This window comes from Aethalodelphis obliquidens, unplaced genomic scaffold, assembly GCF_003676395.1.
Source record: "Aethalodelphis obliquidens isolate GAN/ISIS:26980383/991018 unplaced genomic scaffold, ASM367639v1 scaffold26, whole genome shotgun sequence".
In the NCBI taxonomy this organism is placed as follows: Eukaryota; Metazoa; Chordata; class Mammalia; order Artiodactyla; family Delphinidae; genus Aethalodelphis; species Aethalodelphis obliquidens.
In genome coordinates, this window is record NW_020837970.1 from 20,986,951 (window position 1) to 21,108,846 (window position 121,896).

The 121,896-nt window shown below is 51.0% G+C and overlaps 4 protein-coding genes, 4 long non-coding RNA genes and 1 pseudogene across 12 annotated transcripts in view; 6 read left to right on the top strand and 3 right to left on the bottom strand.

Moving 5' to 3' along the window:
- The window catches only part of LOC113629256 (uncharacterized), a 14,626-nt gene extending 11,198 nt beyond the window's left edge, over window positions 1-3,428 (top strand). The window contains exon 4 of the long non-coding RNA XR_003436472.1: window positions 876-3,428. This is a non-coding gene — a long non-coding RNA (uncharacterized LOC113629256). The remainder of the gene's footprint in view (window positions 1-875) is intronic.
- Window positions 3,429-5,363: 1,935 nt separating this feature from the next.
- Window positions 5,364-13,961, top strand: LOC113629257 (uncharacterized). 2 transcript variants are annotated; one of them, XR_003436474.1, is made up of 3 exons: window positions 5,364-5,407; window positions 7,211-7,345; window positions 10,476-13,961. It is a non-coding gene; the product is annotated as an uncharacterized LOC113629257 (long non-coding RNA). The 2 variants fall into 2 exon arrangements; XR_003436473.1 differs by lacking the exon at window positions 5,364-5,407 and having other exon boundaries at window positions 6,467-7,345.
- A 15,422-nt stretch (window positions 13,962-29,383) lies between these two features.
- PRMT2IP (PRMT2 interacting protein) lies at window positions 29,384-39,110 on the top strand. Of its 2 annotated transcripts, none has more exons than XM_027123641.1 (3): window positions 29,384-29,550; window positions 32,860-35,673; window positions 37,634-39,110. In XM_027123641.1, the coding sequence occupies exons 2-3, from the start codon at window positions 32,910-32,912 to the stop codon at window positions 37,999-38,001; spliced, it is 3,132 nt and encodes a 1,043-aa protein (XP_026979442.1). In that variant the 5' UTR covers window positions 29,384-29,550; window positions 32,860-32,909; the 3' UTR covers window positions 38,002-39,110. The 2 variants fall into 2 exon arrangements, with proteins under 2 accessions (XP_026979442.1, XP_026979443.1); XM_027123642.1 differs by having other exon boundaries at window positions 32,860-35,725; window positions 37,634-37,743.
- A 5,997-nt stretch (window positions 39,111-45,107) lies between these two features.
- Window positions 45,108-49,677, top strand: LOC113629269 (uncharacterized). Of its 2 annotated transcripts, XR_003436476.1 has the most exons (4): window positions 45,108-45,262; window positions 46,168-46,282; window positions 47,308-47,432; window positions 48,634-49,677. It is a non-coding gene; the product is annotated as an uncharacterized LOC113629269 (long non-coding RNA). The 2 variants fall into 2 exon arrangements; XR_003436475.1 differs by lacking the exon at window positions 45,108-45,262 and having other exon boundaries at window positions 46,096-46,282.
- Window positions 49,678-50,230: 553 nt separating this feature from the next.
- LOC113629358 (taste receptor cell protein 1) lies at window positions 50,231-55,992 on the bottom strand. Its single transcript, XM_027123776.1, has 11 exons — window positions 55,308-55,992; window positions 54,385-54,639; window positions 53,862-54,019; window positions 53,560-53,690; window positions 53,069-53,133; window positions 52,638-52,777; window positions 51,773-52,071; window positions 51,490-51,667; window positions 51,058-51,140; window positions 50,874-50,908; window positions 50,231-50,399 (listed from the first exon to the last, which is right to left on the bottom strand). Exons 1-11 carry the CDS (start codon window positions 55,394-55,396, stop codon window positions 50,231-50,233), a joined length of 1,602 nt encoding a protein of 533 aa, XP_026979577.1. The 5' UTR covers window positions 55,397-55,992.
- Window positions 54,635-114,080, bottom strand: LOC113629263 (taste receptor cell protein 1-like). The gene is made up of 8 exons (XM_027123665.1): window positions 113,951-114,080; window positions 111,023-111,132; window positions 81,198-81,286; window positions 60,731-61,423; window positions 58,966-59,087; window positions 57,737-58,201; window positions 56,821-57,664; window positions 54,635-55,365 (listed from the first exon to the last, which is right to left on the bottom strand). The coding sequence occupies exons 5-7, from the start codon at window positions 59,006-59,008 to the stop codon at window positions 57,081-57,083; spliced, it is 1,092 nt and encodes a 363-aa protein (XP_026979466.1). The 5' UTR covers window positions 59,009-59,087; window positions 60,731-61,423; window positions 81,198-81,286; window positions 111,023-111,132; window positions 113,951-114,080; the 3' UTR covers window positions 54,635-55,365; window positions 56,821-57,080.
- LOC113629264 (stress-induced-phosphoprotein 1 pseudogene) lies at window positions 64,349-65,738 on the top strand (annotated as a pseudogene).
- Window positions 114,081-114,128: 48 nt separating the features above from the next.
- COMMD4 (COMM domain containing 4) lies at window positions 114,129-120,668 on the top strand. 2 transcript variants are annotated; one of them, XM_027123667.1, is made up of 8 exons: window positions 114,129-114,200; window positions 118,012-118,083; window positions 118,287-118,352; window positions 118,552-118,591; window positions 118,884-119,003; window positions 119,187-119,267; window positions 119,577-119,753; window positions 119,842-120,119. In XM_027123667.1, exons 1-8 carry the CDS (start codon window positions 114,198-114,200, stop codon window positions 119,880-119,882), a joined length of 600 nt encoding a protein of 199 aa, XP_026979468.1. In that variant the 5' UTR covers window positions 114,129-114,197; the 3' UTR covers window positions 119,883-120,119. The 2 variants fall into 2 exon arrangements, with proteins under 2 accessions (XP_026979468.1, XP_026979467.1); XM_027123666.1 differs by lacking the exon at window positions 114,129-114,200 and adding an exon at window positions 114,335-115,097 and having other exon boundaries at window positions 119,842-120,668.
- On the bottom strand, window positions 117,356-118,328 carry LOC113629271 (uncharacterized). The gene is made up of 2 exons (XR_003436477.1): window positions 117,997-118,328; window positions 117,356-117,673 (listed from the first exon to the last, which is right to left on the bottom strand). It is a non-coding gene; the product is annotated as an uncharacterized LOC113629271 (long non-coding RNA).
- Window positions 120,669-121,896: the final 1,228 nt, after the last annotated feature.

Sequence of the window (121,896 nt, forward strand, 5' to 3'; positions counted from 1 at the left end):
TTTCCCCAGCAGAGCTAGTGATGCCGAAAACTTGACCTCTGTGCACCGGTGCTGAATCGAATCTCGGAGATAGAGTTTTGGGTGACGTAGAAAAGAATAGCTTTATTGCTTTGCCAGGCAAAGGGGGACACAGCGGGCTCTGTGCCCTCAAAAACCGTGTGTCCCAATCTGGGAGGATTTGGTGAGGAGTTTTATAGCAATGGCTCAAGGGAGGGATTGCTAATAAGGATTAGGGTGTGTGTAGGGCCTGTACTCCTTTAATCTGGCCTCAGGTAGTCCCTTGATGAGCTCTTCTGGAATGAAGAATGCTAACATCTTCCATTTGTTGGGGGTTTTAGCTCTGTAAAGAGCTCAAAGATGTTGTTATGTGTATCCCTTGAGGTGGAACCAGGACCCTGCCTCAAGGCTACACTATTGTTTCTTTGCTGCTCCTCCCTTGTCTCTGCATCCCCTTCCTTCCCTGATTAGCAACTGTCTGAAAAGCTTCCTGTGCCCAGGAGCCCCATAGGGACCTGCGCAGTTTCACTAGGGCCCTAGGGGCCGTGATCACGATTTCGGGGAACTAATAAGCTTTCTGTCACTGGAGGAGTACAAGTAGACAGTGGGCATCAGCAGGGCTGTGATGGCTTCCAGAAGGGCCCCCAGAGGGGCCCCAGGTGATGGGATGAGATTCTTCTCTGGGAGCATGGCCAGGAAGGATATCTTCCAGCCAGGCTGTCTGAGCAAAGGCTGGGGACTGGAGGGTTGGGCATTGCCTGAATATCCCATTCTCAGGATGGGCTTCTCCTGTGGGCATCAGTAGTTGGCCCTTAGCTTCCTCCCCCAGCTCTGTTTCTGTCCCAGCTCCTGTCACCTGACTCAACTCATTCTCACAGACAGGTGAAAGCAGGACTGGCGTCCAAAGGTCATCTCTGCCCAGCATCAGACCAAAGCACCACAGTCCCCTCAGGCTCTTCAGGGCTGGGCCTTACCTCCCTCTAGTGCCTCTTGGACCCAGGTGAGTGATGGGTTTTCCTTCTCAAGGCCCAGACCTGCTTGCTGCTCAGGTGAGGCGTCTGGGGTTGAACCAATAGACCTTGCCCCTCCCGTGCTGCTCACCTCTCCCAGAGAGAACTGCTTCACAACCAGGCACAGGAAGGGCGAGGCTGTGTCTGGGCACCCATGGATGGGCACCGATAGGGAATGGGGTTCAGTGACACTGCACAGGGGAGGTGGTGGGGGCCAGAAGGGATCTTCCTGAGCCCTGGGATTCTATAAGTGGGGCTGCTCTGGGTGTGAGATGCAGGGGCCTATTCAGATGAGATGCAAATCAACCCTGCGGTGCCCCAGCCCATCCCAGGGCCACCCTTCACCTTCCTCCTGCCTGACTGTTGCAGGGAAGCCGAGCTGGGGCTGAGCAGTCACTAAGGGGGCTGGGACCCTCAGCTTCACGCCGGGAGAGGTTCTTTCCCTCCTGCAGCCTCAGTTTGCCCACTTGAATTATGTCTAAGAGCTTGTTTCAAGTGAACTGAGGTCTAGGAGGCTGTCCAGCCAGGACTGGGTTGGGGTGGAGTAGGGGATGGGGAGGTCTTGGAGGCCAGAGAAAGTAGGAAGCCATCTTGGCCTTGAGGTGTAACATCCCAGCAATGTGGCCAGCCAACTTCTGGCTCAAGGGTGAGAGGCGATGAGCCTGAGGGTGGTCCGTGAGGGTGGAGACAGCTTGTGCTATTGATATGCAAAGGTCAGGATGGTGGACGCTGTATACTCCAAGTGTAGGCAATAAGCGGGGAGGGGGATGTATGCAGAGAACTTTAAAACAGTAACAGAATAAAGTCTATCCGCCTTTTATTCTCCCATGTGCTGGCAGTCCTAAACCCTGTCAGTGGCAAAATACTCCCCTCTGAAAGTCTTCTGTTAGTTGATGTTCTAAACAATTATTCCAATTACTGTAATTTTTATAATAAATAAGCTTCACATTACCACTTTTACTGCATATTCATGAATAAATGTTGGGTTCTACAGGAAAGCTCACTCAGAGAATTCCCTGTTACACACAGGCCAGCCAAGCTCCAAGCACAGTTTCATTTGTCATTCCTCACCGGGCCACCCCATCTCCAGTCCCTGCAGCACAAATTCCTGCATTTAAACAGTGGATTCTTAATAAGCAAGGACAGCACAGTGATTGTAAACTTGAGGGTTCTGTTTCCATTCTGCCACGCTGTGTGACAGCTTGGAGGTTTTATTTGTGAAATTAGAGCCAAGTAGGAGGTGTAATATTTTTGTTTGATAAATGCAAAGGAGGGAAGTGTTAAAGAACGGTCCACCACGAGTCAAATGTGCTCAGTACGCCGCTGGCTCGTGCAGCTCTGCAGAGGGGGGACCAGGCAAGTTCTCTACCCTGGGGGACCTTGACGTCATGGGGCAGGCTGCCTAATCTGCATATCTATCCGACCTACAGCCAAATGTGAAGGGGTTGCAGAACCAGCATATATTCGCTAAACCTGTCAAGTAGCCACATCCCTCGTAGAGGGATGGCCTGGGGACTTTTGCAGCCCAGCAGTAGTGCCCCCTCCCCCACCCCAGCTTTATTCACCTGTGGATGAAGTTCCCTAGTGTAGCCTGCAGCCACCCCATTGCCCCAGGTGGGAGGGGCGGAGGATGGAATGGCTCCAGCTTAGCCCTGAGCAAGCTCTGATAAGGAGCAGAGGCCACCAGTGCCCCAGTCCTCAGCCAGGGACAAGAGTCTGGAAGGTGTCCTGAAAACCGACAGGTGCCCTCCAACCTAGGCCTGCATCTCCCATCCTCCCCACCCTCTCTCCTGTAATGAGTGGAGGGGTACAAAATCTACCACTGTGTCCTAAGGATTATTTTGAGCTGAAGATATTTGAGAATCAACAGATGCAGGAGGAGGCCTTTCTCTGAACTTCCCCTTATCTGCCTAAAAGCAGAGCCTCCCAAAAGAATTCACATGTCATAAATTCCCTCCTGGGAGTTTCACAACCAGAGAAGACGGACTCCGGTCACCTGAGACCCGGATAAGAATTCACCTAAACAGACCTTATCACAACACCTCTCACATCTCCCAGCTATTCTCCTAAGGACCCACTTATCTTTCCTAAAAGCTGTTTGTTTTCCCATAAGTGCCCTTTCTCCTCTTTCCCTATTAAGGTGGTATATAATATCTGATAAGGGGTTAATATCCAAAATATACAAAGAACTCATACAACCCAAAGCAAACGGAAAATACCAAACAGTCCAATTTAAAAATGGTCAGAAGAACTGAATAGACATTTTCCCAGAAAAGACATACAAATGGCCAAAAGGTACATGAGAAGGTGCTTGGACATCACTGATCTTCAGGGAAATGCAAATCCAAATCACAATGAGATATCACCTCACAGTTGTTAGAAGGGCTGTCATCAAAAAGACAAGAAATAGGGCTTCCCTGGTGGCGCAGTGGTTGAGAGTCCGCCTGCCGATGCAGGGGACACGGGTTCGTGCCCCGGTCCGGGAAGATCCCACATGCCGCGGAGTGGCTGGGCCCGTGAGCCATGGCCGCTGAGCCTGTGCGTCCGGAGCCTGTGCTGCGCAACGGGAGAGGCCGCAACAGTGAGAGGCCCGCGTACCGCAAAAAAAAAAAAAAAAAAAAAGACAAGAAATAACAAGTGTTGGTGAGGATGTGGAGGAAAGGGAGCCCCTGTACACTGTTCTTGGGAATGTAAATTGGTGGGAAACCGTCTAGAGGTTCCACACAAAATTATAAACAAAACTACCATAAGATCCAGCAATTCCACTTCTTGGCATATATCCAAAGGAAATGAAAGTGAGATTTTGAAGAGATAGCTGCAGCCCCATGTTCACTGCAGTGTTAGTCACAATAGCCAAGACATGGAAATAACCTAAGTGTCTATCAACAGATGAATGAAGAAGATGTGGTATATGTGTATACACACCATGGAATATAATTCAGCTACGAGACAGAAGAAAATCCTGCCATTTGTGACAGCAAGGACGGACCTCGAGGACATTATGCTTAAGTGGAAGAGATGGTGAAAGAAAAATACTGTACAATATCGCTTATGCGTGGAATCTAAAAAAGTTGCACTCGGGCTTCCCTGGTGGCACAGCGGTTGAGAGTCCGCCTGCCGATGCAGGGGACGCGGGTTCGTGCCCCGGTCCAGGAAGATCCCACATGCCGCGGAGTGGCTGGGCCCGTGAGCCATGGCCGCTGAGCCTGCGCATCCGGAGCCTGTGCTCCGCAACGGGAGAGGCCACAGCGGTGAGAGGCCCGCGTACCGCAAAAAAAAAAAAAGTTGCACTCATAGAAACAGAGTGGAGTGGTGGTTGCCAGGGCCTGGGAGGGTGGAGGAAATGGGCAGATGATGGTCAAAGCGTACAAACTTCCCTGTATAAGATGAATAAGTTATGGGGAGTCTACTGTAGAGCATGATGATTATAGTTAATAATGCTGTGTTACATACTGAAAAGTTGCTAGGAGAGTAGATCTTAAATGTTCTCACCACAAAAAAAGAAATGGTAGTTGTGTGACGTAATGGAGGTGTTAGCTAACGCTGCATGGTAATCATTTTCAATGTATGTGTATCAAATCAACACATTGTACACCTTAAACTTATACAGTGTTATGTCAATTATATCTCAATAAAGTCGGGAAACAAAATAAGATGGTATATAAGCCCCAAATTCTAACTGCTTCTTTGAGCCACATTTTCTGTGAGCTCCTTTGTATGTATGTAAATGAACTTTTACCTTTTCTTATGTTAACCTGTCTTTTGTTAGTTTAACTCACAGGTGCCCAGTCACTTAATCTAAGTGGGCAGAGGAAAAGTTTGTCCTCCCCACCGTGATTATAATAAAAATAGTACTAAAAATAAAAATATATTGAGTGTGTACCGTGTGCCAGCCCTATTATAAAGCTTTATATGTGTTATCTAATTTAACCCTCCTCCCAGTAACCTTTTTTTTATTTTTTTCTTTTTTGCGGTACGCGGGCCTCTCACTGTTGTGGCCTCTCCCGTTGCGGAGCACAGGCTCCGGACGCGCAGGCTCGGCGGCCATGGCTCACGGGCCTAGCCGTTCTGCGGCAAATTGTATCTTCCCGGACCGGGGCACGAACCCGCATACCCTGCATCGGCAGGTGGACTCTCAACCACTGTGCCACCAGGGAAGCCCACTCCCAGTAACCTTTCTTTTTTTTTTTTTGCGGTGCGCGGGCCTCTCACCGCTGCGGCCCCTCCCGCTGCGGAGCACAGACTCCAGATGCGCAGGCCCAGCGGCCATGGGCCACGGGCCCAGACGCTCCGCGGCACGTGGGGTGTTCCCGGACCGCGCACGGATCCGCGTCCCCTGCATCGGCAGGCGGACTTCCAACCACTGCACCACCAGGGAAGCCCCCCAGTAACCTTTTGAGGTGAGTTCTGCTGTTAGTCCCACTTTATAAATGCAAAAATTGAGGTTAATCTGCCTAAGGCCCAGAGAATAAGTGGTGAAGTTGGGATTTGAACCTAGTCATACTCCCGGAGCTCAAGCCTATGAGCGGGGGTTAAGCCACAGGCGCTGGGAGTCCCACTTCTGGCTCCGCCTCCACTGGCCTGTTTCCCTGTCTTCATAGCAGATTGGTAAGGTCTCTCCTAGCTCTGACAGTTCTCAATCACAAGACATGGGCTGTCAAGAAGGAGACCAGCTCGAGTGTGAGCTGGTCTACATGGTTAGCAGAGGGAATGTCATGCGACAGAAAAAAGCCACTGGCAGCAGAGGGAGGGCTTCTGGGCTGTGTTCCACCCATCTCTGCCACAGCCTTGTTGTGGACCTTTGGGCCAGTTGCTTGCTTTCTCTGAGTCTCAGTGCCTTCATCTCTCATCTACCTGATCCTCAGTCTAGAGGATCCAAGGAGAGGGTGTAAACTGTATAGAGTATACTCGAAATGTGGACTATAAGAGTTCATGAATTATGACTCCCAAGTTCCAGTGATATGGTGATCACAACATCTTATTAGCATCAACATATGAGGGCTGCCCAATCTGCATATCTATCAGACCTACAGCCAAATGTGAAGGGGTTGCAGAACCAGCATATATTCGCTAAACCTGTCAAGAGCCACACCTAAAAGTTTAGTTAATTTGCATGTAGCCAATCCAGCAAACAAATGAATGGCAGTGCCCTGAGGGGAACTGTGGTATGATAAAAATACTATGTATTATATATGATATTTATACTATAACATATAATATTACAGAATATATTTTATATGTGAAATAATATTCTATATATAATATACATGTAATATATCTCTAAATTATATATATTTATTATTTAAATATATTTTTATATAAATGTACATATAAATTTAAATATATCTATATATTTATTTATTCCTGGCATAGAGCTCCTAAAACCCTTGTATTTCCTGAGTGATAGGAATGTCTTTTATTATTCATAACAAGCTACTTTGACTTTACCTGAATTCGGGTTAATGCGGTGACTCAGTGTGGGGCCTCTAGATAATTTCAGGATGGTGACTGGTCACCAGAAAGATCAAATATGTGATTAGGAAATGGGAATTTTCCACTCCACCCACCTCATTCGACCTCCAGGAAGGGGAAGGGGCCCTGGTGATTGGATTATAAAAACTCTTACCCAGTGAGGTTCAGAGGACTTCCAAGTTGGTAAATACATCAAGGTGTGGCAGGGTGACAACCCTGGACAGGGCATGGAAGCTCTCATCTCACCCCCACCCCCACCCCCCGCCCCACCCCGCCCCATACCTTGCTCTATACATCTCTTCCATTTGGTTTATTTGCTCCTTTAAAATAAACCTTAGTTCTATGAGTCATTCTAGCAAATTATTGAACTTGGGAGAGAGGAGTTGTGGGAACTCCTGAATTTGTAGTCAGCCCAGCAGAAGTATGGGTACCCCCAGGCACCCCATTTGCAACTGGCATCTCACGTAGGTTAATCTTATGGGACTAAGCCCTTCAACTTGTAGGATCTGACACTAACTCCAGGTAGATAGTGTCAGAATTGCATTAAATTGTTGGGCACCCGGTTGGCATTCGAGAATTTGGTGGTGGTGTGGAAAAAACTCCATAGGAACCAGTTACAAAAAGAGAGTTCCCAACTGCAGAGTATAAGGACCCAGAGCTTTCTTATCCCCTTGCTCTATTTATCAGAAATATGCAAAATAAGTTTAAAATAAAAGGCAAATCTCTGGCAGGAGGCTCTGCGTATTGCTGTGAAGAGCTTCAAATGAGATCTGATGCAGAATAACATTGTAGGCAGCCACCACTGTTGGTGAGAGAGCATCTGTACCAGCAAGTGCATCACCACAGGCATCCACCCGGAGCTTAAGGTACTGTGGTCTTTCTACTCTTGCTCAAAGAAATGTGTATGTGTGGTGTACGTATTCATAGAGACTTTTATCTGAATAGATGGAATAATTCTATATGGGGATCTTTTATGTTGAATAATCCTCTAATAAATACAAATAATTTGGAAATGCTGCCCATCTTATCCTGGGTCCTCTGAAAAACAGAGCTTGATGCAAGGATTAAGATGCTAACACTTTATTTGGGAGGTGCAAGCCCAGGGTAGCAAGGGTGAAGAAAAGAGAAGTAAGGCTGGGAAAGGTGGAATAAAGCAGATTGTTAGGGGAATCTGAGCAAGCACCCAAGATTTGTACCCCCAGATGCTATTCTGTTTGGATTCCAAAGTTACTTTGAAGCCAGTGGAATTAGTGTAATACATTCATGGCAGATTGACACAGTTTCTCCATGTGTGAAATGAGAGCGCTTGCTGAGGATGACCTTTCCCCTATAGGCCTCCTTACTCCAGTTCTGACTGTTTCTTAGGGGGGAAAGGCCGCTGGTGGCCCAGCACAGCTCACTCACACCTCCATCTTCTGCTGCCTGTGACCACACCCCCGTGAGCCATTCTCAAGTCGTAGCCCAGCCAAGGCCCACATTCCCCAGTACCACCTATGGTGTACCAGGGACCCAGAAGTGAATCAGACCCTGTCTTTACTATTTGATTGCCAATAGTAATAATAATAATAGCCACCCGTATTGCCATCTTTTATTGTAGCACCAGCTTTGTGTCTGGCATATAAACATAAACACACACACACACACACGCACACACACACACACACACACACATGCATCTTGTTTAATTCTGACCACAACCTTGAAGACATGCATCACTTTTCCATTTTACAGATGGAGAAACAGGGGCTCAGATGTGTTCTGGACCTTGCCCAAGAACACCAGTGTGTTAAGAGGGCCCTGGGTTAGACTCAAAACACTATGGTTTGAATTTCTATGAGGAGGTCAATCGAAGAACGTGCTAGGAGTGATGCCCATTGTTCCTTAATCGTCAGGTTTTCTCAATATGCTATAGTTTATAGCCAATGCACCACAATGCACTCCAGGCTAAGGTATCTGGGTGGCTTCCTGCCTGTATTTGTGCGTGCATGTGAGGGCTCACCTGGAACAGTGAGGCCCCCTTGCCCCTCCTCAGTGCAGCGTAGCCCGAGAGCTCATGGGCTGAGCCTGGGCCCCCATGATGGGGCATCACCTGGACAGAGCTGTGGGGTCCTCTCATCCTTTGCCCTCACTGTGCGGCCCTCCTCCCTGGTGAGATGTGCCCTCCAGCAGCCGCCCCCTGGGGCATATGGCCACTCCTGAGAAATTAAACCATAACACCCTCGTCTGAGGCTGGTGTGGTGTGAAAAGTGCCCCTTCCAAATTCTCATCATCAGGAAGTAGAGGCCTGGGACCCCATGGTCATTCTCCTTAAAGGAACAAGCAACCATTCTTGATAAGTGGAAATATTTTTTTAAGCCAAGAAGCTGCTGCTCTAAATTTGCTAAAACTGAGTCAATATTTGGCTTCAATCCCCAGGTCAAATGTCAGTATAGAGAAAACTTTTACAGTTGTGGGTGCTCCACAGATCAATGAATGCAACCAAATATATGTTGTTCAGATGGGCGGTGAATTGGATGTTTGAAAATGTTATCTTTCACTTGCTTAGAAGCAAAAGACACATTTTTATAAAGTCTTTACAAAAAGAGGAAAGTGGCACAATGCAAATATAAGAGACATGCAGATCACTGATGGTAAATATTCCATAACAGGCTGTATTTTTGCTGTTGTTGAACAAGTTTTTGCCCAGTTGCAATGCCCTGTGAAGCTTCCCCCAAGGTGGTAGAGATTGCTCTCTGAAGAGGGAGGGTTTGCGAGTCCCCCTGGCCTCTCTTTGGCCCAGGATCCCCAGGTATCTCTTGACTTGAGGACTGAAGTTCCTGAGGGAGGACCCTGTAGGGCCATTCCTCTCTCACTTGGATGACACGTACAGTCAGAGCTGGCTTCATGGGTCTGAGACCAGGACAGCCCACAGGGCCCTGCACTCAGGACATCTAGCTTGGTTAAATGCACTGAGATTGATCGGCATCTTGAAATTTTTCATAATTTTATCTTTGAATTTGTGTCTCGTAAGGGAAGTCCAGGGGGGTAATGGAGCCAGTGCCAGGGGCTTGGGGCTTCCTGCTTCACAGCACTGTCCTAACTCCTGCTACCTTCCTGCCTCTTTAGAACGCGTTCTTATCCTCTGGTACACCTGGCCTCACCTGGCCTTCTCCTCCTCTCTACCCTGCAACCACTGGCCACCTTTCTCTGGTCAGGCAGCAATATGGTGCATTCCGTGGGGTGGCTTGGCCAGGACGAGCCTCTTTCCCATTCCCATATGGGTGCCTCGCATAGCCTGGCTTGAAGGTTGGGACATGGGTGGGGCCTGTGGGAAGGCAACATGCCTGACTGGACTTCCTGGAGCACGTGCCGGGTGGCTGATATGAGGGACAACCTGGTAGTCGGTGGATCCAATACGTGTGTGCCACGTCTTGGGACTTGCCTACCCCACCGCCCACCTGTGAGGGTCTGCACTTGTCCTGTGAGTATCCCCATGCTGGAAGGAGTGTGACATTAAATTAAAAAAAAGAGCATTAGGATGGGTTGAGAGAGAAATCGCAGAAAGAAGGGAAAAAGCGTTAGCTTGTTCCCTGCTTTTCGAACAAGGGACCCTGTGATTTTTTTCATTTTGCACTGAGCCTGGCGAATAACGTAGCTAATCCTGTATGCAGTGTTGTGCTGGAGCCAGCTCTCACCGGCTCCCAGCTCCGTGTTCAGTGATGTCATGTTGGAAGCTTGAAAGCGGCCTGGTGATAATATTAACAAGACAGAAATCAGGCAAATGCTGCAAACCAGGACCTTTTTTCTTAGAGCTGGTTGTTAAACATTTACCAGCACACCACTGCACACAGCACTCAATCATGTTGGAAACGTCTTACTCTTGTTATTATTATTGGCTAAACTGGGCAGGCCCAAACTTCTAGGGGGACAATACAGAGCCAGGGAAGGAAGGCTAGGGAAGAAAACAACTTACTAAGTGTCCAGGCACTGACCCAAACCATTTCACCACCATTTCAGGTATGAAGAAACAAGCTCAGAGAGGTAATGGACTCACCCAAGACCACACAGCAGAACAGCTACTGAGTTCAAATTTGGGCCTGTGGTCCTAGATCTTAGGAGAGGCTCTTTAGAGCCACCTGTCCCCTGTCCCTTGCACAGTGCCTAGCACAGGGTTATGAACTTCAAGACTAAACTGGGATGAGGGGCTCAGGAGGATAAGGCAGGAGGGGTGAGGGGGAAGGACCCAGAAGTCCCAACCCTACACTTTTGTCCTCTTTCAGGATCCTCATGGCCTGAGGCAGAGGCCTAGACGAATGGGCGGCAGGACAGAATGTTCTGGCAGCCACCGACTAGATCAGAGGCACAAATATTTGCTAAGCCCAGGGGCCTCCCAGACATGCTGGCAGGGTTCAGGGAAGCAAGTGTATGGAGCCTCTTCCTGTGGAGCCAGGGAATCCAGGAGAAGGAGAAGCCCCTCAGAGAGTCCTCCCTGACCCCATTTGCTTTGTCACTTTTGTATACAAGTCTCTCACACCCTCAAGTATGTAAAGTCCAATCACAAAGCACCTTCTCAGCCGTGAGCTGAATAGGGAGGTGACCCCCATTTTATAGATGAGGAAACTGAGGCCCACAGAGGGAAGAGAACACGCCCAAGGGCTGGGAAATGGGAGAGCCTGAAGTGGAGGCAGGATGGTAAAGCTTACCCCCAACACCGACATTCTCGATCCTGCATCTGGTCTGCTGCCCAGCCCTACTCAAGAACTGCCCTTGAACTTCACTGGCCTGGACTATTACTTGCTAGTCCCCGACTGACCCCCAGACCCTCCTCTCTGGCCAGACCTCCCATACCCTCGCTTCTTACAGCTCCCGAGGGCTGCTCTCTCCCCAGGGGAACCTCCCCTCTCTTCTTACTTCCCAGCTCAGGGAGCACTTCCTATCTCACACCCTCCTCAAATCTTGACCCTCCTGCCTTACCTAGCTCGGACCCAGCCTCCAGTCCAGGAAGCCCTCCTGGACTGCTCCTGTTCACAGGGCTCATGCCCTCTCAGGAGTGGGAGCATGAGGGGTCTGGGTCCTTCTCAGGAATGGGAGTAAAACAGGGGTTTGAGGCCTAGTTGCAGTTCTGGCACCAGCTCACTGGGTGTTGTGGGGCTACCCTGTTCTCTCTGAGCCTCAGCTGCCTTATCTGGACTCAGCTTGCCTGCCTCACCAGGGAACTGAGAGTATGGGTGGGAAAACCTTGGCAGTGAGCACAGGTCACAGCTGCTGGAGTTCTTGTTGGCATCAGCAGTACCCCAACCTTGGGCTCCATCCAGACCCACTGTCATCCAGCCACACACTGTCTCGACTTCTGCCTCTCCTCTGGGGGTGGGAGGCCTGAGTCTGGCCTGAGAGCTCAGCTGGGCTGGGTGCTGGGCACACAGGCACTCCACTGGCCCTAGCGAGCCAGGCCTGGGAATGGGGCTGGGAGGGGCTGCAGCTAGAGAGGTTGGAGGCCACCTTGAGTCCCAGCCCCTAGGCAGTTCTGCCCTTCAGTCCTCCAGGGTGTTAGCAACTTTTCCCAATCAAGAGCAAACTCTATCTCCATGGCAGCAAAATTAGGAAGGGCGCCCGAGAAATACTGGAGGTTTTTTTCCCCCCGGAGGCCGACTTTTGGAAGGCCCAAAGAAGCGCTCGCCACAATGCCTAGAATCAGACTGTCATGGCGATGCATCGTATGGAAGAAGCCTGCTCCCCATCGTAGAGATGAGGAGACTTGACACCTAGAGAGATGCGGGGACTTGCTACCACTGTAGGGGAGACGCTAGTACGTTCAGGTAGACGGGCCGTCTTCTTGAAGTTGTTGAAGTTGTGGGCAGAGCAAGCTCCCGCTTTTTACTTAGTTTTAATGCTATTCTGAGTTGCTTTGGGGGCTCAGGCCCTTTCAGAGTCACCCCTTTGGCACCGCCACTGCGTCGGGTCTTCAAACGTCTAAGACAGAAAGAAGACCAAAGACCTGTATCTCAGTTCCGAGGCTCCGGACCCTCGGAATCCCAAGGAGGAGGGAGCCTCGCTCGCCCAGCAAGGGGTATGGGGGCTCCGCGGGGCGGGGCACGCCGGGGGCGGGGCCGAGGCAGCTATGGCTCCACCCCCGGTAAACTCCGGACTCGGGTAAACAAGCCTAGGCGACGCCTGGGGCTGCGCCTACAAGCCGGGCGCCGAGTTACATCACGGTTCCCGGGAGCTTCCCGCCCCGGCCGCCAGGTCCCCGCGGCCCTCGCTTGCCCGCCGCCTGTGTCCGAGGAGCAGTGGGCCGGCGAGGAGCCTCCCTCCCCGGGCCCCCCCAGGCCAGGAAGGCCTCCAGGTTTTCTCCGGAGGCCCCTGGGACTTCGTTGACACCGGTTCAGCTAGAGGGAAGGAACTACGCCGTGGCAGCACAAGAACTGCTCCCCAGTTTCCCCACCTGTGAAACCAGGGGGCTGCGTTAGGGTTCTGTGCCTCCCAGATGGGGGAAGAAGAGGTGCGCCCTGAGCCCAGGGCGAGGGGCCGCTCCCGACCGAGCTGGCTGTGGCTTGGAGCCGGGCTTTCTCCTTTAGCGGTGTAGTGGGTGCTCGCAAAGCCAGGTGTCCCAGAACGCAGACCCTCCCCTCCAAGGGGTCTGGGGGACCACTCAGCCGCGCAGAGCAAGGATGACTCTGTAGTATCCTAGCGTCTCCCTCTCCCGACTTGCTGCGGGACACCGACCCTCTGGGTAACAGGAAGACCTGCCCGCCACCCTCACAGCGGGTTTGTGCCAGCGCTTTGGAAAAGGTATTGGGTTGCACAACCAGTGGGGGAGATTGCCGCTCAATATCGACAGCTTGCACCTCGGAGCCTGATCCGAGCAACAGGCTGCCTGAGGAGGCTGTGGGCCCCCGCCCCTGGGACACTCAAGCAGAGCGTGGGCCAGAACAGGTCACGGAGGCAGCAGAAGGGATGCTTGCCCGATCTCTAGGAGCTGCCCGGTCCCGGCACCCAGCGATTTGGTGATTCTGCACCTGCGCTGTCCAATAAGGTAACCACTAGACACTTGTGCCCGTTGAACACTTGTAGTGTAGTTTGGGGACTCACTTGGAACCCCAGAGTTGTCATGAAGGTCATTTTAAGCTGAAGATATTTGAGATTCAGCAGATGCAGAAAAAAGCCTCCTGGGAGCTTCTCTTATCTGACGAAAAGCAGCAACTTCTGGGAAAACGAAGCTACCATAAATCCCCTCTCCAGGGGAGTTTCACGGCCCTGAAGAAGACGAGAGACCTTTCACACTTGTATAGACAAATATTATCACAAACTTTCTTATGTTGGTTCTCCTAAAAACCCATTTATCATTCCTAAAGAAATCTATTTTTTTCCCCCATAGAAGCTATTATTTCCCCCCATTTTCCGTAAGTTAGGTTTGTAAACCTTTAACTTTAATCATTTAATGAGCCAGTTACTTCCTTTGTTGGCTCCTGTGTGCATATGAAATACACTTTTTTCTCCTGTTAATCTGTCCTTTGTCCGTTTAATTCTCTGGCCTCTGCAGCTGAACCTGGGCGGGTAGAGGAAGATTTTTTCCCTCCCGTGCAGTGGCTAGTTGGCATGAATATGTGCAAGAACTGTGAAATCCTGTGGGTACTTTAAAGATTTAGCTTGAAGTAAAAGAACGTAAAATATGTCATTAAGAACTTCATATACTGATTACATATGAAACAATATTTTGGATAAACTGGGTTAAATTAAATATATTAAAATTTAATTTCACCTGTTTTCTTCTTTTTTTCATGTCCACTGGAAAATTTTTAAAAAACATATGGCTGGTATTATATTTCTATTGGATAGAACTACTAAATGTCAGGTGACCTTGTGTCTTGGGTTTACTTTTACCAGGCAACATCAACACGGCTTCATTAACTGAATGCTGTGTCAGGTCCTGAGCGGCTCAGGCGGGTTGGGTGGAGTAGGGGGCTGCCACGGAGGCACTGTGCCAGTTCTCGACAAGTTGCCAAGCACCTCTTGGCTCCCAGCTCAGCCTGGCTGGGTCCTCCTGCAGTCCTGCCTCCCCTCCTCCACAGGACACTCAGGCCAGCAGAACGCTGGGCAGAGGATTCTGGAGCCTGACAGGCCTCTGGGAACTCAGGGAAGGAGCTCCACACAGGCCAAGGGTTCAGAAGACAGTGTGGCCAGTGGCCAGAAACCATGGCTGGCCCTTGAGAGCTGTTCCCATAGCCAGGACCACAGAGGAGCCTTTCAGCTGCCCAGTCCCAGGCTTCACTGCACAGCAGCACCTCCTGGCCATCTCTTAGTGGCAGCAAAGCCCTCTACAAGCCCTGCCAGCACCACCTGGCAGTGATGGAACAGGCTCCCCAGCTCTCTCCTCTGCCACCTCCCATTCCCCAGGCTCTGCTTGATTAAAAGATGTTCCTGATAATCACAGGGCTGCAGGCTGAAGTCTGGGAAAGAAAGATATCCCAGACTCACACACATACACACACACACACAAAACCCCACGCAACTTCTGCAGCTGGTATTTCTGATTAACAGTCCACACCTGGTAATTTGAGGGCTGTCCTAGTTGATATGACCCAGGTTTAACCCACACAGCTGATACGAATGTGACAGCTTTACGGGCCCGGTAAGGCTAACCAGACCTGTACATAGTTAAACAACCTTATCTAACATTCCTTTATCTTCTCCTATATAAACTTGCTCATAATAACAATAGCTAACAGTGTCTCATGCTTATTGTGTGCCAGGCACTGCGCTAGTAGCTTACACAAATTAATTCACGTAATTTGAATTCAATTAGATTTCAGGCACAACAACAACGTTTGCTCTGATGTAAGTGCTATTATTATCCATTGTTCACGGGTGCGGAAATGGAGGCACAGAGATGTTAAATCACCTTGCTCAAGGTCACACAGCTAGAAAGGGACGAAATTGGATTGAAACCAGGTAGTCTGGCTTTAGTGTTTGTTCTGCAAGTCACTTTATTACACAGCTTCTCCCAGGATACTGGAGGAATCTATTGTGTTTTGTTTTCCTTGACTGGTTCCTTTGCTAACCAGTTTATGATAAACCTGTAACACGTGCTCACCATCTAAAACCTGTCTGAGATTGGCTTTCACAGATTAAAAATGATGAGGTAGAAAAGTGACCAAACTCATGGGGAAGAAGAAAAACAATGCCCGAGGAATAAATCTTCCTATCATTCTTTGTCCATTTCTCTATGTGGGTGGGCAAGAAAGCCCTGTCTGAGAACGGGTGTAGCTTGTTAAAAGAGACACTGCAGCGGAAGGTTGTGAGGCCTGGGCTGATAGGTGCCCTTAGTTTAGCAAGCTGCCTGGGCGGGCTCAGAAATGGGGAGACATAGCTGGTTTGCTGGGGTGGGGTGCTAAATTGCTAGGAATGAGGATGGGAGAACAAGCATTTCAGATGGGGGTTAGGGGGGAATCCCTGGAAGATGTCAGCAAGCTGTGACCTGAGTCGGGAGCAGCTGATGGGTTTGAAGACAAGATGGCCACCGTTTCATTGTCTGACCTGCTTAGCTGTGACGTTGCTCCTCTGCATCGTCCCGACCTTTGGTCAAAACCTAACACCAACGCTGCTTTGCGCCGGTCAGTGCTGAGGGGCTAAGGGCTGGAGAGGGGGTGGGGGTCCAGCATGGGGAGGAGTGGGCTGGAGGCCATGGGCGCAGGGCAAGCTGCTGGGTGGGAAGTCTGCCTGGAGAAACAGAAGCCACTCCGCCAGCCTCAGAGTTACTGGAGGGTCACTGGGTCCCTGCCAGTTGCAGGCTGGGCAATGCACAAGGGTGTCCAGCCCCTGAAATCCAGCACATGCTCTGCTCCCCCGTCAGGCGCCCTGGCACAGGGCTCTGTCTGCCCCGAGTGGTGCCTTTTCCCAGTCCAGGTGGGCTGGCAGCAGCCCTGTGTGGAGCCTCTGCTGAAAGCTAAAGACTTGAGGCCCCTCGGACAGTAGCCGCCTGGGTCCTGCGCATAGTGCAGGCCCTGGACTGCTGCTAGATCGTCCTGAGTCAGAGAAAGACCCGTAGGGCCTCATCCTGACTTCAGACTCAGCCTCCTGCCTCTTTCTGGGGCCACCCTAGGCCAACCTCCTCTGGGCGGCCTGCCTCTGCAAATGCGTCCAGGCTGTGGGACCTCAAAGACACAGAGATGGGGCCCACGATGGGAGTCCCGAGTGATACGCTATGAGCAATAGAGCATCTGAGTTTGCTCATCAGCGTTTGGTTTGGTTTGGTTTTGAAGAAGATAGAGCAGACTCAAGGTTTGTTTATTTATCCGTTCATTCTTGTTGTTTATAATGAATCTGTACACCAGACACATTGATTTTCTAATTTAGTCTCACAACATACCATTAGGTGTTTTTATTCTTAAATTACAGATGAGGAAACTGAGAGGCAAAGAATAGCTGCGACCCAGCCCCTGTCTAGATGGTACAGGTCTTCCCGTTTGGTAGGGGTGGGGTGGTGGCAGCCTGGGCTTCAAGTGGGAGAGGGTGAGCCAGTGAGGGCTGTGCTAGTGCTTTTCGTTTGCTTCCACGATGAAAAAGGAAGAAAGGCGTATGAGCCCCATCTCAGAGATGAGAAAACTGGCCAACCTTGTCCAGTGACTAGCCTGAGGTCACAAAGCTCGGCTGGGGGGCAGCCAGGATGCAAACTTGCCTTTGCTAGTCTGGTGGAGGAACTCAAGCAGTGAGTTCAGGGACAGGGGCTGGGGATGGGGGAGGGTGGGGGGCGGAGGTGGGGGAGCAAAACCAGAGTCGGGGGCAGTGGGTGATTGAACATCCTCCCCCCAACACCTCTTTATTCTGGACCAGAAAGGAGAGGCCACGGGGGCTCTTAGGGCCCTGGGTGACTACTGGGTCCTGTGGGCACACACACAGGGCACGCATACCCTGGCATAACAGGCCTGGCAGAGTGCAGGACACAAAGAACAAGGGGGGAATTCCCTGGCAGTCCAGTAGGATTCCGCGCTTCCACTGCAGGGGGCACGGGTTCGGTCCCTGGTCGGGGAACTAAGATGCTAAGATCCTGCATGCCATGCAGCACAGCCAAAAAAAACCAAGGAGTGAGCCAATGAATGAATGAATGAATGGGGGAAAGAATGAACGAAAAGCCATGTTCCGAGGTGTGTCTGTCTGTGAGGGGCTGTGCTCCTGTGTGGTTGCCACATCTTTTCCTCCTGGTCCTCTGAGCTCCTTCCTGTGAGTCCGGCCTGGCTGGGAGAGCTCCATTCCAGGCGCAGTGGCAGGAGCACAGGGCTGGGAGTGAGGAACCACAGCTTGGGGTCTGCTTCTGGATCTGCTGCTTCCTGGCAGTGAGAGCCTGAGCAGGTCACTTCACCAGGGCTTCTGCCTCTGCACGACTGGCCTACTAACCCGCAGCTCGGGAGACTTCCGTCCACTACAGTCTGCTAAGCTTCATGAACTGTGAGGCTCTGGACTGATGTCCTCATTACGAGAAGAGTCAATAGTCCTGGCCAGAGTCCACAGGCAGCCAGGTGGACAGGAGATTGGACAGGAAATGGGGACGGGTAGAGGAGGGAATGCGTCCGGCTGAATGAGGGCTGGGGAGGGGGGCAGTGGACACCCCGGTGCAGACCTGTACTGGGACAGGGGGCTCTCTTGGTTGTCCCAGGCCAGTCCCCCACATGCACATGCACTTCCGGCTGCACAGCCCAGCTCGGTCCACTCCACCCGTCGGGTTCACCTCCAGGAAGCACTGAGCATTGCTGAGCCCCAGCTCACGCTGGGTTCCTCACATTCACAACCTCACTTAGTCAGCCTGATTGTCCCACAAGGTGGGTGACAATTATCCTCATAATATACCTGCAGAAGCTGTGCTACAGGGAGATGAAGTGACCTGCCTAAGGCAACATAGCTGAGAAGCAGCAGAGGCAGGATTTGAGCTGAGGACAGGGCACCCATCTCCCCCCAGCCTCTCCAGCCCAGAGTGTGGGCCCCTGCCCTCCAGTCCCGTGGCCCCGGAAGCACATTCTCAAGCTCAGGGAGGGCTCTCATTCTGCCCTGTGAGGCCTGTCTCGACTTGTCACGGGGTGGGGAGGCCAGCATCCTGGTAGAAGCCTATCAGGTCACGGTGACAGTCCTGGCTCCCCAGGGACTGGCTCCCAGCCACAGCCCTGGGGGGTGATTAGCACTCTACCCGCACTGACGGAGTCAGCCAATCAGGGAGCCCCTCAAAGTCCACAGGGGTGCTTGGGACCGAAGGGGCTGCAGGAGTGGATGAGAGGTGGCCCTGGTTCTGGGCAGACCCTGACTGAGAAGTAAAGAAGACTGATCATGGCTGTGGTCACGTGGGCCCCAGGGAGAGGCCCAGGCCTTTCACGTCCAAGCCAGATCCACTTCCTGGGTTCACCAGCTTCCCCTGCTGCTTCCCTCAGCACCCCCTTCCCAGCTGAGAAGTACAGTCTCCACAGTTGCCCCTAAATGACTTCACAAACGCTTTGCCCTCAAGGCTTTATGATGCCCCTTCTGGGGACAGACAGGGACCATGGTCACAGGCAGGGCTCAGGCTGACCAGAGCCTGATACTTCTGCCCCCCACCGTCAGCACCCGTGGTGTGGGTCACAGGAAGCCCCCGTGGACTTGAGTTTGACACTCAGAAGATCATTGTGGGCAAGGAGGACCAGGCCAGAGGCAGCAGGTGCCCCTCATTGCCCACTGGAGGCAAGGAGCCATGGTTTCCGAGTCCCTTTCCCTTAATTGAACAAACCCACCTCAAGGCCTTTCACCCTATTAGGATAGGGTCCTGCTGTGTTTCCTGGTTGCTGCCTCAGAACTGGGATAGGAATGGGGATAGAACTGGAACTGGGAGCCAGGATTGGGTGAAGCTGGGCCGGGAGCTGGAGGCTTGAAAGCAGGAGATGTTAATGGAGGGACTTGCCTGCCCGCTCCCCTCCAGCATGGAGCCTCTGGGGGGAGAAGGGACTGGGGAGGCAGTTTTGTCTTTCTGGCCTTTCCGCCATGACTCACAGAACTTCTCCTTTCTAGAGAAGGGAAAGCGGACCTCGGCTTTCTCAGGGTCCCAAGGCCTTCTCAGGAACTGGCCTGAGAAAGGAGGGGGAACACAGGCTCCCGGAGTGCTTACTGCCTGCCAGGCCCAATCAAGTGCCTGAGAACACTGGCCGCTTGAGCCTCACCATGAACTTGGGGCAGGATCAGCATCCCACAGTCAAGGACCGTGTAGCTCAGAGAGGTGAAGAGCCCTGCCTGAGGTCCCACAGCCATGAGTGGCAAGTTGGGATTTGGGACTGGGTTAAGTGGCTGGTGGCATATTTTCACCAGAGCATCTTTAATAAGGTAATGCTTATCCCAGGGAAGGAGACACTTACAGGGACATCTGGCACCAGAACAGTGAGGCAGCAATGGGATTTTTCTGGACTGAACCGGAGGAGACTCACTGCAGGGGCAGACCCTGCCCTGGCCAAGTGTCCTCCCCGGCTGCACCCTGTTTGCCCTTGCAGCTGCTAGGGCTCCAGTCTCGTGGCTGACCACAGACTGATGTCAGCCCCAGGTCGCCCCGACCTGTGGGTTTTGGCTTGGGGTGGGGCTGACTTCCCGCCTGTCTGGGTCTCCTGCGCCGTTCACACTGGTTGCTTACCTGGGCCTGACATGCCCTCCCTCACACCCTCCCCCAAGCCTGAGCCGTACCTTGGGGGCACCCGCAGCCCTGTCAAGGCCTCTCTCCCTGGGCCAGTGTTTCTCTGACTCTGGGGAGGGAGACAAAAGCTGGCTTCCTGTGATGCTCACCTCCTGCCCCACAGCCTGGGTGCCGCTGCCACCTGCCTCTCACCTCCGTAGCACTGCTGCTCCGCCCCACACCCCACATCTCGTAATTCTCCCCGAACCTGGGGGCTGTTACTATGACTGTCCCTCTGTTAAAGATGTGGAGGGCTTCCCTGGTGGCGCAGAGGTTAAGAATCTGCCTGCCAATGCAGGGGACACGTGTTCGAGCCCTGGTCCGGGAAGATCCCACATGCCGCGGAGCAACGAAGCCTGTGCGCCACAACTACTGAGCCTGCGCTCTAGAGCCTGCGAGCCACAGCTACTGAAGCCCGCGTACCACAACTACTGAAGCCCATGCGTCCTAGAGCCTACGTACTGCAACTATGGAAGCCCGCGCGCCTAGAGCCCGTGCTCAGCAACAAAGGAAGTCACCGCAATGAGAAGCCCATGCACCGCAATGAAGAGTAGCCCCCGCTCACCGCAACTAGAGAAAAGCCCGTGTGCAGCAACGAAGACCCAACACAGCCAAAAAAAAAAGATGAGGAAATTGAGGTCAGTCAGGGGACATCTTGGCCTGCCCCTCACGCCAGAGCCCCTGCGCTGTGCTGTGGCCTCACACACTCTGACAACCTCTCACATCTCTCCACTTCCTTTTGTCTCTTGCAGGAGGCCCTCTCTGACCCCACCAGCCACAGGCCATCCCACCCCCCCACCCCAACCTCAGCTCCCTCATCTGACCCCAACCGGTTTTGCCTCCTTCCTTTGGGGACTTGGCTGTCCTCTCACGCTTCCCCTGCCCGTCACCCTGATATCCCTGGCAGCCAGGGGTCCCTGAGTAAGCAGAGTTGGTGAGGAGGTGTGTGGGGGTGCTGAGAAGTGTCCCAGCGATTGTGGGGAGAAGGCTTGTCCTGGGAGGGGCTCCTCTGCCTCCCAGCCCCCTACTCCAATCCCAGGGGGGTTCTTCAGTTGGCTCCGCTGCCCTGTGCTGGGAATGCCACGTCAGTGAATGCTGGGGCCACCTGTGGGTGCAGGGAGACCGACAGGGGCCTTGCAGCCTGGCCCCTGGGCCTGCATGAACTTGCCCCAGCCCTGGGCCCTGAGGTCATGGAGATCCTCCTCAAACCCCTTCCCAGGGGAGCTGTTCAAAGGCAGACAGGCCGATGAGGTGCTAATTACTGAGCTAATTGGAGCGGAGTCAGCTACAGATGGCCTGATTGTAGGGATTGCACGAGGGGAGGGGGCTGCCCGCAGAGGGTGAGGAAGGAGGCCCGGGTTCAGAGCGGGCTGTGTTTGCTCAGGAATTGTTGACTTACTAGCACTGGCCGGCTGTCCTGCAACGTCCTGGTCTCCTCCACACCTCAGCCCTGGCTCTCTTGCCACCAGAAGACTTGTGTTCTGAGGCCACACTTGTTGGAAGGGTTCACTGAGCACTGGGGGGCAGAGTGCTGTGCTCCAGGGGAGACTGGAGGAGGAGGGAGGACACCCCTGTTCTGGGGTGGCAGATGTGGGGCTGGGGGCCCTTGAGGCTGCCTGTGAGAACAGCGGTGACATCACTGAGCTGGGTCATCCTGGCAGGGCCTGGGCTCATGCCATGCCAGCCCTGGCTCTTTCTGGACCTGGGCTTGGGCTCTGTCCCTCAAGAACAGGCCTGTGTGGCCTCCCGAGGGGGCTGGAGAGCCCAGGGAGATGGATCTGTGCTCTGTGATGATGGAGGCTCACAGACGGGGGATGAGATTGACCTCCAGACAGAGGGCAGGCGAGTTAGTGTGGCCACCTTGATGCAACCAGAAAGGATTCCCCTCTTCACAGCCCACCTTTCTGGCACAGTCATTCTCAGCACCCTGGAGCAAGGGGGTCTTTGGTTGCCTAGGGCCAGACCCCAGGCCTCAGCAGGGCAGTATGTGACTGTCACTCACATCGGCCTAGGTGTCTCAGCCCACCCTGCCATTGGCTCCCGTGGCTCCTGACCCACTCTGCTTGGTGGGCTTGGTGGGCTGTTCCCCCACCAAGCATACCCTCTCTGCTCCTTTCTGCCTAGTTAAGTCCTCCCCACTCTGCAGGCTCTGGTTCCATCTGCATCCCAGACTGCTCTGTGACCTTCTGCTTGATCTGCAGCCCCGGCCCCTCCACACCCCTCAGGGGGCCCAGGACCCCCAGACCAGGAAATCAGGAGACAAAGCTGGGAGGCTAAACACCTCCCGCAGGTGAATGCCTGCCCCCACTCTCCTTCCTCTCAGGGTCCTCTCAGAACTCAATGAGATAATGGGTATGAACAGTCATTGGTAGTAATACAGGTTTAATAACATGATAATAATTGTCCCAATTTTCTGAGTCCCTACTTCTGAGCCAGGCATTGTGCTAGGTACTTTCCTTGAATATCTTCTCACAGCAACACTCTGGGGCTGGAGTTTCTATTATCTCCACTTGTCAATGAGGAATTGGAGGCTCAGAGAGGTCAAGCAACCCATCCAAAGTTACACAGCAACTAAGTGACAATCTGGGGACTCTCGAGTCCCTCCCCTCACAATGGGAGGGGGGTTGTTATTATTTTTTTGCCAACCTGTTTCCTTCCCCCTTTCCCCTCCCTCCCTGCCTGTTATCCTCTGCCTGGTGAGTTTGCATCATTACTAGGGCCCAGGGGTCCAATTAGGGGACCTCCCCAAAGGAGCTGACTGAGGCAATCCCTGCCCCAAGGGGGCCTCCCTGAGCCAAAAAAATTTTTTAATTAATTTATTTTATTTATTTATTTTTGGCTGCATTGAGTCTTCGTTGCGGTGTGCAGGCTTCTCATTGTGGTGGCTTCTCTTGTTGCAGAGCACAGGCTCTAGGCACGTGGGCTTCGGTAGTTGTGGCACGCAGGCTCAGTAGTTGTGGCTCACGGGCTCTAGAGCGCAGGCTCAGTAGTTGTGGCACATGGGCTTAGTTGCTCTGCGGCATGTGGGATCTTCCTGGACCAGGGGAGCCAAAGTTTTAATTAGCATTTTACAGGCTAAACACTGCCTAATGAGACAGGGGTTACCATCCCATTCTACAGACGAGGCAACCCAAGGCTCAGACAGGCAATCAGCATGTCCAAGGTCACACAACCACTGAGAGGCAGAGCAGGATTTAGACCCAAAGCCCAAGACCTGTAACCTGGGAAATCATTCCCCTCATGGACCCCACCTCAGGCCACAGAGTGTTGGTCAGTAAGGCCATAGGGCTGCACCCCCAGTCCCTAAAGAGGGAAAAGTGCCCCTCTCTGCTCGCACTCAGCCTCCCCTCAACCTCCCAGAAACCTGAAGGCTCTGAGTATGGGTGTATGTGTGGAAGACCCTGGAGACCTCTTTCGTGGGGCAGGGCTATGGGTCTAAGCTGAGAAAATGATAAGGAGTTTCCGAGGTTACAGATCTGAGGCACCACCCCCATCCCGCCCAGGCACATGAGGCCTCCTGACCATGACCCGAGCTGGCCTGACTGCAAGCCTCCCCGCTCAGCAGCAGCAGCTGTGCCAGCCCAAAGCCAGAGCCGAGCCCTCGGATGCAGTTGCCTGGTAACCAGCCCTAAGTGATGGAAACCCCAGGGGGCCACTAACGTGGGGGCAGCGCTAACCACCTGGCCCAAACCCCACTGCCCCAGCCGGCCTTAGGAAGGCTTCAATGGGCAGTCTACCCGGCCTGCCCATGGTAGGACAGGAGGGTACTCCGGCACTGGGGGACGGGGCCCAGGCAGGGCCAGGAGGAGCTGGGTTGGCAGCCTCCCAAGACCTTTGAACTGGGGAGCTGGGGGAAGGTAATTCCCTATGGAGGCCAAAGCCTGACCAAAGCGCGGTGAGCACTGGGCAGGAGTCAGGGTTGTGGGTACAGCTTGCCCAGGCCCAAACCACCATCCTGGAAACAGCTGGGCTGCTCTGCCCAGGGCACAGAGGCCCGGGGGAGGGGATCCCCAGAGAATGGCCCTGGATGGGGAAGGAAAGGAGGTGATTAGGGAGGCTGGCAGGAGTCCAGGCTCAGGATGGGGGGAGCAGCCTCCTGCGACACCGAGGGGGAAATGCATCAGCCTCTCCCCTTCTCTCAGGGTCTCCCCCTCCCTGGGCCTCAGTTTTCCTATGTTGGCCGGCAGGCTGCCGCTGGCCTCGGGTTTGCGGTCTTGGGTCCTGAGAGGCTGAGAGGGGAAATGCAGGGGCTTCAGGGAAGATTTTGGCAGCAGAGGCTCCTCTTAGGCTCTCACCTCTGGGCCCGGGGAGGTTTTTCTGCCTTTCTTCCCTTTCAGATGTGCACAGTCCCCCTTTGCCATGAACCCTTCACTCCACAACCACGGCCTGACTTAGCCTTGTGCTGGGCACTAGAGTCCCAGTGCTCAGGCAGACCCAGGCTAGTATGGGAGCCAGGCTTGCAACTAGGTAATGGAGATAAGTTCATGGCTAGCATGGAGATAAGTTCAGAATGCTATGAGGCCTCAGAAGAGGTGACCAGACTGAGCCTGGAGCTCTGGAAGGCTTCTTGGAGGAAGGGGTCTGAGCTGAGCCTTGAAGACCAACAGGAGTTAGCAAAGAAAGAGCTGGACAGGCAGCCAAAGCTCAGGGAGAGCATATTCCAAAGCATGGAGGTGTGACCCGGCTTTGGCTCTGGGGGCTGCAGTGGCAGGCCGGTTGGGGAGGGTCAGTCAGGAGGCAGGCAGAAGCCAGAGTGGGAAACTGGATCCTGAAGGCACTGGGGAGCCATGGGAGACTCCAAGCTGGGGGCAGGGAGGATGACAGGGTCAGATGTGGGCATTAGAAAGACCTCTTTGGAGTCAGGGAGGGAATGTTTCCCACTGCTTCCAGCACCTAGCCAGACCCCCTACGCCACCCCACCTGCCAGTGGCTGGGCTCTATCATAGCCAGAATGGGGGACCCTCCCCTGACTCAAGGCCCAGTACCCTATCCCTCAGGCCTCTATCAGGCCACAGCAGCCCCATCCCCACACAAGCAAACATCACACTGGAGTGTCACGGTCTATTTTTTATCCATCTCTCTCACTGGCCAGGGAAACAGCACCAGGGTCCCACTCACTGCCAGCATAAAGCCTGTGGGTCCTCAGGAGTTGGTGGAAGGAAGGAAGGGAAGGACAGTCAATCCACCCTGGCTGTTAATTAATCAGAGCGTCCTCCCTCTCCTGCAGCAAGGTCCCCAAATTGTTGTGTGCGGGCTTTTCTTCTAGCCAGAAGGCAGACATGGTCTTCAGAGTGGCCTAGTGAAGTCTTCTCCCTTTCTTGGTCTTTGGGATCCCCCTCTGAGAGACTGATTTCCTCTGGAGGTGGGGTCAGGCTCCTCCAGAGTTTGCAGGGGGAGGATCCCCACTCCCTGCTCACCCAGGAGGAGTAGCAGGTTCCCCCCGCCCCCAACCTGGCCCTCCCTGCAGAAGGAAACCCTGGTTTTCCAGCACATCTCTGGGAAGTGGCTCACCACACGCTGATGAACCTGCCTCACCCCAGGTCCTATCTAATCCTGACCCCCTGAGAAGCCCTGAGCCCAGGCTGACAGCCCCTGGTTCAGGGGACCCCTCAGGCCCTGCTTGCCTGAGTGGCAGAGGCTTCCTGACCACCATTCTCTCTGAAGGGTTTGGGGTCACAGAGTCCTGGGCAGGGGGGAGAGTCCCAGCTCCTCCATTTCTTGGCTATGTGGGCAAGCCGCTCCCCCCTCCACCTCTAGAGCTACCACGGGTTGAGGACTTACTATAAAAAACAAGCTGTGAACTCCTTGGATCTCCATGAGCCCTGTGACATTTCCTAATCATGCCCATTTGACTGATGAGCAAACTGAGAGGTTACGGGGTTTGTCTAAGGTGACTCAGCTCAGTAGGTCACACCTCAGTTCACTTGTTTCTCACACCCCTGCCTCATGTGTTTGTTGTAAGAATTAAATGAGATCATGTCTATCAAGCGATGGACGGCAGGGCCACGTTCAAGGCAGAGCTCCTTGCCTTCTTGCCTTGCCCACCCACCAGCACTGAGATGTTCCTCTGCTTGGCAGGAGGAGGGAAGGGATGAGGAAGTAGAGAGGACAGAGAGTGCCATAACAGCAATCCGGGGGCCTCCCTGAAGGAGGCAATGTCTATAGCCAGGTCTGAAAGGATTGGGGAGAGCATTGCTGTGTGTCTTGGGAAAAGGCACCACACTTCTCTGTTTCTCTGCCTGTAGTGTGGCTACCAGCACCACATCTCCCTCTCCTGGGGTGAGAAGGAGCTCCTGAGGAAAGAAATTTGTAAATAGCAGGGGTGGCCTCATTAGAGAGAATGGCATTGTTATTAATAGCCATGTGTAGGTAACAAGCATAGGTTCAGGAAGCTGACCTCTTACCTCGCCTTCCCAGGGAGCCAGGAGGAGTAATCAGTGTCTGTCTGGGGTGGCGTGGAGGGGGAGAATCTGCCTGTGGAGCCTGTGGAGCCCTGGTGTGTGTGTTGGAGGGGGGGTGGTGAGTGTGAAACCTCCCTTCCAGCCTTCTCTATGCCACTGTTCTTTGTTAACACCAGCCAGGAAGCCCACATAAGGGCAGACTCTTCCCTTCTCTGTTTTTGCTCACACTGTTTCTTCCAGCCACAATACCATTCCTCCTCTCCAAGACCACAGCCTAATAAACACACAGTGCGGGGTGAGGAGGGGGGGTTCCCAAGGCAGCCACCTTGTACTGATTACCTTCTTTTATCCAACAAAGGCTTGATAGGCACCTCTCCCAGGCTCTGCACGTGACCTTGGGATAGAGAAGAAGAGGGCAAGGTCACGCCTTCAGGAACTCATAGTCAGCTGATACTCTACAAACTTTTTATGGTTTACAAGCAATTTCCCACACTGATTTTGTTCACTCAACACTCATTGCAGTCTGTGAGGCAGGTTTCATGGTCCCTGTTTTGCAGGTAAGGAAACTGAGTCTCAGAAATTTACAAAGTGGCTCCCAAGTCCCCTGCCCTGTGATATCTCTTTTGTAGTCCAAGGTGTCTAAGTGATGCCTAAAAGGAATGGAAAAGACAAAGATTAAGTGAAGATACTTTGTGAAGTGGTCTCTGAATTAAGACAAGACTCAGTGGGGCTGCAGAATCTTTTTTTTTTTTTAAATAAATAAATTTATTTATTTATTTATTTGACTGCGTTGGGTCTTTGTTGCTGCGTGCGGGCTTTCTCTAGTTGCAGCGAGTGGGGGCTACTCTTCGTTGCAGTGCATGGGCATCTCCTTGCAGTGGCTTCTTTTGTTGCAGAGCACGGGCCCTAGGCATGCAGGCTTCAGGAGTTGTGGCACGTGGGCTCAGTAGTCGTGGCTCACGGGCTCTAGAGCACAGGCTCGGTAGTTGTGGCACACGGGCTTAGTTGCTCTGCGACATGTGGGATCTTCCAGGCCCAGGGCTCGAACCTGTGTCCCTGAATTGGCAGGCGGATTCTTAACCACTGTGCCACCAGGGAAGTCCTGGGCTGAAGATTCTTAATTGGCCCCCTTGGGGTCTCGTCAGGCTCATCCTGGCCGGGGTGGGCTCCGTTCAGGCTCAGAGAGATTGAAGGGAACACCCAGCCCGCTGAGCATACAACCCGAGAGTTCTGAGACTAGACCCTAAGAGCTGAGAACACTGCCCTCCACCCAACCCCTAATTACAGGGCAGAGGCGGGGGAATGGGTGTCGTGGAGGGGAGGCCAGGTTGGTGAAGAGCAAAAGTGGGGAAGAACAGCCTGTGAGCTGAGGCTTGGCCATGACTCCTACTTGTCAGCACACAGATGCACTTTCCTGATCCCAGACTGCTGTGTGACTTCGGGAAAGCCCCAACCTTCTCTGAGTCTCTGCTTGCCAGCTCTCTCCGAACTCTATTTCTAAGAACCCTCCAGCTCTCAGTTAAGTGACACCCTCTCTGCTGCCCCCAGGTGACCTTCACTTCCTCTTCCTCCCTGCAGTGCCCAGCCCCTGCTGCTCTAGCTGCTTCCTTACTCTTGGAAACTGTGGCCTTACGCTTGCTCTGCCCTTCGACTCAGGCAGGCCTGACCTTTGGGATCTGAGCAAGTGGCCTGCGTGGTTTTGCCCCATGAACTTGCTCTGACCTTTGGCATGTTCACCTGTTCCCTCCCTCCACTGCACACACCTGTCCCCAGTCCTTGGGAAGCCCAGGAAATGTGAGGGACCAGGTTTTTCAGAGAAGGTAGCAGCACCAAGGGGCTTCTCATCCAACATCAGATGGCCCAGAGAGGGCAAATAGAGAAAGCCCTTCCACCACTCCAGCCCCTCTCTTGGTAACAGGCCATTCCTGGCTGGGGATGCTCCACCCCATCCCACCTCCCAGGCTACACGTGCTCAGGCTTGAGGGAGATTTGTCCTAAAGGTTCAGAGGCCACTTAACAAACCTCCCAGCATCCTCATTCCTGGCTCACCCCAGAGATGGGGAAATCACCCCTTCCTCAGACAGGTATGGTGCCCTAACAGGAGTTGAGATACATTTGTTTGGAATTTGCCCTCACTGGCTGCACCGAGATGAGGGGACAGACTAAGGAGCCCTTCTCCAGCCTCCTAATGCAACTGTACTAGCCCAAGAGAGCCAGATATTTTATTTTATTTTTTATTTTTTTGCGGTACGCGGGCCTCTCACTGTTGTGGCCTCTCCCATTGCAGAGCACAGGCTCCGGACGCGCAGGCTCAGCGGCCATGGCTCACGGGCCCAGCCGCTCCGCGGCATGTGGGATCTTCCCGGACCGGGGCACGAACCCGCGTCCCCTGCATCTGCAGGCGGACTCTCAACCACTGCGCCACCAGGGAAGCCCTTTATTTTATATTTTTGAGAGCCAGATATTTTAATACAAACTCTTCTAAGCCTTACGACACAACCACTATGATATAATCCCAGTTTTACTAAAATAAGGAAACTAAAGATCATGAGGTCAAGTGGCGGGCGCAAGGCCGCATAGCTAGAAAGTGACAATGAATGAATGATCTAACGGAGTGACTGAATGAAGGCGTGGGATGGGCGCGCCAGGCGATGGTTCGCAGAGTGCGGTGGGTACAGACCGTGCACAGCGCCCGCGGCCCGGCCCCCAGAGGTCTGGCAGAGGCAGGCCTTTCGCACCCCGGGGCTCAGGGGAGCGCAAGCTCCCAGAGGCGCGGCCGGGCTCTGCCCCAACCGCGCGGGCCGCCCCGCCCCCGCTCCGCCCCCAGCCCGCCCCGCCTGGGACCGCAGACGGCGCCCGGCGGCGGCGCGAAAGGCAGCGGGGAGGGTGGCTCCGGGCTCGGTGCTCACCGCGACTTCCCGTGCAGGGCCCGGCAGGACAAGGACCCGCGGCCTCGGCGGCGCTGGAGGATGCGGCCGCGGCCCCGGGCAGCAGCAGCGGGAACCCCGGTGCCCTGCAGGTAGGAGCTTGCCCACTCGGCGGGCGCGGAAACTTGGGCCGAGTTTGCGGGCGGCGCGTGGGGAAGGGGCGGGTGGCGCTGCCCCAGGGCGCCCCTGCCGGCCGGCCCGGGGATGGAGCGCGCTGGGCCTGGGCTGAGGTGGCTTGGCTCCTGGCTGCCGCGGACCCCCGGCTGGCGGGCTGCGGGGCAGGGGTCGCGCCGCTGCCCCAACTTTCCCCGGACTTCGAGGCCCCCGGGGCCTGGTAGCTCTCTGGAGCCCCGGCGGGGCCCCGGCACCCGATCCTCCGGCGTGGGGCTGGCGAAGAGGAGCTCAGGCCGAGCCCTCGGGCCTCCCGCGGGGCCCGGCTCACGTGGACTGCCCGGGCGGAGATGAGGGGGCGGCGGGGGGCTGGCCTGGGGGGCGTCTGGCACTGAGGCGCCGCGGGGCCCTGGACGCGCCCTACTGGGACGGGACGGCCCTGCGGTTTCCTCGCTACGGCTTGACTCACCCTCTGGCCGCAGCCCAGGCTGGCGGGATCGCCCCGAGGCGGTGGCTGCCCGGACTCTGCTGCCGGGCCGCCCCCTGCCCCCGCCCTCCCGCCAGTCTTTGGGTGTCGGTCCGTGGGGCTGGGTGCGCGGGGGCCCGAACGAGGGGAGAACGCAGTTCTGGAGGGGCGTGTGTGCAGATATGGGCCAGGCACGTACTTGCAGGCACGGGTTTGCATGGGTGGCGGCGGCCTGTGTATCGGCCTGCTGGGGTGCACGTGCGCCCCAGCGCCGCAGGTCAGGGCATGGGGACACCCGGAAGCCGCCGGGTTCGGGTGTGGCGGCAGCCCCAAAGCTAGGTCGACTGAGGGCCCCAGGCACCGGAGTTATGGACCAAGCAGGTAGGGGAAAGGGGGTGGAGCGGATCCCGCGACCCTTCCCCCACCACGGGAGCCTGGGCTGCCCCTAGATGCGGTTGTAGCGTGGGCAGGGCCCAGAGCCTCAGCTGGGGGAGGTGTGAGAACACGGGAAGGGGAGCCGATTCAGCCCTCTCAGAGAGTCCAAGCGCTGGCCACAGCTGGGCAGGATCGCTCTCTTCTTCCTGGTCTTGCCCAGCGTCCATCCGGAGACCCCTTAGGCGTTGGAAGAGGGAATCGAGCCACGGCGCTGTTTGCTCCCCCTGCTGCGTAGGGCAGGGATGGCACAGCGGTGCTGGGCTCTTCTGGGCGCTGCTCGAGGTTGGTCCTCCCAGCCCAGCTGCAACCTCAGCCAGCAAGCAGCTCGGTGGCCCAAAGGGTGATGTGACCCTGCCCCCTGGGGTCCCGCCCTTCTCCGAACAATTGCTTGCCTCTTGCTGCGTGTGTGGGGGGGAAGGAGGCACCTACATGTTGGCTACCGTTTAGAGTGGAGTGTGTAAAATATTGGGCTCTCCCCATCTCCTAAGAGCCGGAGGTAATGTTACCCCCATACCCTTCATAGTCCTCTGCCGGCTCCCTGGAGCCCCCATCTCTCCCCCAAAGACTCTTGGGGGTCCCAAGTGGCCTCACCTTTATTGGGCTAAGTCCCAGGGGAGTGTCTCAGGAAGTCTCCAGGGTCAAGGGCATGCAATGGGCAGAGCCTAGGAGAGAAGGGCTCTTGGGGCCGGGGGTGGGTATGGAGAAGGCCCCAAGGAGTGTGTGGGGGAGGTGAGACTAGAGCCAGCACTTATTAACCCAGAGCCCCCCAAGGGCAGGGGGGCTCAGCACTCCCCAAACCATACAACCCCTTCTTGCAAAGTTGCTGTGCAGCAGGGTGGGGGCTTTCCGCTTGGGGTGCAGGGCCCTGTCACAGGGCGCTGCTGTCGGTATTGTTGCTCTGGTGCTCCTTCCTGTCTTCTCGGAGCACCCACTTCTCCAGGCTGGCCAGAGGTGTTGGATTCTGGCCCGGAGATGAGATAGCTTTCCTTCTGAGTCGTGTCTGGCTTCCTTGGTGCACTTAGGCTGGGATGAGAGTAGGCATTGGCCCCCATATTACCCTCGGCTTTTTCTGTCCCCAAAATGTGCTGGTCTAACTCTGAGTGTGTGGGTGTCGTTGGCCACCAGCGGGAAGGGAGAAGACTGAGAGGGGGGGCTGATCTTGGCTTGGTGATAGAAACTTGTGACACCTGTCCCATGGCCTAATGATAGCAAGATTGAGCTGATTCATCCTTTCTAAGCCACCTGAGGGTTTCGGGGAACAGGGCACTGGGGGAGGTAGAAGCAGGTCAATGTGGTCCTAGTAGACTGGCCTCAGATGACCCCCTCCTGTGCCATTGGGTGCCTGCTGCCTTGAGGAAAGCCACACTTGACCTCTCTGAGCCTATAGGTCCCAGTCCTTGCTTGGCCTTGCTTGAGGACCTTAGTCTTTCTCTGGTACTCAGTTTTTCCATCAATACAATGGGGGTCGTTGCCAACTAGCACGTTGTGACCCCTGGAAGCTCCTTCCCTGCATATTCACATCCTCTGGCCTCCCCACCTGCTCCATGGTCCTGTGCTGCCCCCATGTTCTTGGAATAGCTGCAGTTTGGGGGCTGGGATGGGCACAGGTTCTCCTCCCCTCGCCTTTTGGGAGCTTCCTGTTGGCGCCACAGCACCATCTGCTGGACAGCCTTTGCTCTCCTCCTAGGGGTGGGTCTGGGGTGGGGCTTATACAAAGGGTTGTGCTGGGGTACTGCCCCCTAAAACTAAGCCCAGTATCTGTCCTCCTGGGCCGAGGGACCCGGGTTCCAGGCCTGGCTCTGCTATTTTCGATGAGACTGGCAGGTCAGAAAGTGAGATCTAGAGTATCACAGGAAATCTGAATTTGCAGACAGTGCCTGATTCCACGTCTTGGCTGCTGTAGGCATCTAGAGATCACTGTGGCATCTTGGAATAAGAAATTGTAGTGAGAGGCAGGAAGCCTGCCTCTCCTCCCATGTCTTTCATCAGTGACTTTGGGATGAATGGGTCTCCTCATCTGTAAATGGGTGGAGGTGTGGGCAGGAGGAGTAGCCAAGCGAAGCGATCCTCAGACTGTGTTCTACAAAGTCTGAAATCGTGGAAGGGGCCTTGGGAGTCATGTGGAGGAAAGCTGAACAGAAGGGGCTCCTGGATTAGGGGCGGGGGTACGTTAGGGCTGCTGTACAAGAATTCACTAAACAGAGCGTTCTGCAGCTTACAAAATAAAGTTGGCTCATGCCTTCATTCATTCATCCATACAGTCTTTATTGAGCATTTACTAAGTGCCAAGTTCTTGGGCATGGCAACGAGCCAGCAAGAGCAACAGCCTTCTGTTGCTTGCCTGTAACCTGTTTTTCTGACAGCCCCTGCCTCTCCCTCTCTCTCCCAGGTCAGCAGTTGAGTAGCTGGGGCCCTGGAGGGCTTGAAGCCTTCACAGTGATGGCGGAGAAGCGGCCACTGGGCACCCTGGGGCCTGTGCTGTATGGCAAGCTGCCCCGCCTAGAGGCAGACTCTGGGCCCGGGCACAGCCTGCCCCCCTCTGCTGGTAACCAGGAGCCCTGCAGCTACAAAGGTGCCTACTTCTCCTGCCCCATGGGGGGTCCTCCGAAGACAGAGTCTGAGCGGTTGGCATCCTGGACCCCATACCCACCCTTGTACCCCACCAGCATGGCAGGACCCCCACTTCGGGCAGACAACCTTCTGACCAGCTGCCTGCTCTACCGCCCACCCACAGAAAGCTCCGAGAAAGTACAGGACTCTGGCCCGGTTGAGCTCCTACCCTTCGGTGCCCAGGCTCACTCCTACCCAGGCCCACCACTGGCGGCACCCAAACCTGTCTACCGCAACCCTCTGTGTTATGGGCTCTCAACCTGCCTGGGGGAAGGGGCAGCAAAGAGGCCCCTGGATGTTGATTGGACGCTGGTGACTGGATCCCTGTTACCCCCCGCCGACCCATCTTGTTCTCTGCCCCCAGCTCCTGGCAAGGGCCAGTCCCTGGATGGTACCTTCTTGCGTGGGGTGCCAGCTGGGACGTCTGGCAAAGACTCCTCGGTGAGCTTCTCCCCGTGCCAGGCATTCTTGGAGAAGTATCGGACCATCCACAGCACGGGCTTCCTGGCCTCCAAGTATGCAGGTCCTTACTCTGGGGACCCCAAGCAGGCATTGTCCGAGGGACCCCCCAGTCCTTGGACGCAGCTGGCCCAACCTCTGGGACCAGCCTGCCAGGATGCAGTGCCCACCCACTATCCGCTGCCCCATCCCGCACAGGCCCTCCCTTGCCCTCCAGCCTGTCGCCACCCAGAGAAGCAGGGCAGCTATGGCTCAGTGCTTCCACCGCAGCCTCTGGGAGCCCACAAGGGGGCCGGGTACCCAGCTGGTGGGCTAAGCAGCCCCTACCTGAGGCAGCAGGCAGCTCAGACACCCTATATGCCCCCAGTGGGGTTGGACACTTATTCCTACCCCTCTGCCCCCCTCCCAGCACCCTCGCCAGGCCTCAGGCTGGAGCCGCCTCTCGCCCCACGCTGCCCAGTGGACTTTGCTCCCCAGACGCTGGGCTTTCCTTACGCCCGGGATGACCTCTCTCTCTATGGAGCATCCCCAGGGCTCGGAGGGACGCCGCCTTCCCAGAACAGTGTGCAGGCTGTGCCACAGCCCGGTGCCTTCCAGCGGGCATGCCAGCCTCTGCCTGCCAGCCAGCCATGCTTAGAGCCTGCAAGGCCTGCAGAGAAGCCAGTGCAGGAAGCTGAGGAGAAGATGTGGCTGCCCAGCTGCAGGAGAGAGCAGCCCCAGCCCCACCTCGATGAGCACCCTGGGGCACCCATCATCATTGGAGATAGTCCAGTTCCACGCACCCCACCGGCACTCCCGCCCTGTGCCCAGGAGCGCCAGTCTCTTACGCAGAACGAGGGCACACTGCCACCCAGCTCCCCACCCATGCCCATTATCGACAACGTCTTCAGCTTGGCCCCCTACCGTGACTACCTGGACGTGCAGGCACCTGAGGCCACAGCTGAGCCAGACCCGGCCCCAGCCCCCAGTGAGAACCATGACAAAGACTGCAGGGGATCTCTGCCTGGCCGGGAAGCCCCCTCAAGTGTGCACGCCTCACTTAAGGAGGAGGTGGCACTGGACTTGAGTGTGAAGAAGACCGCGGCAGAGGCCCCCCCTACCAAGGTCCCTCATCCCGCAGGGCATGCCAAGCCCACTGCAGCTGTGGATGTGCCAGGTGCGGGAAACACAGTCTCCGACGTGCCAGGTGTGGGGGACACAGTCTCAGATCGGCAAGTCCTGAAAAAGGTAGTCACAGAGGCACCAGACCTGCCTGGGGTGCCAGTGACCACAGAGGCGACCCCAAGGACCAACTTCCACAGCTCTGTAGCCTTCATGTTCCGAAAATTCAAGATCCTCCGGCCAGCACCCTTGCCTGCAACTGTGGTTCCAGCCGTGGTCCCAGCTGTGCCCACCTCAGCCCCTGCTCAGCCTGCACCCACCCCCACACCTGTGCCCGCTGGACTACAGATTCTCACCCAGCCCTTGCCCGTGGCCTGCTTCAACCTGGCTCTGCCCAGCCCTCCAGCTGTAGCCATGACCTCCCCCGCCTCGGCCCCTGCTCCGGCTCCATCACCTGCACCGGCTCCGGCTCCGGCTCCAGCTCCGGCTCTGGCTCCAGTTGTAGGCCCCGCTCCAGCGTCTACTCCCGCCACAACAGACTCCCCAGAGCAACACTTTGCAGGACTGCATGCCTCCCTCTGTGACGCCATCTCGGGCTCAGTGGCCCACTCCCCACCGGAAAAGCTGCGCGAGTGGCTTGAGACGTCTGGGCCTTGGGGCCGGGCGGCGTGGCAGGACTGCCAGGGTGTGCAGGGGCTGCTGAGCAAGCTGCTGTCCCAGCTGCAGAGCTTCGTGTGCACGCAGCAGTGCCCCTTCCCCCACGTGGTGCGGGCCGGGGCCATCTTTGTGCCCATCCACCTGGTGAAGGAGCGGCTCTTCCCGCGGCTGCCACCCGCTTCCGTGGACCACGTGCTGCAGGAGCATCGCGTGGAGCTGCGGCCCACCACGCTGTCGGAGGAGCGGGCCCTGCGGGAGCGCGCCCTGCACGGCTGCACGTCGCGCATGCTGAAGCTGCTGGCGCTGCGCCAGCTGCCCGACATCTACCCTGACCTGCTGGGCCTTCAGTGGCGAGACTGTGTACGCCGCCAGCTGGGTGAGCATGGGGCAGCCCCAGTAGCCACCGGAGCTGTGTGAGCGAGTGACAGGTGTGTGGGCTGTGTGAGTGGTCACAGCCAGGGGCTGAGGGATTCCCGGGCTTCTGGAAAGAGCTCGTGCCTGGGGAGGGGGCTGGCCTTCCAGGGTAGGCTCTGTGGATGCCCGCATCCCTCTTCGCCCAGCATCAATGAGTGCCTGCACAGCCTCCTTTGTAAGTCTCTGAACATGCCAACTGCTCTGTCCCCAGGAAAACTTGGCCTTCCCTGGCGCAGCACCCTCCCAGGTTCCCCCCTCATCCTCTGTTGTGCCTGTCTGAGGTCATCTCCCCCTGTGTCTGTCCCGCCCCACTCCCCTCTTCCGAGCTCAAGCCCCAAATACCTGACTGCATGCTGGGCTTCTGCACCTGGGGGCTCTTCAACCCTTAACTCCTCCCAAACCACGCTCCTGACCTTTCCCCTGAGCTCGCTTCCCATCCCCGTCTTTCCCGTCTCAGCAGCATTGCACTCATCCAGCACCTCGTACCCCAAACCTGGGAGGGGGAGGGGTCCCACCCTCCCTCCCTCCCGGAACACTTTTAAATGTGTAATTCCCCAGTCCTCCCAGATATTTACACACACAGAAATTGCCTGTAAGTTGGAGCGTCCTTTTGTGGTTTGCTTCTCCCTACCAAATAACCTGTGCACGGTGTTCTCCAATGTGCTGTTTTTGTGTCTGGGAGCATCTTCTGCCTCAGTCCAGGTAGCTGGACCTTGCTCTGGGGAGTGGCTGTAGTGCCTCACGGCGGGTACCATCAGGATCACTCTTCTTCAGCCGCGGCTTTGGTGATGGTGTCAAGTGGTGTCTGTCGTTGCCTGTCCTACTTCAGGACATCTGGCACTGAGGCCAGAGGCCCGCTCTGTAGTCCCCCTGCCTTACGTCCACCAGGCCTCTGGTTGTGTCTCCACAGAAACTTTCTTGTCCCCTTCCCATCCTGGCAGTCTTGCCCTGGTCCAGACTCCATATCGGGGTGGAGAGGGGGCCTGAGGCAGCGAGGTGCTGATGTGGAGTTTGGGGTGTGGGTGATGAGCATTGCTGAGCACTTACAAAGTTGGGGCATTTGCCCTAATGGGGTGCAAAGAAAATGCAAGTACAAGCGTTCTATTCCTGGGTGAGAAAGAGTGAAGGTGGGTGTCATGCCTCACCCACAAGCCCCCCAGCCAGTCTTCTCTCTATACATTTGGGCTCTCTGGGGCCCAGAGAGGGACAGGTCCTCTGGACAGTGGGTCACAGGCACATCACAGACCCCTCCTGCTCTGACCAAGCCTACGAGAGTCTGGGGCCCAGCCTCCTACCACTGGCTGCATTTTGGTGCCCCCGTCCCCATTCCCTCCCGTATCCTTATGGGGCCACTCCTCAGTGGTGTCCTTAGACAGTGCTCCCCTGACAGCCCCCCTTCCAGGTAGGTGTGCTCTTGGTCAGAAGGCCCCTCCCATTCCCTCCACCCCTTCCTCCACTCCCTCCCTCCCTCCGGGCACTGCTGTCTGGGCAGTCCCTGCCTGGCTCTTGTTCCGGTTCTGGGGGTGATGTGACAGAAGAATGATGGTACCCTTATATGTGGCAGGGTCCTCTCTCTCTGTGCCTCAGTTTCCCCACCTGTTCAGTGAGCCTTTGGATCAGACCAATGGTTTCTGGCCTGTTGAGCCCTTTCCTCTTGTCCTTGCACCCAAAGGGTTCCTGGGGGGTGCCCCCATTAGATAGAGTGCTGGTATCACCTGAGGAGAAGCACACCCTTTCGGCTTGACGGGCATGACGGTCTGGCCAGTGTGCACATGCTGGGAAAGGGTTATGATGTCTGTGACCCTGCCAGGGCCACCCTGACCTGGGACAGTAGAACCACAGGTCTAGATGGCTTTGGAGGCCTGGAGATGGGACTTGAGGGTGTTGGGGGTCTGCAGCCTGACGGTATGTTCATTTTCCAGGTGACTTTGACACTGAGGCTGGATCTGTGCCCTCCTCAGAGCCCACCGTGGCCAGAGAGGAGCCAGAGAGCCTAGACCTGGCTTGGAAGTTGTCTGCCCCCAAAGCCAAAAAGCCGGGGAGGAAGCCACCAACCCCTGGCCTGGAGAAAGCAGAGGCAACTGCTGGAGGAGGGTCCCGAGGTGCCTCACCCACCCCTGCTGCTGGTGCCAGCTTGCCCGGCCCCGCGATGAGGGCGCGCTTCCGCAGCCTGCTCGAATCCGCCTGGCTCAATGGCCTGGCTCTGCCCACCTGGGGCCACAAGGCCTCAGGACCCGACCGGACCGCGCCCCGCCCGCAGCTGTTGGGCAGCCAGAGTCATCAGCTGTAGCCTTGGTCGCCTCTGCTGTTTGGAGATCTGGGGATCACTCTCTGTGCCCCGCTTCTGCCAGTCCAGCTGCTGAGGGCCAGGAGCGGACATGGCCTTGGGGTTTCTCCAGCTCTTACCCTGCCCCCGCCCCCCACCCCAGGCTGGGCTGAGAGCCCCTGAACTTTTAACTTGAGGGCCTTTATCAGAAAGGACTACTTCCTATTTCTTCCTTAGAGAAAACGTGTGGGCTTTGGAGCCCGACAGACTTGGGCTTGAATCCTGGCTCCTGTTCCTTGCTGTGTAAACGGGCAGGCCACTTCCTCTCTTGCGCCCTCAGTTCCCCATTTGTAAAATAGGACAACACAGCCTACCTCACAGGGTTGTTGTGGGGTGATGCCTGACACACACCCATCACGGTTTGCTCTCTGCTTCCTGCCCAGGACAGGAGCCTAGATCTCAGCCAGGGCCTGGAATAGGAGGCTGAGGCCCGCAGAACCTTCCTCTAGAAAGTCTTGATGTGTCATAGGACTTGGTCATCTTAGAGTGGTATGTTGTCCAGTGTGTATGGCTCACACACTTTCTAGAGTCATTTCCCAGGAAAGCCTAGGGCTACATACAGCCCCAGCATTTGGGGTTGGGCGCTAACCCCCGAGTCTGGAGCTCCTTGAGGGAGCCTTCCCCTCCCATCCCCTGCTACAGGGGGTGCAGGGATACAGCCTGGGGCTGGCATCCTTGTCCTGGGCCTGCTGCTTTCACCCCTGGGAGGCCCCAGCCTGTGCTGAATTGACACCAGTGACTTCCCTGAGGTGCCGCCCCAACCTGGTGCATTTTCCCAGGAAAGTTGTGTGTTTGCCAGAAGCCAAGCAGCTGCAGGGACTCAGGGACTAAAAAAGGGACAGGCTGAGTGACAGCTCAGTCCTGGGAGGTCTCCGAAGATGTCGACTAAGGACGTTGGCCCTCCCCAAGCCAGGGCCGCATCAGCCAGGCCTGCTGTGGGGTACCTTCTTGCAGAGTGCTGAACTGAGCCAGAGGCTGGCAAGCCAGGCCCTTGGCCTAGTTAAGGTCTGTGATAAGGCTGTGGGCCCTGGAGGCAGGCCATTAAACATAAAAGCATTTGGGTTGTGTTTGGACCTGGGGCCTGACTGTGTCTTGGGGGGAGGTCATAGATTTCATATGTCATCGCCAGGTGATGTCATCGCTAGCCCTTCACTCAGAGGCTGCAGCTCTCCCTGCTCCCAGCCCAGAAGATGCTGAGGCCGACAAGCACGCTGTGCCCGCTAGCTCTGGCCACATGGGCCCTCACCACATGCCCGCGGTGCAGCCGTTTCCCTGCTCAGGCAAAGCCTCTCCCTCCTGAGACCCATGTGGGTCCTGGTGGTCGCTGGTATGTAGCCCACTGCCCAGTGAGAAGTGCTGGTCACCAGACCCTATTGTGTGCCCCTCTGCCAGGACCAAGGATGTGCCTGCCAAGGGCTGGGTAAAACAGAGCTGTCCCCATCTCTCCACTGAGGGCCGGCCCCTCTTACAACCTTAGCTGGGCTTAGGTTCCCTCCAGACACCCTGCCTCTGCTGGCATGTATTCCCATAGAGGTTTGTTCTCAGGACTGCTGAGGTTGCCTCCTGGCCGTGGTTTCCCACTCAGTCTGGGCAGAGCCAGTCTGTGAGGGCTGGTCACACCTGCCAGCATCTATCCTAATATCTGTGGGTCTTCACTGAGCTCAGCTACACTATTTGTGGAGACCCATTGCCCCCAGTACTCTATCCACACAGGCCCTTGGAGTCCTTCCCAGGCCAGGAGATAGGTAACTCCAACACACGTGGTGACTGCAGTGCAGAACCTGGGGGAAGGGTGCCATGGAAGCTCAGAAGGGACCTGACCTAACTGGGGGTGTGAGGAGGTGTCCTTGGGTCCCAGAAGAGGTGCTGCCTGAAGTGGGCCTTGGAGCCAAGTAGGAAGATGTGGGTAAATGAGTGCCAAGTGCTTCCTGAGTCAGGTGAACAGCATGTGCAGGGTCCCAGAGGAAATAGGTGTGGCTGGAGTGCCGGAACGAGATGGGAGGAGGCGGGGCCCGGAAACAAGGCTCAGATCCAGTCTGCTCCTACCACGTCAACTCTGTCTTGCAACCTGAAGAGCTGGGGTGTGGTTCATGTTTACAGAAAGCTGAAGTGTTGGAGAGTTTGAATCACTCCGGGCTACTAGCATAGGCAGGGAGAGACAGGATTGCATCGTAGGCGAGGTCACTCCGAACCCCCGGGCCCTGGGCTTCTGCAGCCTGCCAGCCTCACCCACCCGGCTACCAGGGCCTTGCTGGATTTGGCTGTGATTCTTCCCTTCTTTGCTTTTAATTTTCTTTTCCTTCCTTCTTTCCTCTGCCCTCTTCCCTCCTTTCCTGCCTGCCTTGTATACCTGCTGTGTCCCTGTCACGTGCCAGGCGTGCATCTTGCGCAGTTACCTGGCAGGATCTGAGGCCTCGAGATAGGACTCCGCACCCGAGTCCGCCCGGGGCCCTAGAGGACCGTAATGGTGCAGAGGCTGGATGAGAGCAGTGCAGAGCTGGAGCTGGTAGGGGGAGGCGGCTGCGTCCCTTGGGACAACTGTGTCCTGGGAGCCCAGTCTGAGGGGAGAGACCTGGCCCTGGCCTGAGGGGTCTGTTAAGGGAGGAGATACGACAGCATCCTAAGGAGCCCAGCCTAAGGTGGAGGGGACGGGAACAGAACTCTGCCCCAGGACTCTTGTCAGGGAGGCAGTGCTATCACCCCTTACAGTTTTTCAGAAAGCCTGTTCCATTCTTTGGTGGGGATATCGATGGCTAAGAGCTGAGGGCAAGGAAGGGGGCGGTGGGGTGTGGAGCTGAGTGTGCTGGGTGCCCCCCAGCCCTCAAGGAAACTGGAGTGGGGCCCACTCTGCTTTGGTTCTGACCCCACCGTTCCCTGTAACCGGCTAAGGCTCCTGGGCTGGGCTGTGCCCAGGCAGGGCTTTTCAAACAATCACCTGGGAAATGGTTTCCCGGGCCCCACTGAGAAGGGTCTTGGGCAGAGCCCAGGAACCTGGGGGTTTTTTTTGGTTTTTTTTTTTGCGGTACGCGGGCCTCTCACTGTTGTGGCCTCTCCCGTTGCAGAGCAACAGGCTCCAGACACGCAGGCTCAGCGGCCATGGCTCATGGGCCCAGCTGCTCTGCGGCATGTGGGATCTTCCCAGACCGGGGCACGAACCCGTGTCCCCTGCGTTGGCAGGCGGCCTCTCAACCACTGCGCCACCAGGGAAGCCCCCAGGAACCTGGGTTTTAATTGAAGGTGATGCTGAGTCAGGTGTTCCAGTAACACGGACTACTACTCCCACTAGATTACAGATGGGGAAACTGGTACAGGAACTTGCTGATGGTCACATCAAGTCGGGGCCTGTGTTAACACCTAGAGCCAGTCCTGAGGGTTCTGGGCCAGCGGGGAGGCCAGGAGCCTTTGTACCTGGCTCCGCTCCGCCCCCTGTTGGCCTGGCTCAGACCTGCCCTGGCTGGGCTTCTCTCCTCACCCAGGTGGGCTTTCTAGACATCACGTGCACCTCTTGCCCTAATAAATGGAGGAGGGTGCTCAGGTGAGCCTCCAGCTTGAGTGAGGCCCTGCCCCCTGGCTGCCCCACCTGGCTCCCCAGCCCAGTACAAAAGGCTGAGCGGCCCAACCAGCTAGTTTTGCTGCCAGGAGTTAAGCCTGCAAAGAGGTGAGTGAGGGGGAAGCTCTGTCTCGAGCGGGTGTCGTGGGGAGGAGGAGAGCGAGGCTATGCAGGGGTTGAGGGGTACGAGGACATCCCCTTCCCCTCGGTAACCTCCACGGCTTCCTCCCTGGCTTGTCACTGAGGGGGTTGGAGTGACCGGGCTGCTCTCCCTCCGCCCCTTGCAGGAGAAATGGAGGAGGGCCCAACTCCCACCTGACTGAATGTGCCTCTTCTGACCCCCCCAGGCCCCTCTGGAAGTGGGAGTGGTGCCTGCTGCCCCTTAGGCCCGGCCCCAGCTGAAGAAGCCTGGGGAGGGTGTGGGTGTGAGGAAGGCTGCAGGGGCGCTCCGGCCGGTGAGCGCTGGGCTCTGCTCTGGCTGTTGTCCTCGGGCAGCTCCCCCAGCCCCCGGCCCAGGGGGTGCCGCAGCGCAGTCTAATGCAGCCCGTCCAGGCCCCAGGGCAGGGGAGGTGCTGCAGAGTCCCTCCTCTCGCTCCCCTGGCTGGACTCAGGTTGGCAGGTAGATGGGGGGCTCCTTGGGTACACTGCTGCCTCCTTGGGGATCCCAACTCTGGGCGTCCTAGCCGCTGCCCACCCAGAGGCTCCTACGTCTGTCAACGGAGCTATCCACCCCATCTGACACCCCCTCCACCCCTCCCCAGCCTCAGCCTGAACTGGTCACTCTGCCTCCTGCACCGCTGCCTCTGTCCTCTAGGGACCCCACCCCCAGGCCCCTGTGCCTTCTCAGGGCAGCGAGAACCTGGGCTCCTGGGAATGATGTGCTGAGCCCCTGTGCTCCTTGGAAGGACCTCAAGAGGCCTCTCCAATGATTACTAGGCCTGGCAGGGGGTGTCCCTTGCTCCTTTCTCCACCAGCCATCAGATAAAATCATCTACAAGCCCCTCTCCTTCTCAGGTGCGGGTGGTGAGCCCGGGGCGGTCTTCTCTCCTCCCCATAGTTCACAGCCTGCGATTCCGACCGTGGCGGCTGTTTGTCCTCAGACCCTACCAACCTCCCTTCCCCAAGCCCCGCTGTCAGAGGGACTGGGGCTTTGGCTTGGGGCCTCACGGCAGAGAAGCTAGGGGCTTCCGCCAGCCTCTTGCCTGCTGAGGCCTTGGCCCTTCCTTCTGAAGTGTCCTCAGTGAGGCCTGGGCTCCCATCCGCTGTGAGTGGGCAAGAGACCCTGCTCGGGGAGGCCTGGGTGCCCCGGCAGTCCTGGGCCCTGCCTGCCTTTCCGCAAAGCTTGGCGCCTCCTCAGTGTGGGAGAGCCAGGGTAGCCCTGACCAGCCTTGCCTGCCACCCCTCAGCTTGCCACCTGTTGGTCCTGAGGACGCCAGCTTCCAGGGGCATCTTCCCCAGCCCTGTCCGTCACCACCCTGGTAAAGCCAAGCCTAGCAGGTGGCACGAGTCCCAGCCACTAAACCAGGTCCCCACCAGATCTGCCTGGTGCTTCCCCAACACTGCCTTCCAGCCCAGTGTGCATCCCAGGCCCCCAGCTTCTGGTGCCCCAGCCCTGGCCGGTTGTCCAGCTTGGAGCCTCTCCGGACCTGGGGCTGCTCCATCTGGAGGTAGCTCAGACCCCTCTCCTGGTCGCGGGCACCTCTGGCCCCAGCCCCTGGCATCCCGGGCTCTTCCAGCATTCCTCAGGACTGGTGGGGATGTTGCCGACTGGGTCCTTGGCCTCCTTAATCAGTAAAAATGTATCAGAGGCCAGAAAAGAAATTCAGGCAAGGCTTTATTCGGGCCCCTGTTGTAGCAGCGGGGAGCGAGAACAAGGGACAAGTAACAGGTTCCATTGCTTGCTCGCCAGCTGAGGTGGGGTGAGCCAGTTCCTTGTGTGGGGGTGTGTCCAGGGGTCGGGCGGAGGGGTGGCTCAGGAGGTGTGCCCACACCTTGGTCTCTTTGTATCTCGTTGTCCAGAATTTGCCCCAACTGCGCAGGCACGCAGTTATCTTTAGTCCCTTATATTGATACTTCCTTTGTATTTTCTTGCTGGAGGAGGCTTGTGTCCAGGTGCAAGCCTGTCTCAGGGAGACCTCATCCTGCTCAGCTGATGCCACGTTCTGTACACCAGGCTTGCCTTCCATGCGGCACTAGCCGCTCCTTTCTCTTGTAGCCCGAAGGCCCACCTCCCTGATATGGGCCCTCCAGCCGGGCCCACCCTGCAGAGGAGGTGCCTGAGGTTTCTGCAATACTTCCTCTCATGCTGGTCTTCCTCCCAGGGACCCTTCGGGAGCCTGGTGCCACCGACTTCAGTGGGGCAGAGCCCAGTCCCCCTTCTCCCTTACCCATTGGCTCTGTGGTCACCAAGGCCTCTGACTGCTGGGGGACCCACACCAGGGCCCCAGACCCACAGCCCCCTTCTTTTTGCCTGCTGGCCCACCCAGAGCCTGGATACCTGAGCCTCTGGGCAGAGAGGTGTAATGACTCCCGGGACGTTCCTCTCAAGCAGAGAGCCTACTTGGCACTGGGCCCTGGCTCTCTGGGCTGAACTGGGCAGCGGGAGTGTCTCTGAGGACATCTGGGCAGAGGTGCTCAGTCCTGAGGAACCAGCTCTCACAGCTTCTGCTGTGTTCCTATCCAGTATCCATCGGGGGGACCCGGCTCTCCTCCCACCTTGGCTGCTGGGACCCCCAACGTGACTCACTCAGGGGTCCTGACCCAGGAAGACACAGGCAGCTGGGAGGAGTGCCGGGTGTTTCTGCACCCCTTCTTATGGTGAACACTTGGGCGGGAGGGGGTAGGGACTCGGGGGGGACTACAGGTCCCCTCTGGTCAGCTTATGAGTCTAACCGGAGGATGGGACTGCCCCTGTCGCAGAGGTAGGTCTGAGTGGCCCAGGCCCAGTCCTTCCCTCAAGCAGAGTCCCTCTGTCTTTCCAGCTGGCAAGCAGGCCCTAAACCCCAATAATGGCTGGGTGGCCTGTGTCCCATCCCACTCTGTCTCTTGCCCCTGAGGGGAGTCTGGCTCCGGTCCTGGCACTTGGGTACCTTTGAGTGGGAGGCCACAGCTGGCAGGTTGCTCCGGCACGGGCAAGGCAGGTACCGTGGCGGAAGCCCCAGGCCAGGCCTCCAAGGCAGCCATGCTCCTCTCCACTTCTGTCTCACGCACGTCACCTATGCACTGCTTCTCCCTCACCCCCGGCTCAGCCTGGAAATCATACTGGCGGTAAGAATAGTGCCACCCAAGTTACGGCGGAGCTGCTTAGAGGGTGGCTGGAAAAGGGCCTGAGGCAGAATGTCTGGGAGTTCCTCTCTGCTTATCTTCCTTTCTCCTAGGCCCTCAAAGAAGGCAGTTTTCTCCGTATCTCCTACCCTGCCCCAAGCACACACAATGCTGCCCCTGGCCTCTCCCTCCCTAGAATGTACCCATGTGGGACTGACGCTTTGTTTTGTCCTAGGTTCCACGTGAGAGGCAATTATCCCTCCTTTCCTCAGCAAAGGGGGCCAACTGAGGCAGCGAGGTGGACGGTTCCCCCACAGCCCCAGCTCTTAGTGGTGGAGTGGAGCCCAGCCCTTCCCGGGTGGTCATGCGCGATGGAGTCCATGCTTAGAGGCTTCCCTCTCCTCGGTTCAGGTGCTTGCTGTCCTCCATGCCTGCTTCCTAAAATCCAGTCTGTTTCTAGTAAGTCTTCTCGGCTCCATGGTGTTGCGTGGGCTGCTAAGCCTAGGGGCCCTGACCGCCTCTCAGGCCCCTTCCAGGCTGGGGAGGGGCCCCGGCCTCCGGTGGTGGCTAGCGTGCCAGCTGAGTCCTCACTGTACTGGCTCCCTGCAGCCAGAGGTCGGTGTGGGTGCAGAGCCAGCTGGAGGCTGGAGGCAGATTCTGCTCGCCAGTGCAGACTTCCCGAGCACCGTGGTAGCCAAGGCGCGCCAGCGCAAGGGTACCTGCTGCCCCTGGTGCACAGGCCTGGCCTCACTCAGCCCCAGCGGTGAGTGGGGGGATGCCCGCTCTCTTCTGGAACATGCCCACCACCACACCTTTGCCCCTCCTGGGTTCCCTGGCTGATCTTGTGAGGATGCCTGTCACCTACCCTTCTGACTGCCCTGTGGGCCAGCTCAAACCTTCCCCTAGGCCTAAGAACCTTTTCCTGGAGGGTCACCCCCCACCCTCCTGACTTTAACGCTTTCCGTAGGGGTTCATATTAGGGTTGGGTTTTATGGGATGGCCTATGAGGGTCTAGACTAGGACCCAGATGGCTGTGATTCCCTCGGAGCAAGGCCCTCATCTGCCCCAGCCTCACCTTCTAGAACAACCCAGAACCCTGCTTCCTTTGGTCTTGGGCCTGCTGGGAGCTAAGGTTGCCCTTGTTTGCCTTCCAAGGCAATACTGACATCCTCATGAGATAGCAGGGAAGACTGAGGCCCAGCAGGGGTTGCCGCAGGTCAGAGTCTCCATGGCCAAACAGAGCTCAGGTCTTGGCCCAGAGTGGCCTGGGGGCCCTGTTCAATGTACTTACACCCTCCCGGTGTTGTGCCCTGCAGGGTATACCTCGGAGCACCCGTAGCCTGAGAAGCTGCCCATCACCTGGGTGACCGTGGGATCAGCCCCCGGCTCAGGATGAAGGCCAACTCACACTATGGAGCAATCTGAAAGCAGGTGCAGCCCCTCCACCTCCATGGCCTCTGAGCTGGGAGGATGCTGTTCCCAGGGGCGGGGGCAGAATCGGGAGGACAAGGCTCCGTAGGCTGTCCTCTCTAGGGGTAGCTCTGGGCTCCAGGATCAGGACCTCCAAACCTGGCCCTTCCCCTGGGAGTCTCCTGACCCCAGAGATAGCAAGCAGCTTGTCCAAGGTCACCCTGCGGAGAGCGGGCAGTGGGACCTTGGCTCTTCTCACTCAGCTGCACTTTCTCTCCCCACCCACTCCAGGTGCTAGAGAACCCAGGCAGGCTGGGTCCTGCAACAGCCTCTCACCTCCCTTCACATCTGGTTGGGGGGGAGCGGGGAGGGAGGGAATAGGGTGCCTGCCCTGCCAACTCATCTCCTATTTGAGGAGAGATGGCATCTGGGCTGCAGCATGAGTGGCTTAGACTAGAAAGGCATTTCCCAGGTTCTTAGCTGGCCTTGGGCAGGGTGCCCTCACATGCTTCCTGATCCAGGTGCCCAGGACACCTTGAGTCTGCCTCCCTAGAGGTCCTCAGACCCCTCCCCTGGGCAGTCCCCTATCCCGGCCCTGGGGGATGCTTGGCACAGTCATCCCCAGGGCTGCCCCACCAAGACAGGCTCTGGCCGCTGCAGTTTCCTGCTGGAGCCTTGGGCCATCGCCTTGCCACCTTCCAGCCCCTTGGTGAACACCTAGCCCGTAGCTCTTGGGCCCTGGACTTGGACCTGAGGGTCCTGTTGTGGATGGATCTTCTTGGCAGATTCAAAACACATCTTTGCTGGATGTCCCACGCTGGTAGGCCCCCTCTCCACAGCACTGACATCTGTTTGTCAAGCCCCAACCAGCCTGTGAGCTGAGGGTGGGGATAAGGTCTGACTTACGTGGACAAGATGTCCCAGGATGACACTCGCTTAAGCTCGTGACCCCGGTAGTCTCTTTTGGGCCCATCATCCCCCTGCCCCCGTGCTGAGGTGCCTGCATTTGGCCACAGGTGCCTCTCCTGCCACCCTCCCTACCTCAGGCCAGTGTCAGGCACCTGTGGTTCCAGGCAGAAGCCCGAGTGCAGAGCCAGGTCCGGCAGACGGTCCCCAGGTGCTGATGGCCTTGCCCAGCTGCTCATGGACCTGAGCTCCCTCGCTGTGGCTGGTGAGTGACACCCCTCCCCCAGCCTGCTGTCCCTCCAGGGGCCAGGCCTGGGCCCAGCTGACCTCTGTCTGCTTCTGGCCCCTCCTTTACCTGCCAGGCTCTCACCGAACATGACTGTCTTGCCCATTTCCTCATCTGTCCTTAACAGGAAGTTTATAGAACCGCTCAGGGACATTGCGTCTCTTATCTACCAGGCCCTCCTTGGAGACGTGGCCACCTTGGTAGGCCTGGGCCTGGCCTTGGAGTAACCAGGAGGTCATGCTCTCTTTCTAGGATACAGCCCCCATGGTTCCCATAGGCTCTTCTCCATCTGAGCAATGGCCTGGTGGGCAGCTGCCCCTTCTCCCCTGCAGGGCACCTTGGGGTGGGGGGAAAGGGTGAGGCAAGAGATCTGGTCCTCTCTCATCCGCCTGAGGCTGCTTGGAGGCAGAGTGCCCATCCCTGCCCACCTCCCACTCCAGGTGCAGCGGGGGCTGAGCCCCTTCCCCGCCCTCTGGCAGGTGCTGATTCAAGGTTCCCAGTGAGTGTCGCTGGGGTGGGTGGGGGAGTGGCTCACAGCACTCTCCCTGCCCTTCAGACCCTGGAGAACCACTGGCCCAATGGGCCGGCTTGTTTCCTGCACTGCCACCTCCCAAAACCTGGGGCTGCACGCCGTAAGAAAGCAGCAGAGTTCCCACCTTTCAGGTGCAGATGCTAGCACCGCCCTGCTGTGGGCATGTGGTCGTCAGGAATGCAGGCTCTGGGGCCCTGTGACTGTGACCTTGGACAAGTCACTTAACTCCTCTGCTTCCCTCTCCTCGGCTGCGAGATGGGGATACTAGCACCTATTCACAGGTGCTTGATGAGTGTTTGTTTTAGGTTTTTAGAATGAACTGAGTTCTGGAGGAGGCAGCAGGCAGAGCGATCAAGGTAGCACTGCGTGTTCATCTCTGAGCCTCTGTTTATTCAGCTGGAGAATGGGACTGCGCAGTTCCAGAGCTGCTGAGAATTAAAGTCCGTGTAACGGTGGGCCGTGGGAAGTGTCCTGCAGGCCCCATCTGGCCCATGGGGAAGACCTGCTTAGGAAAGACTCGTCTGCGTGAGGGTGCTGGTTTGCCAGGCCCCTCCGCCATCCTGTAGACCCTGGTGATGTCTGTCCAGCCTGGTGTCCGCACGGCTGGCTCACCTTGCCAGGTGGACCCTTTCTCCTTATGTGTTGCAGGTATACTGTCACTTCACCTCCAGAGAGACCATGCTAGGTCCCCACGTGTGGGTTTCCTTCCCTGTACCTTCTCCTTCAAACCCACAGAGGTCACCAGGTGTGTCTGAACTGTATCTTCACGCGAGGCCTCACGTGATGCTCGACAGCCTGGCTTGTGGAGGGCCAGGCGACCAAAGCCTGAAGAGAAGAGGGGCTCAGTGTTCACTGGCCAGCCTTGGCCCTCAGGCTCTTTCCTGCTTATCCCACCCCCTTTTCTCCTGTATCACCTACAGGGACTTGCATGGTAAGGGGGGCAGCTCGGGAGAAGAAGGCTGGCATAACCCTCCCTCCCTAAGAAAAACACTAGCAGGGCTGTTTTCGGCATCCTGACGGCTGGGGGAGCACCTTGCAGGGCTGCCTCCTAGTCCCTGGCCTGCCGTGGCCCTTGAGTCAGAAGTCGTGGAGAGAGGGGGCTGACCCAAGATAGGTGCAGATAGCAGGCTACTTTCCGGGTACCAAGGGGTAGAGGCTTGGGGGGCAGGGGCCCTTCAGGGGTAGGAATGAAAGCTTACGTATTCCAGAAGTGCAGAGGAATCGGCCGCCAGCTGCAGTCAACCTCTACGTGGTGACCTTCCTGCTGACCCTCTCTGGCATCTTGGTGCTGGCTGTTATCTTCGGCCAGGCAAGCCCATGGTCTGGGCCCTGGGCTCCTGGGTCCCCTCACCGGGGCTGCCGGCTCTTCTGTAGGTCGAGGGAGCCTTTGGGGTAAGACTACACTTGAGTCCCCTTCCCTTCTAAGTCATGGTTTCAAAGGCCATGGCCCTGTGCCACCACATCACTCACGTCCCAGCGGGCCCAGCAGTCGCTGGAGCTTTGTGGGCCAAGGCCTTCCCCTCCCTGGCTGTGGTCCAGGAAAGCTGCCTCCCCCTCCAAAGCCCCACCCTCTGCCCCTGAGAGGTTGTCAGCTTAGCTTCCGTCCTAGACCTTCCCCAGCCAGGCGGTCTGTTCTCTGAGCCCGGCTTGCCCCGCAGCGCCAACCTTCCCTGGCACACAGCCGGGCCACACCTCGGCCACCAGCACCCCAAGGCCTTTGGTCTGAGGGTGGCCGGGCCTAAGGCAGAGGTGGGGCTGGGACCAGGCCTTGCCCCCAAGAGTCCCCATTCCCACCCTTGACCCTGTCAGTCTTCCGCCCCCGCCTCCTCCTCCTGTGGGCTCTGCTCTGAACCTCTCCTGTTGGATGACTGCCTAGAAACAAAAGCAGTCTTTTGTACCAGCTTCTGATTGCGCTGCATCATTTAATTTTCCGTACCCCAAAAAGACCGGAGTTTGGCTTGAGACCAATGATACCTCCAGCCCCACCACCGTGTCAGGTCAGGTGTGAGGGCGCCAGCTCTCTTCCCCTGCCCGCATCTTCTGCAGGCCTTCGTCTTGCCCTGTTCCGCTCCCCAGAGCCTGACCTGAGTATGACGATGGTATCGAGTAGCTTTCCAGACCTTCCAGGGGGAGGTGGGTGCCGCCGTGGTTAGAGCATGCCTGGTGTCCCTGGTGTGGGGTGGTGAGGTGCTGTCCCCCGCACCCTGCCTCTGTCGTGGCCCTGGGCGTCTAGTCCTTGGATGAGCTAGGAGGGAAGAAGCCCCCCTTGCTGTGTGACCTCGGGTGGTGCCTTGCTGCTCTGGCTCTCGTTGTCAGGGTTGAGGCGCTGACTGTGGAAGGCTGGGGGCAGGGCCGGGAGGAGGAGAGGTTTGGGGTGCAGTTTCAGTGGCAGGAGCAGCATCGGGAAGGGGCGCCTGAGGGGTGGGGAAAGGACAAAAGCCAGGAGTCAGGAACAACAGTGTACCCAGAATGGTGCTACCTGCCCTCCCCCACGTCCTCCTGGCTTTGGGGTCAAAGGGGACACTGAGTTGGGGCATGTGTCCCCACTTCCTCCAGGGCGTGGAGGAGTCGCTGCCTGGTCCTCTGGTGGTAGAGGCAAGCCCCCCTCCCCAGATCGCCTTCCCTGCTCCAGCTCTCCCGGCCACAGGGGGCCCTAAGTTCTGCCTCTGTCCACCCACCCTCTGCAGCATTTCTGGGGCTCAGTGGAACGCATTTAGAGGTTTCTGCTCGACCACCCCGGGTTCACCCCCCATGACAGAGGGGTGAGCTTTGGGGGCACAGTGACTGTACCGCCCAGGCTCTGTCAACACTCACTGGGAAATGTTTGCACGAGGCCGACCCCATCCAGGGTAAACGTCCCGGGGAGCAGGGAGAACTGACCTCTGTACCTGGACACTCCGAAGCAGGCCTTCCGCGTCAGCACCTGGGACGGGAAGGGTGGGGTCAGGCCAAGCTCCCTGGCTGGAAGCCCCTCAGTTCCTGGGGTGGGGAGTGACCCCTCAGCCTGACTCAGAGGGTCAAGGGCCCAGCCTGTCTCCCGGGAAAGAGACCCTGGCCCAGTCAGACACTCACCAGGACGAGGGTGAGCGCAAGAAGCAGAAGCCCCAGGACGATGAGCGCCACAGCATAGCTGGGGGTGGGGGTGTGAAGCTGACCTGGGGCTTCAGAACAAAGTGCGCAGATGATGGCTGGGTGGGTCCCCATTCTTCCAGACCACAGACCCCTGAGAAGGCAAAGTCAGGCCTGCAGAGGAGTCCCAGGCGAGGAGTCCTGGCCCAGAAGGAGCTACAGGAATAGAGCTGTAGAGCTGGGGCCACCTTGGAGGGCTCCCGGGAAGAGGAGGAGCCGGGCCTGGACCCTAAAGAGCAGCCCGCTGGGGGCTAGTCCAGGAGGAAGGGAGGGCAGGAGGGGGGAGCAGGGGCAGCAAGGCAACGAGCCTGAGGCAGGATGCAAACGGCCGGATGACACAGATACAGAGAGGGAAGCCAGGAGAGAGGCACTGACCGAGGTCTGGGCTGACCATCTCCACGGAGAGGCCCTCAGCTTCCTGCAGGTCATGCAGACCCCGGAGCACGCAGTCCTGCACGAGGGCTCGGGCCGGCGCGGCCCTGAAGAAGGTGGCACCCACCCTGGCAGTCAGTGGGTCGGGCCTGGCGGGAAGATCTTCACCAGTGTCAGGAGGCTAGACAGCCCGGGGGTCTCAGGAAGGCCGTTTCTCTGAGCCACTGGCCCCACCGCTAGAGTTCAGCCCTGGGCCCCAGGTCACCCAGAGCCACCACGGCCTTACTGGAACTTCTCCACCACCACTTGGCCGGAGTTCTGCAGAGGCCTGAGGACGGTGGTCAGCTGGGGAGCAGAGAGGAGGAAGAGGGTCACAGCTGTACTGCAGCCTTGTCGGGTCCCCACACATGAAGCCTCCAGCCTCCTGCTCCTCCCTTCCCTCCCCCCGCCCCCACTTCACCCATCGCATCAGCATCCCCCGAAGTTTCTGGGACTTAGGGCTGCTTTTGTCCCACGAGCCCTTGGCGAGGGGTTGGTCCAGGATCTGCAGCCACACTTCACACTGCACCAGCTCTGCTTTCCCCGCTAGAGGGGCGGAGAGGTGGGTGGGCATCAGCCTAAGCCCCCTCTCCCGGGAGCCCTGGGAGAGGCCCAAGCCCTGCCGCAGGGCTGCTCACTCCGACCTCTGTGCTCTCAGCCAGCAGTCAGCCCCATCCAGTCCGAGGCTCAGTCCCTCCCGCTGCCTGTTTACGTATAGCCCACGAGCTAAGAATAGTTTTTACATTTTTAAATAGTTGAAAAACATCAAAAGGATAGTATTTTGTGGCACATCAAAGTTATGTGATATACAGGTTTCTGTATCCATCAAGTTGTATTGCACACAGCCATGCCCATCTGTCTACATATTGTCTGGGGCTGCCTTCTAGCTATAAGGGAGCAGTCGAGTAGCTGTGACAGTTACGATGGCCCACAGAGCTTATCTATCCAGCTCCCCATCTGAGGCTCCATAACTGATTCTTCTCGGTGGCCCCAGCACGAGTATTCGTGGTTGAAATGAAATTCTGTCCATTCTCCAGAGGAGGAACATTGAGACTCAGAGAGATTAAGAGGCTGCTGGCCAGAGACACACAGGGATCCCAGCCTTGACTCACCATTGGCCATGATGCTGGATTTCTGGACAGCAGGATCCATTATGTTCCGGGCCAGGTGATTGGCCAAGCCTGGGAGGTGGGTACCGATGGGGGTCTGGAACTTGTATTCGATGTAAACGCCCGCCCACTGGTCCGCATTACTAGGGCGAGTACAAGAAGGGAGTGCAGGGGTTACAGGCTCCGCCAGCACATGTTTCTAGAAGCAGGTATCCACCCTCCCACCCCAGCACACCCTCAGGCACTAGGGCTCCCTACCTCCTAGGGCAGAGCGTTATAGGGCCAGCTGGAGCTATCTGGGACAAAGCCTTCCCCTGGTGGCCCCCAGCCCATGGCTCCCATGGCCTGGCTCGGAGTCATGCCCCCTCTGCCCCAGGGTGGCCCCCAGGAGAGGAGCAGGGCAGGCTGGGCAGCAGGGGACGAGCCCAACCCACCTGAAGAGGAGCAGGGGCTCTTCCTGGGGACGCGCTGTATAGAATCCTGACAGCACGGGTGTGACCTGTGGGGAGTCCTGGAGGTCAGAGCAGGCCTGGGGACTGTCACTCCTGAGACCCAGCGTGGGATGGGGTGGGGGCAGGGCTGGGGTGAGGCAACTGAGCGTCTCCTTAAATATTGCGTCCTGGGTGTCTCACTTCCTACCCTAGTGCTGGCCCTGGATAGGGGTGTCTGGTTACAGAGCCTGACCATATGCCCCTGGGACAGAGCTGTCACCTCCCTCAGGCAACCTCTCCACCCCCGGGCGGGGTGTCACCCCTCAAACGGGGGCCCATCAGGCAGGGCTGTGTGCCCTCCATGCCTGCGTTCCCCCCACAGGGCCGTGGCTGGGTGCCGCCCCACGCCTCACCCCCAAGCCATGGAGGCCTGCAGTCAAGGAAGGCAACGTGGGTGTCCCAGGCTTCGGAGGGAGGGCAAGAGGCCACCTCACCTGTCGGAGGATCGTCTTTTCCAGCAGGACAAAGCGGGCAGAGCCAGGCAGGAGGAGCGGGGGCTGGAAGGGCCTCATGGCCGTGGGATGGATGCTGGTGGTCTCCAGGGCCAGGTCGGTCAGGTCGGACCCTGCAGAGCCATGGCTGGGGCTTCAGGAGGCCCCAGGAGCCTCCTGACCCACCATGCGCTGCCTCATGGCCAGGGCAGGAGCTGGGCCCCTCTAGGGAGCACCCCCAGCCATCTGTGGGCAGGCGAGGAGGCGCTGAGGTAGGGGGTTGCGGGGGGCGGGCGGAAACTCACCCTCAGAGGCGAGACTGCTCTCATCCAGGGACAGGGTCCCCAACAACTTCCCTGCGGCCTTCACTTTGCGGTACAGAGTCCAGAGGACTTCACGGGCAGAGGGGCCCGGGGCGAGGCCCCCAAACACAAGGGAGGCATTCACAGCTGCAGAGTCAGGCCTGGGGACAGAGACACATCCTTACCAGGGGTCCAGTGGGAGCAGGGAGGGCCCTGGGGGCTGGATGAGGACCTGGCTGGTGCACAGGTAGGCCAGTGTCCCAAGGAAGGGGAATCCACCGGGGGAGCCATGGACTGAGTCCCTGTGTGACAGCACCCCTCTGGGTCTCAGCTGCCTCCTCGCTAAAATGCGGAGAATGATTCCTTTGCTGTAGGGTTGTGTGATGACTAATGGTGCAGCCAGCAGAGCACAAAGCAGGTGCTCGGGAAAGCAGGTTCCCTCGGACACCCCAACAAACTGGCTCTAATGGGAACACTGGGAATCCCGCCCAGGGAGACGGCCACTATGAGCAATCAGGAAGTCAACCTGAGCCAGACTGAGAAAAACATCTTTGGTGGCATCACAGGAGCAGGGGATCTGGAGAGAGGGAGGTGACAGGCCTGAGGAATCTCTGAAAGCCTGTAGGAGGTGGACCAACTGGCCATGTCCTGAGGAGGCAGCCTGGCCTGAGCATGGGGTCGAAGGGGTTTGTGGGGAGAGATCTGAAAACGAGCAGCCTTGGGATCCAGATTTCCTTCATCCTTCCCCTGAGGACCCGTTTTCTGCTGTGCCGTCCTGGGGCTGGGGAGACAAAGCTTCTGTTCAGACCCAGGGCAGGGAATTCAGAGAGAGATTTCAGTTCATTAAAAGGGGAAACTTTCTAACCAGCTTGGCTCAAGGCCTGGAAAGATAGTGGTGGTGTTCTCTGGGCAACCCCTTAACCCTGGCGATCTAAATCCCGTCACTAGGTATAATCAAGCCTCTATCAAGGTCTACACCAAGCTCACAGTTCACATGTGATGATTTGGACCTTCTCAACCTTTTTTATGAGATTGCAGGGCTGGCATCTGCTTGCAAATCTGGCTTTAGGTCCCCCCAGTATCCCCAGGGGCTCAGAACCAGAAAGGGGATTTGCATCTGTTTACATGTCATTTATGGGCTCCTGGCCCCAGGGAAGTCCTCTGCCTTTCCCACCACATTCAGGCAATGCCTGGCATCCCTGCCCAAATTCTGCACCTGGAATTGGGGCTCAGAGCAGGCAGGAGGTCACCTGAGGTCACGCAGCCAGGGGCAGAACCAGATGTGGGCCTCCTGCCCGCCCGCTCAGGGCTTTTCCTGGCCCCTAAGGTGCTTCTGGCCTTGGTGGGGCTGGGCACGGCGGGGCAGCCTGGGCAAGTGCTCTTGCGGCCTGAGAAGACACAGACCGGCTGGCAGGCAGGTGGTGGACCCTGAAAGACTCGCTCACTTACCTAAAGAGCAGGACACCGACACCCTTGAAGCTGGAGAAGGCCTCGTGATGGACTGGAGCTGAGGACAGACAGAGGCATTTGAGGGTCATCGTGGCCCCCCACTTCTCCACAGCATCAGCCCACCCTCGTCCACTCTCATTATCTCTGGTCTGGCCCCTGCAATGGCCCCACTGGCCACCTGGACTGCCGTGGGCCACCCAAGACTTTCCCACATGGCCGCCAGGGACCACCTGCCCATCACCCTCTACTGAGAACCGCAGGGCGCCTCCAGCTGTCCAGCAAACACACAGCCTTCCCAGGCCTTTCCTTCTCTGTAGTTTTATTGAAAATCACTCTCCAATCCAATTGTCCTGTATCCCTACAGCCGCCACCCTGCCATCACACCTGGACGACAGCCCCTCCTCCTAATTCTCCCCCTCCCACCCTGGGTTTCGTGTCTTCTCCATGCAGCCCCTCTCTCCCGTGGCCCTGGGCCTCAGCATCTGCCCACCTTTTCACCTCAGGGTCCTCACACACGCTGTTCCCTCTGTCTAGAAAGCCCCTCCCCATTTTAAATGGCTGCCTTCTCTCCATCCCAGTTAAAATTCCCCTTTCTCAGAAAGGTGTTCCTGGACTTCCCTGGTGGCACAGTGGTTAAGAATCCGCCTGCCAATGCAGGGGACACGGGTTCGAGCCCTGGTCTGGGAAGGTCCTACATGCCGCGGAGCAACTAAGCCCGCGTGCTAAAACTACTGAAGCCCACGTGCCAAGAGCCCGTGCTCTACAACAAGAGAAGCCACCGCAGTGAGAAGCCCGTGCACCACAACGAAGAGCAGCCCCCACTCGCCGCAACTAGAGAAAGCCCGTGCGCAGCAACGAAGACCCAATGCAGCCAATAAATAAATAAATTTATACTAAAAAAAAAAAAAAGAAACGTGTTCTCTGGGCAACCCCTTAACCCTGGCAATCTAAATCAGTCTTCTGTTTATTCCGTAACAGCTCCCCGACCTCCTGGGAGAGCGCTTTCTCCACACCCACTCTCTGCAAGGGTCTCTGCCTGGCTCTCCCTTCCTGCTGGAGCCACTCACGGGACAGGGTCAGTTTTCTACCTTTTGGGCTCCCACCTTGCACTCCACATGCTCCTCCCCACACTGAGGAGAGGCACAGGGTGAGTTTCATTGACTCCACACTTCCAGAGCCCCTGTGGGCACCCAGCCCTGTGCCCGGCTGCTCTCAGGGAGCTGAGGTCTATGGAGAGCCACAGGTTGGGGTGGGATGGTGTGGGAAAGGCAGCTCACAGAGGGAGGGATGCCGATTCTGCGGGGCAGGGGCTCTGAGTCACCAGGGGAGGCCTCTCCAAGGAGGCAGCCTTCGCCAGGCAGCAAGGGCAGCGGAGGGCGCGAGGTGGCCCAGGGTGGACGAACAGCCCATGCCAAGGCACAGAGGTGGGACGGGCCTGGGTGCTCAGAGGTAAGTGGGGTAGGGGGTGGGCTGGGGTCAGCACGCCTGAGCAGACGGAGGAAGAAGCCCGCACCTGATGTCGGATGTTTTCACTCAGCAGCTGGTACTCCAGGGAGGCAGGGTTCCCGAGCGCCGCTGAGAAGGCTTCATTGGTGATCGTGAAGGTCACAGAGTGAGTCACTCAACTGGGTCCTGGGGAGGGGGAACCTGAGTCCTGCAATGAGACAGCCTGGCCGGGGTGAGGCAGGAAAGATGACTGGGAGGAGGCGGCACCTCCAGGGATGCTGGGGCAGCCGGCGGGAAGGCCAGAGGCACATCCGAGGGAGTGGGTGGTCAAGGGGGCTGGGTTGGCAGGGACCATCGGCCCAGGCTGGACTGTCCACTGAAGAGCAGCCATCCCTGTAACCACCAGAGGTGGCAGGGCAGGTGGGACGCTGGAAACACTGAAGATAAGGCCTGAGGTTGGAGGTGGGAGCTCAGATGCAGAAGCATCTCCGGAGAGGTTCTGGCTCCGGTGGTGAAGGGGGAAACTGGGGCCAGGACTGGTGATGGTGACGTTAGTGCAGGTGACAGGGATGAGGGTGGGGACGACAGTGGCAGCGATGCTGATGACGACTGTGAAGAGGGTACCGCTGAGGGCAATGGCAACACTGAAGGACCGCTGGGTGCTGGGCCCAGACTGGACGCCAGACCACTTCTGGGTGAGCCTGAGCCCGCTGTGAGCGCTGTGGAGGCCGTGTCCAGCCCTGACCACACTGTTGCTACAGGGAGAAGAGGCTCTGTGGCAGCCAACGTGTTACTGATCGATGTAAACGCAAGTGGGCCCTGGGGTGCTGAGGACACGGCCTTCTCTGGGGCCTTTGGAGCCAATGTCAGAAGTGGGGCGGCCCCTGGGCTGAAGTTGCTTGCCCCTGATGCAGAAGGCACCCAAGCACTGGGGCTGGAGGTGTGCCTGCCCACGGGCCAGGCCAGAGGTTGTGGAGAAGCCTGCGCTGGTGACATGGCAGCTATCTCTGGAGACCCGGTGACCAAGATCTCCTCTCCAGGTCCAGCCACGTAGGACACTGGCTGGGACTCAGGGGCCCTGTGGGCTGCAGGCTCAGCCACTGCTGATGGAGCTGGTCTGGGTGTGGCCCTGCCTGAGACCACAGTGGTTCCCAAAGGGGCAGGCTGGTCCGAGTGGAGAGGCAAGTCCAGGAGCGAGCCTAGAAGAGCCTGCTGGTCCCCAGGTGCCTCTGGAAAAAGGGCTCCTCCCTTCCTGCCAGGAGCCTCCCCTGGCCTCTTGGCTGCGGGAAAGACTCCAGTGAGGACTGTCACCAAGGCGTTTAATGATGGGAGGACTATCTTCTTGCTGTCCCCCTGCAAAGCAGATGTGCCAGAAGCCAAGGGAGATGGACCCAGGTCTTTGTGAGGAGGAAGACGGGGCAGGGCGGAAGCCGAGACCACCGGGACAGCTGCAAAACAGGAGAGGCCCGTTTTGCCAGCCGCTAGGGGGTGGGATTGGCCCACAGCCTCTTAGATGCCGGCCCTCCCTGCCTCCTCCCTCCTTTAGGGCGCCTGAGGAGACCCAAACCCTGGCCCCGGCTCTGCCCCAAACCACTGGGCTACCTCTGGAGAAACTTCCTTTCTCTGGCCCTAGCCCACCAGAGACACGGGAACTCTGCCCTGCCACCAGAAAGGGGGACAGTGAGGGTAAAGGGGCATACCTCAAGGGTCCCTCTCTTCTCTCCCATCCCAGCTCCACCCCATGGCAGGACCCCTCCTCAAAGGAGTCTTTTCTGGTGAGACCCAGGCTGCTTGAGGATGCTGGGAAGTGCTGTTCAACCTCCAGCAAGGAAACAAGGCAATTACCTTATTCCATTCCCAGAACACAGGATGCTTCTGGAGGGCTGCAGGGGGGTGGGGGGATGGGGAGGGGACCCATCTCTGAAAGCTGTAATACCACACCTGGCTACAAGGGTGCACTGAGCCCCTTGGGGGCCAGCCCCATGCCAGGTTCCCCCAAGTGGGTGACGCTGAGTGCCCTCATGGAGCCCCAAGTGTGGGGGACTGAGCAGGGGATCCTGGCCCTGTCTCAGGATCCTCCGAGCTGACCAAAGCCAGGCTGACATGAAGACAAGGAAGGTCAGCCCTGATGTGGGAGCCATGGAAGTCCCCCAGGTGAGTGAGCGGGGTCTAGGACAGGCCCCCCACTCCCAGGGGCCGCACCTTCACTTACCAGCCAGGAGAAGCCCAGCGGCTGGAAGCCACTGCCCGTTCATGCTGATGGCTCCGGCTCAGGCTGCCAAGCCTCCAGGACCAGATGCAAGGTGGCAGAGGGAAGACTCCGCTCGGATCCCCCTTCTGAAAAGGAAGGTTGCCCAGCTGTGAGCTCTGGTTAGCTGAAGCCTCCAGCCACTCCCTGAGCTGCGTCTGCCCGGCCCCTTTCCACACTTCTGCCCTGCAGCTCAGCTACAAGCCGCTGCTGCCTGACCCTCCAGCAAAGTCCTTCTCCCTTTGGGCTGCAGACTCTGTTGAACGTGCCAGCCCCACAGCCCGAGAGGTTATAGGCCTGAAAACTTATTGAAGAAGAATGAAAAGTTCTGTCCAGTCTTCAAATGTGAGGTGGGTGCTCTTCGTGGACGTGGTGAGGGTCTCAGTGGTGCAGATGATCCGGGCGCGGGTGGGGGTGTTAGTGGTGCTGACGGTGGGGTGGGGTGGCTGTGGCGACAGTGGCAGTCACGGTAGAGCTGTGATGATGGCAGAGGTGCTAACCGTGGTAGGAGCTCTGCTGGTGTCCAGGTAGAATGGGACTTAGGGGAGGGCAGTGACACTGACAGCCATGCCCCATCCCCTGCCCCAGCTCCTGAGGCACTTTGGTCCCTGCTCCCACCGCATTAGGCTAGGAGGGGAGTCTGGAGGAGGGCAGATCAGAGAACAGTCCCCATCTTGCCCGCCCCCACTGGGCCCCTGTGGAATCCTGGCCAGAGACCTGGACTGGGGATGTTGGGTGTGGAGATGGGTGGACTTTAGGTTGAGGGGTCCTTCCCTGGTACCCCCACAGACCTGGCATTCTGGGCAGACCCAGAACGGTGCAGAGTCTCACCCAGAGCCTCCTCCCGGTCGTTGCTGCAGTCATTCCTGCTTTCCGCTCGCCACCCACCTTCCTCCCCCTGCCCCTGCAGACACAGGAGGAGAAGGACCAGGGCGGCCCTAAGAAGCTTTGAGCTGCGGAGGGCAGGAAGGGCAGGGGTCTGGTGCCTTCACGGGAGCCAGCTCGGCTTGGGGCTCAGACCGTGCTCTGCATCCCTCCCCCGCCAATCCCACCCCCGGCAGCCAGAGGAAGTTTTCAGCTCTCTCAAAGCCTCTCCCACCAGGCTCCTGGCCCGTGTGTGACCTCCGAGAGGGTCAGTGACCTGTCTGTCCCAGGTCACTCATGACAGGCAGACCGCAGAAACCCCTTAAGGGGAGATAATCCCTAGAACCCTTCACAGCAGGAAATCAGGCTGGAAACTTGTGGCCTCCTCGCCTGCCTCTTGCCACCACCCAGCAACTCCTACCTGGAGGCACTCCTTCCTCTAAGGGAAAAATCCTCCACGGTCCGACCCAGCCCTAACACATATATCATCCCAGGATCAGGCAAACCCCTCAGCCCAGCCCTTTCCCTCTGCTCAATCACAGCTCAACTGCTTTGTAAACCTGCACTCCTGTGTCTGCACACCCAGAGGCTGCCGTCTGCACCCCAGCCCCTTCGGGGTGAAGAGGTTAAGAGTCCAGGCCTGGCCAGGTTGTGGGGTGGATGCCCTCCTCAGGGCAGGCTTTGGTCTTTGACAACTTATACCTCCAGTCCTAGTTCCATTGCCCCCATTCTCCCACCTGCCCTTCCATAAGCGGCCCCCCCGCCCCGACTCTGGCCTGTGACCCCATCTCCCAGGCCAGCCAACCCACTCTGGCACCCCCATTCCATCTCCCTTGCCTGTGCTCCCAGGATGCCCAGGTCTTACCTGGTGATGCCAGGAAGCCTCTGCCTCCGGAGATGTCAGTGTTCCACAAAGGAGGGAGTGATTGCAGAAACCCCAACCTCTGCGCAGGCTGGCAGGTCCGCCCCCTTCCCAGGCACCCTCAGGGCCAGGAAGATTTGATTTCTGATGGCTCCAGTCCAAGAGCAAAGGCCACTCACACCCTAGGACACTGGGTCCTCATCTCCCGGCCCCTTCAGCGCCCCTCCTGGCCAGGCCAGGCCAGTCTAGGCGAGGCTGGGGCCAAAGCTGGGGGCAGGGCTGAAGATTCTCTCAGCTCTGAGGCCGGCTTAACAGCTATGGTCAAAGCAGGAGCTCCCAGGGACAGGAGAGGGATGAGGGACAGAAACATGCCTGAAGACCACTGCACACCACCGGGCAAGGGCTCTGGGTTCAGGCTCCAGTGGTGGGAGATGAGCACATGCTCACTCTCCCCATTCAAGCCCCTGCCGATCAAGAACAATTTTGCAGAGAAAGCTCAATCAAGAGCTAGAGATCAGGGCTCAGCCTGTGTCTAGGATCAGGGCTTAGGTTATGCACAAGGATGGGGCTCAGTCTATGACAGGGCTGGTACTGGAATTTGCACTTGAGCTGGGCTAGACCTGGGGTCTCGCTGCTCTTCCCTTGCGCTCCAACAGGATGTCCATCCCAACACCTGAAATAAACTGTTCCTCGTACCTGAAATAAATTGAGTGGGAATTCTAGCTTGAGATCAAGGATTTCAATACAAGAACTTTTAGAAGATTCACAGCTTCTGGGGCAGGATGGGGATCTGGTACCAAGGGTTGGTGAGTATTCCTCTTCTTGTGGAGCAGCTCAAGCCCCTCAACCAGGCCCTTCCCTGGCACTGCAGCCGGTGCCAGTGCCTCCCTCCTCCTCCTGCAGCCCTGAGAGGACCACAGTCTAGCGTGATTATAGGCTGACTGTTCTGCGTAAGAGCTCTGCACCGCCCCCATGCCCCATTCCTAACACAGCGGAGTACAGAGGGGAACCCTCTCTCTCTGTGATCATCGCGAGTGGTGGCTTCCTGGGGCAGGAGGAGGGTCTGCACTGGGGGTCATCCTGTGACCCTAGTCCAGCACCAGAATAGAGGGTTGTGTGGAGACCCAAAGAGTCCTGGAGAACATGACAGCAGTGGGCAAGGTGGGACCCCAAAGGGAGGAACAGGACAGGTGGTCCCAGGGCTGACCAGGCAGACATTTGCCTAGACACACCGGCAGCGGGGCTGGCAGATGCTCAGCTTCGCCTATGTACCTTCCGGAGGTAAGGCCTTGCCAGCTTCGAAGGTGGGCCTTCCCTTCCTGGCTCTCTCTCCCGGGCTCCCAGCCCTCTGGTGGAGGAGTGAGGGTGGGGTGAAGGATCAGCTTACACTCCTCATGTGCCCCTTGTCATGTGCCTGCCCGATCCAGACCTTATTCCCGCCCCCCCCCGCCACCCCCACCCCGTCTGTTACCTTGCTCCTCAGAGAAGTGTTGCTATGATGGCCCAAGGGCTCCAGCCACTTGACCAGGACAGAATAGGGGGCTCACAGGAGGAACAGAGAGGAGAGTATGGGGGAGTGACTTTACACCTGTAAGTACTGGAGATGTCAGGGAAGGCTTCCTGGAGGAGAGGGGGGAGGACAGGATAGGAAAGGGGAGGGCACTAGCAGAGACCACTAGTTGTCCCTGAGTATTCCTCCTCCCGTTCTTCATTACTAATACAATCCCTTATTTTTTTTAATTTATTTTTTGGCTGTGCCGTGCAGCATGTGGGATCTTAGTTTCTCAGTTCCCCGACCAGGGATCGAACCCGTGCCCCCTGCATTGGGAGCGTGGAGTCTTAACCACTGGACCACTAGGGAAGTCCCCACTATCCCTTATTCTTAGCTGGGCATGGGGTGGTCCAGAATAAAGACTATATTTCCTAGCTTTCCTTGTAGTGGGTGTGACCATGTGACCCCATTCTGGCCAATAGGATGAGTGCCGTGAGGGATGTAGGGTAAGTGTCCCCAAAAGGAAAAGGTGTTACTCTTTGTCCTTCTCCTTCTTTCCGACTGAAATGTGAAACTCAAGCTCTTGGACCATGAAGTAGAGGCTGTGAGTGGAAGATGGTGGAGCAAAAAAGGAAGGTCCTAGACATCCTTGTAAAGTCACCTGACCGACCGTGGACTACCCACCTCCAAACTTGTTTGGTGTGAGAGAGAAATAAATGTCTGTCTTATTCAAACCACTGTTATTTGGGGTTTCCTGGGTTGTTTTTTCTTTTACTGTCCTAGCCCTGACTTTACACCTGTGTTGGGTAGAAACTTTGCACGGCCTCCCTTCTCTGACTCAGCAGCCCCCAACTCAGCCAACCTGAGCGGGGCTCCCTCAGTGGGGGCAGTGGACGTCTTTGGGGCGTGCATCTCTTTCAGGCAGCCCAGTCTTTTAGGCGCTCTTAGCCCTTCATGATTTTCCTCTCTTCACCCTTCTCCATGTCTCCCCAGCAAGCACCCTCCACTTGGGCTAAGTGGGAACCCTCATCCTTTCCAGGTTCATTTCCAACTCCATGCTTTTGCTCCTGTCTCAAGAAGGAGTAGGCAGTATGAACTGCCCATTAACCAAGGAAGAAATTGGAAAAAGTGCAATCTTTACCTTTAATAAAAACTCTGGCTGCAGAGAAACAAAAATCTGCTTGAAGCTGTCAGAGGGTCAACCCAATAGTGAAGAATTCCTAGAGCAAGATACCGGAGGAGAGGGCTTCCCTGGTGGTGCAGTGGTTGAGAGTCCGCCTGCCGATGCAGGGGACGCGGGTTCGTGCCCCGGTCCGGGAGGATCCCACGTGCCGCGGAGCGGCTGGACCCGTGAGCCACGGCCGCTGGGCCTGCGCGTCCGGAGCCTGTGCTCCGCAACGGGAGAGGCCGCAACAGTGAGAGGCCCGCGTACTGAAAAAAAAAAAAAAAAAAAAAAAAAAGATACAGGAGGAGACAAAAATTCAGAGAGGGAGGCTCGGCATTTGGAGCTGCTTTCCCATGGCAGGTAGCGGGGGCGGGGGGTGTTGCCAATCCTAAAAAGGCAGCTGGGAAGCTGAGCAGTACTTTGAACAGCTTCTAGATTACTACAGAGACAAAAGTAGGAGCCCAGGGCCTGCCAAAGTTTGGGACAGGGTGTGTGAATGGCTCTTATAAATCCACAGACCACTCGTTTGAGACCCTGGAAGGCTGTACCTTGGGAGTAAGGGTGATGTGGAAGGCAGACCTCACATAGACTGTAGCCCAGCTTTGAGTCTCAATCCCTAAAACTGGATTAAAATGATCTTTAATTTCTAGTGAGTTCAGGGACCGGGACAGGAAAACAAAATTGTCTCTGCAGGAAGATAACATTGTGTTAATCCTCAAAACATGTTACAAACTAATTTTTTTTTTTTTAATATTTGGCACACAACTAAGGCAGCCAGGCACAGGAGGAGACCAGACAATTGAACCAAGAGCTAGCAGAAACAACAGACAGGGGCTTCCCTGGTGGCACAGTGGTTGAGAGTCCGCCTGCCGATGCAGGGGACGCGGGTTCGTGCCCCGGTCCGGGAAGATCCCACATGCCGCGGAGCGGCTGGGCCCGTGAGCCATGGCAGCTGAGCCTGCGCGTCCGGAGCCTGTGCTCCGCAACGGGAGAGGCCACAATAGTAAGAGGCCCGCGTACCGCAAAAAAAAAAAAAAAAAAAATAGAAACACTCTCAGAGGATGGTTGCAAAACTCTTGCCTTCAAGCCTGACTGGGGCAAGGGCTATTCATGAAAAGCAGAAGCTCTTGAGTTCTTAAACCCATTTGAAGAAGCCAAGCGAACATATGAGGAGGGTTTAAAACACAAAGCAAACAATCCTCGGCTCAAAGAGTGTTTACAGAGTATATGGAGGCGTGGCTGGCAGACAGGAAAGTCACGACCCCTTCCAACATGTCCAGTCTGTACCAGAAGTTGGAGCGTGATCCCAGGACAATACCTCCACCACCATCTCCTCCCAAAAAGGAGACCAAGCCAGAGCCAATGGAAAAAGATCTTCAGGAGAGTAAGAAGCAGGCACTGAAAGGAAAAGAATTGGGGAATGATGCTTGTAAGAAGAAAAGATTCTGACGCAACCTTGAAGCTCTATGACAGAGCCACAGGCCTGGACCCCAACAACATTACTTTCGTGACCAACCAAGCAGCCGTGTACATTGAAAAGGGCAACTACAGTGAATTCCGGGAGCTTTTTGAGAAGGCCATTGAAGTTGGCCAAGAAGACTACCGACAGACTACCAGAGCTTATGCTCAAATTGGCAATGCCTATTTCAAAGAAAAGTACAAGGATGCCATCCATTTCTACAACAAGTCTCTGGCAGAGCACTGAACCCCAGATGTGCTCAAGAAATGCCAACAGGAAGAGAAAATCCTGCAGGAGCAAGAGTGACTGGCCTACATAAACCCTGAGTGGGCTTTAGAGGAGAAGAACAAAGGCAATGCATGTTTTCAGAAAAGGAACTATCCCCAGGCCAGGAAGCATTAAATGGAAGCCATCAAACAGAACTCAAAAGATGCTAAATGGTACAGCAGTCAAGCTTCCTGCTATAGCAAACTCTTGGAGTTTCAGATGGCACTCAAGGACTGTGAGGAATGTATCCGGCTAGAGCCAACGTTCATCAAGGGCTATACATGGAAAGCAGCTGCCCTAGAAGTGACGAAAGACTACCCAAAGGCCACAAATGTCTACCAGAAGGCATCAGACCTGGACGCCAACTGTAAAGGAAGGAGCAGATGGTTACCAATGCTACCTCATGGCCCAGTACAACCAACACGACAGCCTGAAGATGTGAAGTGATGGGCCGTGGCTGCCTTGAGGTGCAGCAGATAATGAATGACCCGGCCATGCAGCTCATCCTGGAACAGGTGCAGTAGTACCCCCTAGGAATGTAAATTGGTACAGCCACTATGGAAAACAGCATGGAGGTTCCTCAAAGAACAAAAAAAGAGTTGCCATATGATCCAGCCATCCCACTCCTGGGCATGTATCCAGACAAAACTATAATTTGAAAAACATGCACCCCTATGTTCATAGCAGCACTATTTACAATAGCCAAGACATGGAAACAACCTAAATGTCCATCGACAGATGAATGGATAAAGAAGATGTGGTACATATACACAATGGAATATTACTCAGCCATAAAAAAGGATGAAATAATGCCATTTGCAGCAACATGGATGGACCTGGAGATTATCATACTAAGTGAAGTAAGTCAGACAGAGAAAGACAAATACCATACGATATCACTTATATGTGGAATCTAAAATATGATGCAAATCAACATATCTACAAAACAAAAACAAACTCACAGATATAAAGAACAGACTTGTGGTTGCTGAAGTGGGGTGGGTAGGAGAAGGAAGGATTGGGAGTTTGGGATTAGCAGAGGCAAACTATTATATACAGGATGGATAAACAACAAGGTCCTACTGTAGAGCACAGGGAACTATATTCAATATCCTGTGACAAACCATAATGGAAAAGAATATGAAAAAAAACATAACGGAAAAGAAATATCCCATGACAAACCATAATGGAAAAGAATATATATATATATACACACACACCACACACACACACACATATATATATGGGACCTGGGCCCCTTTGCTTCAGTGCTGCAGTGCTTGCACCTGGACACACATCTCCTCGAGCAACAAAATACAAAGGAAGTATCAATATAAGGGACTAAAAATAACTGCATGCATGCACAGTTGGGGCAAATTCTGGACAACGAGATACAAAGAGACCAAAAAGCCCAACTGCCACTTCTGAAGAGCTGACAGCAAAAGCAGGGGACTGCGCATGCCCCCTGCACACACCACCACCAAAGGAGTGGGCAAACCTCCTAAGCCACCCCTCTGGCCCGACCCCTGGTCACACCCCTACCCTCACCCCATATTAGAAACCTGCTCGCCCCACCTCAGAGTGAGCAAGTAAGGGAACGTGTTGTTTGTTCTCGCTCCCCGGTGCTGCGGCAGGGGCCCCAATAAAGCCTTGCCTGAATTTCTTGTCTGGCCTCTGATCAACTTCTATTGATTAAGGAGGCCAAGAACCCTGATCGGTAACATACTTTGTGGGCCAAGAACCCTGATCAGTAACATACTTTGTGGTGACACCACGAAGAGACTATTGTCCCCTTCCCAGGAGAGGATCTGGGCACCTCTGGAACCACTGAACGCAGCTACCCTGGGGTGACAAGCGGCCGCCTGAACCTCTTGTTTCAGCGTCACCACGTTTGGTTAAGTCTGCCTTCCTGGCCCCTGAGGGCCTCAGTACCCTCATTCAGGCAACGTTTTTCCCCTCTCCTTCTTTTTCCCTCACCACTTTCTCTTTCCCCTTTGTCCCTTTCCCTCTCCTGAAATCTCTCTACTTCTCTCTCTGTCCTCTCTTACTTCTGTCCTTTCCTTCCAAGAGAGTGGATAGCAGGCAGCTACAGCATCACCCCTCTCAGCCTGTGAGACCTGCTCCCTCTGGCTGGCAATGGCTCACCTTGACAGGTGACAAGCAGAGGTGGGAGAGGCCCATCTCACACCTTGGTCCAGTGGGCTCTCCCCGACTGGAGATTTGTGAGTGATAGAGGTTCAAACCTCATATCGTGTAGCGTCTGGAAGTCCGATCGTCCCAATATTCTTGCCTTTATTTTCCTGCCTCCAAGAGAAGTCCTGTTGGGAACGGGCTGAAGCAGCAGATTTCTATATACTGGTGTACACGTGGGTGAGGGTCCCACCTGTGGGTTGGGGACCCATAGATGACGTAAAACTGGCTGGTTTCCGGGCTTGATCACCTGGTGGGCAGTGGACGGGGTGCTCCCTCCTTCACTGGCCCTTTCTGGAAGCGCACAGATTGTTGCCTGAATAGACACCGACAGGGGGCAGGTTGAAATAGCAATCTTTCTGTCTCTTTCTCTTTTTCAGTCTTTTCTGTCCTTCCTCCCTTTACCTCTCCTTTGGTCCTCACCCTTATACTTCCATCCCCCTTCATCCTGAAGACTCCTTGTTTGTATCTTTAAGTTTCTGTCATTGGTACTTGTTTTTTTTGGCTGCATTGGGTCTTTGTTGCTGTGTGCGGGCTTTCTCTAGTTGCGGCAAGCGGGGGCTACTCTTCATTGCGGTGCACGGGCTTCTCATTGCAGTGGCTTCTCTTGTTGCGGAGCTCGGGCTCTAGGCACACAGACTTCAGTAGCTGTGGCACACAGGCTCAGTAGTTGTGGCTCGTGGGCTCTACAGTGCAGGCTCAGTGGTTGTGGCACACGGGTGCGCACGGGCTTAGTTGCCCTGCGGCATGTGGGATCCTCCTGGACCAGGATTCAAACCCATGTCCCCTGCATTGGCAGGCGGATTCCCAACCATTGCGCCACCAGGGAAGCCCCCTGGTACATGTTTTTGAAAGGACCTTTGTTTTATGTAGTTTTGTCTGTCTAACTGCTCGTGCAAGTCTCTGCCAACATTGTGAGCATGGTGGAGCATTTAAACCTTGAAATGAAAATGCAGCCCACATAAACTGAGACTCCAGCCTTGGGTTACTTAGTGAGATTTTTGGTTTTTTAATTAATTAATTAATTTGGTTGTGCTGGGTCTTAGTTGCGGCAGGCGGATTCCTCAGTTATGGCGTGTGAACTCTTAGTTGCAGCATGCATGTGGGATCTAGTTCCCTGACCAAGGATTGAACCCAGGCCCCCTGCACTGGGAGCGTGGAGTCTTATCCACTGCGCCACCAGGGAAGTCCTACTTAGTGAGATTTTATTTTATTTTTTTGCGGTACGCGGGCCTCTCACTGTTGTGGCCTCTCCCGTTGCAGAGCACAGGCTCCAGACGCACAGGCTCAGCGGTCATGGCTCACAGGCCCAGCCACTCCGCAGCATGTGGGATCTTCCCGGACCAGGGCATGAAACCGTGTCCCCTGCATCGGCAGGTGGACTCTCAACCACTGCGCCACCAGGGAAGCCCTACTTAGATTTTAAAGAGCAAAAAAAGAAGAGAGGAGCTTGCCTCTCTCTCCTCTGCCTTTGTAATGTAACTCTGCCTGGGCTTTCAGGAACCACCTGATTCATCTGTAGTCCCCCAGACTGAGGTGAAAAGAAAAAAGATGGTTTTTAAATTCAAGCGGGAAAACTCTGAGATCTCTGGTTCTGTCTTTATGTAAAAACTAACTTGTAAATAAGCTGTATTTAATTAACTTAAAGAAAATTGAGTACTTATATACATTCTCAGAAATTTAAAAGAAAACTCACCAGAATATATTTCAGGTTCATGTGATCTGGGAAATATTCAATATTGAATTAATATCTGATATTAGAGCTAGCTTAAGCTTATGGGTTTAATTAATACAGACCTGTCTTTAGAGTCATCAACATTATTTATTTATTTTTGGCTACATTGGGTCTTCGTTGTTGCCTGCGGGCTTTCTCTAGTTGCGGCAAGCGGGGGCTGTTCGTCATTGCAGTGCACGGGCTTCTCATTGCAGTGGCTTCTCTTGCTGCGGAGCACGGGCTCTAGGCGCGTGGGCTCAGTAGTTTTGGCTCGTGGGCTCTAGAGTGCAGGCTCAGTAGTTGTGGTGCACGGGCTTAGTTGCTCCGCGGCATGTGGGATCTTCCTGACCAGGGCTCGAACCCGTGTCCCCTGCATTGGCACGTGGATTCTTAACCACTGGGTCAGCAGGGAAGTCCCAGGAGTCCCATTATGTAGGGTTACTGAAAGTTAATAAGTGCATATTGTTTCTGTTATGAAATTTGTCAACAGGGAAAATAATCTCATATGATTAAATTTTTAAGTAAAGGTAACTGCGATAACAGCTTTTTGGTAAACTCTATAGGAATAATTATGTTTTGGAAATGTCCATCTAAATAGTCTCTCCAAATTTTGGTAGGGTGAAACTAAATTAAGTTAAATGATAGGAACTCATTGAGTATCCAGGCCATTTCAAATAAGACGAAATATTGGAATATTAATTGCTAAACAGGTCTAAATTTACCTACTTTTCTCTTCTTGTGAGAGAGAAACTAAAGCTGTTTGGTGCTGCCTTGAGATGTTCTCTACCAATCTACAGAATGCTAATGTAAAAGACAGTTCATGGTTCCTTAAGGAAAGTAGGATGTTTGTTTTCAGAAAAGAAGGTATGAAGAATGGAAATATATTTCGTTAAAGGAAAAAGGGTGATTTTTGTCCTAGAGCTGGTTATTTTTGAATGGAAAGAATAAGGGACAGGATAATATGGCTACAGAAAGCTGCAGAAGGTTTGTGGGAAAGGAACATTGAGAAAAGAATTTTGTACATGGTCAGGATTTTCTAAAGTTATGTTAAATTTAATTAGGTAAATGGATTTTCTTAAGAGTAGGCTTATGCAAGACTGGATTTGGTTTCTCTCTCTCGTAAGAGAACAAAGCTTTCCTGGAATGCTGCTTTGGATAACAGATTGTGTGAGTTTCTGTGCCTTTAAGTGATCTGTTTTTATTTATTTTTAAAATAATTTTTTAAAAATTTATTTTTATTTTTGGCTGCCTTGGGTCTTTGTTGCTGCATGCGGGCTTTTCTCTAGTTGTGGCGAGTGGGGGCTACTCTTCGTTGCAGTTCGCAGGCTTCTTATTGGGTGGCTTCTCTTGTTGCAGAGCACGGGATCTAGGTGCACGGGCTTCAGTAGTTGTGGCACTCGGGCTCAGTAGTTGTGGCTCGCAGGCTCTAGAGTGCAGGCTCAGTAGTTGTGACGCATGGGCTTAGTTGCTCCACGGCATGTGGGATCTTCCCGGACCAGGGCTCGAACCCGTGTCCCCTGCACTGTCAGGCGGATTCTTAACCACTGCGCCACCAGGGAAGTCCCTGTTTTTACTTTTGAAATCTTTTTTTCACCTTAGCTCAAGGAATAATTGTTTCACAGCGACCTACAATTCTATCCGACAAGGTGTTTTAAAACTTCTCAAAAGTTTTGACAGACTTCCCAAATGTGAAATTCTAATTAAAGTTCTTTTGACCTCCAGCTAACTTTTGGATGCTTCAAACAGCCCCTGCAGCACCCCAAAGAGAGATCCTAAACTAACTGTGTTCATTTTGTATGTTAAATTACATGAGAAACACTGTCCAAACTTGCTGCTGCCTGTGTCAGATAGAATCATCAGACTCTCCTCAATTTTATCATAGCCACCAAACAGATAGGGGAAAGGGTTTGGGGCTCTTCTGCTGTCTAGTCTCTCACCTTACTCTATGTCCAAAAAATCCCCTGTGGGAATACTCCAACCTCTAGGTCCTCAGGTCCTGACCCCCATGGCATCTTCCATTGTGCCCAACTCCAATTCTTCCAGGAGTTCCTTTTTGCACCTCTAGGACTCCCTTCACTCCACGTCTTGGCAGCCCATACCTTTTTACAAACTACCTATTGGGCTGGCCAACTCCAAGCAGTCCACATCCTAGTCTTTATAGATGCTCAATTTGGAGGAATATACCCCAACACACGGAACCTTGTTATAGGACATAAGCTTATAGACAACAGATCCCCCTCAAGGGAGAGCCCCGGCAATGCACTGGAACTGGTTCAAATGTCCCTTATTAGGGACCCCTCGCTTGAGGGGCTGGGTTGACCAGAGACATCTGGTTAGGTGATGGGAGAGTAGAGGACACTCAAAATCCCATTAGGCAAGAGGGATTTCGGAGGACACTCCGACCCCCTTCTGACAAAAGCTTCCTGGTAAAATGTCTCTGGGATGTTGGACTTCATTTCTAAAAGTGCTCTTGGTTGCAGCTTACTCAACGTGGGACGATCCTCTTCTAAGCCAGAAGAAACATCTCTGGAGTGTATCCTTAAAAATTGGGAAATTTTCGATTGGTTCAAGATGGCGGAGTAGAAAGACATGCTCTCACTCCCTCTTGCGAGAGCACCAGAATCACAACTAACTGCTGAGTGGTTATTGACAGGAAGACACTGGAACTCACCAAGAAGGATACCCCACATCCAGAGACAAAGGAGAGCCAAAATGAGACGGTAGGAGGGGTGCAATCACAATAGAATCAAATCCCATAACTGCTGGCTGGGTGAGTCACAAACTGGAGAACACTTATACCACAGAAGTCCACCCACTGGAATGAAGGTTCGGAGCCCCACGTCAGGCTTCCCAACCTGGGGGTCCGGCAATGGGAGGAGGAATTCCTAGAGAATCAGACGATGAAGGCCAGTGGGATTTGATTGCAGGACTTTGACAGGACTGGTGGAAACAGAGACTCCACTCTTGGAGGGCACACACAAAGTAGTGTGCACGTCGGGACCCAGGGGAAGGAGCAGTGACCCCACAGGACTGAACAAGACCTACCTGCTGGTGTTGGAGGGTCTCCTGCAGAGGTGGGGGGTGGCTGTGTCTCACTGTGGGGACAAGGACACTGGCAGCAGAAGTTCTGGGAAGTACTCCTTGGCGTGAGCCCTCCCAGAGTCCGCCATTAGCCCCAGCAAAGAGCCCAGGTAGGCTCCAGTGTTGGGTCACCTCAGGCCAAACAACCAACAGAGAAGGAACCCAGCTCCACCCATCAGGAGACAAATGGAGTAAAGTTTTACTCAGCTCTGCCCACCAGAGCAACAGCCAGCTCTACGGACCACCAGTCCCTCCCATCAAGAAACTTGCGCAAGCCTCTTGTATAGCTTCATCCACCAGAGGGCAGACAGCATAAGCAAGAAGAATTACAGTCCTGCAGCCTGTGGAACAAAAACCACATCACAGAAAGATAGACAAGATGAAAAGGCAGCGGGCTACGTACCAGATGAAGGAACAAGATAAAACCCCAGAAAAACAACTAAATGAATTGGAGATAGGCAACCTTCCAGAAAAAGAATTCAGAATAATGATAGTGGAGATGATCCAGGACCTCGGAAAAAGAATGGAGGCAAAGATCGAAAATATGCAAGAAATGTTTAACAAAGACCTAGAAGAATTAAAGAACAAACAAACAGAGATGAACAATACAATAACTGAAATGAAAAATACACTAGAAGTAATCAATAGCAGAATAACTGAGACAGAAGAACGGATAAGTGACCTGGAAGACAGAATGGTGGAATTCACTGCCACGGAACACAATAAAGAAAAAAGAATGAAAAGAAATGAAGACAGCCTAAGAGACCTCTGGGACAATATTAAACGTAACAACATTCACATTATAGGGGTCCCAGAAGGAGAAGAGAGAGATAAAGGACCCTAGAAAATATTTGAAGAGATTACAGTCAAAAACTTCCTTAACATGGGAAAGGAAATATCCACCCACGTCCAGGAAGTGCAGACAGTCCCATACAGGACAAACCCAAGGAGAAACATGCTGAGACACATAGTAATCAAATTGGCAAAAATTAAAGCGAAGGAAAAATCACTGAAAACAGCAAGGGAAAAATGACAAATAACATACCAGGGAACTCCCATAAGGTTAACAGATGATTTCTCAGCAGAAACTCTGCAAGCCAGAAGGGAGTGGCACGACATATTTAAAGTGATGAAAGGGAAGAACCTAAAACCAAGATTATTCTGCTCAGCAAGGATCTTATTCAGATTCGATGGAGAAATCAAAAACTTTACAGACAAGCAAAAGCTAAGAGAATTCAGCACCACCAAACCAGCTCTACAACAAATGCTAAAGGAACTTCTCTAAGTGGGAAACACAAGAGAAGAAAAAGACCTACAAAAACAAACCCAAAACAATTAAGAAAATGGTAATAGGAACATATATATTGATAATTATCTTAAACGTGAATGGATTAAATGCTCTACCCAAAAGACACAGGCTTGCTGAATGCATACAAAAACAAGACCCATATATATGCGGTCTACAAGAGACCCACTTCAGATCTAGGGACACATACAGACTGAAAGTGAGGGGATGGGAAAAGATATTCCATGCAAATGGAAATCAAAAGAAAGCTGGAGTAGCAATACTCATATCAGATAAAACAGATTTTAAAATAAAGAATGTTACAAGAGACGGGAAGGACACTACATAATGATCAAGGGATCAATCCAAGAAGAAGATATAACAATTATGAATATATATGCACCCAACATAGGAGCACCTCAATATATAAGGCAGCTGCTAACAGCTCTAAAAGAGGAAATCAACAGTAACACAATAATAGTGGGGGACTTTAACACCTCACTTATACCAATGGACAGATTATCCAGATGGAAAATTAATAAGGAAACACAAGCTTTAAATGACACAATAGACCAGACAGATTTAATTGATATTTATAGGACATTCCATCCAAAAGCAGCAGATTACTTTCTTCTCAAGTGTGCATGGAACATTCTCCAGGATAGATCACATCTTGGGTCACAAATCAAGCCTCAGTAAATTTAAGAAAATTGAAATCATATCAAGCATCTTTTCTGACCACAATGCTATGAGACTAGATATCAATTACAGGGAAAAAAACGTAAAAAACACAAACACATAGAGGCTAAGCAATACGTTACTAAATAACCAAGAGATCACTGAAGAAACCAAAGAGGAAATCAAAAAATACCTAGAGACAAATGACAATGAAAACACGACAATCCAAAACCTATGGGATGCAGCAAAAGCAGTTCTAAGAGGGAAGTTTATAGCAATACTATCCTACCTCAAAAAACAACAAATATCTCAAATAAACAATCTAACCTTACACCTAAAGGAACTAGAGAAAGAAGAACAAACAAAACCCAAAGTTAGTAGAAGGAAGGAAATCATAAAGATCAGAGCAGAAATAAATGAAATAGAGACAAAGAAAACAATAGCAAAGATCAATAAAACTAAAAGCTGGTTCTTTGAGAAGATAAACAAAATTGATAAACCATTAGCCAGGCTCATCAAGAAAAAGAGGGAGAGGACTCAAATCAATAAAATTAGAAATGAAAAAGGAGAAGTTACAAAAGACACCGCAGAAATACAAAGCATCCTAAGAGACTACTACAAGAAACTCTATGCCAATAAAATGGACAACCTGGAAGAAATGGACAAATTCTCAGAAAGGTATAACCTTCCAAGACTGAACCAGGAAGAAATAGAAAATATGAACAGACCAATCACAAGCACTGAAATTGAAACTGTGATTAAAAATCTTCCAACAAACAAAAGTCCAGAACCAGATGGCTTCACAGGTGAATTCTATCAAACATTTACAGAAGAGCTAACACCCATCCTTCTCAAATTCTTTCAAAAAATTGCAGAGGAAGGAAAATTCCCAAAGTCATTCTATGAGGCCACCATCACCCTGATACCAAAATCAGACAAAGATACTATAAAAAAGAAAACAACAGATTAATATCACTGATAAATATAGATGCAAAAATCCTCAACAAAATACTAGTAAACAGAATCCAACAACATATTAAAAGGATCATACACCATGATCAAGTGGGATTTATCCCAGGGATGCAAGGATTCTTCAATATACGCAAATCAATCAATGTAAAACACCATATTAACAAACTGAAGAATAAAAACCATATGATCATCTCAATAGATGCAGAAAAAGCTTTTGACAAAATTCAACACCATTTATGATAAAAACTCTCCAGAAAGTGGGCATAGAGGGAACCTACCTCAACATAATAAAGGGTATATACGACAAGCCCACAGCAAACACCATTCTCAATGGTGAAAAACTGAAAGCATTTCCTCTAAGATCAGCAACAAGACAAGGTTGCCCACTCTCACCACTATTATTCAACATAGTTTTGGAAGTCCTAGCCACAGCAATCAGAGAAGAAAAAGAAATAAAAGGAATACAAATTGGAGAAGAAGAAGTAAAACTGTCACTGTTTGCAGATGACATGATACTATACAGAGAGAATCCTAAAGATGCCACCAGAAAACTACTACAGCTAATGAATAAAACTGGTAAAGTAGCAGGATACAAAATTAATGGACGGAAATCTCTTGCATTCCTGTACACTAATGATGAAACATCTGAAAGAGAAATTAAAGAAACACTTCCATTTACCATTGCAACAAAAAGAAGAAACTACCTAGGAATAAACCTACCTAGGGACAAAAGACCTGTATGCAGAAAACTATAAGACACTGATGAAAGAAATTAAAGTTGATACAAACAGATGGAGAGATATACCATGTTCTTGGATTGGAAGAATCAATATTGTGAAAATGACTACACTACCCAAAGCAATCTACAGATTCAATGCAATCCCTATCAAATTACCAATGGCATTTTTTACAGAGCTAGAACAAAAAATCTTAAAATTTGTATGGAGACACAAAAGACCCCAAATAGCCAAAGCAGTCTTGAGGAAAAAAACGGAGCTGGAGGAATCAGGCTCCCTGACTTCAGACTATACTACAAAGCTACAGTCATCAAGACAATATGGTACTGGCACAAAAGCAGAAATATAGATCAATGGAACAGGATAGAAAGTCCAGAGATAAACCCACACATCTATGGTGAACTGATCTATGACAAAGGAGGCAAGGATATACAATGGAGGAAAGACAGTCTCTTCCATAAGTGGTGCTAGGAAAACTGGACAGCTACATGTAAAAGAATGAAATTAGAACACTCCCTAACACCATACACAAAAATAAACTCAAAATGGATTAGAGACCTAAATGTAAGACCAGACACTATAAAACTCTTAGAGGAAAACATAGGAAGAACACACTTTGACATAAATCACAGCAAGATCTTTTTTCATCCATCTCCTAGAGTAATGGAAATAAAAACAAAAATAAACAAATGGGACCTAATGAAACTCAAAAGCTTTTGCACAGCAAAGGAAACTACAAACAAGACAAAAAGACAACCCTCAGAATGGGAGAAAATATTTGCAAACGAATCAACGGACAAAGGATTAATCTCCAAAATATATAAACAGCTCATGCAGCTCAATATTAAAAAAAACAAACACCCCAATCCAAAAATGCGCAGAAGACCTAAATAGACATTTCTCCAAAGAAGACATACAGATGGCCAAGAAGCACATGAAAAGCTGCTCAACATCACTAATTATTAGAGAAATGCAAATTAAAACTACAATGAGGTATCACCTCACACCAGGTAGAATGGGCATCATCAGAAAATCTACAAACAACAAACACTGGAGAGGGTGTGGAGAAAAGGGAACCCTCTTGCACTGTTGGTGGGAAAGTAAATTGATAGAGCCACTATGGAGAACAGTATGGAGGTTCCTTAAAAAACTAAAAATAGAATTGCCATATGACTCAGCAATCCCACTACTGGGCATATACCCAGAGAAAACCATAATTCAAAAAGACACATGCAGGGCTTCCCTGGTGGCGCAGTGGTTAAGAATCCGCCTGCCAATGCAGGGGACATGGGTTTGAGCCCTGGCCCGGGAAGATCCCACATGCCGCGGAGCAATAAGCCTGTGCGCCACAACTACTGAACCTGAGCTCTAGAGCCCGCGAGCCACAACTACTGAGCCCACATGCCACAACTACTGAAGTCTGTGCGCCTAGAGCCCATGCTCCGCAACAAGAGAAGCCATGGCAATGAGAAGCCCGCACACTGCAATGAAGAGTAGCCCCTGCTCACCGCAACTAGAGAAAGCCCATGCACAGCAACGAAGACCCAACACAGCCAAAAATAAATAAATAAATAAATTTATTTTAGAAAAGAAAAAAAAAAGACACATGCACCCCAATGTTTATTGCAGCACTATTTACAATAGCCAGGACATGGAAGCAACCTAAATGCCCATCGACAGATGAATGGATAAATAAAGTGTGGTACATATATACAATGGAATATTACTCAGCCATAAAAAGGAATGAAATTGGGTCATTTGTAGAGACGTGGATTGATCTAGAGACTGTCATACAGAGTGAAGTAAGTCAGAAAGAGAAAAACAAATATCATATATTAACACATATATGTGGAACCTAGAAAAATGGTACAGATGAACCAGTTTGCAGGGCAGAAATTGAGACACAGATGTAGAGGACTAACATATGGACACCATGGGGGAAAGTGGCGGGGAGAGGGTGTGGTGGGATGAACTGGGAGATTGGGATTGACATGTATACACTAATATGTATAAAATGGATAACTAATAAGGAGCTGCTGTACAAAAAAATAAATTTTATTTAATTTTTTAAAAATACACCAAAAGAAAAATTGGAAAATTTTCAAAATTGACGGGATGAAAAGGGAAAACCAAATTCTACTGTAACATTACCTGGCCCTTATATAAGCTGGGGAATGGAGAAAAATGGCCTGAAAATGGGTCTCTAAATTATAATACCATCTTGCAATTGGATCTTTACTGTCACAAGATGGGAAGATGGACTGGGGTTCCCTGCGTTCAAGCGTTCATGATCCTTTACCAAAACCCAGCTCTATGCAGCTCCTGTAATCAAAAGCCTGGGGAATCAGAAAACACTCCTGATGTTTTAGATGATCCCATTCTAACCTTCCCCAACTCTCAGGGGGGAAATCAAGCCCCACCTACTTCCCCGGAGCCACCTACTTCTCTGGGTCTCTCTGACCAATCCCAAACTCTGCCTCGCTATGTCCCTTTATATCTTCCATTGCCCCAGGAGGGAGAGACTAGTCCCTCCAGGGTAACCTGTAGTGGAACTTCCTGTCACTCCAAATCAGGCTCAACGTTAGCCCCTACCTCTGCCCCACAGGTCCTTTACCCTTCAGGACAGAGGGATTACTAGAGTGCATGTCCCCTTCTCAATGGGAGACAGGAATCTGTAAGGAGATGTTTGGCAGGTTCTCAGAGAACCCTGACAATTTTAGGGATGAATTTATCAGGTTGGGGTTGACATTCTCTCTCACCTGGCAGGACATCATGGTTATTCTGGCCCATTGTCACACCCCAGATGAAAAGGAGCATATACTGAGGAAGGCCAGGGAACATGGAGATGGCCTACTGGCAACCAATCTACACCACCATATTTATCAGGCAGGTGAGAACGCAATCCCAGAACACGATCCCTACTGGGACGATGAAGATCATCTAGGCCAGGGTAGGATGAGACATTACATCACTTGCCTATCAGAAGGAATGAAAAGGTGTAGGGTGAAGCCTGTAAATTACGATAAGGTCTGAGAAGTTACACAGGAAAAAGATGAAAACCTGGCAGTCTTCCTGAGCTGGGTGACAGACGCATTCCGGAAGAACACCAATACAGACCCTGAGTCCTCGGAAGGAAAGACACTCTTGGCCATGCGTTTTATCACCCAGGCTACTCCTGATATCCAGAGAAAATTACAAAAGCTTGAGGCTGGGCCCCAAACCCCGTTGTCAACCTTCGTAGAGGAGGCCTTCAAGGTCTAGAACAACCGAGACTTAACGGAGGAGGCCAATAAGGATAAGAGGCTAATAAAGAAAATGCAGCTTTAGGCTGCTCTGATCCACGCACCACCTCGAGGGGACCCGGGAGGGCCGAGAAGGCTGGACAGACCACCAAGAAGCTGCCTGGGCCCGAACAAGTGTGCCTTTTTTCGGAAGGGGGGCACTGGGAGGGGGAATGTCCTGAGCGCCCTCTAGTGGGATGCCCGAGGGGCAACTCTGACTGGCCCCAGTTCCTTGTGAATCTCTCTGATGAGAGATTCCCACACACGGACTGAGCACCTGCCCGGCTCCAGATCGCACTCGATCGATCCTCATTACTCCAGCGGAGCCTCAGGTGACCCTTGATGTGGCAGGTAGAAGAACTAAATTTCTTGTAGACACTGGAACCGCCTGCTCTGTTCTGACTTGGCCAGCTGTCCCCCTCTCCAACCGAGTGTACTGGGATGGGAGATGATGGACAGCCAAAAGTAAGGCGATTTACATCTCCCCTTGCCTGCAGAATCGGGTCCATTAATATTACTTACTCCTTTTTGTGTATGCCAGGATGCCCTGTCCCTCTCCTCGGGAGAGATGTGCTAAATAAGTTAGGAGCTAGTATATTCTTAGGACAGGGTGAAATCCAACGAGGTAGAGAATTCAAACAGAGAATGCCATCTATTAGTAGCCCCAGATGACCCACCTGCTGGTCATTATAATTCTCCTCAAAACATCCCCCAAGGTGTTAGAGAATGAGTAGATCCTGAAGTTTGGAATACATCGGTGCCAGAAAGGGCAAAACACGTTCCCCCAATAAAAAAAAAGTTTAAGGCCTGGGGAAAAATACTCCTGGAAAAGGCAATAGCCTTTAAAGCCTGAAGCCCTGAGGGGAACCCAACTGCTGCTCAGCAAATTCCTAAAACACTGACACATTAGGCCCTACCAATCCCCTTGCATTACCCCCATCCTCCCCATTCAGAAGCCTAACGGGGAATATCTGTTTGTGCAAGACTTACGAGCTTACGAGCAGTGAATGAGGCAGCCATCCCTATTCACCCACTGGTGCCAAACCCATACACCCTCACCCATGTGCCGGGGAGCGCTCAGTATTTCTGTTTTGGACCTCGCAGATGCGTTTTTCTGTATTCCCCTACATCCTTTTTGCCTTTGAGTTGGATGGATGCTGACACCCTGGAGGCTACCCAGTATACCTGGACAGTGCTTCCTCAGGGTTTTCAGGACAGCCCCCATCTTTTGGGAAACATGTTAACAAGAGAACTGAGGAAACTGGGCCTTGAGAAGGGAACTCTGCTACAATATGTTGATGTGATTTATTGATAAATAGTGAGACCAAACAAGATTCAGATCAAAATACTGTTAGGGTCCCAAATTTTCTGGCAAAAAGGGGATATAAAGTCTCTTCAACCAGGGCTCAGATCTCACAGCAACAGATTCAATATTTAGGATTTCTTTTGAGCCCAGGGGCATGAGCCCTGGCCATAGATCGAAAAACAGCAATTAGTGTATTACCATCTCCAACCACAGAGGCAACTCCGAGGCTTTCTCAGGATGGCTGGGTTCTGTTGTATCTGGATTCCAAATTATGGCCTTATAGCCAAACCTCTATATGAGCCTCTGAAGGGAGAAGAAAGGGAACCCCTTCAATGGAATAAGGACTACCAACAGGTCTTTGAGACTCAAAAGCCTGAGTTGAGCAGAGCACCAGCATTGGGGCTTCCAAATCTGGACAAGCCCTTCACCCTATACGTTCACAAGAGGTCAGGGACAGCACTAGGAGTCCTGACCCAAAAGCTGGGACTGGATCAAAGACCAGTGGCTTACTTTTCAAAACAACTGGATTCAGTGGCCCTGGGATGGCCAAGCTGCCTGTGGGCAGTAGCAGCCACAGCCCTGTGGGTTAATGAGGCTTCCAAACTCATCCTGGGACAACACTTAGATGTGTTAACCCCTCATGAGGTACAATCTGTGCTGGAAGTCAAGGGACATCATTGGTTGGCTGGCGGAAGGTTAACAAGATATCAGTCCCTCCTAATGGGTATCCCTGACATTCCCTTAAAGGTATGCCAAACGCTGAAGAACCCAGCAACTCTGTTTCCAGCGGTCGAGAGTGGAGACTCAGTGCATCCGTGTATTGAGACCATAGAACAAACTTACTCCAGCACGTCTGATCTTCTAGATGAGCCTCTTGACAGCCCTGAGGTCGAATGGTTTACTGATGGGAGCAGTTTTGTAGAAATGGGAACCTGAAAGGCGGGGTATGCCATAGTTAATCTAGATGAAGTTATAGAAGCCAAGGCCCTGCCACCCCAGGCGTCAGCCCAGAAGGCTGAACTAATTGCGTTAATAAGAGCTTTGCAATTAGGGAAGGATAAGAAATTAAATATTTTTACTGACTCTAATTATGGGTTCCATGTGCTACAGGCTCATGCTGCCATTTGGAAAGAAAGGGGAATGTTAACCCCTAGAAATTCCCCCATAAAACATAAAGATTTGATTCTGGCTCTTTTAGAAGCAGTGCAGCTCCCGACCCAGGTAGCAGTAGCCCACTGTAGGGTCCATCAGAGGGGTGGATTTTCTGTGACCCAAGGGAAGAGCAAAGCTGATCAAATTGCAAAACAGGCAGCTTGATTTCAGGAACCTGAACAAATTATGGCCCCCTGAACTCCCTAGCCTTCCCCAGTATTCCCCACAGGAACAAGAAAATGCTGAGAAATGGGACTATGAGAAAGGAAGCACTGGCTGGTATAAAAAGGAGGATAAGGTTCTAATCCCTGAGGATTAGAACAGTGGAAACTCACTAAGAGCTTACATGATGCCACCCACTGTGGGAGGATGCGCTATGGGACTTGATGCGAAAGGCTTTTTCAGGGAAGGGGCTTAAAAGAACAGTAAAACAAGTAACACTTGCCTGTGATTTATGTGCCTGTAATAACCCACAGACCCATCCAATCCCCCCTTCGTTACTCAGGCCAATTCAATGCCGAGGGACATATCCGGGGGGAAGGCTGGCAGTTAGATTTCACCCAATGTCCCCACGATGAGGATATAAATATCTTCTGGTGTTTGTTGATACTTTCACAGGATGGGCTGAAGCCTTCCCCTACCCGATCTGAAAAGACTATGGCAGTCTGTATGTCCCTTTTAAAAGAAATAATTCCTTGGTTTGGACTTCCAAAGTCCCTGCAGAGTGATAACAGCCCCTTTATAACCATAATCACACAGGGGTTCACAGTGGCCCTACGGATAGATTACAAGCTACACATCTCTTGGCATCCCCAGTGCCAAGGAAAGGTAGAGAAAGGGAAGGTAGAGAAAATGAACCATACTTTAAAGAAAACCTTAGCAAAGCTCTGCCAAGACACTCATGAACCCTGGACCAGCTGGCTTCCTACTGCACCCCTCAGGGTCCGTGTAGCCCCCAGGAGTGGTCTGAGGCTTAAGCCATTTGAAACGACCTATGGGAGGCCTTTTATTACTACTGACATTGTACTGGGTGAGGAAGTAAACCAGGCCCTGAGATATACTATTAACCTAGGACAAGTTCAGAAGGCAATCCAGGACTGTGCCCACAAAGCACGGCCAGCTCCCACTAAAAATACAGAGGAAGGAGCAGTTCCTTCACAAATAAACCCCAGGGACCAAGTGCGTAAAACCTGGAAAGTTGGATCCCTGAAGACCAACTATTGCCAAAATGGAAGGTCCCCTATAAAGTAATTTTAGCCACTCCCACTGCTGTCAAACTCAAAGGATATCTAGTTGGGTACATTTGTCCACTAAAGCTTTTACCTCCAGAAGCCCCGCAGGTCACAACAGAAGAACAATACACTGTGAGCCAGTGGAAGATCTGAGATATCTATTCAAAAGTCAGGCACCATTGACAGAAAGTCTGTGTGATAACTAATACTTTCTGCTGCACCTGGATCAATGCGACAGGACAGGCAGAAGTTAATATTAAGGAAATATATGCCCGAGCAAAGTGGCTTCACAATTTTGGCAGGGGTGATACCGCCTCAGCTGTCTGGTCAACAGTTAAGGAAGCCCTCCCAAAGTTAACCTGGTTCCTTCCCTTTCTAGGCCCTTTAATGGCTATTGTTGTTCTTCCCCTTTTTAGCCCTTGTTTGTTTAACCTTCTGGTTAAGGTTGTGTCTTCTAGGCTCCAACAGTCTGAAGTAAGGCTCATGACGGCTCAAGGCATTCAACCCATTCCAGCGGAGAGTGGCCCACGTCCCTACAAGTCCTTGAAACAATCAGCGAGGGACTTCTACACCTCTAGGGTAGGCTAGGGTCTGCAGCCCAACCAGGAGGAAGAGTTTCAGAAGAAGAGACCTTCAGCCCCTTACCCCTTAAGAATAAAGGTGTAGAGTCCCTTGGGGGAAATGAGACGGGCTGGGACCCGGGACCCTTTGCTGCAGTGCCACAGTGCTGCAGTGCTTGCACCTGGTCAAACATCACCTTGAGCAACAAAATACAAAGAAACTATAAGGGACTAAAAATAACTGTGTGCATGCGCAGTTGGGGCAAATTCTGGACAACAAGATACAAAGAGACCAAAAAGCCCAACTGGCCCTTCTAAAGAGCCCGGGGCAAAGGCAGGGTACTGCGCATGCCCCCAGCACACAACACCACCTAAGGGCCGGGCACACCATCTAAGCCACCCCACCGGCCTGAACCCTGGACACACCCCTACCCTCACCCCATATAAGGAATCAGCTCACACCACCTTGAGGGAGGGAGCTAGCAAGGGAAACTGTTACTTGTTCTTGCTCCCCTCTGCTACAGCAGGGGCCCCAATAAAGCCTTACTTGAATTTCTTGTCTGTCCTCTAATCAATTTCTATTGATTAAGGAGGCCAAGAACCCTGGTCTGTAACATATGTATAACTGAGTCACTTTGCTGTACATAAGAAATTAACACAACATTTTAAATCAACTATGCTTCAATAAAATTTTTTAAAAAAAGAATTACCCCTAGACACTCAGTGGACATTGGAGAATCTTGTAATAGCATGGAAGATCCAGATCATGGATATGAGTCTGACTGCAATTTAGTGATGACGTACTCGTCATTCCCCTTCCTTTCGCCCTCATGTGGAAAAAGGAGCTGGGATTGCAGCAAGCAGCATGAAGCAGAAGGGAGAGAAGGTGGGGGAAAGGGACAACTTATCTCTCTGTACTTATGCAGACCTATGTGGAAGATACAGAGACTTGTACTCATGTTATTCTCATGCAGCTACTCATGCAGCTGCTGCCTCTGGGCCCTCCCAGCCCATGCATGGTCTCTTCTGCTGCCCTTGACTTCCATGTCTCCTTCCCCTGAGGCCCGGTCACTGTCTCAGCTGCTCCCTCATAGTTGGTTATTTTTTATTTGTAGCAATGGGCATGTATGGGGAGGGGAGGATGTTTTTCCCAACCTCAGATACTGAGGTAGGAGATAGATGGGCCCCTGGGCTGGACAGCTGGCGTTTGTCAAGTGGAGTAAAATTGAAGCTTTGTTCTCACCCAGACGCTCCAAGGACAAAGCTAGTGGCAGAAGCTGAGCTCTGCTGAAGTAAAGAGATAAGATGATCGCTCCTGAGGTCAAGGAAAACTTCCCTCTCTGCACATGCGCAGGAAGGCTCCCTGGGGGTCAAAAAGGGAGGGGGCGCCACCCCATAATAAGTGTGGACATACCGCCACAGGCCTCTGCAATGGAATCCATCTTAGCAAAAAGTTGTGCACACAAGTTGGAAAGGGTCCTAGGACCAGTCAGGTGTGAAAAAGGAAACAAGATAATTGGCCAAAGGTAAACAAACACTCAGAAGAACTGCCCTATTTAAGTGATTTGAATCACCTCTTTACTGCGCTCCTCCTCATTAGGAAGGACGCCCATACCCTTTCTCTTCAGGTGTGTATTTCTGCCTGCTTCTTCTTAAATGAACAAACTGTTTCTCTGTGTGCTCTCCCACTTGTTGTGCTGTGTCTCTAATAATAAACTTTGTACCTGTTCTTACAGTTTGTGCCTCACTGAAACATTCTTGCTTTCAAAGGGGTAAGAGCCAGGGGAACTTTGCTTCTAGCCTCTAGCCTCTGGTGGGCTACTGGCTAGGATTCCTGGTTTTCTTCTAGGCTACCCAGGTTCAATTCCTGGGCAGGGAACTAAGATCTCTCTTCAGCACCACTCACTGCTGTCTCTCCGAGATCAGTACCAACTGTCTTCATGTTGTTAACTCCACATCCTCTTCTCTAATAAAACAAGCCAGTCAGGCATGGTTAAAAAAAAAAAAAAAAAGAGAGAGAAAAGAAAAAAGAAACACCCCCAGAGAGTCCAGATATCGGAATCAACAGACACAGACTAAAAAATAACCATGCTTACAATATTCAAGGAGATAAAAGACTGGGAAAACTTCAAAAACTACAAAACTACAAAAAAAAAATGGCACAGCAGATTGGAAAAAACTTTGAAGTAGAAAAGCACAATAATTAATAACCCCATGGATGGTTTTCATAGTCAATTAGACAAAAATGAAGAGAGAATTAGTGAGCTGGTAGATAGGTCAGAAGAAAATATTCGAATTAAACATGAAGAGACAAAAGAATAAAATATGCAGAAGGGAGAGTAGGAGATACAGAGGATACACTGAGTAGATAAAATATGCCTTCAGTTGGAGTCAAAGAGGGGAAAGAGGTAATGAGGTTGAAGCAATATTTTAAAAATAATGACTGAGAATGTTTTTCAAATAATGAAGTCGTACAAATTCCAAGCAGGATAAATAAAATTAATTATACACCTAGCTAAATTATTGTAAAACATCAGAAAATCAAAGACACATTTTTTTAAACCTTAGAAGAATTTGAGGAAAAAAGTCAGCTTGTCTTCAAAGGAGTAAGAATGAGGTTGAAAGCTGACTTCTCAACAGAAACAGCAGGAACCAGAAGACCATAGAATGACACCTTCAATGGGCTAAAAGAAAATGACTGCAGCTTCACATTCAAGACATAGCAAAAATATATGTCAGAAAAGGAGGCAAGATGAAGATACTTGCAGACATATAAAAACTGAGATAATCTGTCACTAGCAGACCTAAGAGGTACTTTCAGGCAGAAGGAAACCTATCCAAGTTGAAGGTCAGGTATGGAATAGGAAATAAAGAGATAGATAGATAGATATAAAGATTTATTTATAAATTCACACACATGTACATCTAAATGAATATTTTTACCCCATTTTAATGGAAATTTTCTATCTATATAGAAGAAAATATAATAACCCCATTATTCATCTTCAATAATTATTGACATATAGACATTCCTGCTTCCTCTATACTCTCCACACTCTGCTTACACTGGATTATTTTAATCAAACCCTAAACTTCATATAACATCACCTATAGATAATTCAGTTTGTATATCTTCAAGATAAGGATTTTTTTTTTAACAAAAGCCTGGAACTATTATGAGACCTGAAAAGTAAAATGAATAATAATTCCTTAAAATCATCAAATGTCCAGTCAGTCCATCATTCAAAGTCCAATTTTTGTCTTTTTTTTCAGATGGATGTTCAAATGAAGAGTCTTAAAATACCATTTTATTATATTTGACTAATGTGTTTCTTGTGTGTTTTTCAAAAATTAATTTAAAAATTAAAAAAAAACCTCTTTTTGTTTTAAAATTTTCAAATATGAACAAAAGGAAGAAAATAGTATAATGGACCTAGTGGGAGCTACGATGGGTAAAAGGACCCTGACCTCCGAATGTTGGAGATTATTTTTTTTCTTTTTTTCTTTTGGCCATGCCATGCAGCTTACTTCCCTGACCAGGGATTTAACCTGGGCCCTTGGCAGTGAAATCACAGAGTCCTAACCACTGGACCACCAGGGAATTCCTGGAGATCTTTTATGATTGCTGATTGCTGCTTCTGACCACAGAGGTGCAGAAAGAGAAGTGGGCAGCCATTGTTGTTGCACCTCCCCCCATTGTTGCAACCCCACCCCATCTGATGAAGTGACTTCCAAGAGATACAGAAGGCTAGCACCATTTTCACTCTCTTCATTTTTCCCCTTTTAGGAGCCAGACATTCAAAAACAACTAGAAAACTAGGCTGCTCAAAAACAACTGCATATACAGGGAAAATTAGAAAGTTACTATGCATGCCCAAGGAAAGGCTCAGAAACGACCTAAGAAGACATTAAATGTATACTCAGGCTGATCCTCAGCACAGAGACAGGCTACATCAATTTTTTAAAAAGCCATACACACAATAAAGAAAATCAAAAACAAAAAACAGCCCTGAGGAAGGGAAAGAATCCGATTTCCAGGGTTACCACATTATTAGATTCAAATGTTCAGTGTTCAACAACAAAAAAATTGCAATGCATAAAAAGAAACTGGAAAGTATGACCCATTCAAAGGAGAAAAAAGAACTCAACAGAAACTATCTCTAAGAAAGACATAATGGCAAATATACTAGACAATGACTTTAAAACATCTGTCTTAAAGATGCTCAAAGAACAAAGGAAGATGGGAGAAATTCAAGAAAATGATGTGTGAATAAAATGGAAATATCAATAAAGAGATAGAAAACCTAAAAAGGAGCCAAGAAGAAATTCTGGAGCTGTAAGTAAAAAAACCGAAATGAAAAATTCACTAGAGCGATTCAAAGGCAGATTTGAACAGGCAGAAGAAAAAACTTGTGAACTTGAAGATAGGACAAAGGAAATTATCAAGGCTGAGGAACAGAAAGGAAAAAAATATGAAGAAAAGTGAACATAGCCCAAAGGACCCATGAGATACCATCAAGTGGATATCATATATATTGTGGGAGTCACAGAAGGAGAAGAGGGAGGCAAAACAGCCAAGAGAATATTTGGAGAAATAATGACTGAAAGCTTCACAAATTTGATGAAAGACATGAATATAAGTGTCCACGAAGCTCAATGAACTCCAAGTAAGATGAACTCAAAGAAGACCCACATGGAGACACATTATAACCAAATTTCAAAAGACAAAGTGAATCCTGAAAACTGCAAAAGAGATGCAAATAAATACATGGGATTCTCAAAAAGATTATCTGAAGATTTCTCATCAGAAAAATTGGAGCCAATGGGCTTCCCTGGTGGCACAGTTGTTAAGAATCCGCCTGGCAATGCAGGGGACATGGGTTGGAGCCCTGGTCTGGGAAGATCCCACATGCCACGGAGCAACTAAGCCCCGTGTGCCATAACTACTGAGCCTGTGCTCTAGAGCCTGTGAACCACAACTACTGAGCCCGTGTGCTGCAGCTAATGAGGTCTACCTGTCTAGAGCCTGTGCGCCACACAAGAGAAGCCACCACAATGAGAAGCCTGAGCATTGCAACAAAAAGTAGCACCTGCTTGCCGCAACTAGAGAAAGCCCACGTGCAGCAACAAAGACCCAACGTAGCCAAAAATTAAAAAATAAAATAAAGTAATTAAATAATTTTTTTAAAAAAAGAAGAAGAATTGGAGCCAAAGAAGACAGTCGGCCAATATACTCAAAGTGCTAAAAGAAAAAAAAAAACAAAAAACAACTGTCAATGAAGAATCCTATATCCACAAAAATGGTCCTTCAAAAGGGAGGGAGAGGGAGTTCCCTGGTGGTCTAGTGGTTAGGATTCTGGGCTTTCACTACCGTGGCCCAGGTTCAATTCCTGGTTGGGGAACTGAGATCCTGCAAGCTGTGCAGCATAGCAGAAAAAAGAGAGAGAGAAAAAAAAGGGAGGGACAAATCATGACAATCCCAGATAAACAAAAGCTGAGGGAGTTTGTGACTGCTAGACCTGGCTTGCTCAAGAAATGCTCAAGAGAGTCCTGCAAAGTGAAATGAAAAGACACTAGACAGTAACTCAAAGCCATATGGATAAATAAAGATCACAATATAAGTAAATATATAGGCAATTATAAAACCTAGTATTATTGTAACAGTGGTTTACAACTGCACTTCTTGTTTTGTACAAGATTTAAGAGACCAATGTATTTAAAAGAATTATTAGCTTTTTGTTTTGGGGCACACAATGTACACAGATGTCATTTTGTGACAACAACCAAAAGAGGTAGGGACAGAGCTGTAAAAGAAAAGAGATTTTGGGCTTCCCTGGTGGCGCAGTGGTTAAGAATCCACCTGCCAATGCAGGGAACACGGGTTCAAGCCCTGGTCTGGGAAGATCCCACATGCTGCGGAGCAACTAAGTCCATGCACCACGACTACTGAGCCTGCACTCTAGAGGCCGTGCTCGGCAACAAGAGAAGCCACTGCCGTGAGAAGCCTGCATACCACAAGGAAGAGTAGCCCCCACTTGCCACAACTAGAGAAGGCCCGCACACAGCAACGAAGACACAGCACAGCCAAATATAAATAAAATAATAAATAATTTTTTAAAAAAACAGAGATTTTGCATGTTATTGAGGTTAACCTTGTACAAATTCAAGTTAGAGTGTTATAACTTTATGATGTTAAATATAATCCCCATGGTAGTCGCAAAGAAAATAGCTAAAGTATATACACAAAAGGAAATGAGAAAGGAATTTAAACATTTCGCTCCAAAATTTGACTAAAGAACAAAAGACAGGAATTCAGGAAATGAGGGACAAAAAGGCTTAGGGCATATAGAAAACAAATAACACAATAACAGAAGTAAGTCCCTCCTTATCAGTAATTACTTTAAATGTAAGTAGATTAAATTCTCCAATGAAAAGATAGATTGGAAGACTGGGAAAAAAACACATGGCCCAATTATACAAGGGACTCACTTGAAATTCAAAGACACAAACAGGTTGAAAGTAAAAAGATGGAAAAAGATATTCTGTGCAAATAGTAAACAAAAGAGAGCAGGACTGGCTATACAAATATCAGACAACATAGACTTTAAATAAAACAAGTTTACAAGAAGCAAAGAAGGACATTATATATTAATAAAACATTCAATACAGGGAAAAGATATAACAATTATAAAAATTTATGGGACTTCCCTGGTGGTCCAGGGATTAAGAATCTGCCTTCCAATGCAAGGGACACGGGTTCGATCTCTGGTCAGGGAACTAAGATCCCACATGCTGTGGGGCAACTAAGTCCATGCACTGCAACTACTGAGCCCATGCATCACAACTAGAGAGCCCACGCGCTGCAACTACTGAGCCTGCGTGCTCTAGAGCCTGTGCGCCACAACTAGAGAGACACCTGTGCACCACAATGAAGAGCCCACATGCCACAACTAAGACCCAATGCAGCCAAAAATAAATAAATAAATATTTAAAAAAATAAAAAACAAGAAAAATGGACTTCCCTGGCAATCCAGCGGTTAAGACTCCAAGCTTCCACTGGAACTAAGATCCCACATGCCATGCAGCCAGAAAACAAAAAACAAACAAACAAGAAAGATCTCAAATCAATAACTTAACTTTACAACGTAAGAAACTAGAAAAAGAACAAACTAAATAGAAGGAAGGAGAGGAAGGAAAAGAAAAGGAAAGAAAAGAAAAATAAAGATGGAGCAGAAATAACTGAAATACACTAGTTCCAGGTCTGGAGTTTTGCCCAAGATCACAGAATTCAGCAGGTGATATAATTAGGACCAGAATCTAATTTCAACTAGATTTTTTTCTAGGGAAAAATATATTTTTTAACTTTTTATTTTATATTGGAGTATAGTTGATTAACAATGTTTTGATAGTTTCAGGTGTACAGCAAAGTGATTCAGTTATACATATACTTGTGTCTATTCTTTTTCAAATTCTTTTCCCACGTAGGTTGCTACGTAATATTGAGCAGAGCTCCCTGTGCTATACAGTAGGTCTTTGTTGGTTATCCATTTTAAATATAGCAGCGTGTACATGTCAATCCCAAACTCCCTAACTATCCCTTCCCCCGACCCTTCCCTGCTGTTAAAATAGCTGAAATACAGATTAGAAAAATAATAGAGAAAAATTGATGAAACCAAAAAGTTGATTCCTCAAAATAATCAACAAAATCGACAAACCTTTAGCTAGTGGACTAAGAAAAAAAGACTCAAATTACTAAAATTGGAAATGAAAGTGGTGACATTACTAATTCTGCAGAAATAAAAAAGATTATAAAGCTATTATGAAACATTGTATGCCAAAAAATTGGATAACCTAGATGAAATGGAAAATTTCCTAGAAACACAAAACCTACCAAGATTAAATCATTAAGAAATAGAAAATCTGAACAGACCTACAACTAGTAAGGGGATTGAATCAGGAATCAAAAATCTACCAACAAAGAAAAGCCTTGGACCTGATGGATTCACTGGTGAACGCTCCCAAACATGTAAAGAAGAACTAATGCCAATCTTTCTCAAACTTTTCCAAAAAATTGAACAGGAGGGATACTTCCTAACTCATTCTGAGGCCAGCATTACCCTGATACAAAAGACACTATAAAAAACCACAGACCCAGAAGTGGAATTGCTTGTGAACACTGATGCAAAAATCCTCAACAAGGGGCTTCCCTGGTGGCGCAGTGGATAAGAATCCGCCTGCCAATGCAGGGGACATGGGTTCGAGCCCTGGTCCAGGAAGATCCCACATGCCGTGAAGCAACTAAGCCTGTGCACTGCAACTACTGAGCCTGTGCTCTAGAGGCTGCGAGCCACAACTACTAAAGCCCGCGAGCCACAACTACTGAAGCCTGTGTGCCTAGAGCCTGTGCTCTGCAACAAAAGAAGCCACCGCAATGAGAAGCCCACACACCGTAACGAAGAGTGGCAAGCCCGTGCGCAGCAACTAAGACCCAGTGCATCCAAAAATAAGAAATAAATAAAATAAACAAATTTATTTAAAAAAAATCCTCAACAAAACACTAGCAAACAGAATTCAGCAGCATACTGAAAGAATTATACACTAAGACCACAAAGGATTTACTCATGGAATGCAAGGATCATTCAACATATAAAATCAATCAATAAGCCACATCAACAGAATGAAGGGAGAAAAACCACACGATCATCTTAATTGATGCAAAAATAAACAGAAAACATAAAAGCATTAGACAAAGTTCAAACATGCTTTCATAAGAGAAACACTTAAGAAAATGGGAATAGAGGGAAAGTATTTACACATAACAAAAGCCATATATGAAAAACCCACAGCAAACATAATACTCAATGGTAAGAGACTAAAAGCTTTTCCTGTAAGCATAAGGCAAGGATGCCCACTTTCACCACTTCTACTCAACATAGTACTAGAAGTTCTAGGCAGAGCAATTTGACAAGAAAAAAAAATAAAAGGCATCTAAGTTGGAAAGGAAGGAGTACCATTATCTCTCTTTGCAAATAATCTTATAAGTTGAAAATCCTAAAGCTTCCACCAAAAAAACCTGTTAGAACTAATAAACGAATTCAGCAAAGTAGCAGGATACTAAGTCAATGCATAAAATCAGTTGCATTTCTATATGCAATGTGCAATCTGAAAAGAAAATTATAAAAGCAATTCCATTTACAGTAGCACCAAAAAGGATAAAATACTTAGAACTCGATTTAACCAAGGAGGTGAAAGACTTGTACAATGAAACATACAAAACACTGCTGAAAGAACTTAAAGAGATATAAATAAATAAAAACACATTCCATATTCATGGATTGGAAGACTTCGTATTGTTAAAATGTCAATACTACCCAAAGTGATCTACAGATTCAATGCAATCCCTATCAAAATTTCAATGACTTTTTTTGCAGAGATAGAAAAACCCATCCTAAAATTCGTATAGAATCTCAAGGAACCCCAAATAACCAAGACAATCTTGAAAAAGAAGAACAAAGTTGGAAGATTCACACTCTCATTTCAAAACCTACTATAAAGCTACAGTAATCAAAACAGGGTAGTACTGGCATAAAGACAGACATATAGACTACTGGAATAGAATAGAAAACCCAGAAATAAATCCTTTCACATATGGTGAAATGATTTTTAACATGGGAGCCAAGACTATTCAATGGGGAAAAGACAGTCTTTTCAACAAATAGTGCTGGGAAAATTAGATGTCCATATGCAAAAAATGAAGTTAGCTAAAAATGGATCAAGGACATAAATGTAAGACCTAAAACAATAAACTCTTAGAAGACAACATAGAAGTTTCACAACATTGGATTTGGCAATGATTTCTTAGATATGACGCCAAAGGTACAAGTAACAAAAGAAAAAATAGACAAGTTGAACTTCATGAAAATTAAAAGTGTCAGAGGACACTATCCACAGAATAAAAAGGCAAACCACAGAATGGGAGAAAATATTTGCAAATCATACATGTGATGAGGGATTAATATCAAGAATATATAGAAAACTTCCCAAAAGCAACAACAACAGCCGGATTTGGAAATGAGCAAAGGAACTGAATAGACATTTCTCCAGAGAATATATACAACTGGCCAACAAGCATATGAAAGATGCTCAACCTCACTAATCATTAGTGAAACACAAATCAAAACTATAAGGAGATACTACCTCACACCCATTAGGATGGCTATATTAAAAAAAAAATACAGGGGCTTCCCTGGTGGCGCAGTGGTTGAGAGTCCGCCTGCCGATGCAGGGGACACAGGTTCATGCCCCAGTCCGGGAAGATCCCACATGCCGCAGAGCGGCTGGGCCCGTGAGCCATGGCCGCTGAGCCTGCGCGTCCGGAGCCTGTGCTCTGCAACGGGAGAGGCCACAACAGTGAGAGGCCCGCGTACTGCAAAAAAAAAAAAAAAAAAATACAACAAGTGTTGGCAAGGATGTGGAGAATTTTTTTATTGAAGTATAGTTGATTTATAAAGTTGTGTTAGTTTCTTTTTTTATAAATTTATTTATTTATTTATGGCTGCATTGGGTCGTCATTGCTGTGCACGGGCTTTCTCTAGTTGCGGCAAGCAGCTTCCCATTGCTGTGGCTTCTCTTGCTGCAGAGCACAGGCTCTAGGTGTGTGGGCTCAGTAGTTGTGGCTCATAGGCTCTAGAGCTCAGGCTCAGTAGTTGTGGCACATGGGCTTAGTTGCCCCATAGCATGTGGGATCTTCCCGACCAGGGCTCAAATTCCTGCATTGACAGGTGGATTCTTAACCACTGCACCACAAGGGAAGTCCCAAAGTTGTGTTAGTTTCTGCTGTACAGCAAAGTGGTTCACTTATACATGCATATATATTCTTTTTCATATTCTTTTCCATTATGGTTTATTACAGGATATTGAATATCATTCCCTACAGTAGGGAACAGTGTAGTAGTGCTATACAGTGTTGTTTATCTATTTAATATATAGTAGTTTGTATCTGCTAATACCAAACTCCTAATTTATCCCTACCCCACTTTGTCCCCTTTGGTAATCATGTTTGTTTTCTATGCCTGTGAGTCTGTTTCTGTTTTGTTAAATAAGTTCATTTGTATCATATTTTACATTCCACATATAAGTGATATCATATGACATTTTTCTTTCTGACTTACTTCATTTAGTATGATAATCTCTAGGGCTATCCATGTTGCTGCAAATGGCATTATTTCATTCCTTTGTATGGCTGAGTAGTATTCCATGGTATATATATACCGCATCTTCTTTATCCGTTCATCTGTTGATGGACATTTAGGTTGCTTCCATGTCTTGGCTATTGTAAATAGTGCTGCAGTGAACACTGGCGTGCATGTATCTTTTTGAATTAGAGTTTTCTCTGGATATATGCCCACGAGTGGGATTGATGGATCATATGGCAACTCTTTTTTTTTAGTTTTTTAAGGAACCTCCATACTGTTTTCCATAGTGGCTACACCAGTTTACATTCCCACCAACAATGTAGGAGAGTTCCCTTTTAGGATGTGAAGAATTTGGAGCCCTTGTGCACTGTTGGTGGGAATGTAAAATGGTACAGCCACTGTGGACAATAGTATGGTGGTTCCTCAAAATATTAAAAATGGAATTACCACATGACTCAGCAATTCTACTTCTGGGTATATACACAAAAGAATTTAAAGCAGGTTCTCAAAGAGATATTTGTACACCCATGTGAATAATGCTGCTATTAATAGCTAAAATGTGAAAGCAACCTAAGTGTTCATTGACGGATGAATAAATAAGAAAAATTGGTATATGCATACAATGGAATATTATTCAGCCTTAAAAAGGAAGGAAAGAAAGACGGTGGAAGAGTAAGAAGCGGAGATCACCTTCCTCCCCACAAATACATCAGAAGTACATCTACATGAGGAACAACTCCCACAGAACACCTACTGAATGCTGGCAGAAGACCTCAGACCTCCCAAAAGGCAAGAAACTCCCCATGCACCTAAGTACAGAAAAAGAAAAGAGAAAAAACAGAGACAAAAAAAATAGGAATGGGACCTGCACCAGTGGGAGGGAGATGTGAAGGAGGAAAGGTTTCCACACACCAGAAGCCCCTTCGCGGGCGGAGACGGTGGGTGGCGGAGGGGGGAAGCTTCGGAGCCATGGAGGAGAGCGCAGCAACAGGGGTGTGGATGGCAAAGCGGCACAGAGGATCGGTGCCGACCAGCACTCACCAGCCCGAGAGGCTTGTCTGCTCACTTGCCGGGACAGGTGGGGGCTGGGAGCTGAGGCTCCGGCTTCGGAGGTCAGACCCCAGGGAGAGGACTGGGGTTGGCTGCGTGAACACAGCCTGAAGGGGGCTAGTGCGCCACGGCTAGCCGGAAGTATGTCCGGGAAAAGGTCTGGAACAGCCAAAGAGGCAAGAGACTTTTTCTCGCCTCTTTGTTTCACAGTGCGCGAGGAGAGGGGATTAATAGCACAGCCTAAACGAGCTCCAGAGACGGGCGCGAGCCGCGGCTACCAGCGCGGACACCAGAGACAGGCATGAGACGCTAAGGCTGCTGCTGCCGCCACCAAGAAGCCTGTGAGCAAGCACAGGTCACTATCCACACCTCCTCTGCCGGGAGCCTGTGCATCCCGCCACTGCCAGGGTCCCGGGATCCAGGGACAACTTCCCCAGGAGAACGCACAGCGCGCCTCAGGCTGGTGCAACGTCACGCCGGCCTCTGCTGCCACAGGATCGCCCCGCAACCATACCCCTCCTTCCCCCCCGGCCTGAGTGAGCCAGAGCCCCAGAATCAGCTGCTCCTTTAACCCCGTCCTGAGCAAAAAACAGACGCCCTCAGGCGACCTACACGCAGAGGCGGGGCCAAATCCAAACCCGAACCCCAGGAGCTGTGCGAACAAAGAAGAGAAAGGGAAACCTCTCCCAGCAGCCTCAGGTGCAGGGGATTAAATCCCCACAATCAACTTGATGTACCCTGCATCTGTGGAATACCTGAATAGACAATGAATCATCCCAAAACTCAGGCGGTGGACTTTGGGAGCAACGATATATATATATATATATATTTTTTTTTTTTCCTTTTTCTCTTTTTCTGTGTAGATGACAGGGTCTTGGTGCTCTGGCCGGGTGTCAGGACTGTGCATTTGAGGTGGGAGAGCCGAGTTCAGGACACTGGTCCACCAGACACCTCCTGGCTCCATGTAACATAAAACAGCAAAAATCTCCCAGAGATCTCCATCTCAAGGCCACGACCCAGCTCCACTCAACGACCAGCAAACTACAGTGCTGGACACCCTATTCCAAACAACTAGCAAGACAGGAACACAACCCCACCCATTAGCAGAGAGTCTCCCTAAAATCATAATAAGGTCACAGACACCCCAAAACACACGGCCAGACACAGACCTGCCCACCAGAAAGACAAGATACAGCCTCATCCACCAGAACACAGGCACTAGTCCCCTCCACCAGGAAGCCTACACAACCCACTGAAACAACCTTAGCCACTGGGGTCACCAAAGACAACAGGAACTATGAACCTGCAGCCTGCAAAAAGGAGCCCCCAAACACGGTAAGATACGCAAAATGAGAAGACAGAGAAACACACAGCAGATGAAGGAGCAAGGTAAAAACCCACCAGACCAAACAAATGAAGAGGAAATAGGCAGTCTACCTGAAAAAGAATTCAGAATAATGATAGTAAAGATGATCCAAAATCTTGGAAATAGAATGGAGAAAGTACAAGAAACATTTAGCAAGGACCTAGAAGAACTAAAGAGTAAACAAACAGTGATGAACAACACAATAAATGAAATTAAAAATACTCTAGAAGGAATCAGTAGCAGAATAACTGAGGCAGAAGAACGGATGAATGACCTGGAAGATAAAATAGTGGAAATAACTACCGCAGAGCAGAATAAAGAAAAAAGAATGAAAAGAATTGAGGACAGTCTCAGAGACATCTGGGACAACATTAAACGCACCAACATTCGAACTATAGGGGTCCCAGAAGAAGAAGTAAAAGAAACGGACTGAGAAAATATTTGAAGAGATTATAGTTGAAAACTTCCCTAATATGGGAAAGGAAATAGTCAATCAAGTCCAGGAAGTGCAGAGAGTCCCATACAGGATAAATCCAAGGAGAAACATGCTAAGACACATATTTTTTTTTTTTTTTATGCCCCATCCTTTTATTTCAATGTGTTTTCTTTTTTTTTTTTTTTAACATCTTTATTGGAGTATAATTGCTTTACAATGGTATGTTAGTTTCAGCTTCACAACAAAATGAATCAGTTATATATATACATATATTCCCATATCTCTTCCCGCTTGCGTCTCCCTCCCTGCTAAGACACATATTAATCAAATTATCAAAAATTAAATACAAAGAAAAATATTAAAAGCAGCAAGGGAAAAAAAAAACAAATAACACACAAGGGAATCCCCAGAAGGTTAACAGCTGATCTTTCAGCAGAAATTCTGCAAGCCAGGCGGGAGTGGCAGGACATAGTTAAAATGATGAAAGGGAAAAATTTACAACCAAGATTACTCTACCCAGCAAGGATCTCATTCAGATTCGATGGAGAAATTAAAACCTTTACAGATAAGCAAAAGCTAAAAGAATTCAGCACCACCAAACCAGCTTTACAACAAATGCTAAAGGAACTTCTCTAGGCAGGAAACACAAGAGGAGGAAAAGACCTACAATAAAAAACCCAAAACAATTAAGAAAATGGTAACAGGAACATACATATTGATAACTACCTTAAATGTAAATGGATTAAATGCTCCAACGAAAAGACATAGACTGGCTGAATGGATACAAAAACAAGACCTGTATATATGCTGTCTACAAGAGACCCACTTCAGACCTAGGGACACATACAGACTGAAAGTGAGGGGATGGAAAAAGATATTCCATGCAAGTGGAAATCAAAAGAAAGCTGGAGTAGCAATTCTCTTATCAGACAAAATAGACTTTAAAACAAAGACTATTATAAGAGACAAAGAAGGACACTATATAATGATCAAGGGATCAATCCAAGAAGAAGATATAACAATTGTAAATATTTATGCACCCAACATAGGAGCACCTCAATACATAAGGCAAATGCTAACAGCCATAAAAGGGGAAATCAATAGTAACACAATCATAGTAGGGGATTTTAACACCCCACTTTCACCAATGGACAGATCATCCAAAATGAAAATAAATAAGGAAACACAAGCTTTAAATGATACATTAAACAAGATGGACTTAATTGATATTTATAGGGCATTACATCCAATAAAAACCAGAATACACTTTCTTCTCAAGTGCTCATGGAACATTCTCCAGGATAGATCATATCTTGGGCCACAAATCAAGCCTTGGTAAATTTAAGAAAATTGAAATTGTATCAAGTATCTTTTCCGACCACAATGCTATGAGACTAGATATCAATTACAGGAAAAAATCTGTAAAAAATACAAACACATGGAGGCTAAACAATACATTACTTAATAACGAAGAGATCACTGAAGAAATCAAAGAGGGAATCAAAAAATACCTAGAAACAAATGACAATGAAAACAGGACAACCCAAAACCTATGGGATGCAGCAAAAGCAGTTCTAAGAGGGAAGTTTATAGCTATACAATCCTACCTTAAGAAATAAGAAACATCTCAAATAAACAACCTAACCTTACACCTAAAGCAATTAGAGAAAGAAGGACAAAAAAAACCCCAAAGTTAGCAGAAGGAAAGAAATCATAAAGATCAGATCAGACATAAATGCAAAACAAATGAAGGAAACAATAGCAAAGACCAATAAAACTTAAAGCTGGTTCTTTGAGAAGATAAACAAAATTGATAAACCATTAGCCAGACGCACTGAGAAAAAAAGGGAGAAGACTCAAATCAATAGAGTTAGTAACAACTGACACTGCAGAAATACAAAGGATCATGAGAGATCACTACAAGCAACTATATGCCAATAAAATGGACAACCTGGAAGAAATAGGCAAATTCTTAGAAAAGCACAACCTTCCGAGACTGAACCAGGAAGAAATAGAAAATATAAACAGACCAATCACAAGCACTGAAATTGACAATGTGATTAAAAATCTTCCAACAAGCAAAAGCCCAGGACCAGATGGCTTCACAGGTGAATTCTATCAAACATTTAGAGAAGAGCTAACACCTAACCTTCTCAAACTCTTCCAAAATATAGCAGAGGGAGGAACACTCCCAAACTAATGCTACAAGACCACCATCACCCTGATACCAAAACCAGACAAAGATGTCACAAAGAAAGAAAACTACAGGCCAATATCACTGATGAACATGGATGCAAAAATCCTCAACAAAATACTAGTAAACAGAATCCAACAGCACATTAAAAGGATCATACACCATGATCAAGTGGGTTTTAACCCAGGAATGCAAGGATTCTTCAATATACGCAAATCAATCAATGTGAAACACCATATTAACAAACTGAAGAATAAAAACCATATGATCATCTCAATAGATGCAGAAAAAGCTTTCAACAAAATTCAACACCCATTTATGATAAAAACTCTCCAGAAAATAGGCATAGAGGGAACTTACCTTAACATAATAAAGGCCATATATGACAAACCCACCGCCAACATCGTCCTCAATGGTGAAAAACTGAAACCATTTCCTCTAAGATCAGGAACAAGACAAGGTTGCCCACTCTCACCACTATTATTCAACATAGTTTTGGAAGTTTTAGCCACAGCTATCATATAAGAAAAAGAAATAAAAGGAATACAAATCGGAAAAGAAGAAGTAACGCTGTCACTGTTTGCAGATGACATGATACTATACATAGAGAATCCTAAACATGCTACCAGAAAACTACTAGAGCTAATCAATGAATTCAGTAAAGTAGCAGGACACAAAATTAATGGACAGAAATCTCTTGCATTCCTATACACTAATGATGAAAAATCTGAAAGAGAAATTAAGGAAACACTCACATTTACCACTGCAACAAAAAGAATAAAATACCTAGGAATAAACCTACCTCAGGTGGGCTTCCCTGGTGGTGCAGTGGTTGAGAGTCCGCCTGCCGATGCAGGGGACACGAGTTCCTGCCCCGGCCCGGGAAGATCCCACATGCCGCGGAGCAGCTGGGCCTGTGAGCCATGGCCACTGAGCCTGCGCGTCTGGAGCCTGTGCTCCACAACGGGAAAGGCCACAACAGTGAGAGGCCCACGTACTGCAAAAACCAAAACAAAACAAAAAAACCTACCTAAGGAGACAAAAGACCTGTATGCAGAAAACTATAAGACACTGATGAAAGAAATTAAAGATGATACAAACAGATGGAGAGATATACCACGTTCTTGGATTGGAAGAATCAACATTGTGAAAATAACTATACTACCCAAAGCAAGCTACAGATTCAATGCAATCCCTATCAAACTACCAATGGCATTTTTCACAGAACTAGAACAAAAAATTTCACAATTTGTATGGAAACACAAAAGACCCCGAATAGCCAAAGCAATCTTGAGAAAGAAAAACAGAGCTGGAGGAATCAGGCTCCCTGACTTCAGACTGTACTACAAAGCTACAGTAATCAAGACAATATGGTACTGGCACAAAAACAGAAATATAGATCAATGCAACAGGATAGAAAGCCCAGAGATAAACCCACGCACATACGGTCACCTTATTTTTGATAAAGGAGGCAAGAATGAGAAAAGACAGTCTCTTCCATAAGTGGTGCTGGGAAAACTGGACATCTACATGTAAAAGAATGAAATTAGAACACCTCCTAACACCATACACAAAAATAAACTCCAAATGGATTAAAGACCTAAATGTAAGGCCAGGCACTATAAAACTCTTAGAGGAAAAACATAGGCAGAACACTCTATGACATAAATCACACCAAGATCCTTTGTGACCCACTTCCTAGAGAAATGGAGATAAAAATAAACAAATAGAACCTAATGAAACTTAAAAGCTTTTTCACAACAAAGGAAAACCATAAACAAGACAAACCACAGAATGGGAGAAAATATTTACAAAGGAAGCAACGGACAAAGGATTAATCTCCAAAATTTACAAGCAGCTCATGCAGCTCAATATAAAAAAAAAAAACAAACACCCCAATCCAAAAATGGGCAGAAGACCTAAACAGACATTTCTCCAAAGAAGACATACAGATTGCCAACAAACACATGAAAGGATGCTCAACATCATTAATCATTAGAGAAATTCAAATCAAAACTACAATAAGATATCACCTCACACCAGTCAGAATGGCCATCATCAAAAAATCTACAAACAATAAATGCTGGAGAGGGTGTGGAGAAAAGGGAACATTCTTGTACTGTTGATGGGAATGTAAATTGATAGAGCCACTTTGGAGAACAGTATGGAGGTTCCTTAAAAAACTAAAAATAGAACTACCATATGACCCAGCAATCCCACTACTGGGCATATACCCTGAGAAAACCATAATTCAAAAAGAGTTATAGGCTTCCCTGGTGGCGCAGTGGTTGGGAGTCCGCCTGCCAATGCAGGGGACACGGGTTCGTGCCCCGGTCCAGGAGGATCCCACATGTCGCGGAGCGGCTGGGCCCGTGAGCCATGGCTGCTGGGCCTGCGCATCCGGAGCCTGTGCTCCGCAACGGGAGAGGCCACAGCAGTGAGAGGCCCACGTGCCGCAAAAACAAAAACAAAAAGAGTCATGTACCACAATGTTCACTGCAGCTCTATTTACAATAGCCAGGACATGGAAGCAACCTAAGTGTCCATCAAGAGGTGAATGGATAAAGAAGATGTGGCACGTATATACAATGGAATATTACTCAGTCATAAAAAGAAACGAAATTGGTTTACTCGTAGTGAGGTGGATGGACCTAGAGTCTGTCATACAGAGTGAAGTAAGTCAGAAAGAGAAAACCACATACTGTATGCTAACACATATATATGGAATCTAAAGGAAAAAAATGGTCATGAAGAATCTAGGGGAAGGACAGGAATAAAGATGTAGACCTACTAGAGAATGCACTTGAGGACACAGGGAGGGGGAAGGGTAAACTGGGCAAAGTGAGAGAGTGGCATGTACATATATACGCTATGAAATGTAAAACTGATAGCTAGTGGGAAGCAACCGCATAGCACAGAGAGATCAGCTTGGTGCTATGTGACCACCTAGAGGGGTGGGATAGGGAGGGTGGGAGGGAGGTAGATGCAAGAGGAAAGAGATATGGGGATATATGTACATGTATAGCTGATTCACTTTGTTGTGAAGCAGAAACTAGCACACCATTGTAAAGCAATTATACTCCAATAAAGATGTTAAAAAGAAAAAAAAGGAAGGAAATTCTGCAATATGCTACAATGTGGGTGAAACTTGAGGACATTATGCTAAATGAAATAAGCCAGTCACAAAAAGGCAAATACTGTATGATTCCACTTACATGAGATACTTACGTAATAGGAAAGAACAAATCTGACTCCATATTGGATCTGTTTCTTTTACTTTGTAAAAGTTTCTTTCACTTTGTGTTCTATTGCTTTTGCTACAAGTTAATCACTAAAGGGATGTTGCCTATAGCTTAAAGTATACAAAATGGCCCATCACGGGGAACCCTGCCTCCCATGCAATGAGCATTAAGCTAAAACACCTTTGTTTATCTCACAGAAAATATTCTGATCAGACTCAGCTGTGAATGGCTGCAGTAAAGAAGCCATTCCCCTCAGGCACCTGGCCAGAATCAGGAAATATCTGCAACAACTCATCGCCCTTTTACTTTACCTCCTCACCTCTCCCTCTTCATTCTGTGAAAGAAACTAGCGTCTAAATCTGGGTAAGATGGTTCTTTGGGACACTAGTCCGCCATCTTCTCAGTCTGCTGGCTTTCCAAATAAAGTCGCTATTCCTTGCCCCAACAACCTGTCTCTTGATTTACTGACCTGTCGTGCAGCAAGCAGCACAAGCTTGGACTCGGCAACACTTAGAGCAGTAAAAATTATAAAGACAGAAAGTAGAATGGTGGTTGATAGGGGCTGGGGGAAGGGGAGAATGGGGAGATTTTGTTTAATGGGTAGAGAGTTTGTTTTGTAAGATGAACAGGGTGATGGGGATGGATACGGATGATGGGTGCACAACAACGTGATGGTATTTAATACCACAGAATTATATACTTTAAAAATGGTAAGTTTTATGTTACTGTATTTTACCACAATGAAAAAGAATTTTCCCTTCTCAACTCTTATATTTGGTAACCCTATAGTTTGTTTAAGAAAGGCAGAGAGGGGCTTCCCTGGTGGCACAGTGGTTGAGAGTCCGCCTGCCGATGCAGGGGACACGGGTTCATGCCCCGGTCCGGGAAGATCCCACATGCCACGGAGCGGCTGGGCCCGTGAGCCATGGCCGCTGAGCCTGCGCGTCCGGAGCCTGTGCTCCACAACGGGAGGGGCCACAACAGTGAGAGGCCCGCGTATTGCAAAAAAAAAAAAAAAAAAAGAAAGAAAGGCAGAAAAAGGACTTCCCTGGTGGCGCAGTGATTAAGAATCTAGCTGCCAATGAAGGGGACACGGGTTTGAGCCCTGGTTCCAGGAAGATCCCACATGCCGTGGAGCACCTAAGCCCGTGTTCCACAACTACTGAGCCTGCGCTCTAGAGCCCATGAGCCACAACTACTGAAGCCTGCGTGCCACAACTATTAAAGCCCGCGTGCCTAGAGCCCGTGCTCTGCAACAAGAGAAACCACCACAGTGAGAAGCCCATGCACCGCAACGAAGAGTAACCCCCGCTCGCTGCAACTGGAGAAAGCCTCATGCAGCAACGAAGACTCAATGCAGCCAAAAATAAATTAATTAATTAAAAAATAAAGAAAGGCAAAAAAAAAAAAAAAGCTTGATTCTTTCCCTTACCAGGTTTAGAATAAAAGTTGAATCACTAACATCCTCCAAAGATGATCAACTTATTTCTTCTAAATAAACAGACCGACAGGCTTGACCTGGATAACTATCAACTCAGAGCTCTCATAGCTTAACACAGTTGATGTGTTTCAATTCATTGCAGCTCTTTTTGATGCTTGAAATATTATATTTTGTCCAGCGAGAGGCTCTTCAAAGACAGGATTTAAAGAAACCCTCTTCTCCTGCCCCTGGAAAGTAGAATAGGCAGAAAATCAGACGCAGAATTGAATCATAAGGATGGCAGAACTGCAAAGGAGACAGCATGATCAACCGTAATTGATCTCCTATCCTAAATGCAGGGTCCCTGATAGAAAAGTAATGGGATCCAGATACCTGGTATGGGAAAATTTGAATGGATACACTCGAAAACCTTGAACCTCCAGTTTTCCCTGAACGTGCTAGGCTAGAAGCAGCCCCCCACCCCAAACCCTTATAAGCAGAACAGCCTCCTGCTGCCTGGAGACTAGGTGAAGAACTTCCCTGAGGTGGGTACCTTACAGAATGATAAAGTGTGCCCTTCCCATTGCTGCCCCACATTGCCACCAGACCAATAACTAGGGTCAGTCATCATCACAGCCCAAGATCACAAGTACAGTCCTGCTCTGGGCGAAACAGTTTATTCACCAAAAGAGTTGCAGGAGCTAATATATAATGGAAGAATTTGGGAGAGGAGGTATAAGAGAAGACAAGGGTGTTGGGCCAAGAGTAGAATAAAAGGTTGTATACATGAGAATTTATTGACCTGGGAGCACTCTCCAGTGACTAAGAATTTAATGTCCTGTCAACAACACCTGGAGCTCTAACATGCTGCTGGAATGGCTCCTTGAAGCCTGGACATGACATTTGCTGCAGTAAATTAGGTGGAGATCATATAACTACTTTCCCAAAGAATCAAGGAAGGACATTCCCAGAAACTGACATGAGGGCCTCAAAGGCTATGCTTTGGGAGTAAGGAAGATTCCCTAGGCATAAGGAAAAAATGGGAAAAGACACACCCTAACAAAACCTAAAACCAAGCCTTGACATACATGGTCAAGTTAATCCATTAGTAATTTAATTGCTGGCCAGAACAAAACTCAGCACTATTTAGAGTACAATAACACAATCCAAATCTCTACAATGTATGTTCAATGTCCAGCATATAAAAAAATATTTATGGGACTTCCTTGGTGGCGCAGTGATTAAGACCCCATGCTCCCAATGCAGGGGGCCCAGGTTCAATCCCTGGTCAGGGAAGTAGATCCCACATGCATGCTGCAACTAAGAGTTCACATGCTACAATTAAGGAGCTGGCAAACCACAACTAAGGAGCCCACATGCTGCAACTAAGGAGCCCAAGTTCTGTAACTAAGACCCGGCGCAACCACTATAAAACAAACAAATAAATAAATAAATAAAATTTACTAGACATGTGAAGCAGCAAAAAAATGTATCCTAAGATTAAGAGAAAAGCCAGTCCACACAAGCATATTCATAAATGGCTGAGATATTAGGAGACAAGGGCATAAAAAAATAATCATATTAAATACATTGAAGAGTTTAGAGATTTCTTTTAGCTTAAGTATGTCCCAAATAATGCATGGGACACAGTTATACTAAAAAAAAATATTCCTTGTTTATTAGAATTCTAAATTTCACTGTGCATTCTGTATTTTACCTAGCAACCCTACCCCAATGCCAAGCAGGAGAAGAGTCCAAAGCCCCAGCCTCCTGCAGGTGGCCTGCTGGGGGGCAATTGTACATTGGATGGATTTGAGATGCTCAGTCATTTACTATGTCAATTTTTGCCAGACCTGTGTACTGCTGAGTTTTTTTTACTTAATATTTTCATTTAAATCAATTATTTTTCATTTTTTAACTTATTTGAAATCATTATGGATTCAGCGATTTCGAAGATATTGTAGCGAGGTTCTGTGTACCCTTCACTCTGTTTCCTCCAATGGTTACATATAAGTATAGTCCAATATCAAAACAATACCAAATGTATAGTTCTATGTCATTTTATCACATGTAGATTCGTGTAACCACCTATGATCAAGATTCAGAACTATTCCATCAATACATAGAGCTCCCTCTGCTACTGGTTTGTAGTCACACCTTACCTTCCACCCTCCCACCATCCCTATCCCCTGGCAACCACTGATCTGCTTTCCATCTCTATAATTTTGTCATTTCAAGACTGCTATACAAACGGAATCATATGCTATTGACCTTTTGAGATTGGCTTTTTTTCCTATTCAGCACAATACCCTTGAGACCCATCCAAGTTGTTGCCTGTATCAATAGCTTGTCCCTATTTATTGCTGAATAGTGTGAAAATAAAGGGAAATCTCACTAAAAATGGAGTCAGAAGGCCAGAAGGAGGAGCTCTTGTGCAGTACCACTCCATGTCAATTACAGGAAGAATTGTCAATTACAGACCCCAACAGGAAAAGATGTACATTGCATCTTCTACAAGACATTGACTACCTCCCCAACTCAGCCAAACAGAAACCACCATCACCCTGAACTCTCACTTTTCTCCAACGGACTTTCATTCAGAACAAACCCTCTTAACTTCCTCCTTTCACTCTATAATGTTCCTCTCCTTTGTTTGTTGGACTTGCTTATGACTTGTGCTGTAGCTTGCTTATCCAGAATTGCAATTCCTCTGCCATTTCCAAACAAACCCATTTTTGCTAGTAAAATAACTTTATTTCTAAGGTCAACAATAGTAGTTTGCAGTATGGATATAAAACAGTTTGCTTCACCATCATTCGAGGGATATTGGGCTGTTTCCAGTTTGGGGCTCTTACAAATAAATCTGCCATGAACAATCATATATAGGGTTTTGCGCAGGCGTAAGTTTTTATCTTTCTGTGATAAATGACCAGGAGTACAATTGCTAGGTCATATTAGGTATATGTTTAGTTTTTAAAAGAAACTGTCAAACTATTTCCCAGAGTGTTTGTACCATTTTATATTCCTATCAGCAACACATGAGAGATCCAGTTTCATCTGTATTGCTATTGTCACTACTTTTTAGTTCACTACTTTTTAGTTCAGCTGTTCTAATAAGTATGTAGTGTTCTCTTACCATGGTCTGAATTTGCATTTCCCTAATGGTTAGTGATGTTGAACATCTACTCATTTTTAAAACCTAAACAAATGTATTTAAAAAGGCAATTTGCAGATATTTGGTCAAACATTTTTCTGGGTGTTTCTGTGAGAGTGTTTTGGGGTGAGGTTAACATTTAAATCAATAGTCTGAGTAAAGCCCTCCCTAATATGGGTGGGTCGGGGTGGGCTGCGGTTGGAAGCAGGGAGGGCTCATCCAACCCACTGAAGGCCTGATAACAGAAAGGATGATCCTCCCCCAGAAAGAGAGAATTCCTCCTGCCTGACTGCCTTCAAGCTGGGACACTGACTTCTTCCTGCCATCAGACTCAAACTGAAACCTCAGCTCTTCCTTGGTCTGAAGCCTGCCATCCTCATATTGGAACAACACCATCACATCACCTGGGTCTCCAACTTGCTGACTCACTCTGTAGATCTTGGGACTTGTCAGCCTCCATAATCTTGTGAACCGATTCCTTATAATAAATCTATTTTTATTGTATTTTATCATATAAAAAAATAATAAAAAGGCAATTTGGTAAGTGATTCTCAAAGTGTGGTCCCTGAACCAGCAGCAGCAACACCACCTGGGAACTTGTTAGAAATGCACATTATCAGGCTCCACCTCAGATCTACTGAATCAGAAACTCTGGGGAGAGAATTCCCTGGCAGTACAGTGGTTAGGACTCAGCGCTTTCACTACCGAGGGCCCGGGTTTGATCCCTGGTTGGGAAGCTAAGATCCCGCAAGCCACACAGCATGGCCAAAACAAACAAAAAACAACAAATGTAGTTTAATAAGCTCTTCAAGTGGAAAATCGGTATCATTTACTACAAATAGAAGGTAACTATAAAACTGAATGCATTTGCATGCCACCTAAAATCATCTTGTGTACCAACAGGTTCACACACCACATTTCGGGCAGGCCCCATTCATTACTCAACTCTGGGCACGCCATTCACACAGATTATGACAAGAATACCCCTCCTCCTCCCCCTGGAGCTGTGCAGTGCACAGCCTGCCCAGCTTTAGGTGGCAGCTCTGACTTTCAGACACTGATCCAGTACTACCCACACCCTTAATATGACCAAGAAAATCGAGGCTCTGAGGAGGGCAGAGACTTACCCAAGGTCACCCAGCAGTCTGGTTAGGCTCCTCTTCCAGTGCTCTCACCGCTGCTGGAACCCAGGGCAGGGCCCGCACAATTCCTGGCCTATTCAAAGCCTGCCACTAGTCACCACTGAGTGAAAAATTAGGTTCCAAAACAGAATATAGGATAGGATACTATTTTATAAAGCTTATTTTCACATTTGCTAAAAGGAAAAACGCTATTCTTCCACACTGAATACTCTGACATCAAACGTGTGGGTTTCTCCCCACACCAACCAATTCTCCAGCTGAGTGTCCTACAATTCAATTCAGTTCTGACACTGTCTACCAGAAGATAGCATCACACTACACAGGATAAGGCTCAGTCCCACAAGACTGCCCCTTACTTCAGACACCAATCGCCAAGTAGTCGGTCCCCCGGTCGGTCCAATTTGGCTGCAAATCAGGGTCCTCACCACCCCTTCCTTGGGTTAGATAATTTGCTACAACAGCTCACAGAAGCTAGGCAAACACTTACGCTCACCAATTTACTATATAATAAAGGATATGTAAATCCTTTCGTGAGGATCCATTGGAGGGCAAGTCTGGTGCCAGCACCCACGGTAATTCCAGCTCTAATCCTGCCAGTAGCATATGCTTGTCTCAAAGATTAAGCCATGCATGTCTAAGTACGCACGGCCAGTACAGTGAAACTGCGAATGGCTCATTAAAGGATATGATAAAGGACACAGATAAACAGCCAGATGAAGAGACACGTAGGGCAAAGGCTGAGGGGGTCCCGAGCACAGGAGCTTCTGTCCCCGTGGAGTTGGGGTGTGGTTCACAGATCATTATAGAGGCTTCATCATGTAGGCAGAATCAACAGTTAATTCACTCTGCAGCCCCTCTCCAAGCTTCTAATCATGGCTTGGTCTTCCTGGCGACCAGCCCCCATCCTGGAGCTACCCAGGAGCCCACCCAGAGTCACCTCTTTAGAACAAAAGAGGCTCCTATTGCCCAGGAAACTCCAAGGGATTTAGGAGCTCTGTGTCAGGAACCCACGGTGAAGACCAAATGTACATTTCTTATTGGGTCAGAGTTGCGTATGCATGGGAAAAAAGTCAGAAAGGGCTGTTAGAGTAGTTATTTGGGGAGAGAAGGGGTTTACTGATTTTTGTTTGTTTCTTTAACTTCTATTTTGTGATTTTTATTGCAATAATGTTTAGTTATATAATTCAAATGTACCAACTATCATTTTGAAAAATCAACATGAAACCATTACCTGTGATCCAGCCAGGGCCTGCAGTTGGCAGGGTCAGGAAGCCTTCCAGATAGAGCAGGGCCTGTCCCCACCCCAGTTTCAAAAGCTGGGCTCTGCCTGGACACCCTTGCCCTATGGTCGCCCACACCCCTTCCACATTCACACCTACCATCACCTGCTGTGAATGAGGCCTTCCCCTTCTCAACCCTGGGTGACCATACAATCAGAAGACATATGAGTCTGCCTGTCTGTCTGTCTCTAAACAGAAAGGGAAGGGACTTCCCTGGTGGTCCAGTGGTTAAGCCTCCACGCTCCCAATGCGGGGGGCCTGGGTTCATTCCCTGGCCAGGGGACCAGATCCCGCATGCTGCAACAAAAAGTCCCATGCGCCACAACTAAGACCCGGCACAGTCAAATAAATAAATATTAAAAAAAATAAAACAACCAACAGAGTTGGGGGAACTCCTCAGGGTGGGCACCCTGCTTGACCTATCACCCCAGAGCCTGACACAGAGAAAGAGACAGTGAGTATTTGGTAAATGAGTGAATGAAGGTGGAACTAATCCCAAAGAAGGTGATTTCCTAAGACCTTTCTCCAACAGGTGCGACCAGTTCCCCTTTCAGCAGCCTCCTGGACAGGGAACCTAGTGTGAGGAGTAGCGGGTACAAAGCCCAATGTTTGTTGGCTTTTTAAAAATTATTTATTTATTTTTGGCTGCATCGGGTCTTCGTTGCTGCGCGCAGGCTTTCTCTAGTTGCAGTGAGCGGGGGCTACTCTTCGTTGCGGTGCACGGGCTTCTCATTGGGTGGCTTCTCTTGTTGCAGAGCATGGGCTCCAGGCGCGTGGGCTTCAGTAGTTGTGGCTCACGGGCTCTAGAGCGCAGGCTCAGTAGTTGTGGCGCATGGGCTTAGTTGCTCTGCGGCATGTGGGATCTTCCCGGACCAGGGCTCGAACCTGTGTTCCCTGCACTGGCAGGCGGATTCTTAACCACTTCGCCACCAGGGAAGTCCCCAAAGCCCAATGTTTTCTGAAGCCTGGGGAGGCAGACCGGATGGACACGGGGCTTGAGCTGGGGTCTGGGGGGCAGAGCTGCTGCAGGGCCGCTAGGAGGTTGCCAGTCTCACGGAGGTCAGTCCTTGGGTCCCCCCCTTGCCCGCAGCCGTGGCTGTACTGTGCGGTGTGGGAAGTCCTGGCTGAGGGTGAAGATGCACAGGGACTTGTCTGGGACTGGCCCCCTGGTCCAGCCCGAGGAACTGACCCTGGACCATGGGCCTGCACCCCCAGCCCCTCAGACCCCCTCAAGGAGACACTCACCTCCGCTGTGGGGCTGCACGAGTGTGGCAGGCAAGAAAGGTGAGGGCCTGGGCACTAGAAGCCAAAAAATCACATCCTGGCCAGAGGCTGGACCGGACTCCCATGATGATCTGTGGGGCAAAAGGATAGGGTCTTCAACTAGCCCAGGGTCCCAGGGCTCTGGTCAGGGGTCTCCCCTTATGGGCTCAGTAACTTGGGCTGACCCTCCCAGCGCTGACCTGGGGCTTTCTCTCAGGCAGGGAGGAGGTCAGACAGATGAGGCCTGGGCTCCCCTGCTTGCCTCCACCTCCTTACGAAGCCTTCCCCTCTCCACCTGTGAGGTGTGTGGGGCTGGGACGAGCAGGCGCTCACCTGTGGACCGCTGACTCCTCTGCACCAGGTGGGCCTGGAGAGCCTGGTCTACATACAGTGCTCCAGCACATTCCACTAGCCACCGACCACCTTTTAATTCTTTGTTACTGGGGACCGTCCTACACCTTGTAGGATGTTTAGCAGTATCCCTGGCTTCTGCCCTCTGCCCTCTGGACGTCAGCAACACTCCCTAGTTGTGACAACTAAGAGTATCTCCAGACATTGCCAAATATCCCCCCGGAATACAAAATCACCCCCAGTTGAGAACCCCTGGCCTTAACACCTCTAGGACAATGTTGGGTCACAATGAGAGTGCGTTACTGATTCTGACTTTAACAGGAATACGTCTAGTATTAAAACATACACTAGTGGGACTTCCCTGGTGGTCCAGTGGCTAAGACTTCCTAATGCAGGGGGCCCTGGTTCGGTCCCCGGTCAGGGAACTAGATCCCATATGCTGCAACTGAAGATCCCGCACGTGGCAAGGAAGATCCCATTGTGCCGCAACTAAGACCTTGCACAGCTAAATAAATAAAATATTTAAAAACATGTACACTAGTATCTGTATACTCCTGTCCAGGACTAGCACACAAGTATACTCTATCAAAGTTTAATTTGAAAAAATGAAAAACGTGACTTTCATACAAGTGAAGGAATGCATGTCAAATATTTTATTCAATTAATGAGGGAACAGTAAGATGGTAAAGCTAACTCGAAGAACATTCTGAGAAGTATTTCTAGTGCACTGGCAAAGGCACTTTGAAGTGTGTGCTAAGTTAGAGACAAAACCTGCTAATTTCCCATGGGGCAATAAAACTCTAATCTTTGGGGTTAACTTTTCTATTGGACAGAAATCTGTGAGTTAACATAATTTCTCAGGTACATTTTCCTACATGAGTGGTTTTCGAAGTGTAGTCCCCAAACTGGAAATCTCAGCACACCTGGAACTTGTTGGAAATGCAGATTTTCAAGTCCCACCCGAGACCTATTTAATTAAAAACTCTGGGGGTGGGGCCCAACACTGTTTTAACAAGCCCAGCAGATGATCCTGATACGCTGTAAAGTCCGAGAACCACTGCCCTAAATAGGCAAATCATCTTTATTTGTGAAACAAATCTGTGAGCCAATGCTCCGGTATGACATTAAAAGGACAGGCCACCCACCTTTTTGCCTTATTTCCAAATTTAAATAATATGTCCCTTTGATGTTTGCGGTTTTGTTTTGCAAATACTCTATCAACTTAAGGCAGTTTTCATCTATTACTTTTTTTTTTCTTTTTAATAAAAAAAAATGGTTTCCCAAATGTATCATTTCTTTTCTTTAACCTACTGAGATGATGAAATACAAATGGAACTATTCTTATACTCTTAAAATTTTTTATTGATATGGTGTATTGTAACACACTCTTGACTTCAACATGATGATGTTTATGATTTTTAGAAAGCTCTTTATAAGTGAGATCAATTTTAGCAGGAATTAGTGTTCCATCTCTTTCTATTTAGGGAGCAGTTTAATTGCCATAGGCTCCATCTGTACTTTGAAAGCCTGCAACAATAAAACAAGCAGGGCCTAGTGTATGGGTGAGGGGCATGGAATTGAAGACAGATCTCAAACTGTTCAATTTCTTCTTTGGTTATTAGTCTATTCTCTAGTGTATTTTTGTTGTTGCTATTTTGGGTTTTTTTGTTTTTTCCTCTTCAAGTGAACATGGGAAACTTAGTTTTCCTAGACAAGCCATTAGCTCAAACTCACAAGTAAGCAGACTAATGCAATTTAAAGCAACCTATTTTTCTCCCATTAAGTTGGGAAAAATTAAGACAAACATCTGATGTTGGTGAAGCTGCAAAACAGTTCTCCTGAGGGTGTCAACTGTTCCAGGCCTTTTTGCTAGGCACCTTAAGGGATTCATCAAAATGAAATAAAATACCTAGGCACTTGAAGGAGATATCTGGGGTACTGGTAATGTTTCCTTATTTGGGTGCTGGTTACATGGGGTGTATGGTTTATGAAAATTCATTAAGGGGCTTCCTTGGTGGTGCAGTGGTTAAGAATCCGCCTGCCAATGCAGGGGACACGGGTTCCATCCCTGGTCCGGGAAGATTCCACATGCCGCGGAGCAGCTCTGCACGTGCGCCACACTACTGAGCCTGCGCTCTAGAGCCCGCAAGCCACAACTACTGAGCCCACGAGGCACAACTACTGAAGCCCGCGTGCCTAGAGCCTGTGCTCTGGAGCAAGAGAAGCCATCGCAATGAGAAGCCCGCGCACCACAACAAAGAGTAGACCCTACTCGCCGCAACTAGAGAAAGCCCGCGCACAGCAACGGAAGACCCAACGCAGCCAATAAATAATTAATTAAAAAAAGAAAATTCATTAAGCTCTGTGTTTACACTACGTACAATTTCCTGTATGTGCATTCTATTCCAATAAATTTTTAAAATACGTCTTTTGCCACAGCCCACAGCTGTATGTAATGGCATTGCTTACTGACGCAAAACACGGAGACGACCTGAATACCCCGGCAGAACGGAAGGCTCCCGCTCCCTTAAGGAGAACAAATTAAACGGTTTCTACTACCTCTTCCTACTGCTTTGGTTCTGTTCTCAGTTAACCTGGGGGTTGGCGCTGGCCCTTTCCAGGGAAAGGTTCTGGGGACTGAGAAAGGGACCCGGTATTCCGCCCCAACAGCTCGGAGCTGGCCGACTTGCTCCCGCCCCGATCCGAGGAGGCCTCCGCCCCCGCGCCCCAGCGTCACGTGACCGCCACATCACCTGACCCGGCGCGACCGGAAAGTGGAAGTCTTGGGCGCGGGCTTCCTGGCGCGATGGTGAGGGATGAGGGGTGATGCGAGGCAGTGGGTGCTGGGGGCGGGCAGAGTACGAGACCCCAAATCTCACCGCCGCGGCTGCGGGAAGGGTGGGGCGCCGGGTGCGAGGAGAGGGGAAGTCTGCCGGGCCTCTCAGCAGACACTTGGGTGCAGTCGTGAGGGCCGAGGCTCTGGTAGAAAAAAGCCTCCCTTCACCCTCCTCCCTGCAGGATGGGTAGGGCAGGGTGGGCCGGCAGGCTAGGAGTGCCTTGACGGAAAGGAAGGGCCCGCGCACCCCCGGGACACGAGCTGGGGCTTGTCCCTCCAGGCCTTCCTCTGCCCCAAGAGGCCCTCCCAAAGGTGCCCACTTCCCAGCGCTCCTGTGGGACCTGGAGAAAAACTTGCTTACAGTTAAGCTCAGTCTTCTGCACTGTTAGGAAGGCCCTTCGCTCTTCCCAGAGCCAGAAAGGAGTAGATTTGGGGTTGGGATTTCCCAACTCATACATCCATTCATTCCTTCAACAGGTTGTGAGTGCCTGCTGTATACCATGCACTGTGCCAGGCACTGAGACTTTGGCTGCAGGAGGGAAGGGCCAAGCTGGAAGTTTGAATGGGCAGTCATAGTTAAGACTTGAGGGGAAGGGACCAAACTCACCTTGTGCATAGTGTCAGGGAGGCGACCCAAGGATGACATCATATGAGGGCCTGGGAGCAGGGAAGAAAGCTAGCTGGGTGCAGTGCAGTTTGCGTATCAGGGGTTAGGAGGCATGGAGCAGGGCTGGTGGGAGGCTGTATCTTCAGACAGGGAACAGCATTCAAAGGCTTCAGGTGAGAGGGAGCATGGCTCCCTAGGAATGAATGCATTTCATCACCTGGAAGAGTAGAAACTGCAGGCTAGTGAAAGATGAAGCTCGACAGGTAAGCATAGACCAAAGCTTGCTGGGTCTTGAGAGCCACATAGAGGAGGTTGGACTTTAAGAAGAGGGTGCTGGGAAGCTAGGAAGAGCCTTTCAGCTGACTTGTGGAGGGAGCAAGAGAGGAACAGAGAGCCCAGCCAGGGGCAGCAGGCCCCCCAGGAGATGGTAGTGACTTGAGATATGGTGGAGAGAGTGGAGATAGAAGTGGGGGAAATCAGCAGGGCTCAGGGACTAAATGCATGAGGGAAAAAGGAGAGGGAGGGGTCTGGGCGTGGTTCCCAGGTGGTGGTGCTCACTGGGGTGGGGGCAGGTTTCAGCTGGAAGAGAACCAGTTACTTTGATACACGCTGAGTGAGGCGTCTGAGCTGCCAGGTGCAGCTGGCTAGGAGACAGTCTAGATTTAAGTGTCTGGAGCTCAGAAGAGAATCTACAATGGCAGTTATACATTTGGGAGTCATCAGCACAAAGATGATCATTGAACCCTGAAATGTGTAACCTGTCTCAGCCAGAATATTAGTTGGGAAGAGAGGACCTAGGACAGAACTCAGAGAAAAGCCAGCATTTTAAGAAATTGCACAAGGAACACGTGCTTATGGTAAAAAAGTAAATAATACAGAGATGATGGTAGAAGACTTCTGTGGGTAGAAGTCAGGGACCCATGAAGTTAGGAGAAATATTACCTCTCAATTTTGGCTGACCTCAAACTGAAATTTAGTATTTTCTTCAATTATGAGTGTTGGCAACCCACTATGATTAGCAGCACCTCTGACTGTCACTAATAGAAATCAGATATTTTCATATCACATTACAGCTGTTGGCATTGTTTACCTATTGTTTATGCTCATTTCTAAATTACTGTCATTATTTGACTTGAAACATATGTCACATCACCAATTTGTTTTGAATACTTTGATAACTTTTTTTTGCCACTCGACGCGGCTTGCAGGATCTACGTTCCCTGACCAGGGGTTGAACCCAGGGCCATGGCAGTGAAAGCCCAGAATCCTAACCACTAGGCCACAAGGGAACTCCCTATTTTGATAACTTTTAATTAGTTCCTTTTAGTATGGAGTTTTTCCTATGTATTTAAAAAAATATTTATTTGGTTGAGTCGGGTCCTCGTTGCGGCACGTGGGATCTTTCGTTGCAGAGCTTCTTGCAGTGCGCGGGCTTCTCTCTAGTTGTGGCGTGCGGGTTTTCTCTTTTCTAGTTGTTGTGTGGCCTCCAGAGCGCGTGGGCTCTGTAGTTTGTGACACAGGGCTCTTTAGTTACGGCACGTGGGCTTAGTTGCCCCGCGGCATGTGGGATCTTAGTTCCCTGACCAGGGATCGAACCCACATCCCCTGCATTGGAAGGCAGATTCTTTACCACTGGACCACCAGGGAAGACCCTCCTGTGTATTTTTTACATCTAAAAACATCATTTTGGGAAAAGCCTATAGACTTCACCAGATGCCTGATGAGTCGATGCCACAAAATGGGTAAAAACTCCTGAAATAGGAGAAGAAGTACAAGGCTGTCCTTAACACTCCCACCACCTCACCAGCAGTCCTAGTCCCCTGCCCCAGAATAATGACAGTAGGCAGTCTGCAGGGATCACCATTTGGGGCTGGAGAAAGGAGGGTGAGCCAGAAAATGAGACAGAGGCTAGGCCATAGGGAGAAATCCAGAAGAGTATGTGGCTTCAGGAAGAAGGATGTGTTTGTGTCAGATGCTGCTGAGGAGTTAAGGAAGAGGAAGACTAGATTTAGTGAAGAAAGTCATTTGTGACCATGGCTAGAGAACTTCATTGGAGGCCCATGTAGAAGCCCCAGGGCAGTGGAGTCAGGTGTGATCAGGGGGATGACAGGTGAAAAGGATTGGAGGTTGAAGGGTCATGGAGCAGGTCTGAAGTGATTGATAAGGTGAACGATGGGGCCAAGTAGAGGACATGGGATTATGGGGCTGCACTGAGGGCCCAGCAGAATCAGGAGAACGTGGACTGACCGTGTACCCAGTTTGTGGGTTTTGTTCCCATCATCTGTAAGCAGCCCAGACAGAGGCGTGGGAAGATGAACATGTATATTGCTGTGCGTTAGAGCTTTGCCACAGAAACAGGACAAAGGACAGTTGATCGGGGGGTGGACGATATTGTCAAGATGTGGTTAACCAGGTGGGTTTGCATCCTGACAGAGGAGATGGGCCTTGAATAAGTAATAAAACGTGATATATTCTGTGATAAATGCCATGGAGATCAAGAAGGAAAGATAAACAGCTAAAGCATGATGGTGAAGAGCTGTTTTATTTTTTTTTAACAGCTTCCTTGAGATAATATCGACATAAAACAAACCATGTGTGTGCAAATATATGGTTCAATAAGTTTCGATGCATATATGCTCATGAAAACATTACCATGATCAAGATAATGAATACATCCACTGACCCCAAAAATTTCCTTGTGTAAGGGGCTATTTAAGAAAGCAAAGTCAGAGAAAGTCCATCAGAAGAGGTGTCATTTGAGCAGAGACCTGAGTGAAGTGAGAGAGCAAGCCACGTTTAATCTGCAACAGGAGCAGCAGGGAGGCCAGTATGGCTGGAGCTGGGGAGGGAAAGGAGGAGAAGGTGAGATGGTCACGCGCACCCTGAGGCCAGGTACTTTGTTGTGTTCCATGCTGCACCCCCAGCGCCTAGAGTGGGCTCTCCCACGGAGAAGGTGCCCAGTCATGTCTGCTGGGACAGCCATGAGCACAAGGTTTGGTGGCAGTGTGAGTCAGGCAGAGGGTTCTCCAAACAGCCTGGTACTGGGGGAGAAGACGTGGGCCGGAGGGCACGCATCTTGGACAGGCAGCAGGAACCCTGAGGAGCAGTGGCGTGGGAGACACCTGGCCATACGTCAGCCGGCCCTCCAGCCTGACCACCTACCTTACTCCCTTGCAGAGGTTCCGGTTCTGTGGTGACCTGGACTGTCCTGACTGGGTCCTGGCAGAGATCAGCACGCTGGCCAAAATCGTTGAGTGCATGGGGTCTTGGGGGTGGGGGCTCTGAGGGTGGAGGGTGGGGAGGTCACTCTTGGGCTGGGGCCTCAGCGCTTTCGGGCTGTCCGAACATGCTGTGTGACTGGTCAGGTATGTGGCCAGCCTTCTCTGAGCCAGCCCACCAGCATGGAGGGGTGAGGTGGGTCAGTCTGGCTGATGTAAGGCCTTCCCCTCCAGTCCTCCGTGAAGCTGAGGCTGCTGTGTAGCCAGGTGCTGAAGGACCTTCTGGGACAGGGGATTGACGTGAGTGCAGGGCCCCGCACTCCACTATCCCATGACCCTGTGACCCCCACTGCCCTGAAAGTGCACCAGACCCAGGGAGACGGGTGATCAGCTCCCACCCTCCCTAGATACCTCGTGTCCTTACCACAGGATCCAGGCCAGGGGTTGGGGGCTAATGAGCGGGGGTCCAGCACCCCTTGAGGGCCTCCTTTCTCCACAGTATGAGAAGATCCTGAAGCTCACCGCTGATGCCAGGTTTGGTGAGTACCCCACTGGGTCCGCAGACCTTTGGGCAAACCCGGGTATTCAGCCTGGGGCCCGGCACAGAGGCCCCTCCTCCCAACAGCCCACTCTGACCCACCTGCCTCAGCAGAGGAGCATGAGGGAAGAAAGACATTGCCAGCCCTAGGGTCCTCTGCCCACTCCCAGTGGGGCAGTAGCGGTGCTCATGGCTCAAGGAGGCCTGGAGGCTCTGAGCTGAAGATAGTGGGGTGTCAAGGAGGTGGCTGGGGCCACAGTGACACCCCCCATTCCACCCACGGCTCCCCCCAGAGTCGGGTGATGTGAAGGCCACAGTGGCAGTGCTGAGTTTCATCCTCTCCAGTGCGGCCAAGCATAGCGTGGATGGCGAGTCCTTGTCCAGTGAACTGCAGCAGCTGGGGCTGCCCAAAGGTACAGGGATGAGAGCAGGCAGGTGGGTAACCTGTGGGCCAAGGGGTGCCAGGCAAAGGTCAGGCTGTGTGACCCTGAGATGCACCTTGCCCTCTCTGGGCCAGGAGCCTGAGACCTGCCCTTTGAGTGGCCTAAGCCCCAGCACCCACCTGCTAGCTCAGGGGACCTCCCTTCGGCCCCCAGAGCATGCAGCCAGCCTGTGTCGCTGTTATGAGGAGAAGCAAAGCTCCCTGCAGGAGCACCTGCGGGCCTGCAGCTTGCGAGGTGAGTGTGGGGTGCCCGGGTGGGGGCTGGGCTCCATTCTAGAAGGTGCATGTGGCTTGGGAGGTGTTTGTCCTCAGAAAGGAGACTTAACCACATCACATGTCGAGCAGTCACAGAGCTGGGATTCCTGACACCAGCCCCGGTTTCTTTCCTCTGAGATCTGCTATGGGTAATCTGAGCTCCTGGATCAGAGGGATGAGAGCTTCTCAAAGGCCACATAGCCCTGAAGGGTTCAGGGCTGAACCAGGGTATGGGCTAGGGCTGCCTGGCTCCCCTGTCTGTGACCCTGAGCCCCTTTCGGTCTTGCAGTGAACAGGCTGACAGGCGTGGGCTGGCGGGTGGACTACACCCTGAGTTCTAGCCTGCTGCGGTCCGTGGAAGAGCCCATGGTGCACCTGCGGCTGGAGGTGGCAGCTGCCTCGGGTGCCCCGGCCCAGCCTGTTACCATGTCCCTCTCAGCAGACAAGTTCCAGGTCCTCCTGGCAGGTGAGGCTCAGCTGTATACCTGGAGGGTAAGGGGCCCTCCCAGATCCTGCCTAATTACCGCCTGCCTACCTACCTCTTGCCCCTGCAGAACTGAAGCAGGCCCAGACCCTGATGAGCTCCCTGGGTTGAGAAGAAGAGCTCACGGGGCCCATGTGGAGCTGCCCTCCGAACTTCTCTTCAGGGGCTGCCCCAGCTCCAGGACCCTAGGGGCCTGGCCTCCTGCATGTCTGGCTTCCTAGGTTACCACCTGAGAATTCAGCCTAGGGATCCTGAACACTCTTGCAGCATTGTCTTCCCTCCCCCATGAAAGGCACATGTCAGTGGTTTTCATGAGAAGGAAGAATAAACAGAGGTGTAAAGAAGTGTGTGCATGGATTTCTTTTGGGTTCAGATCAGAGGTTTTCAGGAGAGAGACCAAGTGACATACTGACCTCCCTGACCTATTGCACGTTTTCTTTTTTCTTTGCTCAGCTGCTGATTGAGGCAGGTCAGGGTTGAGGCAGAACGAGAGCCAAAATGAAACAGCTTGTCTGTAGACAGGAAAATCAGGGTTCTAGCTCCCAGTCCTATGATGCTCTTGACTCTGCCCTCTCTGTGCTGGCCCTGTCCTTAGGCTGGCAGCAAGTGGTTGGCCCCAACACCAGATACCCCAGGTAGAGAAAGGAGAGAGCCCTTGCCTCTCTGTCATCTTCTTTAGGAAGAGAGAAGGCCCATGCCGGAACCACTCACTGGCAAGTGGAATGGGATAATGGGCTGAATGTTTGTTTGTGATGCACCCATTCCCCACCCCCTGCCAAATTCATATGTCTAAGCCCCCACTCCCAGTGAGATGGTTTTAGGAGGTGGGGCTTTGGGGAATAATTAAGTTCAGATGAAGTCATGAGAGTGGGACCCTTGTGATGATTAGCACTCTTATAAGAAAAGGAAGACAGACTCTCTATACCGTGGAAAGGCCATATGAGAACATAGGGAGAAGACAGCTGTCTAACAAGGCAGGAGAGAGCCCTCACCAAGAACTGATTCTGACTCGAACTTGGACGTCCCAGCCTCTAGAACTACGAGAAATAAATGTCTGGTTTTTTGGATTTTTTTTAAAAAAAAATAAATTTATTTTTTGGCTGTGTTGGGTCTTCACTGCTGTGTGCAGGCTTTCTCTAGTTGTGGAGAGCGGAGGCTACTCTTTGTTGCGGTGCACAGGTTTCTCATTACAGTGGCTTCTCTTGTTTCGGAGCACAGGCTCCAGGGCACGCAGGCTCAGTAGTTGTGGCTCACGAGCTCTAGAGTGCAGGCTCAGTAGTTGTAGCACACGGGCTTTGCTGCTCTGCGGCATGTGGAATCTTCCTGGACCAGGGCTCAAACCCGTGTCCCGTGCATTGGCAGGCGGATTCTTAACCACTGCGCCACCAGGAAAGTCCCTAAATGTCTGTTTTTTAAGCCACCCAGTCCATGGTGTTTTGTTATAGCAGCCTGAACAGACTAAGACAAATGGCCTCCCAGGACTGGCTTAGGCCAGCTAGGGTCCCTTGTAGAACAGACTGATTCCAGGTGTGGGGCAGGGAGAATACAAGGTAAGCCTAGAACATCTCGGGATCCAAGGAAGCTATCAAAGAATAATAAGTAATGTCAACAGGAGCCAGCTCATCCCACTGGCTAAAGATGGGACAATTTAAGCATCAAAGATATAAGGACTCACTCCCCTCCTGGCTTCTGCTTCTGGAGAAATGGAGCAGATGGGCTTTTCTCTGTTCCTTCCACTAAGTTCAGCTAAAAACCTTAGACGTTATATATAAAACAAACATAAGATTATGAAAGGTGACGAGAAGAAGGCAGACTGGCTAGACCTCAAGACCTGAAGAACAACACAGCAGAGAATTCCTTAGATTTTCTTTTTGCTTCATGTATCCCAAGCTGGGAGCTGGAGAAGCCATCCACCTAGAAACAACACACAGACAAAGGAAGGCCCAACAAAAGCCTACTCTCTCTAGGCAAAGGACCGGGAAAAGGACAGTCCAGCAGGACAGAAAAAGTTACAGACAGTAACGGCTGTACTCCAGCCACACCCTGCAGAACTGCAGCCCTTCTTCGACCCCTGACTGCAAAGGCTGAGTGGAAGCCTAGACTCCCACCCCATCCAGCAATAAGG

What these genes read in the sequence shown, in the direction of transcription:
- PRMT2IP (XM_027123641.1), top strand. Translation starts at nt 32,910, where the DNA reads ATGGCGGAGAAGCGGCCACTGGGCACCCTGGGGCCTGTGCTGTATGGC. An exon ending in CTGTGTACGCCGCCAGCTGG is followed by an intron (nt 35,674 to 37,633) that starts GTGAGCATGGGG and finishes TTCATTTTCCAG; the next exon opens with GTGACTTTGACACTGAGGCT.
- LOC113629358 (XM_027123776.1), bottom strand. Translation starts at nt 55,396, where the DNA reads ATGACCCTCAAATGCCTCTGTCTGTCCTCAGCTCCAGTCCATCACGAG. An exon ending in GAGCCCCTGCTCCTCTTCAG is followed by an intron (nt 52,778 to 53,068) that starts GTGGGTTGGGCT and finishes TACTCGCCCTAG; the next exon opens with TAATGCGGACCAGTGGGCGG. An exon ending in ATCCAGCATCATGGCCAATG is followed by an intron (nt 52,072 to 52,637) that starts GTGAGTCAAGGC and finishes CCGCCCCTCTAG; the next exon opens with CGGGGAAAGCAGAGCTGGTG.
- LOC113629263 (XM_027123665.1), bottom strand. Translation starts at nt 59,008, where the DNA reads ATGAACGGGCAGTGGCTTCCAGCCGCTGGGCTTCTCCTGGCTG. An exon ending in CGCTGGGCTTCTCCTGGCTG is followed by an intron (nt 58,202 to 58,965) that starts GTAAGTGAAGGT and finishes CCTGTTTTGCAG; the next exon opens with CTGTCCCGGTGGTCTCGGCT. An exon ending in AGCTGCCATGTCACCAGCGC is followed by an intron (nt 57,665 to 57,736) that starts AGGCTTCTCCAC and finishes GGGTGCCTTCTG; the next exon opens with CATCAGGGGCAAGCAACTTC.
- COMMD4 (XM_027123666.1), top strand. Translation starts at nt 115,038, where the DNA reads ATGCATTTCATCACCTGGAAGAGTAGAAACTGCAGGCTAGTGAAAGAT. An exon ending in CACCGCTGATGCCAGGTTTG is followed by an intron (nt 118,592 to 118,883) that starts GTGAGTACCCCA and finishes GGCTCCCCCCAG; the next exon opens with AGTCGGGTGATGTGAAGGCC. An exon ending in GCAGCTGGGGCTGCCCAAAG is followed by an intron (nt 119,004 to 119,186) that starts GTACAGGGATGA and finishes TTCGGCCCCCAG; the next exon opens with AGCATGCAGCCAGCCTGTGT.